This window comes from Harpia harpyja, chromosome 13 (assembly GCF_026419915.1).
Source record: "Harpia harpyja isolate bHarHar1 chromosome 13, bHarHar1 primary haplotype, whole genome shotgun sequence".
NCBI classification, from domain to species: Eukaryota; Metazoa; Chordata; class Aves; order Accipitriformes; family Accipitridae; genus Harpia; species Harpia harpyja.
In genome coordinates, this window is record NC_068952.1 from 24,455,409 (window position 1) to 24,593,353 (window position 137,945).

At 55.8% G+C, this 137,945-nt stretch overlaps 4 protein-coding genes across 8 annotated transcripts; 1 reads left to right on the forward strand and 3 right to left on the reverse strand.

The window, feature by feature from the left end:
- Positions 1-714: 714 nt before the first annotated feature.
- On the reverse strand, positions 715-26,954 carry LOC128150452 (uncharacterized). Its single transcript, XM_052806647.1, has 34 exons — positions 26,889-26,954; positions 19,966-21,054; positions 16,764-16,871; positions 15,220-15,375; positions 14,378-14,509; positions 14,071-14,262; positions 13,907-13,990; positions 13,673-13,791; positions 13,390-13,504; positions 13,044-13,127; positions 12,608-12,723; positions 12,282-12,426; positions 11,961-12,067; positions 11,767-11,845; positions 11,473-11,607; positions 11,269-11,400; positions 10,743-10,999; positions 10,502-10,625; positions 10,142-10,336; positions 9,689-9,844; positions 8,982-9,202; positions 8,464-8,641; positions 8,003-8,149; positions 7,378-7,776; positions 6,921-7,040; positions 4,205-5,746; positions 3,717-3,797; positions 3,392-3,478; positions 3,154-3,245; positions 2,827-2,912; positions 2,196-2,262; positions 1,905-2,068; positions 1,489-1,623; positions 715-1,280 (listed from the first exon to the last, which is right to left on the reverse strand). Exons 1-34 carry the CDS (start codon positions 26,952-26,954, stop codon positions 1,045-1,047), a joined length of 7,146 nt encoding a protein of 2,381 aa, XP_052662607.1. The 3' UTR covers positions 715-1,044.
- An 803-nt stretch (positions 26,955-27,757) lies between these two features.
- CAPN11 (calpain 11) lies at positions 27,758-41,144 on the reverse strand. Of its 3 annotated transcripts, none has more exons than XM_052806674.1 (22): positions 41,063-41,144; positions 37,749-38,024; positions 37,078-37,147; positions 35,497-35,615; positions 35,221-35,354; positions 34,878-35,046; positions 34,201-34,284; positions 34,029-34,114; positions 33,745-33,819; positions 33,178-33,338; positions 32,929-33,098; positions 32,696-32,707; positions 32,183-32,394; positions 32,022-32,061; positions 31,706-31,771; positions 31,300-31,357; positions 31,150-31,214; positions 30,226-30,294; positions 30,016-30,094; positions 29,441-29,557; positions 29,307-29,365; positions 27,758-29,055 (listed from the first exon to the last, which is right to left on the reverse strand). In XM_052806674.1, exons 2-22 carry the CDS (start codon positions 37,992-37,994, stop codon positions 29,029-29,031), a joined length of 2,118 nt encoding a protein of 705 aa, XP_052662634.1. In that variant the 5' UTR covers positions 37,995-38,024; positions 41,063-41,144; the 3' UTR covers positions 27,758-29,028. The 3 variants fall into 3 exon arrangements, with proteins under 3 accessions (XP_052662634.1, XP_052662635.1, XP_052662633.1); XM_052806675.1 differs by having other exon boundaries at positions 37,749-38,031; positions 41,067-41,137; XM_052806673.1 differs by lacking the exon at positions 41,063-41,144 and adding an exon at positions 38,386-38,543 and having other exon boundaries at positions 37,749-38,031.
- A 2,719-nt stretch (positions 41,145-43,863) lies between these two features.
- TMEM63B (transmembrane protein 63B) lies at positions 43,864-92,616 on the reverse strand. Of its 2 annotated transcripts, XM_052806671.1 has the most exons (24): positions 92,533-92,616; positions 63,162-63,360; positions 62,452-62,531; positions 60,569-60,607; positions 56,832-56,922; positions 56,006-56,043; positions 55,084-55,226; positions 54,762-54,813; positions 54,363-54,471; positions 53,772-53,842; positions 52,842-52,922; positions 52,588-52,711; positions 52,365-52,498; positions 52,078-52,215; positions 51,647-51,800; positions 51,272-51,378; positions 50,380-50,466; positions 48,939-49,004; positions 48,636-48,798; positions 48,377-48,482; positions 48,052-48,219; positions 47,796-47,911; positions 47,484-47,564; positions 43,864-46,391 (listed from the first exon to the last, which is right to left on the reverse strand). In XM_052806671.1, the coding sequence occupies exons 2-24, from the start codon at positions 63,336-63,338 to the stop codon at positions 46,227-46,229; spliced, it is 2,490 nt and encodes an 829-aa protein (XP_052662631.1). In that variant the 5' UTR covers positions 63,339-63,360; positions 92,533-92,616; the 3' UTR covers positions 43,864-46,226. The 2 variants fall into 2 exon arrangements, with proteins under 2 accessions (XP_052662631.1, XP_052662632.1); XM_052806672.1 differs by lacking the exon at positions 60,569-60,607.
- MRPL14 (mitochondrial ribosomal protein L14) lies at positions 91,667-103,549 on the forward strand. 2 transcript variants are annotated; one of them, XM_052806678.1, is made up of 4 exons: positions 92,802-92,820; positions 100,279-100,372; positions 101,491-101,603; positions 102,892-103,549. In XM_052806678.1, exons 3-4 carry the CDS (start codon positions 101,578-101,580, stop codon positions 103,256-103,258), a joined length of 393 nt encoding a protein of 130 aa, XP_052662638.1. In that variant the 5' UTR covers positions 92,802-92,820; positions 100,279-100,372; positions 101,491-101,577; the 3' UTR covers positions 103,259-103,549. The 2 variants fall into 2 exon arrangements, with proteins under 2 accessions (XP_052662637.1, XP_052662638.1); XM_052806677.1 differs by lacking the exons at positions 92,802-92,820; positions 101,491-101,603 and adding an exon at positions 91,667-92,042.
- Positions 103,550-137,945: the final 34,396 nt, after the last annotated feature.

The following is a 137,945-nucleotide window of genomic DNA, read 5'->3' on the forward strand; positions in this document are numbered from 1 at the left end:
CCAGCCCTTGCTGCAGAGCTGGGCTGCAGCCAGCACTTCTATTTTAAGCCCCACAACATGTATGAGGAGGCGAGGGGTGTGCACGGCCGAGCCTTGCAGCCCGCTGGGAAGAGGCCCAGCTACCCACAACCCTGGAAACTTTGCCTTCTCCTGCCAGGGCTGGTACATTCTCAGGGCAGGTTGGGCCAGCTCCTCTTCCCGCTTCCCAGTGCAAGCTGGAACTGGGGCAGCTGCAGCCGGTGTAGCCTGGTGAAGTTATTGCAAAGTATCTGGGTTGCAGGAAGCCCTGGGGGTCTGGTCACACTCCCCTGGCCCCCTCCATGGCACACAACATCCACCTGCCATGACCTGTGCTGGCGGCCATCCTGCAGGAGAAGAAGGCTGGGCAGGCCTGGCAGGGCTGTGCAGGCAGGAGGATTTGCTCTGTAGTAGGCAGCAGCTTCTCCATTGAGCTCCTGTGGCAGGGAAAAGGGGCCCAGGTGCCCCATGGGATTAGCTGGGCTGGGTGCAGGCACAGAGGAACCATGGGACAAAGCTTCCTTGTGAGAGGCATAAGACAGCTCAGGCTTCTCCCTGAGCAGGGCTGAACCCTGCTGCAGTCCCCTTCATCTGAAGCTCGCCCCATCCCTTAGCAGGGACCACCTTGCAAAGCCCCTCTCCTCCTGCATTGAGAGGTGCTGCTGGAGGAAGAAGCTCCCAGACTAAGTGTCTGTTTGTTTTTTAATAAAAACACCCCCCCCCACACCCCCCCCCACTTGTGTTGCATGTTGGCAGGATGCCTGGGGAGCCAGTGGCACCCAGGGAGAGCACCGGGTGGGTGGGCGGGCAGGAGGGGTGCTCAGCGCCAGGCTGAGGCCAGGGGCTGCAGTGGCTGGGGCGCGGTGCAGCACCGGGGCTGGCTGGAGCAGAGCCGCTTGCCACAGCCTCTCTCCCCCGGGGAGGCAGCGAGCAGTGAGCTGGTGCTGGGAGTGGAGACCATGGCAGGATGGCACCCAAGAGGAAGATAAAGGGCAGGCTAGGGCTTTTCTCCCCCTCGGTTGGGGCTCACTCCTTCTTCCCAAAGAACTTCTTGAAGACAGATTTGTTCTTGGGTCGAGGGGGGCTAGGGGTCTTCTCCCCCAGCGTGTCCCGCGGGCTCGCCGGCCGGGCCACGAAGGAGTGGCAGCGTGCCCGGGGCACGGCCGGTGCTTGCTCCCTGATGTACAGTGTGACAGAGTAGCTGCTTCCAGCCTCCACCAGCTCCTTGGGCATGGCCACTGGGGTGATCTTCTGGTAAGTGGCTGCAAAAGGCAGCAGTCAGTGGGGAGGGGAGGTTGCCAGCAGGTGCTGCCAGCCCCCCAGAGCCCTCCTCGAATGGGGGTTGCAGCCCAGGGCACAGCGATGTGGGACCAGGTGGGTGCTGGAGCAGCATCGCACCTGTCCTTGGGTGTCTGTGGGGACGGGCAGTGGTGCCACCTCCTGGCAGTGACAGCGAAACCAGGGCCATACCTGAGGTGAAGGAGTAGGACCTCCTCTTGTTGGCCACGAGCCCATAGTCATCATCTGGGCAGCTGTTGTCCCACAGGCCAGGGGACCCCCTGGGTGACCACTGCTGCTCCCTGTGCCTGGCCCCACGAACATCCTCTGAAGCAGAATGGAGACATGTTGCAAGGCAAGGCCACCACAGGACACCCCTGTGTCAGCCCCAAAGAGGACACGGAAATATGTGGTTATCCCAGGAAGTGAAGGGAAGTAACTGGTCCTTCCCTGAACCCCATTCCTGGGCATGGTGCCCTGGCCCAGACACCACTGAGTTCAAGACTGACCGACAGCCTTCAGCTTCCCCCATTCGGCTCCCTTGCACCTCTCTGGGCTGGGGAGAGGAGTCAGGGGACAGCAGGAGCCCAGCCAGGCAGGAAAGTCACCTGCTACTGCCACAGACCCATCGGCTGGGCCATCCTGGCTGCCCAGAGGCTGCTGCAGCCGGGTGTTTGAGCGGGGCAGCACCACGATCTCCTGGCTCTTGGTGGTCGTGACCTGATGATGTCCCTGGAGGTAGGAGCTCCCAGGGCTGGGGACCTTGCTGAAACTGGGAAGCAGCAGAGATTTAGCGAACCAGACTGGCCCACCGATGTCCTGCTGGAGCAGCACACAGTGGCAAGCATGCGAGAGAATTGTAACAACAAGACCTAGCTGGCCAGCTCCTGGCTACTCACCCCCCAGCACCACTGGTACCCTCAACATGGTGTGCTGCTGCCTGGAAGTAATCCACTTCGGGGAAACCTGGGGGCACAGCAAACATCTTGCTGGCAGTGCACAGGAGCATCTCGTAGAGCCAGCCCCAGCTCTGCATGCCTGTGCTGCATGGCTTGCCCCTCTGACATACTGCTGTAGTGCCTGCTCTTGGTCCTACCAACCAGCCTAGGATTTCATGGCAGGGCCTGAACCCCCTTGGGTATGGGCACAGCAGTGGGAAGACCTCAGTATTACAGGTCTCCTTGCCTGAAGGGCAGGCAAGGGGTTTCCAGGCCCCACAGAGGAGATGGAGGAAGACCAAGGCACAATTATAATTTTCCTGACACTGGCTTTTTGCTGCTGAGGCTCCACTGACGTCAGTTGTGCTATTCCTGATTTGTAACTGTGTATGTGGTATGGAAACAAAGCCTCCAAATCCTGCCTGGCAGAGAACTGCTGTTCCCAATACAGGTTGGGAGGATGCATAAATCAGAGACAATGCTGTGCTGCTTCTCTTCTGACCCCCCATGTATCACAGGGCTCAGCGGGGACTGCACACCCATGGTAACTGCACATAGCCAGGCCCCTGCTCTGCCAGCAAGGGCTGCTCACCTGAGTTTTGCTGTAGCTTCGAGACCCATTCGTTCATGAGGGGCTGGGAGGGGGCCCTCAGGAGGTACTCGGAGCCATCCCGCAGCCTGGGTAAGGGGAGAACAAGTCAGCAATGAGACAGACATGGGGTACAGATACCACAGCCCCCACTAGCTTGGGAAAGAAGGGAAGCAGGTGAGAAAGAAGAAATCCTCATCTAGGCACCAGACTGAGCTGGCCCTGCCTGGGGGTGTTGGTGTGCATCTATCCCAGCAGTGCAGTCCCCTCCACCTGGGAGGGGTGCTGTGGCTAATAATACCCCAGTTGCCCTGGGTTGAGGTGACTCACTGTAGCCTGAAGCAGTTGGTCTTCTTGGTGTACTCAGCATCTGGGGTGCAGACCGCCCCAGAGAGGTTCAGGGGAAGGGCAACCACAGAGCTCTGCAGCACAGGGAACAGCAAGAGCAACAGCAGGGTTGGCAGGCTCTGCCTTCCCCAGCTGTGGGGGCGAGGGTGCCCCGCTGCCAGCCAGCACCCCCCCCCGCTGCCAGCCCCCTCCCACATCACCCTGCTCTACCCCACCGTACCTTGAGGCTGTCCCGGCGGTCCTGGTAGAAGCACAGCGTCTGCCTCATCAGCACAGCATGGAAGAGGCCCCAGGCCCGGCAGCTGGCCTGTAGGATGAAGCAGAGGACAGCTGTGATGCCAACAGGTTTGGGGGAAGACAGGCAGTCCCCTGCCACTCAAAATGCACCCCAACCCTGGTAGGCTCTGCTCTCCCAGCATGGCCAGCAGCACTGCCACGGTAGTGCCAGGAGCATCCCTGGCTTCACTCCTGCCCCAAAACACTGGATGCCCCCCGCCATGACCGAGCACCCCAGTCCCGAAGGAGCCCCACAGCCATGCTTGTACCTTCCTCCCTCCTGTCTGCAACACGTGCTTCCTTTCCAGCGTCCCCTCCATCATCTGAAACTCCGTTTTACCAGGAGGGGCCTGCAAGGGGACAGGGGATGAGTGAAGCAGCGCTGGGGCCGGCAGTGCCAGCTCAGACCCTGGGCACATGGGGTCATTCTGACCCATCCCCAGTGGGCAATGCCAAGGTGGGCATGGGACAACAGGAGCAATTTTCTGGCCTCGGCAGGGGCCGGGCTATTTGTAGGCTTTTCGGGTGAAGTGCTGCCTTGCTAAGGCTGAGGGCTGGCGGGGGAGTGCTGCAGGGACCCCCAAATTGAGCACCTAGCTCTTCCCCACCCTGCCAGCTAGAGCAAAGGGACCACCACAGTCAGGGAGTCCCCAAACACAGGTCATGTTTGCTGGAGCAGGTAACCCAGCTGCTGCCTGAGGCGTCCCCCAACCCCCTGCCTGACCCTGAGGGAGAGCCCCTGGGCCACAGCTCTCACCTTGCTACCCTCCCTCTCTTCTTCCCCATGCCTCCGCCGATCCGAGGCACCGGGGCTGTCCAAGGAGGCTGTGGACACCAGCTCCTCCACACGGGGAGACACCCCGTGCCTGCTGGGGCTGCCACCACCGCTGTACCCCACACCGGGGCTCTTCTCTCCCAATGGGCTGTGGAGGAGCCGGGCGGCGGTGGGAAGGGTGAACTTGGCCACTAGCATGTTGTTGGCTGACGAGAGGATGAGGGGCCCACCGGCAGTGGCATCAGGGCTCGGCAGGCTGCCTGCCCCACTCCCCGGCTGGCGGTGGGCACAGCTGCCTGCCGGCAGGCTGGGTGCCTGCTGCTCACCCGCCCCATCCCAGATGGCCTGCAGCTCCTCCTCTTCTTCCTCAAACTGCCTGTGGGCAGGGTGGCAAACCTCCCCGGTGCCTGACACAGGGCTGTGGGGCTGTGGGGACCCCAGCGCCCACTCAAAGACAGACAGCTGGGTGGGGGCAGCAGGGGAAGCCGGGGACCCTCCAGGCTGGCCACTGCCAGCTGGCCGCTGTGTGCGGGCAGTGCCAGGGACGGCTCCTGCCCTGCCTGGGATGCTGGCAGGGGACGGCCCAAGCTCCAGTCGAGCAGCTCTGCGATGCCTGGCCCTGCCAGTGGTGCCAGGGCTGCCATCCTGGCCCAGCTGGGCGGCCAGCTCGTCCCCCTCCCAGCTGACCCGCTCGTGCAGCACACCGACATGGGACGGCCGGCTTGGCCTGAAGTCCAGGAGGTCTTCACCGGCACTGCTGGGGCACCGCGGGCTCCAGCGCTCCTCCCCAGTGCGGTGTGCCCTTTGCCGGCTGTAGCTGGGGTTGAAGCTCACCTCCTCGAACCACGTTCCTCGCTCACTCTTAGGGGATGTCCCCAGCCCCTCACCAGGCCCCTGGGGACTGTGCCCATCTACAACTACCTCCTCCTGCCATCCAGCCCCATGTGTGCCTGTGGGCTCCCATGGCCTCACACCCCAGCCCTGCCTCTGCTCCTGCCCCTCCACCTCCTCCTGCCGCACTGCGGCCTCTCGATGGCACCCCAGGACCACCGTGTCTTGGGGCAGCTCTAGGCTGAGCACGGAACCCAGGGAAAGGTGGGGGGACATGTTTTTTGGGCCAGGGAGGCGGGGGTCCCGGGAGGCCGCCCCGCACTCAGCGTCGATGTCTCGCACCAGCGGGTTCCTGACGTAGAGCAGCAGATCCCCGAGTGGGGCTCCAGCAGCGGCCGCTGCTGGCCCCCCCTTCGTCCGGCTGCACTTCTGAGGCCATGTGTTGCTGGGGCCATGGCACTCCTCTGGCGCAGGCTGCAGGGAGCTGGCACCCATGATGCCCTGCAGCGTCAGCAGCCGGGCCTGCTCGGCCCTTGCCCGCTCCCGCCGTTGCAGGCTGTCGAAGAGGGAGCCTGCCCCTGCCTTGGGCAGGGTGTGGGAGGTGGCCGGCGTCCTGCTGCTGGGTGCCGGAGGGTGGTGGGCGACAGCAGGCAGCTGCTTCACACCGAAGGTTTTCTCGACCTCCACCTGCGCCTGAGGACACAGAGAAGGAGAGAGGGGTGACCCCCATGGCTGGAGCCTCCGCCACCCTGTACTGACCACCCCCTCTCCATGCTGCACCTGGGCAAGCAGGGAACCAGGGGGAAGCAGGCAGCCAAAAATGCTCACCAGCAGCACATGCAGAGCTGGGAGCGGCACAGCTTCACCTCAGCCCCTCGAGGGCTGCTCCCACCTCGGCGCAGGCAGGGAAGAGGCAGGCAAGGGAACCTCTGCCCATAATGGAGTCCCGCAGGTGCGGTGCAGCGGGGGCTGCCTGCGCCATATGGCTCTCCCCCTGCAGTGCTGCCTTCCAATCCACCACTTCTGGGTGGCTACTGAGACAGCAGTCACTGCCCTCAGGCAGCAGAGCAGGCAAATTCAAGGGCAGGGGCTGAGGACAGCCCCTTCCCCTCCCCTTCTGCACAGACACCCTCTCCAGCCCAGCTGCAGCCCCTCTCCTGGGTTTCCACAGATGCAAGGATGAAAGCAAAGGGCTTTGCCTGCAGGAGCTGAAGCAGTGTCCCCCTGTACCCCTTAGGCTGGAGGGTGCCTGTTAGCAAAACTCTCCTGGTAGCCTGGCAGCCCCTTGCCCTGCCTCAATGACCTCTGGCCTCTACAGCCCCCTGCCCTCTCCCTTGGCTACCCAGCCTAGCTGCACGGGGGCCCTGTCACAGCTGCCCTCGGGGCTCCTCACACACAGCCATTCGCGCGAGCTCTGGAGCAACAAACAGATGCAAGCCCCAACAAAATACCGGGCTCCCAGCCCCAGGGTTACAAGCCATGCAACCCAGAGTGAGCCACCCCCAAAACGTGCACCCTCACATGGCACCATCCACCCTTGCCCCCTTCAGTTGGCTGCACAAGGGACTGCTGCTGCCCCCCAGCAATGGAGGTGGGGAGGATCTCCCACTGGCCGCCAGCTCACCATGCCTCCCATGGCCACCAAAACCACCTACCCAGGGGTCCAAACTGCAGCCAGCCCCGTCTGAGCACCGTCTTCGCATGCCCCAGCGCCCACACTCTGGAGCCCACAGCACTGGGAAGGTTTCCCCTCTCCCGAGGAACCACTGCTGGCAGGCCACAGCAGCACAGCCAGGAGGGTCGGTAGCAGGCGGATTCAGCCATGCAGCCACTCTGCCCGGCATGCAGCCTTCCCCAGGGACATTACCTCTTCCACCAGCTGGCGAGGCGGCTTTCTCTTTCGCTTTAAACTACCCCAAGTGTTTCCTAAAAGCCCCTGGCAACGCTTCCAAAAGGTTTTACAGCCTGGGGGTTTAGTGCCAGGGAGCTGAGCAGGGGAAGAGAGAGACACAGAAAGAGTTGAGGGCAGAGTGGGTAAGGAGCTGCAGAAGGAGAGCGCAGGCAAAGTGGGTGGCACAAGCTGGTCCTCAGCCCTTGGGCATCACTCGGCATCAGCACAGCCAAAGGTCCCTCTCCTGAGGCTGACAGCCCCAACAGCTCACTTGGGGAGGTCCCAGCATGGAGGCTACCCCATAAGCCTCAAAGCCTCCCGGTCTGCATGGGGGCAGAGCTCCGGAGAGCTGCCCTGGCTGTACAGTGGTGGCCGGCCCACACTGGGTGCTCACCCACGGTTCTGCTGAAGCCGCCTACTGTCCCTCACGTACCATCCGCAGCACCTCCTCCCCTGGCCGCTGGCTGCCACCCACTGGCTGCACCTTCTTCTTCTCGCCCTTCTTGCCAATGCTGAGGATGAGGTTGACCGTCCCCCCCAGCCCGCTGGGGCCCCACGGTGGCAGCAGCAGCGTGGAGGTCTCAGCAGGATCCCAGATGACAGCCTCCTCGGGAGGTCCCGCACCATGGGGTGTTGAGCTGCTGCGCTCCCCCCAGCTCTGCTCCACTCCCGATGGGGCATCTGAGAGGGGCGATGCTGGTGGGGAGATGGCCACTCCTGCTGGCTGCCGTGGCTCCGATCTTGGCATGGGCTTCAGGAGGGAGCAGGGCGTGAACTCCACTGGGCTGTGGATGCTCTCCAGCTGAGGCTGAGCACACAGGGCATGCTGCTCCTGGGGAGCAAGACAAGAGAGGGAACATGGAGGAAGGGCTGCCAGGGCCAGGCACTTTCTCAGGACAATCTTCCCTTTGCCCTGCCTGGACCCCAGAGAGTCCCAGAGTTATTGGCACACATCCCTCCCCTACTTCTGCACCACCCACTCTGTCCAGTGCCTCTGCTATCCTCAGCCGCGGGGCTGGTCCTGCTCCCCAACAGTCTCATCGTGGCTGGGTACTCACTTGGCTGGTGGGGGACATGCCTGAGGGGCCTTCCGGGTCCCTTCTGTCCTCCTGCTTGCTCCCCAGGTCCCGCTGATGCCTCTGTGCTCGCCAGCGCACCAGCACCCAGCCCAGCATGCTCTGCAGCTCCTCCAAGCGCTCCTTTATCTGAGGGGAGGAGAGATGCTGGGCAGCCTGCAAGGACCCTGGGCCCAGGAACACTGGCCCTACTAGGACACCTCATTACAGAGCAGTTTAGGAGTTTTTTGGGAGTGGGATACAGTCAGTCACAACATCTCAAATCTCAGCATCCATTGCTGGGTGAAACCCCTTCCTGCCCTGAGCAGCCCCAGGGATGCATGGCCAGCCCCGTACCACTCGCTGGGGCTCTGCACCTGCACCTTGCTCCCTCCTCCAGGGACTGTCCCCAGAGGATTTTGGGGGGTGCTGAGGCTCCCCAACCCCATTTCCCCTGTCCTTACTGTTGCGCTTAGGTAGTGCTCCTCGGACACCAGCTGCTGCCCTGATGCCGCCAGTGCCTCAAACTCCTTGAGCTTCCCTTCAATCCTCCTCTCCAGCTCCTCACATGGAGTCTCCAGAAGGCTGTGGCCACTTGAGCTTTCAGAGAAGATCTGAGCCCGCGTGTCCTCCGTCCAGGAGCTGTGGGCACATGAAAGAAAGGCTGAGGGGGCTGAGGAACGACCCAGCCCCTCCTCAGCCTGCAGGCCCCAGGGAAGCCATTCCCATGCTCAGAGATGGCTGGAAGCAGCTCACTAGGATAGTGGCAAGTGTGGCAGGGCAGGGCAAGGTGCCATGGGGCTGCCCCACAGCAGGCAGCCCTGACACAGCCCTTTGTTCCAGGCTCCCTATCGTCTTGCCTGGCTGCAGCTCTGGCACTGCCCACATACTCACCAGCAGCCCATGCTCTGGCAATGCCATGCTCTCACCAGCTCCCCCCGAACCACCACAGAGGCAACCCCAACAGCTCATCACCACTTACATCATGGCTAAGTAATCCTTGAAGAAGTGCCGCAGCTGGCTAGCCTGCTGCATGCGGGCCCGGGTCTCCTGCAGCAGCTCCTGCAGCCCTGCCCAGGCCCACAGCGTCCCCTGCACCTCACGGCTGATGGGGCACAGCCGAGCAGGGCAGAGCTCTTGCAAGCGAGCAGCTGCCCTCTCCAGCTCCTCCAGCTTCCCCTGCAGGGTCTCCGATACCACACACTAAAGATCACAAGGCAGAAAAGGTTCAGGGTGCATCCAACCGCTCTTTGCCCAGGATGGACTCCCCTGCGCTCTGGGATGCAGGGATGGAGGGGAGGATGGAAGGGAGGATGCTGGCACAGGGGCTGCAGGGAGTGGGCAGAGCCACCCTTGGTAGGGAGGATGGGCAGAGCAGAGGGCTGCCTGGTTTCCCTGCTCTGCTTCTGTGAGTCACCTCCCCACCAGCAGGAAGATGAGCAAGGTGCTGGCAGCTGGGCACTGGCACACGGGAGCTGATGCAAGCTCTCTCCCCTTGCCTGGCCCATGCTGGCAGAGGGGAGCGGCGTGGGGCAGAGCTCAGGAAAATTCCAGCCCAGCCCACCGTGGCGTGCCAAGGCTTACAACACCTTGGCCCCTGGGGGCCAGTGCCTCTCTGGGACAGCCCCAGCCAGCCAGGACACCTCCCCACCATGGGCACAGCCAGCCACGGTGTCCCCTAGGTCTCACCTCCATCTCCTGCTGCTGGCTCAGCAAGCCCTGCAGCCCCTGGAGATCCTTCTCACTCTTCACTGTGGTGAAGCCACTCTCTGCTTGGGCAGTGTCTCGAGCCAGCGCCTCGGCTCTGCATCGAAGGGTCTCCAGGCACGGGGACACCTCCGCCACCTAGATAGGCAGGGTGGGGGGGAAGACAGATAAGCCCTGGCGTGGGAGCTGTGCCACCACTTGCCACGCAGCCCCAGCCCACCCCAACCCTGCCATGCGCCTGCAAAAGGGCAGGGAGGACCAGCCATGGCAGGGATAGGGATACCAGCCTTGCACAGAGTGGTCTCCATATATCCCAATGCCCTTGTGTCCCACTGCGACCAGCCGAAGCATGTGCTCCGTCCCAACTAGCCAGCATGTCCAACTGCAGGTAGACCACGTGGCTGCATCCCCAGATCCTCCGCCTCCATCTCCTACCAGGCGCTCCAGGCTCTCTGTCTCCGCTGCCACCTCCATGACCTGCTCCCGCTCCTTCGCTGCATCGTTCAGCATCTCCACGGCCTCCTGCAGCTCTCCCAAGGGGCGGCTCATGTCCTCGCTGCTCAGCGGCTGGCCGGCCTGGGCTGAGAGCAGGGGAGAAGACCCCTGCGAGCCACAACACCCACTCCCTGGCTGAAGCCAACAGAAACACTGGGCGTGAGGGAGATGGGGAATGACCCCCCAGGCAGCTGGGCCTGAGGGGGGCACTCACAGGGTCACCCTGCCAGCCACAGAACAACCCTTGGGCCGGTCCTGGGTGCTGGGTGATCCCAAGGGACACCTGGCCACGCTGCTCACCGCTGCAGGTCCCTGCTGGCTCCGTGCCTCCTCCTCTTGCAGGTCCTGCAGGAACTCAGACAGGACTAGGGAGTCACGCAGGTCTGCTGCCCGGCGCCGCAGGGCTGCCTGCACACGTGCCAATCTGTGGGGACAGGCACCCGTCACAAGTGCTGGCACCCTCTGCGCCTCCTTGGGGTGAGCATCCTCCTCCCTGCTCATCCTGGGGACCAGAGAGGAGGAACCTTCCCTCGGAACTCACTTCTCCTCCACCATCTCCACCTTCCTCTGCATCTTCCTTGCCCCATCATGCTCGGTGGGTGGCTCGCCCGCTGCTTCCTCCCGCAGCGCCTGGAGCTTGAGGCCACACAGCAGGAGCTGCCTCTCCAGCTGGCCCATCTCCTCCAGGTCCCAGCGCAGCTCTGCCGGGCTTCTCATGGTGGCTGGCTCCGAGAGTGACCCGGCCACGGCTTGCAGCCACCGCTCAGCCCAGTCCAGCTCCCCCACCAGCCTCAGTGCCTGCGGGGAGAGTGGGGAACCCATCAGCCTGGCTCTGAGCCACCCAGGGGAGGCAGGAGCCATGCTGCCACCCCACTGCAGGTACCCGGGGCACCAGCAGCTTGGGCAGCAAAGTTGGAGCAGCACGCAGGCTGCGAGGTCAGCCAGTGATGTCGGTGCTAATGCTGCAGCTCCAGTCCCTGTGGGCACTGGCTTCGCTTGCCAATCCCCAGCAAGCTGCTGCGGTTGGGGCATGCCCCTGTGCCCACCCCAGCCCTGCCTCCGTGTACCTTATCGATTTCCCGCAGCACGGCACCGTTCTCCTGGTGCTTCCTCTGCAGGTCCTCCCACAGCTCCCCCAGCTCCCGCAGCATGGCCTCCACCTGCGGGCTCCCCGGGGGTCTCCCTGGTGCTGGCTCCTCCTGGGAGGCAGGGAAGGCGGTTAGGACAGGCCTTGCCTGGTGTATCCCCACCCCACACCCAAAGGGGCTCACCAGGAGCACAGCCCTGGTGCTGGAGCTGGAGTCCAGGGGCTTCTGCTGCATCTGTGCTGCCTCTGGGCTCTCCACGTCCCCCACCGGACACAGGGGGACTCTGGGACACATGCTGTCCTTGTGCGGGCACACAGTCTGCCGAGGAGCAGAGAGACAAGATGCATTAGTGCCCAGACCAGGGATGGGCGTGAGTGCACAGGCATGCATGCCCATGAGCAAGCAGGAGGGGGTCCCCCTCGACACTGGCTCCCCTGGCTGGGCTGGGAGCAAAGGGGGCTCTTGGGGAGACATTACCGCGTTCACTGCCTGACAGACGTCCTGCAGCTGGGCCTCTGGCTGCTGCGTCCCCCACTCAGCCTCTGTCTCTCTCCTCCTCCCACAGAGAAGGGGACAGTCAGGATTGCAAGGTCCCCCCTTGCACAGAGGACCCCATGTCTATTCCCTTCGACTCCATCCCACTCCCCACAGCCACCTCCACGAGTCAGTACCTTTTGCTGTCCCCACCGTGAGGGGGCTGCCCTGCCGCTGGGGAGCCAGGGCTGCTCTCCTCCTCCATCCCGTGCTCCGCCATCTTCCTCGGCACATCCTTCGGCACCTACAGCACAAAAGCTCCCATTCCTCCTTTGCCAGCCCAAAGCAATTATCGCTTTGTCCCAGGCCTGGCACTTATCACCTCCCGTAAGTGGTGAGGCCAGGTCACAGGTGTGCTCAGCTTGGGCTTTGCCCAGCTCCGGAACTCCTTTCCCACAAGCTCCCCCATCTTCCTGAGGCAGAGGTGCTGGAGATGCCTGGAGGAAGGCAGTGCTCACCATGCTTCCAGGGCCTCTCGTCCATTTATCTTTTGCTTCCTTCCCTCCAGCCCCACAGCTGCTATCGTCTCCTCGGGGCTCTGCACTCCGAGCCACAGCTTCGCCCACTGGGGAACTGCCCGCCAGGGCTGGAGCCTTCTCCATCCTGGGAAAGGGGTGCAAGGGAGGCCCAGGGGTGCAGAGGATGGAGAAAAGAGCAACGTTAAGTGGAGCTGGTGCCCCAGAGAGCCTGCCAGGGGTTAACCCAGGTCTTTCCCCAAGCCTCTGGCTCCAGCACTGGGGGGACAGGGTTGAGGCCCTGGGGCTCCTGCCGTACTGTACCCTACCTCAGCACCTGCTGGAGCTGTGCCCAGCTCTCCCTGACATCTCGGTGCTTAGGGGTCACTCGGACTGCCAGGCTGGGCTGCAGACTGAGGAGCTGGGACACAGTCACATCCAGCATCTGGAAGAGAGAGAGCAGCTGGGGAGCAATGACAGGGCTGGCAAGGGATGAGCCACCGCAGCCACGGTGCGAGTGCGTGATGGCAACCCACCCCCAGCCCTGCGGGGGCAGGAGAGGCAGTGAGTGCCCAGTCCAGTCCCCTGCTGTCCCCGGGGAGGCTCCCCCATCCATCACACAGCCCCGGCCACCCCACGCAGCTGTGGGGTGCCCACCGAGCCCCCAGCCTTGCTGATGCCAGTGCTGACCCGGGAAGGCACACATCCTCGCTCTGTCGGGATGCTTCCCAGGGCTCAGAGGATGAGGCAGAGCCTTGCACTTACCATCACCTGGCTGGCTATGTCCCTGACATCCCGATCCCGGCATGGCTCACCCTCCCCTGGCTTCCCTGCACCGCAGATGCTCCTCTGCTGTAAGAAGGAGCTGCAGTCAGCAGTGGGAGGTGGATGGGGACCTGCCCTCAACTCCAGCAGAAAGGGATGCTGCAAAGCCGCGCTTGCCGCTCTGGCTCCCCTTCTTACACCAGGATCCACCCCCCAGCTCTCTCCCCAAGTTCCAGGCTGAGGGTGCGGGGACAACAGCAGCCCCCATGCAGGGGTACGAGAGCGAGTTTCACTCTGGCCATGCAATAGCCCTGCACCAGGCTGACCCTGGTTCCAGTGCTGGTACCTTGGCGTGGATGGCCCTGAGCAGGGTATCCGCTTGCTGGAGGAAGGCAGCCACCTCCAGGGCCAGATGCAGAGCCTCGTGGTGCTCCTTCAGAATCCCCTGCAGCCGCAGCCACCTGCGCGGGTGGAAGGGGAGAGGTGAAGGGCAGCCTGTGCCCCACTGGGTAGCTGTGCAGAGCTGGGGCAAAGGGAGGCAGGCGGGAGGTTTGGGGGGTCCTGCTTCCCAGCCTGTCAGGTCCCAGCACCCGGCTCAGTCCCGCTCAGCCTGTGTGTCCTCCACTCACATTTTGTTGAGGTGCTTGCGCCGGGCTGAGATGCTCCTGCTCTCGCTTTTGCCTTGTTTCTCCAGCTTCTGGGCCAGGCTGTTCAGCTCCTTGTGCAGACTCTGGAACTGCTGTTCCTCCTGGCCCAAGCGGAGAGAGAGACGTCAGCATCCACCTTCAGGGACCTGCGCCATGCTCCCGCCTCATGGGGTTTGGGGTCCCCAGCACACTGGCAGCCCCCCAACAGCCTCTCACCTGCTTCAAGTCAAGGATGCGGCGGGTGAGCTGGACCTTGTCCGGGCTTTCCTGCAGGAGGGCTGCCAAGGAGGGCTTCTCCTCCTGGGCCAGGGAAGGAGGTGAGAAGGCAAGGGACAGCCTGGCTGTTCCTCTCCCCGAACTGCACTCCCCGCACCCCATACCTTGTGCCTGATCCACGCCTCCAGCCGCTCGGCTTTCCTGTTGAAGTCTTGCAGGCTCCGCAGCCCCCCCAGGGCTTTGCTCTGACTGGCAGCCATCTGCTTCAGGAGCTGCCACTGGTCCTGCAGGGCCAGCAGCTGCTTCCGCACCACCTCAGCGCTGGGCCTCGCCCGCCACATCAGCTGCTCGCCCATCTGTGGGGCGAAGGGACCCACTCAGGGTCAGGGGCTCCCAGGGACCCTCCACTGCGGAGGGCCTGGGGACACAGGTGCTGCGGGGAACGGGAGGTGTGCCACCGCCCGGCCTCACCTGGTTGAGCTTTATCAGTGTGTTCTCAAAATCCTTCATGTCCCACTGCAGGGTCTGAGCCACCTCTGCCCAGTCCTGGAGGTCGCAGCCGTCCTTCAGGTCCCGCAGCTTGCCTTGCACCCAGCCCTCCGCCTGCAACATGGGAAGAGCCACGTGTCCAGGCGCCTCTGCCAGAGCCCCGAGGACGCGGCTTCAGGGACCCAAGCCCAAACCCCCACAAAGCCGTGACAGGGACTGAAGGGCACCCTTTTGGCTGACAACCCGTTTGTTCCAACCACCAACAGGCTAGCAAAGGGGGTCAGGACAGCATCAGTGGCATCGGGGGTGGGAAGGCAAGCAGCATCTTGCTTCTTTCCAGCATCTGCCCCAGCCCAGCAGAAGCAGCAGGAGGGGCCCCCACGCAGGCCAGTCTGGGGGGGGTCTCTGCATGGGACTTCCCTGCATGAAGCATCTCTTCTTCCTGTGCTTTGCTCCCTGGTGCAAGCACTTGTGCACCCCCCCCAGCATGGTGTGGAAGCAGCTCCCCCACTTCACCCCTGTTCCCATGCCGCTGAGGAGGAAGAGGGGCTGGGAGGAGGAGGAGGATGGGGGACGGGAGGACCGTGCGCACGTGGGGAGGAAGCTGGGCCCTGGTGTGGGCTGACCCCCTCTCCCTGGGGCTGACAGCCAGAGAGAGGCAGCCAAACATGATCTCATGCCACAACCACGGCTTCGCTCGGGGCCAGGAGTTCAGCCCTCCTCGCTGTGCACCCCACCCCGCAGCTCACATGAAAGGCTGCTGGTGGCCCACCCGGCCCCGCTCCCCATGCAGCCCCTTGGGCGGTTGCCCCAGCTGGTCTCACCTGCAGCATCTCCCGGTTGAACTGGGCTACCAGAGGGCTCGGGTCGAGGAGGGGGGCTGCTCCTGCACTGCTCCGCCCACCACATCCTGGTGCCGTGGTGGGTTCCTTGCCCTTTGGGATCTCTTTCTGGGGTGACAATGCCGGGGCTCCTGCCAGCTAGGGCAGGCAGAGGCAGGGGGGGTCAGTGTGCCACCTCAGGGAGCCCTCCCCATCACCTCCCAGGAGTGTTTCAGAAACCCAAATAAAGTATGTCAGCCTGCCTCATCCACGATCCCACTCCTTCACTGACATCTTTGGGTTCTCGCCCAGCTCCCTGAGGCAGAGCTCCCCTCCACCAAGGCTGTACCAGTGGCTTTCACAGTCCCGGCAGGGGGTTGCCAAGCTGTTCCTCAGCCCTGGGTCCTTCTGGGCTGGCGAGATGGCACCTAGCACCTGGGCTGGTCCCTGCGCCCACTTTGGAGGTGGATGCGGTGCTTGCTGCCCCCCCAGCCTGAGGCTGCACATCCCTGCAAGGAGCATTCGTGTCTGTGGCATCTGTTTGGTGTCACCCTGGGGGACACTGCCAGGGGACGCGATGGGGGAACCATGGGCCAGGTCCTAAATGAGCTCAGCCCACCACTCCTTCAGGGGCGCTCAGAGACCCCCATGCCAAGCAAGCCGCAGCGGGGGCAGAAAGCGCAGCATTTCCCCTGGGACGCAGCCTCATGGGTGGCCGGTCTGACAAAACCCTCTGTCAGGGCTCCAGCTCCACCGGGGGTGATGGCGAAGGTCGGCCAGCGAAAGTGCTGGCCCCCCTCCAAGCTCAGCCCCGGGCCTAGCTGCACGCAGCCTAGGGGACGGCACAGCCACCTGGGCACTCACTTCCCACCCTGCTGCCTGGGGACAGGGACCTGACCGCACACTAACTGGTGGCAAACAGGAGCCTGAGCATCTTCAGGAGAAACCTGAAGGTGCAGGGCTCGCTGCCTCCTCTCACCAGGCAGAAATTGCTCCTGGGCCCAGCCTGGGGCAGCCCTCCCTCCCCAAGGGGGCTGGGTGTGAGTTGCCCCGTGGGGTCCCAGCTGCACCCGAGCCCACCAGGGAGCAATCTCCTGGGAGCCCGCAGAGCAGTGGGGTTCAGGCAACTGTTTCAGGCTCTCTAAGCACTCTGGCATGTTCTGCCCTGCTGACGGCATGGGAGTCGCTTTTCAAAGCCTTTCTGTCTAACCACAAGAACTACAGAAATCCTCTGTCTTTTTTTTTTTTTTTTTTTAAATAGCAACATAATTCTCAGGCCCTCCTGCGACTCCAGGATCTTCAGTCTCTTGACGTGGCCAGGGCTGGAGGAGCCCCTAATCCAGCTCCCTTGGAAGTGATAAAACCTCTAGGCACTGGCCTGGGGGGTGACCCCTTGCCCTGTCATGCCCAGCTTGTCCCCTTGCTCATTTAAAGCGGTAAGGCTCCCTCCGTGCCCGGGCAGACCACGAGCGGCTACCCTCACTTGCTCAGCCCCAAGCTGTGCCCCTGGGTCAGGCCCTCCTAAACAGCGAGGGCAGAGGATGTACCGCATAGAAGGGGGAACCTCTGTCCACTGGAGAGCAGAAACCACCGGCCTGGGGGCTCCCAGACTCCTGCTGCTCATCCTCTGCATCCACGCCCTTCCTGAGGAAGACCTAGAGACGGGAAGGTGCAGCCGTGAGCCTGGAAGTGCTCAACCATCCTAGCAGCTGAGGGGACAGAGGAGCGTGCACCCGCCTCCCCCTGCCCTGGGCCAGAGGAGGCTGCCAGCAGTACCCAGACACCACTTGGCCAGGCTCTTGCCCAACCCTCTTGATGCATCCAGGCCAGGCTCCTCTAGGCATCACCTGCAGCTCCTGCCACGTGTTCAGCCAGGAGCAAGAGCTCCTAAGCTCGCTTTGCTCAGTGCCTTCTCCATTTTAGCTCCCCCTCCACACACCCTTTTTCCCCTTGAATTGACTCCAAAGCCAGCAGAAACCCATCCAGTGGTCACCACTGGCCCCTGGTCATCTAAGGATGCTCAGAGTCAGCCCCCCCGCCCATCTCCAGGACAGCAGGGCAGAGGCACGAGGGCACAGGAGGACAATAACCCCCAAACCTCTCAGCTGCTGATCCCTGACCTCAGCCTGTCTGGGAAGCAAGAGTTAAGGGGGTGGCTGACTCGCAGGGAAGGGCTCCCGGGGGACAGGGTGAGGGTGGGAGCAGGAGACGCAGGAGGAAGGAAGTCCAGGAGCTTCGGCCAGGCACAGAGAGGAGGTCCAGGATGAACTCTGCGTTACCTTATCCTTAATGGAGCCCAGCCCCAGGAGAAGAGGTGCGTGGGATTGCTTAGATCATGCACAAGGGCAGTCACTCTCATCCTCTACGGATGGATCATTTCCTGGGCTGTCGGATATAGCGGGCCAATTTAGGGACCTCCTTCCACTCCCTCCCTGGAGCCACCTTGCTGCCTCTGTAACAGCTGTCCACATGTGCACAGGGCAACGCAAGGTGGTGGGCAATGTGCGCTGTCCCAATACCCCCTCCTCTGAGACCGCAGCAAACGGGATGGTGGATCAGCCAGAGCTGGACCTAGCCCACCACCGCTCAGACCACTCCAGACTTGGGACAGTGTCCAAGGGGGAACCAACCCAGGCAAAGCAGGACTCCCTCCCTGCACAGAAAAGTGGCTTCCTACCATCTCTGCAGGACTGCAGAAGAGTCCCAATGTGGATGGCAGCCGCCAGCACTAGAGCTGCTGCCACCAACAGCCCTATAACCCCTGGGAGACCAGCACCACTGGACCTTTCCAGGGGCCTGCAAAGCCCAGCTGGTGGCTGCAGAGGACAGACCACTGCACCACACCACAGCATCCCATCCTGAGCAGACAAAGCAGGCAGGGAGTGAGGCTGAGTCACGTAGGTGCAGCGAGAGCTCAGCGTGTCTGGCAGCAGGGTGCCAGAAGGAGAAGGCACCCCCCTGCCTGACCTCAGGGCTGAGAGGTTTGGATGCCTGTTTAGGGAACGGCGGGGAGCTAAACGTGAAGTGCTTATGGGGCATAAGTCCCTAGGAAGACCCTCTTCTAGGCTGCAGCGTCCCACACGGGCTGCGGCCTGCGAGCCTTTCCCCAGGGCTCAGCTGTGGGAGACAAGCCTGCAGGTGACACGGGACCTTTATTTAAAGTCCCCATCCCGTAATCAGCCACAGGAAAACAGGGCTGCCAGCACAAGGATGACTTCATCCTTCCCACAGAGCTGCTCCACCGGGACTGCCCCCCCTCCCCGGTCCCTCTGGCCAGAGCCGGGTCCTTGCTCTGGCAAAACAACAAACTCTCACAGCCACCGAAGGCTGGGAGAAGGAGCAGTGCCTTCCTCTGCATCCATAAGGTGCCGTGCTAACTGCTCCCCAGCAGGACCTCAGGCTTCACGACATGAGCAAATCCACACATGAAACGAGTGCAGTGGCCTCAGCTTCCTCCTCTGCAAATGCTTCTTTCCCTCGTTAATAGCAAAATTAACAGAGCACACAGGCTCGCTGCGTTCCCGTAGAAAAGTAGGTGCCAATGACTTCCCATGAGCAAGACGAGCGAGGCCAGACCCTCCTGGGCTGCACCGTGCTCATCCTGGAGTCCCCTATTCCTACAGGGCAGGAGCGAGGGGCAGAGCTGGGGGCTGGGGGGCACAGTTGGGAAAGCCCCAGTGTGCCCTGCCCAGGGGACAGCGTTCCCTTCTCTCCTCCGGCTGCCATCCCACTTAACGCATGCTTTCCCCTGCGCCCTGGCTCTCCCTCTCTCTCCCAAAATTCCATCTTGCAGCCTGCCCCCCCTTCCAGCTCCACCCCTCCCAGGCCGGACAGGCAGGAGGGGCCGATCCTGGCAGCCTCCAGAGAGTCCCGCACCACACCACCATGCCGAGCATGTGTCCCTACCTTATATGAAAGGGGGGGGAGCCCTCATGCCAATGCCCCTTGGGCTGCGCAGACTCCGGCCGCCCAGCGAGAAGCTGCCTGCGTGCCGGAGGAAGCAGCAGCTCTTGCAAGGCCGTGCCTAGCCTTTATTGGCAATGAAGACAAGGGTTTTGGCAGTGGGCTGAGCGGCTCTCCCTAGCGCTATCCTGATGGGAAACCAGCTGTCGCAGGTCAGGGTTAAATCCCAAGGAGTTCCTGCCTGCTCTTGCCAGCGACAGCGAGGTCTCTGAGCTGCCTTCCGCACCATCCCAGCCACACAGGGAGTCTCCCAGGCTCCCGCACTGATGCATTTAGGCCTCCACGCCTGCTAGCGCTCAGACTCGGAGGGTGGGGTGCCAGGAGCCCTGGGTCCTGCTCCTAGCCTTGTCCCGGCTCTGCCTGGCTGTGTGGCCCTTCGTGAGTCACTTCCCTTCTCCCAGTCTCCGTTTCCCCTCTGGTAAAGGGGAGAATGAGTTCCCAGCTCCCCGCACACAACTGCATCATAAGCAAGCATCCCAAGAGCTGAGCCCTCCATAGCCAGGCTCTGGGGCAGAGCTTTTCTGGGTCATCTCAGCCCTAGGGAAAGCTGTCTCCAGCTCACCTGCAAAGACCTCCTGCACTCCAGCCTGACGGTACAGAGAAGCGCCCTGGGGGGCATGGGAGGAAAAGCAACTACCCCACGAGCCCTGTAGCGAGTGCTGCCTGGGGGGCATGGGGACAAGGCAGCAGGGATCTCCAGGACCTACCTGGCCCTTGGCAGCCAGGGACGGGGAGCCGCAGGGAAGACGGGGAGAGAGCAGGGCGCAGGGTACAGGGAGCGCTTACCTTGAACTGAGCTTTCCCTGTTCTGCTGTTGTTGTTGTTGTGGTTCCTCTCGCTGCCGGTCCGGGCAGGGTCCCCGGGTCCCCCTGCGTCCCCCGCGCCAGCCTCCCCATGCCAGTTGGACAGCGTGATCTTCTTAATGGAGCGGGCGAGGGAATTGCGGTTCAGCTGCTCCTCGTCGGTCGCCCCATCCTCGCCGGGGCTGGGGCTGCGGCGCTGGCCCTCGGGGGCGGCGGGGCCGGCGCGGGCTTGGGCCAAGTAGAGGGAGATGCGCTCGTTGAGGCTGCGGCGGAGGCCGCGGTGGTTGTCCAGAGCGGAGGCGAGGGCGATGCCGGGGCAGGCGTCCCCGGAGAAGTCGGCGGCACACTTGGGCAGCGAGAGCTTGGTGCTGATGGTGAAGGGCTGCACCTTCCTCGCCGTGCTGCCCGACATCCTCGCCCTCCCCGCCGCCGCCGCCGGCGGGCAGGGGGGCAGCCGGGGGGCCCGGCCCGGGCACCGTGGGGCGAAGCGGCAGCGCGGAGCCCCCGCCGCACGGGAGCGCCGGTGATGGAGACGGCCCGGGCGGCGCCGGCTCCTTCCCCGGGGCGGGCGGCTGCGGCGGCGGCGGGGCCGCCCCTTCCCGCGGGGGCGCTCAGCGGGGCGGCCCCGCGGCGGGGGGCAGCGGCGCAGGGGGCGGCCCGGCTCCCATGGCCGGAGCGGGAAGGCGCGGGCGGCCGGCCGGCCTCGGCTGCCTGGGCGGACCCTCCCGCCCCCGCCGGGGCGCGTCCCCTCCCCTGCCCGGGTCCCTCCTCCCGCGGCGGGCAGGGGAGGCGGGGGAGAGCCGCCGCGCCTTGCCCTGCCCTGCCCTGCCTTCCCCTGCCTTCCCTTCCCTTCCCTTCCCCAGCCGGCTTCAGTCGTCCACCTTCTTGCGCAGGTTGAGGAGGCAGAGCAGGCAGGTGAGCAGGGCCTGGCGGCTCTCCCGGGAGCGCAGCCGGCGCCCCAGGCGGCGGAGCGGCGGCAGGAGGCGCTTGCGGGCCAGCGGCAGCAGGCGGGCGAGCAGGGCGCGCAGCAGCGGGGCGGCCAGCGGCGGGGCGGGCATGCTGCCCCCCGAGCCTGCGGGCGCACCGTCAGCCCCCGGCGCCCTCAGCCCCCCGAGGTGCCTCGGCGGATCGGGGGGTGCCCAGGAGCTCCTCACGCTTCGGACCTTCCGACCCGAGCGGGATGCGGGAGGCCGAGCGTAGTGCTCGGGGGTCTGCACCCCTCTGGGAGCAGCGGGCTGCTTGGGGGAGGCTCGGGGGAGAAGCACTGGAGGGGACTGCTCTCCTTCCCACCTCTTCCCCTGGTCACTCTTACCCTCCTTGGGATCCTTTCTGCTCTGGGACACCGCTCGGCCCTTTCTCCCAGAGGAGCCTGTACCGCTCAGCTCCCCCCACGTGGACCCTCCACCAGCCCAAATGGCAGGAACAGCTCCAGAGCGAGGGACAACAGCAAAAAAACCAGCTGCCCATTTAAATGCCCCCTCCTCCCAGGCCAGACACATGCTCCCTGTAAGCGATACTGCCCAGGACCCCATTTGTTGGGGTGGCAGTGCCGGGGGAAGAAGGGGGGTGAGGGAGGAACAACATCTGCCCGCCACAGAAATGTGGGCTGGCAGCATGGGGTCCTCTTTCACTACAAGGCTTCGCAGAAGCCCCTGAGCAGGCAGCCGGGTCCAAAATATGCTTGCCTGTCATTCTGTGCCAGCGCCAGCAATTGCCACCCTGCTTCCACAAGGGCCAGGAATGCAGACCAGGCGGACCACCAAAGAGAGCAAGCAAGGGATGCCCCAAGGCACGAAGCACAGAGGAGCAGACGGGCAGTTCCCTGGGGAAGAGCTGCTATCTGGCTCCATGCAGGGCTCCAGAGCAGGCTGGTAACCAGTGTCCCATGCTTTCCAGCTGTGCTCCCAAGCTGAGCTGGCGTGGGGCAAGCAGCCAGGGCCCTGCAGACCAGGGGAGCGCACGCTAGCCAGGGTGAGGGTGCAGGCAGGAAGGTCCATGGCTCACGTCTGTGCCCTTCTGCTTCCCTCCTGTGCCTAACCTTTGTTTTGTTCCTGGTGGCTGTCTGGCTTCATTTCCTCCCCTTGTTGTTCCCTTCAAAAATCCTGCCAAGGCCCAACTCTTGGCTCCCACTCAAGCAGAATTTAGGAGAATGAACAGATACAAGGGACTGAAAGCTACTGCTCCGTCTCCCAGCCTGCCTGATGCAAGCTGTCCCTTGTCCAGCAAGTCCCATCCAAGGGCGGTTAGTTCAGCCAGGGTGACCTTTCCCAGCCCCATGGATTCCTCTTGGGGAGCCAGCCATGGATGAGGAAAGTGGGCTGGTCATGCCTCAGCATAGAGATATCATGTGCCGAAACCAGAAACAGCTCCCCGACGGCTCAGCTCCAGGCCCCAGGAGCTGCAAAGACTGGGGCTGACGTCAGCCCCTTGGGACTGGCCTCCCAGAGCCTCCTGGGCTCCAGGTCTGCTGTGGTCAGAGGACTTTGGCACAGGCGCACCACTCTGCTGCGTGCTGCTGCTGGCCCTGTGCTGGCAGTGTTATGGGGAGTGGGAAGAAATGCGGGTGAAGGAAGCAGGAGCCAAAGCTTTGCTGCAGCTGTGTCAGGGTTTACGTTTTCCTGGGAGGGAGATTCTCTCCTTTTATCAGGGAGGCAGCGGGTGCAGTGCTTGGCGTGCTCTTGAGACTCCTGGGTTTGCTGTGCTGCAGCTGATCCTGGGTAAGTCACTGCCTTGCTCAGTGCCTTGATTTCCCCAGCAGTACAGCCCCAGTGGGAATATCCCCTCCCTGTGCAGAGGGCCCTTGCAGCATCCTGCCTCTGAGCAGGCTGGGGACCACTGCAGTAAAAAGTGCAGTGTCCCTGGTCAGTGGCGGTGACTGCAGTGATGGAGGGGAACGGAGATCTTATTCCCCAGGGAGCCTTACCTATTCCTAGGAGAAGCCCTGCCTGCACCGGGGGAACCACTCATCCTGGTGTGCCTGCCAGGGGAATCCTGTCCTTGGGTCCCATGGGGAAAGGGAGGTGCCAGCCAGGTGCAGAGGTATTGCAACACGTTCCTGGGGGCATTGCGTCTGAGGGTTATGTGGCAGAGGTACAAAAGGAGGGGGATGAAGAATCCCTTGGGAACTGAGGGGCTTCAGTGTGTGGCCTCTGCAGATACCTGCTCCTTCCCAGGGAGTGAGCACAGGTAATGGCAGGAGGGGTTGCCCTGCTGGGAGAGCCAGATGCTTGCAACACCCCAGCACCAGGTGGAAAGTGGGGCAGGGCTTGTTTGCCAAGCTCTCGGGACTCATAAAGAGGCAGATTTTTTTTTTGCCTCTGCCAAAAATGCAGAGATGTTGCCGAGCTGCTTTCCTGATCTGGAAGGTCAGGGGGTTTAGCCTCCCTTCACAGTTGGGCAAAAGCACAGTCCAGGGAGGTGATGGGACTTAACCCTGCTCCTCTGGTGAGTCAGGCACAGAGCTGGGAAGAGAATGCAACCTCAAAAGAAAACAAAATCCCACCAGTATCTACTTCCAAGTACAAGATTTAGGGCACTGGAGTCCTGTACCCATGTGTCTCCTGGGCCAAAGCCTGTAGACCCTTGCTGTAACCTGATCCACGGAGGACTTTCTGCTCCTGCAGTCGCTGCTCTGTCTCTCAACACTTTTTCTTGTCTATTCTTCATCCCTCTTTACCAAGGGGCTCAAAATCCCTCACCAGGTGGCCGGCTCCTTTTTTGCTGGGTGCACATCAAGGCTGCTTCTTTTCAGACATCCATTTTCTTTATCATACCAGTTGCACAATGAAGTATCCCCTATTTAATTGCTAGTGAGGGCTGGGATGCACTTCCCAAGCCCAAACAGAGACCGTGTACCCCTCCGTAGCACTTATTTCTCTCAGGTGGTCAGTTAGCAGCTGGACATCAGCAAAAAAGGAGCAGGAGATGCCCCTGGGTGGTGCGAGGCAGGCGCAGGGTCCCGGGAAACCTGCGGACAGAGCAGCGCCGGCAATGGGAGAGCAGGGCTGGGAGCAACCCAGCTGCAGGGGCTGTCCTCAGGCTGGTGGCAGGACTGTGCAGAGCTGTCCTCTTGTCTTCTCCTCCCTGCAGTCCCAAAGTCCTGAGGATTTGGCTTGCCCAAAGTCCAGCCCCTTCCTTCTTGCTGTTGAGCAGGGGTGAACTCACAGCCCACAGGTCCTCTGGGCAGATCCTGGGTCTGGAGCCAGCCGGTGCCTCTGTCTCCTCTGGGAGAGGACAACCTGCTGGGAGGCCACCTCAGAGAAGGCATGGCTGGAGGGTCAGGAGTGTGGGACATGCCAGCCTTTGGGCAGGACGTGGCTGTGCTACCTCCTGGTATGACACCTCTTGGTCGCTGCTGCCCATCGGCAGAGGGAAAGCCGCCTGAGCAGCCTTGTGCCCTGTCAGCCAACAGGCAAAGCTGGCACAGGCTTTGAGAGTGGGCCAGATCCCTGGCCGCTGCCCCATGCCAGCACCCAGTCTGCTCCCAGGAGAGCATCTCTGCTTTGCAGGAGGGCAGGACCCTCATGCCTCTTCAGAGGCAGGTGCAGGGGACAGAGCAAACATCGGCACCTGCCAATGCTTAAAGCAGCTGTCGCATGGTTAAGGCTCCAGAGGATTTAGCAGGGAGCGGGGATGCTGGGAAGAAGGGCATGGCCCTCAGGCATCTCTTCCACAAGGCGTGCAAAATTTGCTGCAGATCTTGCTCTGGGCATAGCACTGGGAGCTAATGGAAATGGCGGGGGGGAAGATGACAGGCGGCCAAGAGTCCTTTCTTTGAGGAGATCCCACCCATCTGGCAGGGACCTGAGAGGGTGGTGGTGGTGGGGACGCTGGTGGCACCCAAGCACCCGGTCCCATGCAGGAGGAACGCTGGCCATTCCCGACAGGGAGGGATGTAAGTGCTATAAATAGTTTGTTTAACACACCGTGGCCAGGCCCTCGAAAGCCCCGGCCCAAGCACATTGCCTGTTGCTGGCGCTGAGACAGCAGCTGTTGAAAAAAGCTGAATCCAGCACCTGCTGCCTGGTGCTCTCGGCCCCCGCCCCATGCCCCCAGCCCTGCCACTCCCCTCGCAGGCTGGCTGAACCCATGGCATCCCTTGGCATGGGTGCTGAGGCTCACCAAGGTGGTGCCTGCTCTGCGCTGGTGTTGGTGCTGCTCCCCGGGCTGACGGTGTGTGCAGGATGCTCCCACCGCCTGGCTGCTGGTGCTGGAGGGGCAAGGAGGATGGGGAGGGGGCTTTCCTCCCTGTCAGCCCTTGCAGCAGTGGGGACACCGCTGAGCCTGGCCAGGAGCTGCGAGGCCATGCCGGTGGCAGCTGCTGCCCATGCAGGTGCCCTTGGCTCCAGTTCTCCCCAGTGCCAGCTTGGGATGCTGGGCTGGGCCACAGCCCCCCGCCCACCGGCTCTGCTCACACAAAGGCCCCTTGTGCCCACAGGACTGACATTCCTGCAGCCACAGGCCCATGACAGAACGAAGCACAATCGAGGGGCAGATGGGGCCAGAGCGTGGCTGCCGGGGCAGCTGGTGGGGCCAGGTGGGGCCAGGCTGTGGTCCTGCCCCCCCTTCCCGTGCCTGGAGGATGGACATGAGCAGCTGGTGGGAGAGGGGGGACCCCCAGGTCGGGCAGGCAGCTCTGGGCTGTGGGAGGCAGGAACACAGGGCACGAGGTGCCGGAGGAGATGCTGCGATGCTCGGGAGCAGGAGCAGTGGTGCTGTGCACCCAATGGGTGCTGCCTGCCCACCTTGTGCACTCCCACCCAACACAGACCTGTGGGGTAGGTGTGGGAAAGGCAGGAGTGGTCTGGCTCTTGCTGGCTAGTGCCCATTGCAAGACAAACCCAAAGCTAAGAGCAGTTTTGGTCACATCTGGCCCCTAGCCCCTCTTGCTCCTCATCTTACATCAGCATTTAAGGACCCTGCTGGGCCTCCTCCTTGTCCCCTTTGCAACGAGGGGGATGAGCCATGCTACTCTTCATTAGCTAGCAGCTGGGGACCCCCTGCCTGCTGACCCCCTGCTGATACTGGCCTGCCAGCTGCCAGGGCTAGTGAGGGAGGGGATCTGCCAGCTGGCGCCCAGAGGGAGGGAAGGAGGGGGGCTTCTGGTAAGGCTACGCCGGAACACCTGTCATCCCAAAGCCAGGGCATCACTGTGCCCTACAATCGGGCCTGTGTGTGCATGATGAGGCCCCACAGCTGGGACAGTGATGACAGCTCTGCATGCCTGCCCCTGTCCCGTCCCCACTTGAGCCCTTGTTTCCCAGGGGCTTTGGGGTTGCACAGAGGAGCAGGGATCCCGGGCTGGCAAGCCCTGAGGTACCCCACCCCACAGGGGGCAGCTCAGCTCACAGGTAGCCAAGAGCCAAGTGCAAGTAGCCCACCTCCATCCAGCCCTGGGGAGCCTCCAGAGGAGAGGGCAGCCTGGGGAGGTGACTGGGGGGTTCCTCCCTCCTGCCATCGCACCTCAGCTCCACTCTGTACTCTGAGCCAGGTTGGCTTGCCCTAGAGCTGGGTGCTACCCCACTGTGGGGAGACTGGTCCCAGAGAGCTGGGCACTACGCCACTGTGGGGAGACTGGTCCCAGAGAGCTGGGCTGGCACAAAGGGCACCCACACGACAGATATTGAGATGCCAGGGGGGATAGGGTGTGCAAGGGCACTCCTATTCCAAATACTGAGCACCTCTGGGGCCGTCTGGGTTGTGATGCCCTTCTGGGGTGTCAGCAAGGGGCAGGATGCATATGCTGACAGCGAGTCCTGCTCTGAGCCATGCAGTGAAAAGCCCCACCACCTGGCCCTCCACTGTCATTTTCCTGGAAGGCTTTTGCCTCCAGCTGTAACCTGCATGGCCTCAAAGGAAGCAGGGCATAACACAGATGTCCCATAGCCCCTACCCAGGGTCACATACCTTGTGTGGTCCCTCCCTTTCCAGGGTCCAGAGCTCCAGGCTGCCCTCCAATCCCACCCACTCCATCCTATCCAAGCAGACGCTCTTTCCCCTCCCCAACCTCCCCGAGGCACCTCTCTTTAAGAGCAGACCCCAGCTCTGCCACCAGCAGAGGAGACTATGGCAAGGGGCCAGCCAGGGCAGCAAACTGTGATCAGTGTTAATCCACCCCAGTGCAAAGTCTGCCGGGCCAAACCCAGCCTCGCCAGCTGCCTTCAACCACTGCTGGGTTGCTGGTAAGGCAGGGGAGCGGTGACTTTAAAGTGCTCCAGCTGCTTGTGTGGCAGAGGCACCCAGCGGTGCCCTGGGGAGGCCTTTGGGACACCATGACCAGACCCAGGGCTCCCCTAGCTGAGTGGGAGCATGGCTGTACCCACATCCCCAGGGCACAGGCTGGGGTGAAGCTGCCCTGGCCCCCCCATCCCAGCCTAGCACTAACACACTCTTCCTCCCACTGACACCAGGGAGCAAGCACTGGCTTTTCCTCTACTTGAAAAATCCCTGGGATAACTGAACAGCCCTGCTAACAGCATGCTGCTTGCTCTCACTTTGAAGAGCAGTGCTCTCTTACACCTCTCTTACATAGTGCTGCCCCTGTGTGGCGGCAATAAGACGCCCCTGCAAAAGAAGAGGTGAGTTTTATAAAATCCTAGGGGATATGGATGCTCCCATCCCCATGGCAAGACCTGTACCTGGTGGTGCTCCTCTACCCATGGCCCAGGCTGGGCAAGCAACATGCCTTGGGCTTGGCTCCGCATCTCATCCCCCCAGCCCAGGCCACAGTGAGCGGAGGGAGGACGCGACCCCCAAGTCACTGCCCAGGCCACACGTCCAACAGATCTTGGTTTATTCCCGGAGTGCGCAGTGAGCGGGGGTGAGGAAGCGGAGCTGCCGGGCTGGCAGCAGTGGTTATTGCTGCAGATGCGTCCTCCAGCGACGACGGGTCTGGGGGAAGCTAACTGCCTGCCTGCCTCTACAGGGCAAAGGACGGGCCATCACCAACCGCCAAGCTGGAGCCTCCCCATTATCCCAGAAGAAGGTGAGGGGAGTGGAGGAGCACAGAGAAGTGCAAATACGTTGGCACTGGAGCCCATCTGCACTGGGCAAAGGAGCCCAAGGGAGGAAAAGAGTGTAACAGTGTGGAGGGGGTGAGGGAAACAGGGGAAAAAAACCCCTGTATGCAGGAGAACATCCCCTCAAATCACCATCCCCTCCTCTCTGGGGGAAGGCATCCCCTCTTGGGTGCTGGTCCCCGCCAGCCCTGCTGTGGGCCATAAACAGGGGCAGTGGATGCCCCAGGAGCTCCCAGGGATGGGAGGGGTGGCCAAGCTGCTGTGACAGGCATTGCTGTGCCCACGTGGAAGAGAGGAGCTTCTGCTGCAGTACAGGGTGGCATGTGTTCACATGGCAGGGGAGCCCCCAAACATTCAGTGCCTGACCCAGTGGTGGGGCAAAGGCAGGGGCATGAAGGTGGGAGTGATGTGTTGAAGGCCACGCAGAAAGAGCCAGTGGGCTCCATGCTTTGGTCGTGCTTAGTGGTGATGAGTGCAGTGCAAGGGCTTCAAGAAGAAGAGTATGGCCTTTCCTCCTCCCAGAAGGCCACTCGAGCTCCCCAGGAACCTGCTGCTTCTGCCTGAGCAAGGCAGTACCTGCTGATGCTCCCAGGTGTGAGCAGAGACAGGCAGGGATGAGACAGCACTAGAGCAAGCAATACGAGTCGCCCCTCTCTTCCCCCTGCAGCTCCTGCCTCTCCTGGCTCTGCCGCCAGCCCCCAGCCTGCTCCTTCACTCCCGTCAAGCTCGGTGCAGGGATGCACAGGTACTCCATGCTGCTTGCCCTCCTCTTGTTCTGGGGTGGGGAGAAAGGAGGGGGGGAGTGGAAAGAAGCCCAGCCCAGAAGAGGAGAAGGGCATCCCCTGCCTGCCTTGACCCTGGTCCACCCGAGAGGGTGGTGTGAGGCTTGCCGGGAGGCAGGGCTGGTGGCTCAGCGTGGGATGGAGCAAAGGGGGAAGAGCATTCTGTGTCCACAGATCCAAGGGGAGGCACTTGGAGGGGGCCTGGCCCGCCGGGGTGTCACAGCCACGGTGGATCTGTCGTGGCTCCTAGCCGCACATCGTCAGCAGCAGCCACTGGGAAGGAGAGGGAGAAGGGATGAGCAAGGGCTGGTGCATTTCTGACATGCCCTCATGTGTCAGCTTTACCAGCCCTCCAAGAAACAACAAGCCTGCAGCAAACCCTTTTTCTTATCTTGATCTTTTATGGGTTCTTTCCCTACCCAAGGGACTGGAGGGCTTTCTATCACCCAGCCTAGGTGCCCCATTCACCCTAATGCCTTGTCCCTTTGTCTCCCACCCCGCCCCCCACTGGGCTGAGCTCTCACCTCGGAGAGGTTCATGATGGCGGTGCCAGTGCCTTCGGGGTCCATGCTGTGGAAGAACCCTGCAGGGGCACAAGAGCAAGGTGAGCAACACATCTCTCTGTCCCCACCCTCCCTGCCCCAGAGCCACCACTCACTGAACATGGCCTCCAGCTTCACGAGGCAGCAGACAAAGTTGTCAAAGTCCACACCCATGTCAGCATCTGCATAGCGGGCCACCACCACCTGATGCAGCTTGTTGTTCAGCTTGAAACCTGCAAGGCAGAGAAGAGTCAGCACCCCAGGGAGGCAGGAAAGGAGGGTGTAACTATGAAAGTCCATGCCCCCACCCAAAGGGACCACCAACCCACCCAAGGAAGGGCACCGAGTCCAGCCTCAGCAGGAAGAGGGGATGCTCTCCTTGGAGCCATATGACTAGTTAGCTCACTGACCCACCCCAGGCCTCTACTTCATCAGGATGGGACCCTGCAGGTCAGAAGACAGAGGCTGGGACCACCTTGTGTGTGTCCTTAACTCCGAGGCTCCAGCACTTGGCACAGCTGGGATGGAGAGAACCCAGCATGGCCTCATCTCACTACCACAACAGGTTGGCTCCAAGCACACAATATAGGCTGGTTTCACTCTTCTCCAGCTACTTGGGACAGGGCTCCAACAGCATGAGCCCCCTCCCCAGCCCCCAGCCCAGCCCAGCCCCATCCTGCCCCAGACCTACCAGCTGACTCTAGAGCCATGCGCATCTCATAGGAGCTCATGGTGCCCGACTTATCCAGGTCATGCTGGCGGAAGATCGCCTGCAAAAACATCACAGAGGATGTGAAGGGCAGGCTCTCCTATGGCCTCCAGCCTGGCTCTCCCCTCACCCTGCTGCCCCAGAAGGGGTGCTACCCCCATGCGGTGTGCCATACCCCCCGCTCCTCCTCACCAGCCAGCTCCGGATCTTGTTCCACAGGATCTGGAACTCCACCAGCCCAAGGTGGGCACTGCCATCTTTCTGGGAAGCAGAGGGTCAAGGAGAGAGCAGCCAGCAAAGGGGGTAGTGTAAAGGCAAAGCCATCGGATTCCAGCCATCTGAGGCAACAAAAGCCTGGCCACACTCGGCCTGCCCAATTTTCCCCCCAGCTTCCCCGCTCTGTCCTGCAGCATCAGCAAGATCAGAGCCTGCAACCCAGCGGGGAAACAGCAATGCTTAAACTAGCTGCCATGCCACTCCCTGGGAGCAGCTGTGCTGCTGCTGCAGGAAGCACATCGCTATGGTGTCCTTGGAGCAAAACTGGGCTGGCCTGCAGCAAAAGGGGATGCTGCAGGGCCAGGCTGGAGAATGGCTCGGAGCTGCTCCTCTACCCACACCTGACCACTCAGCTGCCTGTCCTTGTGCAAGCAGGAACACAGGCCATGGCTCCTGTCGCTTTACACCTCTCATCCGCAACTGCTGGACAGGATGGTTTGGGGGAAAAAACCCAAGAGCCCTTGTTCCCTTCCAGGAGTGTCTCGAAGGCTGGGTGGCATCATGGCATGTCAGGCTGGGGAGCCTGTGGGGAAGGGAGGCACAGGGCGCTTCCTCCCAGAGGGGAAGGTTGAAGGCCTGAGCAGGCCTAGGCTTCTGGTGGCGGAGCCAGGGCCCAAAGCAAGCAGGGCAACTGGTGACCTCTTCCAAAAAACCTGTTACTAAAGCCCAGAGGTGTAGGGCAGGTGGCCCTGAAGCCACAAGGACCCCTTCCTTCCTTCCCCTGGTTGAAGAGCCTCAGCAGGGCTGGAGAGCCAAGCCCCAGTTCCTGTGTAGAAGTCTTGCTGCCGGCAGGCTGAGCACCAGGAAAGCTGGCCCCTGCCCGCAGCACCAAGAGGATACATCCATCAGGTTGACCATGTTGCGGCAGGAATCCAAGCTGAACCCATCCGTCTTCAGATCTTTGTCTGAGGAGGAAGGAGGAGGTTGAGCACGTGCATTAAAACCCAACCTGCTGGGCAGGCCTGAAAGGGCGGGAAGGGCAGCACTTACGTCTAGCAATGACTCTGTTCAGAATAGTCCGGAGCTCGAAGACACTGATTTCCATGTCCTGCAGCAGGAGCAGAGTTAGCAGCACCCCTTGCCTGCTTTCCACCCCACTTGTGGCCATTCCCCCCCACCTAAACATCTCTGCCTTAGTCACAACACATCAGGGTGCCATTGCATTTTCTGCATGCCCAGAAGAGTTTGGGCCACAGCTGGATGCCCCTTCCCCAAATCTGCTCCCATCGCACCACCCCTGGGGGCAGCTGGGCTGAGCCATGTAGAGAGGGACTTGTCTGCAGCATGGGACTGAGCGAGCGTGGGGTGGGCTGGACGTCTCATGGCCAGGGATCCCATCCCATCCCCTCCCCTCCCCAGGCCAGGGCCCCCCACAGCTCAGCGCAGCTGTACCCACCTCCCCTGCCAGCTGCTGGAACATGTTCTTGAAGCCATCCTCTATGTCATCCTCAGTTATTTCCTCCTGGGGTGACACAGGCCAGAAAGAAGAGGTTAGTGGTCAAACCTGGGCTCTGCCCTACCTCCCAGGCTCAGCAAACCCAAACTGGAAGGGAAGCTCTTCTTTGTTCGTCTTACCTTTGTTACTTCCCACATCCCCATCACCTCAACCCTGCTAGCCCCTCTCCAGCCACAGTGACACACCTCCTGCCTGCAGCTCCCCCTCCCAAGCCCCAGAGCCTTTGTACCAACTGAACCAAAGCGGCAGCTCCTACCTCATCTGCCAGATCTGCAGAGATCTCCTCATCTAGCTCCCTGGGGGCAGAAAGGAGGAAAACAGTGATGAGCAGGGTCCCCAGCCAGCTGGCTGCCCGTGGTGGGGAAATGTCCCACCACTCACAGACACAGGGCATCCCCTGGCCAGGCAGGGACTCACGCCGTGTCCGACTGCTTCTCGGTGAAGACCCGCAGGATGAAGTCGGCCTCCTTGTGTGGCTCGAAGGTGGAGGGCACAACGATGTACTCGCCGGGGGGGAGCCGGATCTGGTTGCTCACCTCCCGCAGGTTGATGAAGGTCTCAGACCGTGCCCGGGACTGGTTTCGCAGGAAGAAGTCCTTCTTCAAGTGCACGTTTTGGGTGCCCTGGGCCTGGGGGAATGAATGCACTTGTGGACAACAGCCCCTCAACAGTGGTGACCCACAGGGAGCGGCAAGACAAAAGCCAGCCCCATGAGACAGGATATCCCTGCCCTGCCCTGCCCATCCCAGCAGGAGCCATCCCTCCCACATGGAGGTGCCCAGCACCCATTAGCACACTAGCCACTGCCAGCAGGGTGGGAGTTCCCACGCCACTGGGTGCACATGTGTGCATGCATGTGCATTAACCCATTCCTTCCCACTCTTGCTCTCTCCTCCAAGAGTGGGTAGGCTCCAGCAACTCAGGACGTACCTCCTCAGGAACCTGCAGGGAGGAGAGAAAAGGGGAAAAAAAAAAAAATCAGAATCCTAGTACCTGCCCCCATCCCTTACAGCTGCATGGAGCATGGGACAGGGGACATTAACCCACAGCCTTGCCAAAGCAGGTGGGAAAGGTTTCCCTGAGGACTGGGGTGCCAGGTTGAGGCAGGATTGGCAGGGCTGAGCCCATCCCAAAGAAGCAGCATCGGGGTGGGCAGGGGTTACCTCGTAGACAGCAAAGCCGATGGTATGCATGTCACCCCCCACCCGCCGCTCCCGCCGACGGTGCTTCTGCATCAGAGCCACCAGGAAGCTGCAGGCCACTTCGTCGTCCCCAGGGTCATCATCCTCTTCCAGCAGCTTGATCTTAAACTGGGGGTTGATCCAGAATGTGGCTGGGAGGAAGAGGATGCGTGGATGAGACACCTGGCTCCATCATGCTGCCAAGAGCGGAGATGTAGAGGGGAGATGTACCTGGGTGATTCCTGCAGCCCCCGGCAGTGCTCCCCCGGCGCCATGTGCCCTCGAACACCTGCGTGTGCCATCTGCTGAGCTCGTCCTTGGTGAGGGCGTCAGGGGTCAGGTTGCAGATTTCCAGCCTGGAGAACTCCCTCATGAAGTCCCGGAAAGACATCCTGTGGGAGGCAGGCAGGGGCTGAGGCCAGGACACTGCTGGCAGGGAGGGAGGAGAGTGCAAGCAGCTCCAGACCCAGCCAGCGTTTTGGGAGAATTAAGTGACAGCAAGATCTTACCCTGAGCAGTTATAGCTCATTTAAAGCCCACTGCTGGGTTTGGGGAAGAAGAGATGTTTACCCTTCCTAGATGTTTATTTTGCATTTAATTGGGCTGAATTTCCTTGAAGGGAGGAAAATTATTAACTAGATCAGATGAGAAAATGCTAGCAGGCTCTCCAGTGCTGGAAAGGCAGCTCATAAAGGCAGGTCATGTATTTCAGGTGAAGTAGGGCCACAGGATCTTTCCCCAGCTCCTCTGCTGCTTCCCAGGCTGGCTGCTGAAAAAGAGCAGCACTTTTGCACTCACCAAAACTCTCCATCCTCCATCTTCAGCTGCAGCTCTTCCCTGTCGTCAGGGTCAATGTTGTTCCACTCAGAGGAGCTGGAACAGCAGGAGAGACAATTAGATGAGGACTACTCAAGGTGAACTGAGAGCACTTCAAAGCTGGCCCTCAACTACCCCCCTCTCTGATGTGAAGGGCACTGCACACTGCAAACTTCGCCTTGGCAGTGCCGTGCACTCAACTGCTGTGTGTGCAGTGCCTTCTGGCCTGCCAGTGGTGGGATTGAAGTCCCATCTGTCCAACTCACCCATCGCTCCAGGCTCCAGTCCACTCCACCTGACCCCAGGGGTTCCTGATGCGGATGAGCTGTTCCTGCTGACCCCGGTAGTTCACCTGCCAGTCACCAGACACAGGAGGTTGAGCCTATGACACTGTCCAGGCTATTTTATTGCTATTAAAGTCTCATCTAGCCAACTCACGTCTCTGAAGGCTGTGACAGAATAGGCGTGGCCCTTCACCAGCTTCTTGAAGGTCACCGCTTCCATATCAAAGGCACTTGTGATCTGAGGAGAGTGTGCAAAGCTCAAGTGAATATGATTAAATTCATATAGTCCTATCCCTACTCCTTCCCTCCACCATGTAGAGAATCCCCCTTGCTTAGCACTGCTCCAGCCAAGAGAAGCAGCAGGTACCAGCACCCTCTGCTCAAAGGCTGCTGGCTGAGGACAATGTAAAGACAGTTTCCCAGCCAGCAGACCCTGAAGATCCATCAAGCAACCGTCCAAACTTCAGAAAGCAAGAAAAGGATTTCACGAGAGGGAATGGATGGAAAACCCCGCTCCAGATAATTCTCAAACGCTGACATAAGACATGGCCAGAGCTATAGGCAGACCCTTGTTCTAACAGCCCACACTTGAGATGGACATTCCCGCTCCATCCAAAGGAGCCCTTTCACAGCAGCTGGGCTGCAGCCCCATGCACTGTGCCCTGGGGCTGACATGCTGGCTCTGGAAAGGGTGCTCTGCTAAGAGGGGAAAGAAGTAACCTCCTGCCTGGTGTCCCAGCGAGGGAACTGCTGACACAATCTCGGGCTGCGAGGCCTCGCCTTGGCCACCACTGGGGCAGAGCCCCTGGCTCATCCCGGCACACCACTTACATCGATGGAGCAGCCCAGCAGGGACCCCCTCTCCAGTGCCTTGCGGATGATCTGGCCCATGTTGCGCGGCGGCCGCTTGAGGTCATACATCTCTGCCACGCCGCCGGTGAAGTCCTCGAAGCCCTCGGTGGTGCTTCCCCCTGAGAGTGCCTCGTAGCAGCCGTTCAGCCTGAGCACCGTCAGAGAGAGGGGCGCGTGAAGTGACAAGGATGTAGCACACTGCTGCTCCCCAGGCACCCAGCACAAGCAGGGCCAGGGATAGAAGAGACCCCCTCCCTGCCGCCCCGCACAGTGAGCTGCCCTGTCCCCCACCTGCCCACGTGCCCACCACAGGGGTACCCACTTGGCATAGGCCTTCTCCAGCAGAGCACTCCAGAATTCAGTGCACTCTGCCGAGTGCACGAACAGAAGCTCCCCGTCCTTGGTGGGCAGCTGGTCATCCACCACCACGTCCACCCACTCACCGAACTGCCAGATCTGGGGGATCGGAAGAGAGTGGAGTGAGCTCAGAGCATCACACGACTTGCTCATCCCTACTGCAGAGGGATGCCCTCAATCCACCACCCTCCCTCCTGTCCCCAGCCCACCACCTGTGGAGGGCCAGGAGTTCCCAGCCCACCTGGAAGTGGAAGATGCCGGCATAGTCCTCCTGGAAGCTCTGCCCGTGGGGCACCACACGGTGCAGGAGCTCCTCATTGAGTGTGAGGGAGCCGATGGCAGCCAGCAGCCAGCAGTCGCCTGGGGAAGGAGAGGAAGCCAGTGTGAGCACCCACCACCTCCCTGGCTGGGGTGGTAAGCGGTGGATGTGTAGGAGCCCACGGCATGCTCTCCTTGCAAACAGCTCAAAAAGCACGCGGAGAAACCAGAGAGGGTCCAGCAGACAGAGCTCAGGGAGCCAGGCTTGTTCAGCCTGCCTCAGAGAGAAGTATTAGCTCAAGGCAACAGGGAACAATCCTCCCTGACCTGGTGCCTGTGTCCAGACCACCACGTACAGTCAGCACCAAAAGCCCCCTTCTGCAGCCGTTTATCTAGACCCTCCTGGGACTCATTCGTATGACTGCCCTCCACATCTCAGACAGGGAGTTCTGCAGTGGAATTACATTTTGCCTTTAAAAAAACATTTTATCAAACAAGAGGTTTAATGCTGCTACCCCAGCTTCTCAAATTGCAAGCAACACCACCACACTTTTCCTTCCAAATGCTCTTAACCACAAGTGCTGCTCCAGGCCAGCACTGCGCTTTAAATTCTTTGCCTTGGTTCCCCTTTCTCTTTTGCCTTTGAAGCCTGTCACACCTTAGCCTTGAGCCTGGATAACCTGTACCAGGCTGTGGTTTGACAAAATGGCATTTCAGATTTTTTAATGACCAGTAGAATGCCGCCACAGTGCTCTGGGCTGTTACATGCTCCAGTTACCACCTCAAGTTTGTTCTAATTACTGGATGCATTAAATGTGGTTAGCCCTGAAACCAGCGTGCTATGTGTGCTAAGGTACACAATACTCCCAATCAAGTGCCCAACTTGATCCAGATCAGGACGACACTCTTGGTGGTGCCCAGATCTGGTTCCGATGACCACAAAATCCCAGTTGCCAGCCCTGCCAGCCTACACAGCCCATTAACACTGCTCTTCTTGTCTCAGTACCTTTGTCTTGGGAGACACCCCTGGAGAAACAACAAATCACCACTTGTACTCCGTAGCTCTCCTCTCAGTTCCCTTCTGCCACACCACGTTGCTTTGCAAGCACTCTGTCATGACCAGCACATCCTCACCTCCGTTTGTTACTGTCATCCAGCTGCCATCCCTCACCATTTACCAAAGCAGGGAGCTCTTTGGAGCAGCTCCTGGCGTTGTTGTCAGCATGTGTCAGGCATGGATCCACCTGACAACTCCCCTGATCTTAGCATGGTCAAGCTGTGCACACATCGACCCATTTTCATGGAGCCTTAACCTAGAGCCACCAGGAGGCACAGGGTATCCACTGCCTTCCAGTTTCTACCGCACTAAAATGGGAAGGGAGCCTTTGGTACAGAGATGGTTGTGCAGTGGCTGACATGAAAATGTGCTGCGTGGGCCTGCGGAAAGGTGCTGTGAAACTGGTCCACCCTCAACCTTACACAAACATCTCTTCTCCAGCCACACCAACCCTCCCCAGCCACTGCTCTCCAGACCAAGGTCCGGGGACAGAGCTCCAGCACTCACCCAGAGCCCCCTGGCAGATGTCTGTCCGGGTTGCACCGCCAACGATGAACTGAGGGTCATCCACTAATTCCTGCAGGAGGAAGAGAGAATCAGATGCTGGTGCTAGATCTTGGCAGGGCCTGGGCTTCTGGGGGGCTGGCACCCACTGCAGTTCTGAGTCAGGAGGAAGGGTATATGGTCCCTGAGAGTTGCACCCCACCTGCCCTCTGCCAGGGAAATCTGCTTGACTGCAACCCCAAGGCCATCACAGTGAGGCTAAGGGAAAGCAAGATCTTCTGCTGTAGCCATGGGAGGACACAGCTAGATAGACTAATGGCATTCCCCTTGCACTCGTGGCACCAGGGGATATACACCCTCAAAAGCCCCAGCCACTGAGGGTGACACATCTGTGCCATGACACCCAGAAGCAATGACATAGCCCACCCATTTTAAAGCCCATGGTCTGCTGCCCAGAGAAAGCAGGACCTGCTAGACATGATGCTTTTCTGAGCAGACACTCATAGGGCATTGCTCTAGGCCCTTGGGAAAGTGGGCTATGAAGCACATGAGGGACTTTGAGCACCGAGAGGAGCAGACCAGGGCCAGACTGCAGCTTGGCAAACCACATCAGTGCAGACACTGCAGGGTAGGGATGCCAGCCCAGCCCGAGGAAAAGCAAGCCCAGCACTTACCGACGGACGCTTCCACTCCACCCCCCGCGTCTTGCTGGAGTGTGGCCCCAGCTCCTTGAATCCAAGGGCAGAGGGGCCAGCTGGGAACTGGGGATCCCTAAAGAGGGTGCCGCTCTCAATGCACTCCTGTTTAAGGGCCTCATAGTCCTGGTTGAGGTACTTGATAGCGTTGTTGTGTTGGCCAACCCCCTCGGCTCTCAGGCGGTCCCTCTGCAGACGGGCAGCCATCCCACCAAAGGGCATCATGGCTGGGCACCGGCAGCGCTACCTTCAGCTCTGCTCCCTGCAACAAAACAGGCATGGCTGGGCTGAGGCAGGGCCTGGTACCCATGCACCACCCTGGGGACGTCAGCCATTTCACACAGTGCCAGGCTCAGAGGCCGGATCTCCAATTCCCCACCACCCCCACAGCAGGGATCTTCTCCGTCACCATTGCCCTGGGACAGCGAGCAGAGCCGCCACATAGAACATCCCCAGGGTGGGCCCACACACCAGGAGGACCTCCCCAAATCCCATCCCTAGCAGCAGCCCCGTTCTGATCCATGGCCTCCAGCCCGGCCATTGCAGCCCTGCTGTCTTTAGGGGACACCGAAGGAGCAGAGCGGCTTTGAGGGCCAGCTACAAGGAGGCAGCTCACTGGTGGTCAGGCCGTGGCTCTCCCGTCCTGTCCGTCCCTGCCGCGCGGAAGGGCTGAGCCCAGAGGAATTTCAGACGCTTTCCGCCCCCGACAGCCTCTCCTCCCGGCGCAGCTTTCCAGGACCTTCCCTCGTCCCAGCTCCTCCTCGCCTGTCGCAGCCAGGAGGGCGTCAGCGGCCGCCCCGCAGCTTTTCCCAGCCCTGGGCCCCTCTCCCTCTCCTCGAAAGCCGCCCCGGCTGCCTGAGCACTGAGTCAATAGGGCCGTGAAGGGAGGAGCCCAGTGGGGCGCAGACAGCTCTGTCTATGGGGCCAGCGGAGGACAAGGATGAGGGAAGGAAGAGGCGGGACGGCCCTTCCCGGCACGCACACAGGCAGGGTGACTCAAGCCTCGCTGACGGCCAGTGGAGCAGCCTGCTGGGAGGCACTGGGAAAGGGATGTGGCTGCAGTGGGGCACCCCGGCACCAGGAGACCGGGGTAGGGCAGATCCTGCAGAGCCCCCCCCACCACACCGGTCCCTCGCCCCGGCGAAGGCCTTGCCACAGGCCTTCCTCCCAGGGGGTTTAACCGGCAGCTCATGGCCGTGTGCTTCGAACCGGCATGACACAGCTGCCAGGCGTGCCTGGCCCCGCTGCCCTGCCCCACTGCGCCCGCTGCGGTGGGGCAAGCCCCAACTCCCCTCCCTGCCCCCAGCTGCCCTCGGCCCTGCTCAGGTACCCGTGGCAGGAGCCGGCGCTCGTGCCCACCGCGCCGCCCAGGCTGGAAGGGGCCTCTGGGGGCCGTCTGGTCCAACTGCCCACGCAAGCAGGGTCACCTGCAGCAGGGCCGTGAGGCAGGTGCCACCACCATGGGCCCACCGGCGTTTGCGGCTTACTCTGCCCCACTCCCCAGCCATCTCAGGTCCTGCTCGGCAGGGCTGGTGCTGAATACTCTGAAGGTTTCTCCGCACAAGGCAGGGGAGCAGTTCTTGGGTAAATAACCCAGGAGCCAGCAATCCACTCGGAGCAGCGGGCTAGGATGCCAGTGCTGGCCTGTGGCCTCCCCAGAGCCCCGTCCCAAGGGAGCAGGGTGCAGCCTGGCTCCGGAGAGGCGACTCTCCTTGTCCTGAAGTGCTGTGATAGTTAAGGGAAGGCAGGCAACAGCAAAAAGGGTGCAAGCTCTTGGCAGGTGCATGGGGCATAAATCTGGCTGCTAACCCAAGGCGCTGCCCTAATCAGAAGCTTTTCAGGAGGAAAATCTGCCCCTCCCCGTCACTCCGCCTGTCCTGGGATGCTCTAAACCCACTGTCCTTCTCAAAGACAGCACCAGCCCTTCTGTCCTCTACAATGGCCCCAGATCTATGGAGCTCAGCCCTTTTCCATCATCTCCTCTCCCCAGCTCTGGCTCCGCAGCCAGCACCCTGGCAGCCTCTCCCAGCAGCGAGGCACTTGTTGCCTGCAGAGCTGGTGGAATGACTCCTCTGGTCCAAGCCGCTGCCCAGAGCCCAGGGGGGCTGCAGGAGGAAGAATCCCAAACGCAGCCACCTGCACAGCCTCCAGCTCCCACCTTGCTACCTCCCCAGCACTCACAACACAGCCTGCCGAGGGCCGCAGCCCCTACCAGGCTCCCTGCACCCTCTCCCATCCTGCCTACCGGCACTGGACATGGCCGCGGACACAGGGAGCTGTGTGCAGTCCAGACGTGGGCACCGTGTGAGTTATTCTTAGCTCTGTGGCTCAAAATACTTGGGAAGGTTGTGCTTAGCAGCAGACGGAGGTCACGCAAGCGCAGAGTGAGGAAAAACATTTCAGACCCCAGGATGGGACAGGAACCATGCGGGGCCTTAAGCAATGGGGTCAGTTGCTGACACCCCCCCCAGGCTGATGCTGATGGACACTGCAGGTCCTCCACGGGGGGAGGAAAGGGCGTGCAGAGACAAACCAAGCCCCCAGGGCAGCCTTCCACACCAGGCAACATCCAACCACAATATGATGCTTTCCAGTATCAGAGGCACCTCTCATCCCTCTAAGGTAGGAGCAGAAAGACATGCTGGTCCCTGCAGGGTCCCTGATACCTCGTGCACCTTAGTGCATACTGAAACCCCCCTGGACAGCATCATTGCTGAAGTCCAGCCAAAAATCTCTGCAGACTTCTGCTTTGCCAGCTGCTCTTGGAGATCGAATGAAGGGGGAGCTCCCTTCTTTAAAACGAGCCAGGCCGAGCCCAGACACCGCATCCTGCCGCATACTCAGCTCGGGGCAAGGAACCACAGCCACCCATAGGGTGCCACACTGCGCAAGCAGCTCTCAGGCCCTTCCCAGCCCTCCGGGTGACAAAAATCTTCATTTCCCACAAGCTCCCCTTTTATGTTCCCGCATCCCCTCGACGAAATGCGGAGTCGGCTTGGGGTCGGCATCGCATTCCGGGTCGCCGCGGTACCCAGTTTACTCGCCGCCCTGATTGGGAAGCCTCCGGGTCTCTGCGGCTGCATTATCTAATGCAAAAATCCCCGCGGATAAAAAGGGGGTGGAGGAAGGGGGGGAGGGATAGGGAAGCCTGGAGCAGCTCAGAGCCCGGGGGGCCCTCGCCGTCGAGCGGGCAGGGCGTTCGCCCCCGCGGCGCAGGAGCCCTGCCCGCCCGGCGGCCCCTCCGGTACTAACCCCGTGCTGGGGGTCGGATAAGGGTGAGGATGGGGGACGACTTACGGAAGCTGCTGCCGCCGCCACCGCCCTGCCCGCTTCAGCCCAGCCCAGCCCGGCTCGGCTCGGTACGGCCCCGCGGAAGGTGGGGTTTCAGCGGGCAGGATGTGCGACCAAAGGCGGGGGGGCGGTGGGAGGGGGACTTAAAGGCGCAGCGACCTCTCACAGCTCCCGGGAAGTGATTTAGACGGGCTGCAGGTGCGGTCCTGGCTGCTGTCACCCCTTCCCAGCTCCCGGGGATGGAGGGGTAGCGCCGGGCTGGGCGCGCTCCTTCCACCTTTGCTCCGAGCAAAGGGCTTGGTGCACATGGAAACCGGGGCTAGAAGGAGAAGAGGAAGCGACTCCTCTGGGAAAGTGTTTGAGGGTGCCTCGGCACTGCCCCAGCTTAGCTAGGTGAAGCTCTGTGCTGCGCCTGGTCCCAGGGCTTGTTGACCTGGTGCCAGGGCTGCGCAGGGTGGTCCCAACGGATGTCACCCACCATGGGGTCCTTCTCCTTCCCTTGTGCCTGGGGAGGCTATGTCTGCACCGCTTCACTCCTGCAAGCCCAGGCAGTGATGGCCAGCAACCCCACCCCACCAGCTGGCCCTTGCTGGGCAGGGCCCATCCCGAGCAGGTCCCACTGCCCTGGGGCTTCCCGCAGCAGGGCTGCCCCTGCGTGCCCTCCATGATTCACTGCACAGCTATGCCGGGTGGTGCCGTTGCTGACAGGCATAGCCACAGCAGGGCTTGGCATGGCTCCACGTAGTGTGGTGCAATATGGCTTTGTCTGGCATGGTATGGCCCAGCATGGACTGGCACAGCTTGGCCTAGTGTGGCTTAGCCCAACATGGCTCAGCACAGCATGGCTTGGCCTGGCACGACCAGCTCAGCTCAGCCCAGTTCGGCATGGCCTGGCCCAGCCCCACCTCCGGGAAGAAGCTCTGCACTGCCATCCTTCTGGTGCCAGGGCTGAACATGGTGATCCCAATGGCTGTCACCAACCATGGGGCTCCTTCTCCTCCCCTCATGCCTGGCCTGCAGCTAGGGAGGCTGTGCCCACACTGCCTCACTGAAGGAGCTGGCACCCAGCTGCTCCCCCAGGCTTCACAAAGCACCTACTTTCTAACCCATCCCACCTCACCCCAGGCAGGCAAATCTTTGCTAAGCAGGGAGCAGGTTGCACAAGGGGTTAGGAGCTGTGTCCCTTGCCCAAGGGAAGGGCAATTAGGACACTCAAAAACAGCTGTAGCGTGGTCCTGCTGCTGCACCCACAAAGGAATACTCTGGCCCTGTCCCCATCCCCACCTAGGAGAGCCTGCCACAGGCAGCTTGTTCTGCCCACCCTGGCACAGAGGAGGCTTTGGGGTGTCTTGCTCTGGGTTGCCACAGCAGCTGCTCCATCTTAGCCAGAAGGCAGCTGCCTCACTGCCTGCAGGCTGGAAGCAACAAGGGGGGCCCTGCTGGGGTCACCAGCCAGCTCTGCACCAAGCTGCAGACAGCAGCGTGCTTTCAGACAAGGAGCAAACAGACCTGCACCGCCAGGGTTTGTTCCTGCTTTGAGCTTGTGCCTGAATGGCTCTGCCAACTTTCTCTTTAGCCTTGACCACCACTGACCATCCTGCCTGCACAAGATCTGCTCCAGACACTGCCCATCCTTGTTGTGATCCCATTCTCCTCCTGTTCATCTCTTGCCTCATTACCCCTCGGTGGCCTTTAAAGCTGCTTTCACAGCTGACTCTCCTGGGGTAGGAGACAGCTCCTGCATAATCCTGTCCTACAGGCTGTCCCATGTCCTGTCCCTTGTGCTTGGGAGAAGTTTCCACCAAACACCCACGCAATTTCCTTGTTCTCTTCCCTCAAGCTTCACTTTGCAGCAATGCCTGCAGGGACTTGGCAGTGCACACCGTTCCTCTCGGTTTTTGGTTCTTTGTCTGTGCCCAGGCATTGCCTCTTCCCAGCCCTTTGGCTGTGGGCTGCCAGGGGAAGGAGAGTTTTTTTGTCCCCTGCTCATGCTGTGCCGCTGGCACACGAAGCCACAGAGCCTGAACACAGCAAGGTGGGAACGGAGGTCACTTGTCCATCTCTCAGAGGCCTGCCCCATACCTCCCCTCTCCGTTGTGCCATCCTCCAAGTAACAGCCACTGTACACAAATTAACGAGCATGCAGCAGCTGCCTGGGAACCACCCCTGCTCCAGCCTGCACCAGAGAGCAGCAGGGAGCAGTCCTGGGGGCTGGCTGCTTGCTGCCTGCCTGCCCCTGTGCTTAGGGGATGGCTGAGCTACAAGCAGCATCACACAGCAGGAAAGTACTCCCAGCCAAGCTGCGCTCCAGGGATCTAGCATCCCTCACCCTTTCCCAAAGGCTTTTAGCTGTCCACCCAAACAAGGCTGGGAGACAGGTTCCTGGATGGAGGGGGCAGGAGCAGTCACATAAATTGCTATTGAGACCATAGGGTTGGGCTGACATCTGCTACAGAGGCTACCAGTAAAACTCCCCTCCCCTCTTCTCCCACACAATCCCCAAAGCATCTTTCCCCATCCCAGCCTCAGTGCATGCAGCTCCCCATCCAACTCGCTTTTAGCGGCAAAGCCTTCGATGCCTCTGCAAGCTGGAGGGAGAGCCCACTTGGGCTGGGACCCGTGAGACACAGCCAGGTTCCCAGCAGCAGGGCAGGGCTTGTGCTCACACACGGGGACCGCACAACCCTCTGCTCCTCCTTTTGCACCACGCATGCTCCTGCATCCCTGCCGCAGCTGGGGTCCTCTCCTCCCAGGTCCCAGCCCCCAACCCGCTCCATAAAGAAAAGACTGCAAGAACAATAGCTCCTTTTTTTCCTTTTTACTTTTGTACACAAATATATACAGGGTATTATACACATCTCTACACAGACAGTGCCGCTCGGAACACACAGCTCTCTGCGGGCAGAGCCCTGACAGCCACAAAGAGAGTCCTGGGCTACAGCCATACCTACAGAGACTGGAATATCCCAGCCCGCCTGCTGGACCGGGGGCAAGGGCAGTAGGTGGGTGCAAGAATAGGGAAGCAGGATCAACATTCTCCTCACCCCAGCCTGGGAGGGGACCAGGAGCTCTCAGCTCACATGCTCATTTCATTTCTAGCCCATCCCTGGAGGGGACAGGGTGACACTTAGCATGCCCCTCCGCACCCGCATGCACTCCAGCTCTGGCTGAGCCCTGGGAGCTGGGGTGGCCTGCCCTCCCCATGCATCAGACCCACATCTCTTCCCCCCCGTCCCCCCTTTCCTCTGGGCCTGGGATTCCTATAGAGAGGTGTACAGGAAAGTCAGCTATGTCATCCTCAGAGTAGCCCCTCCCACCCGCTCTGTGTCTCTGGCTCCCCTCCTCTAATAGGGGGTGAGGGAGAGAAAAGCCATGGGATGCGACCGCCCGACCGCACAGCGGAGCTGGGCAGGGCTGACACTTCACTTGTTCAGGTCTATTAAAGTGCTTGGAGCTCCAGGGCCAGCACAGGTGATTGAAAAGGTAAATGACTGCCCCTTTCTACCCGGCCCCATCAGACCCTAGAGGGCACGGCCCCAGTGAGCCAGAGCAGCACCTGCAGATGATAGGCAAAGAGAGGGTGGTAGTGTCTGCAATGAGCACCAAACAGGATGGTGGCAAGGAGTTGAGGGAAATAAATATAGCTCAATAGCAGGGAGATTTATTATTTTCCTTTACATTTTACACAAGGGGAGGGGGGAAGCAATTGAGGGCAACTGATCTTGACTAGAGACCTCCTCACAAAAAGCCTTCAAACAAGGTCAGACCTCCCTGTGGATGCCAGGGGCTCCAGTCCACCTCTCCCATCCAACCTATCCCCTCACTGCCTCTGGAACACAGCTATTACCAGAGAGGGGGCAAGGGCAGAGGGAGGGGAAGAACAGCCCCCTCTCTCAGGCTGAGTGATGCTGGGGGAGCCTACACTCAGTCAGGGCAGGTGAAGAAAGCCAGCACAGCTCCACGAGGCTTCTGTGCTCCTGAAGATGGTGGGCTTGCTTGGAGAGGGCTCCCAGGGGCTGCTCTCCCAGGGCTCCCTCGCTCCCCGACTGCCTCAGCTGGGGGACAACCCTGAAGCAGCTCAAGGAAGGCAGCCCATGGGCCCCATCACAACCAGGCAGCACTGATCCTGCAGGGTGCCAAGGGCCTGCAGTCCAGTACCCTTTCTCCCCTCTCCCTAGCACCCAAGAGACCCCCAGCACAGCCACCCCCATCCCTGGGCCTGACCCTGCTGTGCAGACACAGGGCAGCAAAGGGGGTCAGGTCACAGTACCACATGGGGGTCAAGTTGACTTTTGTTTGAAAGTGGAGTACAATGTGCAAAAAAAAAAAAAAAAAAAAAAGCCACTTAAAATGATGCTGCAATTCCCTGCCTGTGCCCCTGGGGGAAGAGGGCACAGGACCTGGGGGAGAGGCTGCCTGCGCCTCCCTCCTGCCCATGAGAAATGCCCTCAGCACCCCTCACCCTGTGAGGGGCTGCCCAGCTCATGCCAACCCCATGCCCCTTCCCAGTTTGATGCCACCCCTGACCACAAGGCCAGGCTGTCACCTTTGCCGGGGTGGGGTGGGGGGGGAAGTCTCTGTCACCAGCCCTTGGTGCCTGGCCCAGCTCCTGGCACGTCACACCAAGTGGATGCTGCAAGGGGTTGAGAAAGGGCAGGCATGGGGAGAAGGTGCAACAAAAGCCACCCCCCCTCCCTAGGTGGGGCTTCCAATACACTGACTAAAGCATTTTATCACCTTCCTGTAAATCTAATAAATTATTAGTGTTTCTCGCCAGGAGGACAGGGGACAGAGGGGCCTGCTGAGAAGACCCCAAAGGTTCCCCTTGCGCCCTCTTGCTCCCCACAAAGCACCCAGCCTTCCTCCTCCCTGCAGGTCCAGAGCAGCACCACAGGGGTCACAGCCCCCCTCCTCCCCAGCCCCCAGGGTTTTGGGGTCCAGGGACACATTAAAAGGTAGCTAGTAAGGAGCATGCCTGCTGAGCTGCTGGACGAGCAGGGAAATGGAGAGCTTGTGGCAGGGCCCCTGCCCTCACTGAAGGCAGCAGCCCTGGGGGGTGGGCAGGCGAGGGCAATGGCCAGCACCCTTGGGTGCCTCTCCCTACGTCTCCATGCGCACAGCCTGCCCCACTCCTGGGCCTCCTTCCCCTCCTGCCTTCCGAGGTCCCTACTGGTGGATCTCGTTCTCTATCAGGCTGTCCTCACATGACTGGAAATCCGTGTCGTTCATGCCATCTGCGTTGATGAGCTCCTCGTCCTGCGACCCCTGCTCCTCCGATTCTGTTGCTTCACCCTCAGGCGAGGAGTCCTGCAGCACTTGGGCGATGTACTTCTGCCAGGGCCAGGCACAGGACGGGCCAGGGGTGGGGAAAGAACAGAAACGCACATGAACCCAGGGGCTTCTCACGGCAGCACAGCACAACACGCAAAGCGCCTTGCAAGAGATTGAGTGTGGGGATATGCTGGGAGGGTGAGGAAGGGTCCAGACTCCATGGGATGTACCAGGAGAAGGGGTAAAAGCGGGGCTGGCTTGGCCCTGTGACAATGGATGTGCCAAACCCCAGCATTCTGGGACAGGCAGCACCCCCAGGGAGCCAGGGCTGGGAAAGCATAGGGCTTCTGAGCTCTTTGGAGCTCACGTGAACTGGAAGACTGTGCTCCCTTTTTTGCCAGTGGACGTGTCCCTCTGAGGCTGTGCCTGCCTCCTTATGGGGAATCTCCTTTTGGAGAGATGCCGCTGCCCTTAGGTACATGGAGACTGGGAATAAGCCTGGATTACATGTGCACACCCCAGCCCTGCTCTCCTGAGGAAGCAGAAGGCTCTGCTTTACTGCATCTCTGCATGTACTCTCTGAACAGCCCCACACAGACCCCAACTAGAAAAATCTCATGGTAGAAGGAAGCAGCTGGAATGAGCCAGTGAGCCAAGGAGAAGTTCAGAAAACTGACTCTGGTATCTCGGAGATTTGGGTAGGGGACGGGAGAGTCCCCAAAGCACTTTCATGGCATTCAAAGCAATGCCCACAGAGACTCCTTTGCATAGGCACTAGGACCAGCCTGGTGGGTGACAGCCTTTGCTGATGGTCAAGCGTGCAAAGATGCAGAATGAGAAGGGAGACTGACCCGGCTGGATTTACTGTCCCAGCCAAGAGAGAGGCAGAAAGTAAATGAGGCAGAAAGTAAATGCACAGCATCTGAGGAGCAGCAGAAAAGGGTTGTTCATAGGGGCGGGGGGGGTTACACTTCATCACCCAGCTCAGGTGAGGTGCACAGCGCCCAACACTTGCATCCCACACTCACTGGGAGACTCTGGGTGCTGCCTCAGAGAGGTGAAGAGTGAGGTACTTGGACAGGGAGTTACCTCCCCCTTCCCAAACCTGGGTAAGGAACACACCAGGGCATGGAACGGGGGAAAGGGACTCACAGCTGATTTGGGAGCTGGCAGACTGGTGGCAGGTCTCCCGTTCTGCCTGTTTTCTATGGTGTCCACCTCCGTGTGGTCAATCTGGAGAGGAAAGGAGAAACTGACGGACTGCTGGGGCAACACATTTGCTGTCCCACCACAGGAGCAGCATACGGGCAGCAGGGACAGCTTTGGGACTGTCTCCTCTGTGAAGCCAGGGTTGAGAGGCTCTGCTGGGGAGCAGTCTGGGGTCCCCCCAGAGCCCCCACTGTTTCACTGCTAAGCTGTGCTCCCAAGAAGGATCCCGCACCCCCACCCAGCACTCCACCTCACCTTGTAGTTGTGAGCGCTGAGGTATTTGAAGTGCCCGAAGCAGACGTGACACAGGCAGATCACAATGGTGATCACGAGGACCACAAAGGTGAACATGGAAGTGGGGGCCAGGAAGCCTGGGGCAAAGGAAAACCGAAGTGCTGGTGTCAGAGGGACCCTGACCATGCTCCAGGGCTGGGGGCTGCCAGGACCACAGCCTGGCTAGGGAAGCAGCTCTGTAGGAAGCCAGGGGCTGGCATCCCAGCCCAGTGCTCACCTGTGCGCATGGTGGAGAAGAAGAGAAGCCAGAAGAGGCAGAGGATGGGGGCTGCCACCACCTGGTTCACAGCCCCCGAATGGATCTTCTTGTCCAGTTTGGCAGGCAAGTAAGCATAATACAGGTTGTATCGGTCCACCAGGTGCTTAAGCAGCATGTACATGAGCCCTGGGAGAAAGGGAGGGATGCCAGCAGAGCAGGGAATCAGCTTCTTCCCCAGTGCCTCTGACTGACAGGGAATATCTCCTCCGTGCCACCCTTCTTGCCTCCCAGCCTCGAGCTCTCCCCAGCCTCTGACACAGGGAGGCAGAGGGGTACCACTTACCAAACGGGACAATGATGGGGCAGGTGATGCTGTACGTCATGACCACAGTGAAGACGCACATCATCCAGGCGTAAGCAGCCCCAAACTGGAACTCATAGGCCTGGTGCTGCCAGAGGGAACACAGACCCGTCAGCATGACCCTGGGAGCCGAGCGGGATGTGCAACACACCCAGCTGTACACACAGCATTGGGGGCCCCATCACAGCACTCCCATCCCCAGGTGGAGGCCACAACCCACCCCCTCAGCCCCACTACATACTCGTTTGACATTCCTCCGCTCGGCGGCTGAGCGGGCCAGGCAGAGGCGTATCATGTACATTAGCAAGCCGGGGATGCGCAGCAGGTCCATGGCATTCCCGATGAAGGCGGAGGCGATGACATAGTTGACGAAGAAGGCCCCATTGTCTGGCAGGAACACACACCTGAGGAGGCGCAGCGAAAGCAGGCTGCAGGATGTGCTCCCCCCTTGCAGGGCAGCAGCCAGGAACCCTCAATACCAGCCCAGTACCAACAAGATCCTCCCCCCATTGCAAAGAAGGCCCTTCTGCCCAACTCCACTTACTCAAATCGCACAGCAGCTTCAGCGAGGAATTTTTTGTCAAACAACCAGCGGAAAAACACATCCAAGCTGTGGGGGAGGTGGGCAAGAAGAAGAGTAACAGTCAGAAGTGGCTATAGACAGACATGCACATGCAAACATGTGGAAGCTGCTCTAGACGGACCCAAAGCTCTGACCATAGACTGTTTTGTTCCCTCTTGGGATGTGTCACCAGCAATTATGTAAATCAGACACTGGGAAAAACAGTGGAGCATCAAAACGTAAAGCTTCCCGCTCTCATGTGTTCTTCTCCCTTTGCCCTGATCCTATCAGTAAAGTATTTTCCTCTGCCCTCTGTTTGGGCACAACATCCATGCAAGGAACAGGTGGCTGACTCAACAGAAGAAACCCGTTAGGTACAAGGTACTCTCCAACACAGAGATTAAAAAAAATCCCTTAGGAGAAACAAACCCCATTTTCCTCAATTCTGATTTTTTTGATATAAAACCACCCAATCCTCTGGCACCTCAGGTACTGGTGGAGTACAGAGCTCCAGAGGCAACTGCAGGGAGACCGAGTCCTCAGAAGGAAGCACAGTCTGTTTAACAGTATCTGGTCAAAATGCAAACCTTGTGAGAGCATTCACCTGCCTAGGTTGTAAGGCTATACACAATAAGGCATTTTTAATCTGGCTGGGAAATGTTGTTATAGTCACCCACCAGGATAGAGGACTATTCTTCTGCTTCTATCAGAGGGTTTGTCCATTCTCAGGAGCTCCTTGACTTCGCCACTGAGGGGCTGTATATCCCCCACCCTATGACATATAAGTCTCTACCAGGACCCCCCATCCCATTCCCACCCTCCAGTTTTTCCTTCCTCACACTGTTTCCCTACTTGACCACTGTTCAGTGCTGGGAGCCTATGCTGATGGCTGGCAACTGATGCACTGCTGTTTGCCACAGGGCATTTCTATAACCCCTGCAGGAAGACTTGGGGCCCGCATCCAAACAGACGAGTATTGCTGCAGCCTACACATAACTATCCCACCCAGCCAAGCAGCGCAACCTACTCAGTTCTGTTGCAAATGGGGAATTCACTAGTTTTGTGCAAAATTTGGAGTGCGCACTGAGTACAGAGGTGCGGAGTGCCTCCTTCACCAGCAGACCTTGAGCAAACTTTTCACATGCATGCATCAACCGTGCCAATTTTTGCTGCATTATTTGTAACACCACAGCACATGTCAACGCATCTGCAGATTGATTCAAATAAGCTCCAAGAAACCCAGACAGGTATGGTCTGGCCTGGCCCCATAACCAGAACTAAATGCCACCTTCCCAATGGGATGGTGGCCAGGGCACTTGTGCAGCGGGGAAAGGATGTAGTGTAGGAGAACAAACAGGGGTGCATCTCAACCCTCCCCATGCTCCAGGTCTCTGCACTTGCTTTCCCTTCCCACCACCCCTACCTGCTCAGGCCCAATGATGGGAGCAGCAAGACCATGAAGATGAGGAAGGTGTAACACTTGTGCATGGTCGTCCTGTTCTCTCCAGACCTGAGGGCAGAGAGGAGGCTGTTAATCTTTCACTGTCACCGCACCAGCCCCAGGAGCGGTGCCCCCATCGCTTTCTCATTAGAAAGTACTTCCAGTGTCTAATCTGAATCCCACCCTGTCCACTACTGCTACGTGAATATGCCCTTTTTCCCCTCCAGTGCGTCTGAGGTCTCTTCTTGAGTCCCAGTTCCTCCTCCCTTGTCTCACAGGCCCTCCCAGCCCTTGTATCTTCAGAGGACTCCGCAATAATCTCTCTTGACCCGCAGTCCTCAGAGCTGGTGACAACCTCCCCACCAGTCTTTGCAACATAGAGCAGGAAATAAAGCTTACACTGCATGTCCTGTGGGGAATGTGCCTTACAAGCAGCACATTTCTAGTGCTCTGCACTTCAAATACCTTCCCTGTAGCCAGAAGTCATAGCAGCTAAGGCTAGTTTCCCTTGGAAAAGCTATGACTTACACAGGAGAACAGGCACGCCACCCCTGCCCGCTCACCTGAGACAAGACTTCCCTCACTACTAGCATTTCTCACAGTGACCAGCCCCAACTCCTCCCAGCTTTCTTCTTCTTGTAGACCTACATCAAGCTCTGCTCAGACAACCATGCTGCACAACAGCTAAGGATTGGCAGAACAGCTGTCTACAGCAGACCCCAGGTGTCCAAGAGGTGCAACATAACACCATGCTTAGAGTGGAAGACAGAAGTTCAAGCAGAAGAATCCAGCCAGGAGCTTTACATCAGTGAGAAGTGTCTAGTGGCCAGGCAGCACGCTGGTACAACTAAGAACAGGCGCTGGCTGTCCTTACCTGGTCCAGTGCGCTTCAAAGAAGGCAGAGTAATACACAATGGTGGGCAGCAGAGCAGAGAAGCACCAGAGCAGCAGGGTGGGGAAGAATTGGGTGATGATGGGGTTCTGCAACAAGACAGAGAAGAGACTGCATGTTACACAGTGTGCGAGCTCTTGCGCCAGCCACAGGTAGAGCTGCCTTTGCTGACGCCGAGTCCCCAGCACCGCGGCTGCCACTGGACCCTGGCCAGGCTCAGCACCTCCCTCATGGCCAGGCTGACAGGACCTGGGGAACACTGACAATCTCTCTCCCTATCCCCTCCCTCGCAGGGGCTGTTGTGCCTTGGGGTGGTTCCTATGCTACCCATCCTGCACCTGTCTCCAAAGGCCTTACATTGAGGTACTCCACAGGCTTGGTGACATTGAACTTGTCCATAGTGGTGATGATGATAGCAGGGGTGGTGAGGAAGAAGAGGAGGATGAAGAGGACCACATTGATCACAAGGCAGCGGATCCACCAGATGAAGCCCCGGATGGAGAGGTGTTCCCTGGGAGGAGGGAAGGCAGGCATCAGGATGGCTGCATGGGGGAGAAGGGCAGATCCAGGCCCTCGCATGCACACCACAGCCCAGCCTGTGTGAACAGCACTTAGGGCGCCAGCCTGAGGCTTTTCCCTTCCAAGTCAGATCAGACTTCTAGCTCAGCCAGGCTGGGCTTCAGCAAGAACAACTCATTCAGTTACCAGAGGAGCAGACAGGGAGGGAGACAGCGAGGATGCACCCCTTTTCCATGGCAGGGCCCGCTGAGCCCCACAGAGCAGCTCACCAGTAGATGTTCTGTGGGTCAGGGGCATAGCTGACTGTCCAGTTGGAGACGTGGAGGGACTCACTGCAGGAGGAGGCCCTGGGCTCCCCATGGCATGCACAGCCCTGGCACTTACAGGCGTTGAAATCTTTGAGGATTCTGGAGAAGAATAGAAAGGGGGAGATGCTGATGCAGAGGGCTGGCAGGGACAAGCTGGGGGGGAAGCCTTAGCGCTGGCATTCATCTGATTTTAGGCGAGAGGTGGGACAGGTCACCTTCCTGGGGAGGACGGGACCCTTTGCACTCACATGGCTGTGATGGTCTCATTGTGGAAGGTGACAAAGGCCATCCCCAGAGGCTTTTCATTCACCTTCTCCTTCTCCCGCTTGTAATCATCTTTGAGCTTCTCCTCCAGCTTGGTATAGTACTCGATGGCCTCCACCTGGGCAGAAGGACAGGGGTCAGAGCAGAGACCTGGGGACCCAAGCCCCCATGTGCCCCACCATCTAACACCTCCAGCTCTCTCCCCACCTCCTCGCAGCCCCTGATGACACAGCAACACAGGTGGCCACAGGGCTTGGGGTTGATCATGGATGGAGTGCTGTCTTTGCTCTGCAGGTTGGTGAAGTAGATTCGCCCACGCTCAGCTTTCTTCCTGAAACAGGAGAGCGGAAGACAAGGAAGGAAAGAAAGAGGGTGGCTCAGAAAAGCTCCTGTGGCACCAGACTTGAAGGAGAACCTGTGGCATCGGCCCACCCTGCCTTCTCTCCCAAACCAGGGGTTACCTCTCTGCGTCGAGGAACATCAGCCGGGCCACATCATAGCAGGGACGGGCCTCCAGGACGGTACAGTTGGCGTAGGCCTCCCTGCAGATGGGAAGCACCAGCTCATCACACCCAGCACCAAAGGCTGTACCCTCAAGCAAACCCCACGCATCCAGGACTTCTCTCCTGCCCTGGACCGAGCATCCTGATGCATAGTAAGAGCTTGCTGGGGGCAGCAGGGGAGCCTGCAGGCTCTGTCCCTTATAGCAGAAGCAACACATGGGGCAAACACTACATCCTCCAGGCTCTGGCACAAGGAGCCTCTTTGGACTTTCACTCTGTGGCAGCAAGGCACCCCTCTGATCTCACACCCCCTCTCTGCCTTCATGGGCCACAGGGCTTGGGGTAAGAAAGAGGTGGAAGGGTTCCCAAAGGGTACAAGGCATTTATCCTCTCCCCATGGTGCTTCTAAACATGGCCCTGACAGTGTGTTCACTGAGGTCCTGATGGAAAAGGAATTTCATTTTTTTGTTAAAAAAACGAAAAAACCAAAAAAACCAAAAAAACTTTTCTACAAGGACTGTGATCAGGGCAGAAGCAGCAGCACAACATCCCATAGTCACTGCGCTTGAGCGCCTCCTGCCTGCATCTCATCTCTGAGCTTGACTACATCTCAGGACATGCCCTGTCCACTACTTACTAGGCTGACCCCCTATGGCTCTGCAAGAGATAGCTGGGCATATCCCAAGGCACAAAACCAAGGACACTGCACATTCAGATAAAAATTTGTGCAGAAAAACAACAGAGATGCCCAAAATAAAAGTGTTCACCGATTTTGACTAGCTTTCTGCTCTCAATGTATTATTGCCATTCCAGGTAACATGAGTACTACCTCAATAAAAACATCCCCGTTACAGAGCAGCCTTTAATTAGGGTCACAGTGAGACTCACTCAAAATGCTTCTTGATCTTCTCTGGCTCAGCATATTTTGAGATCCCATTGATGAAGAGAGTTCGCTTAACCTGGAAGGAAGGAAGAAAAAAAGGGGAGGGCAAGTAGGTGTGGATAGTGTGGAAGACCGGATTGTAGCAAACCCCTCCAAGGCCTGAGTCAGCGATGGGAAAGGACAGCCCCATCAATTCTAGCACCCAAGGCTCCCCCTCTCCTATGCTTCCACTAGCTGTTGGCATCCTGCATCCTCGTGCGCTGACAGGCTAGGGACTTATACTGTAGCTGCCTGAACAGAAACAGGGGGTACCCTTAAGAAACCAAGAAGGCAAAAGCAGCTGGAGCAACCCGAGGAAGGCATGGGGTCCCCCCCAACACGCTGACCCAGTGCAGGCTGCTCCTTTTTCCCCACAGGCAGTCAGGGCTGCTGCTCTGGAGATCTGCCTTTGGCCAGGTGGAATAAAAGAACAGCCAAAACAAGACAGCCCCAAATTGCTGTGGGAAGTGGGGTGCTCTGCACTCTCTCCAAGGCCACCTGACTTGACAGAAGGGCATAGGAAAATGTGCCTGGGAGAGTGGCCAGATCCTGCTCACCAAGTCATCCTCTTTGTAGCGCATCTTGGAGGTGTGACGGCGCATGCTGTACACTGTCAGCAGCAGGTACAGGAAGGCAAAAGATGTGTGCAGCCATAGCAGGTTATTCCTGTCACAAGAGAGACCACAAAGGCCAATGCAAGGTTGCCACTACAAGTCTGTATATGGCTAGTTAGGCCCTGAAGGCACTGGGGCCATGAGCAGAGTAACTGGCATGGTGCCCACATGCCCTACAGCCAACTTCCAGGAGCTCAGCCTGGAAATTGGAGCAGGGACAGTAGCCTCACAGCAAGGGCAGAAACGCAACCTTCAAGGAGGTGATGCTCTGCAGCAAGTGGACATTTACAAAATACCCCCTTAAGGGCCTCAATTATCCATCCCATCACTGCCCACACATACCCAGAATTCAGGTTAGCGATAGTTGTCCTCCCAAAGCTGTAGGCATTGTTTTCTAGGGAGAAAGAGGCAGACACAAGCACATTCAGTCATAATGAGTGGCACAGAGCACCACTGGGGTGGGCTATGGCAGGAATCTCACCTGCAGGACACCCCAAAACCCAAGCTGCCCAGGATGACCCTTTGGATGCACCACGCTTAAAGTGGGACAGCAGTCAGGGTTTGTCTCTGTGAGTCCTGTCCTGCCTTCCACTGCTCCCCAGTGGTCTGGCACATGGTGTTGAAAGCAGCTCCCCCTGCCCAGCCAAAGGCTCCCTGCTCTCACCTAGTAGGTCCCCTGAGAAGTTGACAGGTAGCACAATGCCCACAGAGAGCACACCCACAGCCACCAGCAGCCCGATGATGTGCCTCTGGAAGGACAGGTAGTGCACCGCATCACCCCCGCACTTGTCCCGAATCTCATCATCCCTGCCGGGGAGAGAAAGGCTGTCAGGCAATCTTCTACATTCCCTCAAGTGCTAGAAAAAAGCACAGGGTCATGGCTGCCCTCCTGGTTTGAGCCCACACAGCACCCCTGGTTCTGCCCTCTGGACCCGTGGCCAGGCCCTGGGGTAGGGAGCCCAGCACCCAGCCTTGAACCAGCCTGGGCAGAAACCTCCCCATGCAATGCTTACTGCAGCTCCACGCTCCTGCCCTCTGCCCCCCAGGACAGGGAGCTGGACACAAGCAAACCCCACCTCACACCATTCTGGTGGGCCTTGCCTCCCCTGCTGAAATACGGGATGTCTGACACTATCCCACAGCACTCTGAAGCCAAGAAGTGCTTAGGAGACTACTCCTGAGCATCATCAGGCTGGAGGTGTCTTCCTGCATCCTCCAGTCCCCTCTGTGCCTTTCCTCAGACAGCAGTGCCCGTATCAAGAGTCCCAGGGAGAGGAGCGTCTCTGCAGAGCAGTGGACAGTGTTTTTGAGATGGGACTGCTGGAGAGGCAGGGGAGACCTGGGCTGGGTGCCCTGCTCTGTCAGAGACTCACTGTGTGACCTTAGTTTTGGCTTTAAGACTCCTCATCTAGTCCCATCTTTGCTTGTCCTCTCCAGAGGACACACTTTGCTTGTGTTCTTCAGAGAAGGGGCTGCAGCAAGGGCAGCAGCTTCACACAGCTGTACTGCACTGGGTGTCCTAACACCCTGCACTGCCTCTCCTTCTTCCCCATGTGGTTCCCCCATGCAGGTCCTTGGGCACTTACTTTATCCTGAAGATGGCTGTCAGCCAGGAGCAGAAACCCTGTGCAGAAAAAGAAGACAGGAGGGTCTCGCATCACTCCATGTTCCCTTATCCCTGCTCCTGTCTTCAAAGGCTAAGGGGACCAGGCTGGTGTCCTTGCATCTCCACAGACTTGGCTTGGGGGGGACAGACCATGAGCACCCAGACGTGCAGAGCCACAGATGGGCCAAGGTGAAGGAGATGACAGTGCTACTCCATGAGGCACAACACAGGCTGGACTCTGCCATGTGGCCGTCCCCTACCAGGTCAACCTCCCAGGCATCCTGTGGGCTCCTGGCTAGCATAGAAGCTCTCCACAGCCTAGGGACACCCAGAAAATTCACCACACAGGTACTTTAGCCATCATCCTGGACAACAGGAGCTCTGCAGGGACTGGGAAGGAAAGCTGGGCCAAGCCAGTGCTCCTCAAAGGACACCTGGGGGAGGAATATTTCTTGGGAGCTTCACCACCCACCCATCAGACCCTGTTATCCTACTGAACTGTGTCTCCCTTTTAGAGAGGAAAACAGCAGTGGAGATAAAGGTGTGAGGAGGAGCTGGCAAGTATTGTTTGTAATGCTGAGATTATAGGTTGGACAGATGTCCATTAAGCCACAGAGATGTACAGCCTACTTATTTAAGCACATGTCTAGAAGCCACATAGTTATATCTCCTTTAGCTCTACAATGTGTGGGACCTAAGGCCCGGGGATGGGCAAACAGCATTTCTTCTGAAGAGCCCTTGGTTCAGACAAGCTGTGGGCTCCTGGTCACTCAAAGGCAAGGTGTTTGACTCTTGCTGTTACTCACGTTGTCCCTCTGGTCGAAGTCCACAGAGCTGGAGACGGAGGTGAGGCGCTCGTAGCGGTCATGGTTGTCAGAGTGCAGGGCGGAGGCTACGCTAAAATGACAAGCAGGAGGCGAGGGAGAAAGTTAGAAGATGTGAGGAGGCAGCCTCGCTAGGAACCAAGGGCACCCAGAAGATCAGAGGTTAGTTCAGGTCAGTTTGCCCCAGGTAAGACAGAGAGGCAAGATCAGAGAGCAGAGGTAGCAGTATGCAGAGACCCCTCCTCAGACAGCACCCTGTGCCCAGCAGCCCCCATGGGCTTGGCCGTGGACGCTACTCGCTCAGCACCTTCTGAGAGGCACCTGTGTTATGCAGCAGCCCCTGCAAGGAGGGGCTGGCGGCTTCTGCCATGGATGAGAGGTGAGGTCTGTTTAGCACAGGGTTTAGACAGAGGAGAGGAGGTGGGAACCAGAGGGTGCTGCAGCCCCTCTGGCTCCGGTGCAGCCACGAGGCGGCAGCCCCAGCACTCCGGAGAGGTGCTGGCAGCAGCTCCGTCCTGGAGGGCCTCGCTTGCCTTAGGGAAGAGGAAGGCTGGGAGTCTGGTGGGCTGTATCCCACTACACCAGTCCTCCCCACCCTTAGTGCTTCAGTGCAGGGGAAGCCAGGAGGAGAAGGAACACAGCTGAGTCCCAGAAGCTGTGCTGCCTGGAGCCAGCCTCAGCTGGGCCTCCTGACTGGAAATCCCTCCGGCAGGAGCAGGGCAGACAGCTAGAAGTGAATGACCACAGGCTAAAGGACAGGAAAGCAATAGAGGTGAATATCCCAGGCCACTTTACTCCGGGCACAGGCAGGGACCTAGACGAAGAACCTGCAGCAGAAGCATTCAAGGCAGACAACAGCTCCCACTACAAATGGGGGTGGAGGGCAGCTGGCAAAGGAGACAAGAAAATGGTCCCGAGACCTAAATTAAATAGCACTTGCAAGATGGCAACAGCAGGCTGGGACCTTGGAGGTGCAAGAGGTATGGCTGATCTGAAGGCTAGAAGCAAAGGAAAAACACAGATGAAAACATGGTCTCCCTGTAACCAGTACAGACTCAAGGTGGATTAGATGGGCAAGAACCTGGAGAAGAAGCAGCTGAGAGACAAGTGCTAAAGACAAAGTGGATGACACTATGGGAAGGAGAACAAGCAAAGACCCTTATGACCCTGCTAAAGGAAAGAGGATGGGACACACGGCCTCCCTCAGAGCAGAGCAGAGCAGCACCTGCTGAATCCCTAGCTGGAAGTAACATAGAGAGGGGAAAGGAGATTAGCTGAAGGTCATGGGACTACAGCAGTGCAGATTAGACAGTGGTGTGCAGCCTTGCAACTGCACAGCCCAACACCCTGCTCTGCTGGAGGGACAGAGGGAGCTTCAACCAAGCTCTCAGACCTTCAGCCCTTTAAAATCCCAGAGGCCTTGCAGGTGGCCACAGGGAGCAAGGGTGAATTTCTGCTGTCCACAGCCCCAGGGAGAGACCAGCACAATGACATGGCGTGCTTTTGGCTCCTCAGTACTGGAAAAGCAGAGGGCAGAGCAGAAGCAGCACTGGAAGAAACAACTGAGAAGAGTGCCGTGTTATGAGATGACCAGGCTAACTCAGCTCCATTCAGGAGGATGCAGAGATAAGATGATCAGCAGTGCTGAGAAGACAGAGGAAGCCAAACCTCGCCAAAGATGGAAAGCTGGAAAGGGAGCTCCAATGGTACCTGAACCTAGCTGGAGACTTTTTAAAGCAAAGCACTAACAAAGCAAGTAGGTGAAGGCAAGGTTGCCCTAAACTGCAAGAAGATTAAGGTGGGACCCTGCCCACTGCCCCAGGTTTGGTGCTGGTCCTGCCAGGGAAGGAGAAGGATGGAGTCTGAGGCACAGCTAGCCTCAGGCCAAGGGAATCACAGGCTCCAGGAGGGGAGGCCAGACATGCCGTGGAAAGGGCTTGCTGCCATGCAAGGCAGGCAGTTGCTGTGTGGGTGGCAAGCCCCACAGGGCTCTGCGATCCCTGCCCTTACACACAGAGGTGCAGGTAGGTTGCCATGACCTCCTGGTGCAGACTGACTCACCAATTAAGAGTGCCGATCACTACTGCAAGCCCTGGCAAGAGGCAGGACAAGGGCACTTGCTGGTTCTCAGGCAAAGGGACACATCAGAGGAGGATGTCCTCCCACACCAAGAGCGATGTTGCACATTCAAGGGCTTAGAGCACCAGATGGCATACACATGTCCCTAACCCACCACCTGCCACTGCACCCCAGCACAAAGAACAGCTGGGATGGGAAGGTGCCACCAGCCTTGGAGGAGCACAGCCAGGACAAAGTTTCCTCGCTGAGCTCCACAGGCTTTTGAAAGTTTCTGGCTACCAACACTGTCCCAGCTCAAGCAGTAGGTTTGGGTGCAGGGCAGGGGTGCGGGCGTCAGCAGAGAGCTCCAGCAAGCTCAGATGAAAAACGTGAGCAGGAAAGAACAGCCCCCTGGAGAGAGACAAGCACTTGTGAGGATAACTGAGGTGGCCCCCCCTTAAAACCCTCAGAGCACAACAGCTCTGCTATCTCTGCCTTACTACCCCTGCAAGGTGTTAGCAGTGAAAAGTTGCCAGACACGCCTGGAGCGGGGCCAACTACTAGTGAAGCACCCAAGCATGAGCGAGGGGTCCCCTCTATGCCATGTACCACAGCTACCACCACCTCTGTTTTCACAACTCTGTCTGCTCCTTTGGGGGCAAGGAGCAACTACAAAAATAGGGCATCCCTGCACCCTCTGAAGGCAGTAGCAGTGGCAAGCCCCTGCTTTGCAAGTGATGGAGTATGAGAAGTGAGGCTGCAGTTTGCTGCCCTGGCCTCAGACATGTGTCAGTCTGGCTGGAGCAACCATCACAGGCTCTGCACTGCCAGCTGATCATCTCTGCAGTGTGTACCACCCAGCCAGTCAGCAAGGCATAAGGGATGCTCTTTTCTTAGGCATAAAAGCAGCAAGAAAGAGGAAAGAGCAGGGAGGGAGAGGTCCATGGCAATGCTTAATGGGAAACACCAGGCCAAGGTGCCAGAGGATGCTCTCAGCAGCACTGAGGCAGGAAGTTTTCTTCTGCAGGGGCAGAGAGAAAGGACAAAGGTGCTGCCTTGCTGGGCGTGCTGCCAGCTGGGGGTAGGTGGCAAGGGACAAGGGCCAACACTTGTCATGATCCCAGCAGCCTCATGGGTAAAGGAAAAAAAGAAGTCTTGCAACTCCCTGTCAGATCCTCTCTGTGCACCCGCCTGCCCTTGCAGCTGTCATGGAAGCAGCCCTCACGGCACCCTGGCATGAGAAGGACCAGGCAAAGGAGGCTCCCCTGCACCTGGGTGACCCAAGCCTGCTGTGGGCTCAGGCAACCAGGTTTACTTTCTCCACTGTAAGGCAGAATAGCTGGACACGGGCAGGTAGAGCAGGGTACGTGATGTGGCACCCTCTGCCTCGGGTGGGATTGGGAGCTCCTTGGCACTGCTGCCCTCAGGGAGCATTTAAGGGCTACTAGGGGAAAACAAGGGTGCATCCAGCTGTGGTAGTGGCTGACACAAAGTGGAGGGAAAGAGAAGAGCACAAATCCACTGAGAGGCACAAGTCCAAGCCCAGACTCCCAGCCGCTTAGATTAGTTCAGAAGCAAGACAGAAAACTGTAAGAGAAAAGGAGAAAGAGAGAGAGTGCAAGCAAGAAAGAGAGAAACAAGACCCTGAAAAAACGACATACTATTCCCGCTCCTCTCGCTCTGTCTGCCAGCGTCGGCGCCTGGGGGCATAGAAACACAAAAGGAGAGGTTACAACCATGGGAGCAGGCGCTCGGTCTCCTCTGTCTCAGACAGCTATGCACCCAACAGGGCTCCACACTGTCCTGAGGAAGAAAAACCTGCCAATGGTCAGGCTGGAGAAGATCTTCCTTCCAGAGCCCAGTGCTGTCCCAAGCCACAATGCCCCAGAGCCCCCGCTGGCCCAGGGGCAGAGTGCTTTGTTGCCAGCTAAAGGGAAGCTGGCTTTACCGGGAAGGTGGCCTGGCTCCACACCATGGGTGTCCCAGCGAGCTCCTGAGGGATGGGGCCAGGCAGGACAGCCTGCTGGGGCTGGCCCAGCTGCCACCTGAGCTCCCTTTCCATGCCTCTCCTCCCCACCCAGGCAGCCAACACACTTGCATCCCACCCTCCTGAAATGCTCATCCCACCCCATGGATGGGCCAAACAGCAGGTGCTCCTCCCTGGGATCCTGGTCCTGGTGATCTGCAGCCATGCTGTCCCTCTCCCCATGCTTACCGGCTCTCCCCCACCAAAAAGCTGACACCCCTCTGCCTTTCTGCCTACAGCCACTGCTCCCACTCCCTCATACCCAGGGTGCTCAAGCATCACCTCTAAGAAGGGCCAGCCCTCTCTCCCCACTGAAGGCCAGAGCTGTGCAGCCCCTGTGGCTACCAGCCCATGCTTAGGTCCAGATAGCTTAACCCTGAGGAGCTGCTGTCCTCTCCCTAGTGAGGTCTCATATGGCTATTCCCTTCTCCTCACTTTCCCCCAATGCCCCTGCATTGCTTATTTCCCCAGCCAGGCCAAGCAAAAAGGAGCGGAGGAGCCACAGGGACACAGCTGCTTATCTAATGCTATCCAGGACCGCTTATCTAAACCAGATTTCCTGTTTCAATGCTGGAAGTAAACAACTCTTACTCTTTCCACTGTCATGCACAGAGTGCTCAAGAGAAGCTTACTTGAGTCTGTATCGCCAAAGGAGCCAAAGAGGCTGGAGTTCAGTCCCATCCAAGACTTTGGGCACAATAAGCTCGTGGAGCTGATCAAGGAGAAGAACCACCTACCACAGTCAGCCTTCAGAAGCCACACTTTGCCTCCAGCACACAACAAAGCACCAAGGGCACAGCAAACCACCCCTGGAGAGAGGCAGACTACCTGCACAACCCCTCTAGCTTAATCAAGGAGAGTTCCTTGTTTGGCACTGGAAGAAAATAATCTTTGTCCTACCTTCTGTGCTGACAGCAAAAATGAGAATAGCATCACACTGCTGCGGAGCTGCCATTCCCAGTGGGCCCCGGCTTTGCCAACAGACACCGTAGCCCACAAAAGCATTGGGCAGGAAAGATCCATACCCACACCGACTCATCAGTACTTGGGATGTGAGCTAAACTCGCATTAGCACAGCAGTACTGCACCTGGAAACACAGCCTACCACTTTCAAGTGCTCTTAACAAGAACTGCATCCAGTAGAGCCACAAAGACACCTTCAGAGCTTAACAAAGCCTTCACTGTGGCAGCCCTCACCCTTGCTGTGACCTCTTTTCCTCTCTTGACCCTCCATCTGCTGTTCCTCTGTAAGGACCCCTGCACACCTCTGTCACTATAGGGACCAAAAGTGATATGGAGCCAGCAGGGACCACTCCCTGTGTTGGGAGAAGGATGCTGTAACAAAAAAGCTGGTAAGTGGGGATTTTTCCTGTGCCTGGAGCTCCGGGGATACAACTGGCATGCTTGCATCTCCTCCCCAGCTGCCTCTGGCACACAGAAGGGGATTTATCCCTTCTGACCCGCAGCAAAGAAGGGTACCACTCATGTCTTGTTTTCCTGTTCCTCTCCTACGCTTACCTGTCAGCATCAGTCACCAGGGCCAGGCGTCCGTAGTCCCAAGCAACTTTACGCAAAATTGAAAAGACAAACAACAGTGCCTGGAAGAGAGCAAAGGAGCAGCTGTGAGATGAGGCGTTGTCCAGCTCTGTCCTTGCCCTCTGCGTGCAGAGCCACAGGAACAGGGAGGGTAGGAGGGGACAGGACTGCTCAGCTAATGGCACACTGAGGCCATGGGACAGCACAAGTTCTCCAGGGCTGTTAAAATCAGACTATCTGGATGGCTGTGGGAGGCAGAGGTCCAGGATGCAACACACAGTAGCTAAGTTAACTACAAGATCAAAAGGCCCTCAGGTCCCAAGGAGGCAAGATTACGGCTACAGCATCTGTGGTCATGCAGTTCCTAAGGAGGAACAAGCAATGCCTTTGGGTGGGTAAAGCTGCAGGGACTTGGCACCGTAAGTGGGAGTTTTGGGATGCAGAACGGACCTAACCTGACCCATGTCCTTAGGAAAATTTGCAACGCCCTTCTATGGGCTCAGTGCAGTGGTATTGGAATTAGGTCAATAGTGGCTAAGGGACACGATCAGGACCATAAAGTCAGCCAGCAGCAAAGTCTGGGATGGCATTTAACTCCAACTCCAAGCCCTTAACTCCAACCACCCAACCACAGTCCTCCCTTCATGGCTAATTAGGAGAGAAGGTGCTGAACCAACAGTAGGTAGACTTACGAGAAAGCACATAAAGTCGAGGGCTAGGACGGTGGGCACCCCACCAAAGGGTAGCCCCTGCAGCACAGTGCTGCGAATGCGGGCACTGTAGCAGTAGTCCTTGGTGCTGTTGTTGCATGTGGAGGCTTTGCAGGAGGCCCCTGCTGAGCCCAGGGTGGCGATCACGTAGGGAAGCATCTCTACAGCTTCATCGTCTTCCCTGGGAAAAGGAGAGAAAGGCCTGGTTAGACACACACCAGCTGGATGACAGTGTAGCCCTGCTGAAGTCAGGGGTCAACCTTGCCTGCTGGCTCAGGCTCCTCTATGCTACAGGATTTCCCTGGGAACCAGGGTCCAGGGACAAGGTCATCTGGAGAAGCCTGATGAGTTTGAGGGGTGCTGGAAGAGTCTGGGTGCTTCAGCAGCTGTGGTCCCACCACACACAGTCCCAGAGCTCCCTTCCTTGTTCCCCCACTCTCTCACCACTTAGGTGCGCCTCCTTCTCAAGGGCTACTCTTCCTGAGGACGCAGTGTCTCAGCCCCTTCCCCTCAGCAGGGAGAATGTTTAGGCACAGGAAAAAATGAAAGGGTGGGGTGGTGGGGGCATGAAGTCACGTCTGGATGATGGAAGCAAACTGCTATGGGACAGTTGCTGCATCATGATCCCACAGTTTCCTTTGCCTGGCTGCGTGCCATTAGCTTTATTAGGCTGAATCACCACCCTCGGCTCACTGCAGGCCTCAGCCCCCAGGGCACCCATCAGGGGCCAGTTACACCCCCTGCTTGTTTTCCTTCCTTCCTCTGACTTGGATGCATTTAGATGCAACCACACAGAGGGCAGAGAAGAGGCTTAAGCTCTACTATTTAGCTGGTCAAATATTTTATTTATTTCAGTGCCCTCCACAAATTGCTACAAGACCCACAGCTGGGCTTGGGTCAGCATCACTGTTTGGACATGGGGAGATCTTCCTCTTGTGCAGAGCAGCTCCATGGGAAACAGAGAAGACTATGCTAGCAACGGATAAATGCAAATTGAGCATCACCAGGATGGTCTAGAAATGACAAATCGACAGCAGAAACACAACCACATTGTGGAACAGGGACGAGAAAACCCCATCAGCTGCAGAAGCAAGCAGTGATAACAGATGGGAAGATCTACCCAGGCTGTCGATCCCTGAACCACTCCTTTTACACAGCACCCACCAACCACCCCAAATCCTTCACTACTACCACATACCATGCAGAAAGGCTGGCTAGCACAGCATCACTTCTGGGCAATGCTCAGGGGCTGCTTACCCAAGCCCAGAAATGGCATTCTGGTGGCCTGGGTAAAAGAGCTGTCACTTACCCAGAGCACGAGAAAGCCACCACCACTTCCCTGCACTGGTTTCAGCCTCTTGTCCCAGCAACGTCCCTTGCCACCAGCCCTGCCCTTCTAGCTCCACATTGGATGGTGACATTAGCAGAGAGGGCGCAGGGCTCTTCCCACCAGCTCATGGGTATATCCTGGCAATCTCCCGCCTGGCTGCAGAGATTTATCAGCATCACAGCACACTGCTGGCTGGATAATGACCACCAAACTGTTCACTGCAGTGTCCTACAGAGCTTAGCTTCAAAGTGATCCCTCCCAGCTCAGCTGGTACGGATGCACAGCTGCAAACCAGCTGAAGCACCAATGACAAAGGGCACGGCAACAAGCAAAAGCCCAGCTGGGTACAGGCATTGAGGGGGGTCAGCCAAATTGGAAAAGCCACCAAGCAGTCTATTAAGAGATAGTCACAGGTACAGAGCTAGAGCATGGCCACCAGGAGCAGAAAAAGGGAGTAGAAAAGCAGAAGAAGAAAGCCAAGCCATGAGATTACAGTTGGGAACCAACTGGGGAGCCAGGCAGGATAATTCACCCTGGCTGAACTAACAGGAGACTGGGAAGCTCCACGGGAGGGATGGGAAGAAACGATGGGATGAGACTCACCAATGTAAAGTCACACGCTTTGGAGCATGAATGGTTATACCCCTCTGTTTTCACTTCCAAAGTGCCAGACTAGATGGACTCATTGCAAAGAGAAATACCTCTCATTCCTCATTTTGGGAATCTTGTAAACGGTATCTTGCAGCAACCAGTTCCAGATGTTGAGTAAAAGACTGTGATCCCACTGCAACTCCACAGCATTCGGTTCTCCTTACATAGTGGCAAAGAATAAAAGCCTTTGCTTTTTCTAGACCTGCTAAGCTCACTACTATTAAGTGCTCCCTCCTTCCCATGACACAAGGTGTCTTCCAGCTCTAACCACTCTCACGCACATCCCCAGTATATCCTCTTTTGACCCTATGGAAAGGTGACCAGAACCGCATACCATATCCTGGGTAGGGAAATGACCTTGACTGCCAGAACAGCATCCTGACGCTCTCAGCATCTCTTCTTATGCTACTCCTCGTGTGGCTGAGCATGATTTACTTGTCTGATGGCATCTTTGCGTATTGAGGAAAAGTATCTCTGTAGCTGGCCCACAATGCTGCTGCCCTGAGTAGTCACAGTAATTTAGAAGCCAGCCATGTTCCAGAACAAATCATTCCTTCCATACACCTGGCTGCACGCTTCTCAGTACCCACTTTCTCATTGCCTCACACCACTTCACGCAGTGTCGCTCTGGAGTCATTTCATTTTGACAAATCTGAATGACTCCAGGGTATCTGCAGATTTTGGGTAACTTGCTGCATATTATCTTTTCTGGGTCATTAATAGTGAAGGACCTCATCCCTCTGTTTGTGTCACACTGAAATTACTCATTCGCTCCTACGCTTTGTTTGTGGACCCTCAGCCATTTTCTGATCCAGGATTCTACATCTCCTCCACTGGACATTTTCTTAACAGTCTTTTGTGAGGAATTTCAGAAGTTTTCTGAACATCCAAGTAAGTTACACAAGCTGACTGAATATTATATATTATTTTACCAAAGTACTGAAAGACTTGCAACAGATAAGGGAAGTATGCTTTTTCCTCTGCAGAGACCAAACTGTTTACCTCATTCCCGCATGTTTTATGGCTCCATTTTCTGGTCGTCTTTCTAACAGAAACAAGGCTCATATGCTCACATTGCCCACAGCCCTATCATAATCATTATTTATACAAACCATTACGTGTTCAAGACAAACTTCACAAGCCTATGGGTAATTTAAGCCACATTTCACAGAGACAGGTCCCAGAGATGTGTTTTTTTTCTGAAGCCTAGAAGATGGACTGGAAGGGACTGGAGATAAACCTTCCTAGCCTCTCCAGTAACCCAACCAGAACAGCCAGTAATGGAAAAGCTGTGGCATATGCCCAAGGCTTACACTGCCTCCTCATCAGCCCAGCGAGGCAGCACAGTGGCAGTCAGCACCATCCTTAGGTATGCAACATCCCACCTGGCAAGCACAAGAAGGGGCTCCCCATGGAGACAGAGGTGCTTCAGGTGTGTGGGAAGGCTCAGAAAGCTTGTAGAGATGTCTGGAGCACTTCTGCCCTTTCAGCTCCCCCAGCTGCAGGCACACCCAGCAGCAACCTACCACATCAGGTCAGACCCACCAAGGTGCCCAGCTTCTTCTGGGGTTACAACATGAATTAGGTAACTAAGAAAAAGCTTGGTGGTCATCTCTGCAGGCTCAATTGCTAGTGCCTACCTAGTACCCTTCATCCAAAGACCCTTCCCAGGAGCTGATCAGCTGAGCAGGAGGCTGGCTGGTCTTGCCAGGCACAACGCAACTCGTGGGCCTGGCAATACCTCTGTCCTCATGCTTGGTTCGCGCCTTGGTCTCAGACAGCTGCTCCAGGGGACCCTCTATCCCCACCCTCAACCAGGCAGGGCACGCTGCAATGTGTCCTGTGCTGCAAGGTGCAGAGCTGGTCCTGGAAGCAGCTGACATTGGGTGCAGTGTTTTAAGCAAAGCACAGGTGGGCAGGAAAGGTGGCACTCGCAGCAAGCACAGTCTTGTGGCACAGCAGCATACTTCCCAATTACAAAAGGAAATCCCCTCCAGCAGCGCTTGTCCAGCAATGATTGCCCCCCCTCCCCAAATACACACCTGATGCCCTGCCCCCACCCAAGGCAGGTATGGTTTGGCAAAGCTTTCTGTTCAGATCCCACTGCCTGCCTCTGGGGAAGGACCCTGCGTGCCTCCTTACACCTATGTTGCCACTGCAGGTAAGAGAGCCCCTGTGACCACACAGGCTGTGCCGTGCCAGGACGTAGTTAAAGGTGCCTTTCCTGGTCCCTCCTTCCCCTCGAGGGCTGTAGGACAGGGCGAGCTTGGCTCAGCCTGGGCTGAGATGCTAACATCAGCATGAGCTCCTGCGCATCAATAGAGCCAAGGCACAGGGAGTTGGTGGGAAGCTGTTGCGAGGGCTGGGAACCAGCCTGAGGTGTCCAAGCCCTTTCCTGACTGTGAGCACGGCTCCCCACCACAGCACACAGCAGGGCCAAAGAGGCAGTAAGAGCAGGACATCAAACCAGGTCCCATGCAAGCCCTGGAGCCTTCCCCTCCTGCACTCTGCACATTTATTGCTGACTTCCTCAAAACAGCAAGGACAGCACAGAAAGACTTGCCAAAAGGCATTTTCAGCTCTTATTCAGCAATACCGGAATCAAACACCTTTTCTATGAGCAGCGGGAAGGGGGGAGGGAGGAACGGCAGTCCCCCTGCTTCCCCCATTCCCAGAGAAGCCTGCTCCCTGCTCTGCACCACAGCCTCTACATCCCCAGCAGGACCAGCATGTCCACACTGCCCCATGCTTCTACACCCATGCGTCAGGAGCAGAGGCATCCCACTTGCTAGCTGAAGTCCCTAAAGCACATCCCACCAGGTGCTGCAGTGCACACAGCCTCCAGCCCAGCTCCCGCCTGCTAAGCCCTGTGCACACAGTCCTGGGAACTGCTGCTCTCGAGGGCTTGGCAGGCGCTCTCCTCCTCCTCCTCGCCTTTGTCCTTGGCCTGTAGGTCAGCACAAGCTCACTGGGTTTTCCTCTTGGATGAGCACCCAGGTAGGAGCCAAGCAAGCCTCCAAGCTCCTGTCCATCCATTGCAAAGGGAAAGAAGGGAAGAAGGCAGCATGAGGCTGGGAAGGCCACAATGACATGCCTTGGCCCTTCCACAGCTGCGTCTCAGCCTGCAGAGTGCATGCATCAGGATGCTCCTGGAGTCATCCCACAGTCTGGGCAGGTGGTGACACCTGGCAGAGGCCTGAGGGGTTCTTGCAGGGCAGGGGACCAGGAGGTGCCCATCGAGGAAGCTGCCTGCCCCATGCTGAACTCTGTCGTGGCACAGTGTGGCTGGGGCACGCAATAAAAAAACAGCACTGCAGGCCCTCCCAAATGGAGCATTTCCCATTCTCCTCACCAGCTCACCCTGGAGTCTCTGCCCCTCAGGCCCAGTGCTCACATCCTCTGCCGAACCCCTGGCACCAGGAGGAAAGAAAAAAAGAGAAAGTGCTCTGCTGGTACTGGGGCAGGAGTGATGTAGGAGCCGGCTGGCCAGCTTACAGGCAGACAGATGCGCCAACATGGGCAAGTGTCTAACTGTTCTTCCAGCCACACCACTGATGTCAGCCAGACATAAGGAGGAGGCCTGAGAAGCGCCTGAAGAAAAATATAAATCACTAAAGCATATGCCTGCATTTGCAGCCAGAACAACGTAAGCACACAAGCTATGTTTATTTGTTTTCTCACCGGTAAATGGTAATAACCCCATCTGTAATTAGAACAGCGAGACTGTGCTTGGGTAGAGACGCATTCATTTATGGAAATGTGACAGTCTTACAACAGGCTGGGGGCACAGAGACAGGCAGCCAGATACCAGCAGGTCTGGGGTTAAGATACTAGAGATTTCCAGATTTAAAAAAAACCCCAAAACCCACAACCCAAAATTTGCTAAAACTCTAGGACATGATGTTCAGGGAGGTGAGGTGCGTTTTGGTTCCTGGCCCCAGAGGGTACTGGGGGCATGGCCTGTACTTTGCAGACCTGCTTCTGTGGGGTCCCCTTGGCCTTCCAAGCACCATAGGTGATCCATGCCTCGACGTGAGGGACCTGAGCCTGGAGGACATGCTACCCTGAGCCCCCGCCTGCCAGGGCAGCACAGACCTGCCTGCACTGGGCACTTGGGGACCCTCATGCAGCAGCTGGCACCCAAGGTTGAGGGAGCCTTTTCACCCCCCAAAGAGCCACCTAGGTTACCTGCACCTTGATGGCAAAGCCTAGCAGAGCTCTGTGCAAACTGCTTGCAGCCATGAACAGACCACAGGAAGAAGAGTCCAAGTCTTGGTAAGCGAGCAGGGAAAAGCCTCAGGAGACATGGACAGAAGGGGGCTTGCAAATTAGCTGAAAGCCTTTCCCAGAGTACAGCAGCAAAGAAAAGGGGTAAATAGCACTCTTTCTGCAGACAGACCAGAGGGAAAACTGCCCTGCACCATGCTTCAGACCTGGCATGGGGCTTCAGGCAGCCGAGGGCCAGATAAGTGCTGATGTGCCAGGTGCAGCGAGGAGGAACACGATCTACAAAGGGAAAAAGCATCAAGAAGCAAATGTGCTACTGGTGCATTTCAAACAAGCCTGGGCAAAGCACCAACGAGCATACAATAGGGATCAGTCCTGTATCACCAGGAAGGAGGAGGGCCTGCCAAAGCCCTGCATCTCTCTGCCTCCTCTCCATCTCCTCCGGTCAACATACAAAGCTCCCTGCACGCTTCATCATCTGAATGAGCTAGCCAAGCAGACACCAGGCCTTCAAAGGTTTGATCTAGCAGGCTTGGCTTCTTCAAAGCCAAAACTAAGTGCACCCTTGCTCTGGGTCCAAAGTCCTTCCAGCTGGCTTTGCATCAGGCCTCAAATATCTACTAGCAAAGGGCACCTTTTTTTGTGCATATCAGCTCCCAGCCCCAGTGTTGGCAGGTACTGTCACGACCAGCCCCCAGCCCCATGCTGCTTCGAGCACCACTTTGCAGCAGCTTGCATACTGCTGGCTGTGTACATCCCACTGCTTGGGAGCCCCGGTCCTGCTCCCAGCACAGCTGCAAGCACAGCCAACCACACAAGTGACTCATCTGCGCTGGGACAGTGCCTGGCAGGGATGGAAGTAGACAGTAAGAGTGGGGAGCCTTCGGATCCATGAGAAACCTGGGTTTGATTTTCTCCTAAAGGCAATCGAGACCTACAGAGATCACTTCATGAGCAAAATGGGAAGGAAGCATGGCTTCCCCACGCAAAAGGAAGAGGGGACCTCCTCCCGACATTCTGTCCTGAACCTGCTAGAGGGTGATCCTGAAGGGACACAGACATTTTGGAGACCCCTGCTTAATTCCTGGGGCTCAGTACTGGGCTGCTCCTTTGTTTCAAAGGCCTGAAACAGGATTGTTTGAAGAACTCCCTTCCCTAGGAAAAAACACTCCACAAGCTGGGGAATCTCAACATCAGAGGAATCTTCAAGTTTCAGGTGAAACCAAGACATTTTATTTCCACAACTTCATCTTGACAGTCCTCCCTTGACCAGGCCACACAACACTTCTTTCTTGGAGGTTATTTTCTCATCCATGATTTTGAATAAGGAAAAGAGCTTTTGGGCACTAACTTCCATGAAGGTCAGGGAACCTGTCCTTTTCAGAACTCTGTCCCTTTCAAGATCACCCAGGATAGTCAACCACAAAACCTTGCCTTTGAACATCAGCAAAACCCTTCATGCTGCCTTTGCCCATTGGAAACTGTCTGCCTTGCCAAGTGATACAGACTTAGCTCCAGACAGCTAGGTCTTTTTTATGCCTCTTTTTAACAGGAAACTCCCTCCAGTCTGCTGGTAGTGCTTTCAAGTCGTATGGTGCCCCGAACATAATGTACCATGCAAAGAGGGGTTGTACCATGGCTTGAAACCCTGGTATGCTGTGGTTCATGCTCCTCTCATCTCAGCTGGCCAATCTGCCCTCAGACTAAAGGCTCTTTGGTCTCTCTGGCTCTGCGTTTTGCTCCCATGTTGCACCTTGCTGCCCTCCTGCCTCAGTTTTCACATCCCTTTGGACTGGCTGCTCCTGGGCAAGGGGTGTCTGTCCCTGTCTGGCCATCGGGAAAGGGCTCATGGTGTCCCCTTCCTCTCCAGGGAGGTTTGGTGTAACAGTGGCACCCACGCAACATCATGCTGCAGCTCTGCTGCCAAGGCGGCAGCCCAACTGCCTCCATCTGGCTACAAGGAACCAATATGGCCATGGCACCCAGCATTTCTGCACCACTAAGGAGAGGTGCCCAGCCCCATCTTGTTTGCCTCCTGACAAACACTATGGAGTCTTGATGCCACATGGACACCCCCAGGGTCCCATCCATGTGTCCCACCCTAGTCCACAGCAAGGGCCCGTCTCCTCCTCTGCCATTAAGAGTAAGCCCAAACCTATCCAACAGTTCTCCACACCAATCAGCTCTCAGTCTTCATGGCAGAGTCACAGCCAACCTGAATTGCATTAAATTTTGAGTGTTAGATTTCCTGAGTCACCAAATCAAACACTTTAGTTCCAAATATATCTACCTGTCACTTTCCCTTCAAGCTCCTGGGCTGTATATCTATCAGAAAGAAATCAAGTTTGTCTGCCAGCTTGTACTTTATAAAGAAGTACTGCTTACTGTTTGGCTTCCCTTGTTTCCTGTAGGCATACGCTGGTAGTGATACAGCAAATGCAACATAAATAAGTTGAGTGGTGAGACTGATGAGGTGCTGGACTTCACGCTGTATATTCTGCAGAGCGGTGGCCACATGGCAACCAAGCCCTGGTTGGGAGTAAGTCCCAGAAAACAGGGCTTCCTCACCTATCACCCAACACCCCAGCAGTAGCAACTTTACCAATTCCCAACAGACACTTACTAAAACCAAGGATGGAAACTCCACCTCTCACACCAGTGGTTTTCAGCTTCTGGTTTATGGATCCCCATAGCACATGGGCTGTTCCTCAGGTGTTACCTTCTTGGTTGCCTACTACATGTCTGTTACCAGCGTTTACACTGCTTGCACATGGTCTGCACTTTCCTTGCAAAACATTTGTGGGCCTGCCCCAGGTTGACTATCTTATACTTCATTTTTTAGGTGAGAGTGACTATTCATACAGAATCTTTACTGCACAAGTATCACTTCAGCTTTCGAGCACTGTTACGGAGAGCTGTTCAGGTGCATGATATCTGGCTCGGCTGAAACATGGACCAGTCTCCCTGGTGAACCCTTATTTAGTCTGAATTTTTCTATGTTCTCCTCCATTTCTTAAGTGACCAAATGCCATCTTGTCCATGTTGCACAGGTACACATTTTTAGCAGGAGCTTTGCACCTCTCCCAGCTCTCATCCCTTTTCCCTTTGTTTATCAGTAAGCTCACCTCATCTTAGAGCTTCTTTTTTATCTCTGATCTTAATCCTCTTGTGCATAGGGGACTATTAACATACTTGCCTTCCCTCATGCCCCCTATTTGTCCCCTACCAGTTGTCACAGACTGGGTATTCTCATCTGCACCCAGCTTTTCCTCTTGAGTGAAGCGTATGTATGTGTCTAATAAAACCAGGTTTTTGAGCCAGTCTCTCAAGGTCACATTGACTGTTTCCTCCTCACTTCTGCATGACAGGAGCCTTTACCTCCTTGCAGCACAGCACTCAAAGACGCAGGAATTTTGTCCAATGGGCATGATTACAATTGCTTACCTACAGAGTGCAATCAGTACTTCCCACCAAGGAAACCCTTGGTGATGCAAGTCACCAAGCAGTGGCAAGGAGCATCTCTCAGTTGTCCAAGCCACCTCTCAGGGCTCCACAACTGGCTCCTCACCAGGGGCTGGTAGGATACCCTACTGCGTCAGCCATGGGAGCATCCCTACTCCTTACTCTGCAGCATGCAAGCTGCTCACTCAGAGGTTATTGGGGGTAAGCCTCTCTCTCGCCCGGTCCTCCTGCCCTAAGCACTGACAACACCACACACAGCATGCACAGGGTCAGGGCATTATCTCTCTTGGATGGTACTTCAGAAAAGCTTCATGCCCCTGCTTTTAGCAAGTGCTCCATAGGGACCCAGGAAAATTGAAACCTTGCATCAATTCAGGAATGGTGGCAAAGTGGGTGCATGGGCTGCTTAGAGCAGCATCCCTGGAGATGACACTTAGCAGCACACAGAATAACCCTCCTTCACATCAGAAGGTGAGGCAGCTTGGCACTAGCAGGGAAGGGCCCACCAGCCTGGCGCTCTCATCCAGCAGGAAACAGGGGATGTAAAACCAGGAAGCTGAGAGAGAAACCCGTTCCCCTGTGGGCACTGGGGGGCAAGCAACCAGGATGCTGCATGACCTCTAGCAGCAGCAGCCTCTCCATGTTGCTCCAACAACAGGAACACGTACTCCAAACCCTGCACCTGCACCCTTCCTATAACAAATAAATGCCAATTCTTTTCAAAGGTCCTTAAGCAGATTGCAGCTACAAGTGTTTGCATTTCACAGACTGGGGATGTTCTCAACTTTTCCTCACCTTCCTTACAGCACTCCTAGGGTAGCACTTGCCTTGCAGGGTTGGTCTACAAAGGACCCACAGCACAGCCAAGCAACAAAGGTCAATGTAATCACAGCCCTGCAGCAGGCAGAATTGAGCTCCCTTTACAACTCCATGCTGCGAAGAGATTCGGCAGCCACAGCAGGAGGAGGAAGGAAGTCAATTGTTCCTCAACAACAGCAGACATCAGCAAAAGGCTCTCGCAGCAAGAGGTCTGGATGCGGCCAGCAAGCCTGGACAGTTACAGGAGAACATCTAGGAAGCAGCATTCTGCATCTGCTGGGGAAATCATGACAGGAGTCAGAGCTCCAGCAACTGCAGCACAGCCCAGCCCAACTCACAGCACCCAGTACAACCAAGAGCAGCAGGGCAACCTTGGCCACAAGGGTGTCCAGACGAGGACACTGCGATGCTGGAAAAACCTTGAGGCTTTATGGCACACTGTTCACCTTAACGCACTCTGTCCCAGCAGCTACTGAACTCCAACAAGGGAGATCGAGGCTGCAAGAGACCAATTTTGAGCTCCTGTTGGGCACTGAATAAATTACAAAGGTCATAGCAGAGCAAGATGGACATTAAACACAGCCTTGAGACTCCTTGCCCTCAAAGCCCTCATCTAGACTATAGAGAGAGAACCACTGGACCTCACTTGGCATATCAGTGCTCAAAGATGTCCCAATTCCTCTTCTGTAGGATGTTTGCTCTGATGCTGCCAGAGGGATCTAATCTAGATGCAGCTCCCCAATAACCTTTACCTGCTGGGAAGAATGAGGGTTGAACGGCTCTTTTTGAGTTTTCAGGGCAGCTCTGCCTGCCTTCAACTGCTGGGGCTGGGGTCTGCAGGGTGGAGTCACTCACATGCACCAGGCTGGGGACACTGGGCTCTCAGCCAGCCACCAGCACTTGAGAGATGCTGACGGGACTCTTCCTTTCAGTAGTCTCTCTCCACCCCGTGGGGCTTGGCAAGAGGAGCTAGGCCTGGCTTGGAAACACAGGGAACAAAGCGCTGGTTGGGTGCTGGGCACAGAGTTGACAGCATCCAGCTGAGACCAGGAACACTCAAGTGGTACTTCAAGGCAAGCAGCCTGGCTCCCAGACCCGCAGATAAAGGTGTGTGAGAAAGTGGCTGCTTGGACTTGGAGGAGGGCATTGAATTTTCAGTAAGACGCAGCAGTGCAAGCCTTTTGCCATCCAGACTCTATCTCAATGTTAGGACAAACAAAGAAACAGTACTTTAACTGGGCAAAGCCGCTCTGAGTCACTGTTTATCCATGGAGCACAGCTCCCCAAGAGCAAATATCAAGCCTATGAGAGTCCACTAAACACTTGCAGTTGATAACCTGGGCTCCTTTTGCCCACAGCCCCCACTGAAGCCAGGGTGCTCACACCTGCTAAGACCACTGAAATCCTGACTTGACATGGAGGAGATGGCTTGGAGGTCACCCCAGAAACAATGCAGAGCACATCAAATACCGTGCACCAAGGGCTATTGGAGATGAAGTCAGAAAGGGCCCTCCTGCCCAGATGGACCAGCATCACACAGAAAAACGAAAACCAGATACCTGGCAGCCCCCTCAGACATGCCTGCCAGGCAGCCACAGCATCTCCTGGGCTCTGCTCCTCGAGGCTGTGACATTGAAATGAAAACAGCAGCAGGTGCTTTCCATGGGCTTGAGTCTGGAGAACACCCAGGAGCAGCTAAGCATCATGGCCTGGCTGCTGTAAGGCAGCCTGCACACCTGGAGGCTGCTTTCCATGGAAAGCACCACCCTAAACAGAGGGCAAATCAGTGGGGAACTGCCTGATTGGAGCTGCAGCGGCAGCCCTGAGAGGGACCACACTCCGAACAACTGTGCTGCTCCCATCCCATCATCTCTGCTGCCAGGCTAAGGCCCTCAGCCTTAATCCTTATGTGTCACTGGGAGCCAAGACCCATCACTTATTCTGGCCATGTTTCCTGAGACCACCTCTCCCTCCCAAAGTACTCCCTCGTACTCTGTGCTTTCACAGATGACTTCTAATGCCGAAAGAAAACAGCATGACGGCACTGATGGCTGGGGTCCAGGTGCCCCAAGCCTGGGTGAATCTCATCTCTGACCTTGTGACTCCATCCTTGCATGAAGCCTTGAAGTTTGAAGGTCACCCTGTATCCATGACCCTAACCCTCCCCTGGACACAGGTACCAGCACACAGCACAACATTGGCAGGATGCACCAAAGCATGCCATAGGTTTCCACCAGGAAATCACACTCCTGGCTGTTCCCCTTCTATGGAAAGGGCATCTAGCTGTATGGACCAATGTGAAGTGCAGCATCACAGAGGTGAGCAGGAGGGGCAGTACACCCAAATAAAAAGGAGCCAGTGGACCCCAAAGACAGTCAGGGTACCTTCAGACAACAAAACTATTCTTTGCTGGTTTACATGCTGGAGAGGGTGAACATGATGTTCCATACCTCATTTCTGGATCAGGACAACATACCACATGTATTGCATGAAAAGACAAATCACTCATTAAAGCAGTGGCTGTGGCCTCTAATACAATGTGACAGAACAGCAAGCAGTTCCTCCAGAATTTTCTTTATAGGTGTGAAGTTTGCCTGGTCTTCCCAAACACATCACAGGAGCAGGAGCATAAAAACAATTAGTAGATTATGGCATTCTGAGATTAATTACTAATTAATAACCCAGATGAGGTTACCACTTAGTATTTCTCCGAACACAAATCTAGCTTTGACAGCTGTATGGGCTAATGCTTGTTAAGATATTTCTCCACGGATCTTCATGCAAAAGAAATCACCCCTGCACAAGAAAGCTCCTAAGTATATACTTATCTTGAAACGTTCTCACTGAAGTCATCATAACTTAAGTACATGGCTAAATTAAAGTGTTCACCTAAAAAGGGACAGACTTGAGCACTGTGTTCTGCGTCAAGCACCAGATGTTTTCCAAGACCATTCTCTGAACCCCAGCTATGTGCACCGGTTATCAACCCAGCCCCAGTTGAGTGTTTCAGGATAGAGGCAGCAAAGATCAAGTAGCTTAACCAGAATTGTTCTCTGATGATGAGAAATAGGTTCCTGCAGTACACTTCACAGTGACATGGTTAAATAAATAATCCTAGACCAGAAAGCTTTCTTCTCTTCACAGGGAAATGGTTCTGGCAGGCTTGAAAGGCATGCCCTTCCTCCTGATTCTGTTTCCAAATTTCATTACTTCCGCTACTTGGCTGCTCCTCCAAAAATACTGCTCCCCTTCTCAGCAAGGGGATTGAAGATCCCTTGCTGTCAGGAGATGTCTCACCTGCCTCCACTCTCCTTAAGCTAAGCTCTGTACACCTGGCATTCTTCCAAGTGCACCTTTCCAAGCCTCTGACTGTTTCCACAGCTGATCTCTCTCTGTGTGGTCAGCCTCTTTCCAGTCATATTGTGCCTGAATATCCCAAGCACGGATATAGCCAGAGCCAGAGGGAGAATGGTACTGCAGTCTCCTTGCTCTGCAGCACAACTCCTTTGCATTCATAGCCTGAGACACCAAAGAGTTCTCTGTCAGTCACATCATGACTAAATATCTAAACCCCTACCCTGTCATTCTAGCTTGTCCTCTCACTTCCCATTTCCTTCCAACACAGCTGCCTCCCATGGTGCCCAAACTGTCCACAGGGGCAGGGGAAGCAACCTTTTAAAAGTTTTTAAATAAACACAGTGGTTTGACAAGTGTCAACTATTATATGGTGAACTTCAGTTTTCCCATTTATATCAACAAACATTCAAACATCCTAGTTGTCCCATTTTTACATAGTGGGACACACCTGAACCTTGTTGCCAGACTTGCTACCAATCATCAGCATTAGCACCAGGGGTTGCCTGGCTCTTGGCAAACACTACCACACAACCAACATGGCCTCTGCATCTCCATCGCTCTTATGGGGTATTTTGAAAAGGTTTCCTGCACTAAAGCACTTGAATACCTCAGAGTTTCCCCAAGCAGCTGTATGATCTAGGGTCTCCTGCACTCCCACCAGGGCAGGCGATCTACAGATGCCAAAGGCAGAGGTGAACTCCATTAATGCATGATGGAAGAGAGGCTTCCTAACATTTGCTTTTCAGATCATGGTGTGGAAAGACATGTGCTACACACTGGAGAAGGCAGAAGCCTCTTACAGGGCATTTTGCTTTTTATCAATGGAGAAAGTGCAGCCACACTGCCTCATCTCACATACTAGTCAGGCTGTTCCTGGGATGACTTCCTGGCTCTTCCAACGCATCGCAATGACCTCAGAAGAGCCAGCCTGATACTTCACAGGAAAGCATTAGGCAGCGTTAGATTTACATGGCTTAAAACACAACCTGAACAATGCAGAGTAAGGCCGGACAACGCTGCTTATTTGAGCAGCAGACCAACTAAAGCCTCCACTTGTCAAACTGGGGAGCTTTCAGATTCAGTTTGCACTTTGCAAGCCACTGCTGCCCTCCTGAGAGCTCCCAAACAAGCCCAGCTGCTCCTTCCCCCAGTCACCCACCCATTTGATAGGGGGGAAGGCCGCAAAGTCAGCGGTCCCCTGCCTAAACATCACCCTAGCAGGAAGTATATCCCAGGCATGCCAACTCACAGGTCCTTCTCGAATCACAGCTGACTGCGGTGCGAACGTCCCCTCTCCACCCTACACTGCTGGGGCTGGGAACGCACCTCCCAGGCCAGCCTCCAGAGGGGAAGGTGCCTGGCTGTCCCCAGAGCAAACCTGGCAGCCACACTTAGCTCCTCCAGGGCCTGAAATGGCAAAGTACAGGGATGCAGGAGGGCAGCACCTCCTCCAGCCTCTCCTCCTGGGTGGCCAGCCCTGCAGCTGCAGCCCTGCCAGCCTGTTTATGCCCAAGGCTTGCCACAGCAATCCTGCCACAGCCCCATAAGTGAGCGGGGAGGCTGGAATTTCACCCCTGGCACCCTGCCCTCTGCTTACGCCACCCAACTGGCATTCTGGTCAAAGCCTCTGAGGAATCCCGGCATGCAGAAATCAGGCCTCCACTGAGGCTGCGGTGCCAGCCACCAGGCATGGCTGCAGGGGACCGACTGCTGGGTCTGGTAGCAGGTGGACATGTCCTGTCAGGGTCAATGCTGGGACCTCCGAGATCAACCCTGCCCCACACAGCTCTGCAGGGCTCCATGTCACACACACACCTGAGGGCTGACTCATTTACTACAGCTCATCAGAGATCCACAGCCCCAGCAGCACTCTAGGGTCAACGCTTGCTCTCCAAGTGGCACATGCATAGGGATGTGCATGTGTGTGACCAGGCAGCAATCGGGGAGATCCCTTGCTCAATGTCTTCTACCCAACGCCCCAGCAGGCACTGCAGAGAAATCCAGCACAGTCATCCACTCATATTCAGAGTCTTGCCCAGATGCTGGCTACATACCTTCTCCTGAGTCAGGGATAATTTTAATAGGAGGAAGCTGATAGCTACCCTGCCCCAAGTTTTAGCCCTCTACTGCCAGCTGCAGTATTTTTGTCCCTACATGAAAAACCTGTAGCCTCTCAAAGATAACCGTAGCTCAACACAGCCACGTGCATCTCACTCCTTCTTCCTGAATCCTAGCTGCTTTCAAGCCTCCTCTCCAATGCCCCCATCCACATGTTGGTAGGGGTGGGAGGCTGTGGATGACTTCCCACGGCCAGGGAGACAGAGCTGGCACTCAGGAAGGGTCCCCCCAGCCATGCCCAGAGCAGCCCCTTGATGAGGGGTCACCAGTGCCTCTGCATGCCTGCCAGCGGAGCTGACAGCTTCCAGGCCCAGGTCCCACTATGCCTGTGCTCACCAGCAGAGAAAACTCCTTCCAATATAGTATCAGTTGCCTATTTATAACATGCTGTTTACCAACACTAAGCACTCACTCCTTGGAAGCGGAGGACAAGATGAGTCAAGGGAGCATGAGCAAGGGACCTTTCCTCTGTCATGGGAAGATGAGGGGACCGTGGGAGGGTTCCTTGGGGCTGGGTGCTGCAGCATGGCTGATCACCTGCAGGTCCCTCACCAATGCAAGCAGACTCGAGGGCACACTCAGCATTTTTTTTTACATCAGATCCTTAAGCTCTGGGAAGATCTTCTTGTGAGATCAGAACCAGCACACAGGAGTGTGCCAGCACCCCCTTGCAGCCTGCTCTGGGCTCAGGAAGCACCGAGTGCCAGCAGTTGTTGAAGAATAGATTTAACGCAAGGTCTCCAAAAACCTCTTGGCAGCTCCTGGGACCCTCTTCCAGCAGCTCAATGAAGGGCTGCTGGTTGCCACAATGCTTTGACAGCATTTCTTCAAGCACTGCCCATCCCAGATGGCAGTCCTCTGGCAGGTGGCTGGGAAGGCAGCCCCCACTGCTCACCCTCGCCCAGCCTCCATTCTGGGTGGTCACTCTGTCATTGCATTTGCTCAGCGCCCCTGGGAAGAGTTAGATTTGGAGGGCTGTATAAAGCAAGGACATCTGACAGCTGAGGCACTAATAATGCCAGCCGTCAGCAGTGGGCAGAGATGAGCACAACAAAGTTTGCTATGGGTCTCAAAGTGGGGTAGAGGGAAGAGAGGGATTACAACTGCAGGCCCCCATGGCAATGTCTCACATTCAGGATACTGTTCAGGAGTATGCTTCTGAGCAACAGAAGGCAAGAAATGAGTACCTCCTAGGGCTCCTTCAATTTTGCAGACTTTCTCCGGTGTCCAAGCTATACTCCCTCCTGGGTGGCTGGAAACAGACCCTGTGTGATGTTATTGAACTGCACACCCATATGGTGGCAGATCAGAGTCTTGAAGCCCATCCAGGCAAAACAACCGGTGCCAGCCCCTAGCTCCTCCCAGAGTCACCGCATTTTCCATTCCTCCCTCCCAGCTGCATCCAGCTATCTCCCGATGCCAGGCTCATTTTTAGAGCCTCACATTTTCCTCTGTCTTCAAGAAAGTTATTGCTTTCCTGCCCTCAAAGAGCCTCTTCCACCCCACCAAACTGGTAACAGACCTCCTGGCTCCATTCCCATCTGTCATTTCCCAGATCCATCTCCTACGCCATTGCACTTACCAGCCCCAAACGGGCTGGCGAGAATGCACTTTTACATTAAGAGGCTGGATCGATTTCTGGGTTTTTGACCTTTCCTAACAGGCACAGGGAGGGCTGGTGTTGGGGGGTTTACTGGAAAGCCTCAGCTGGGGGTTAGTGTGTGTTCAGCCAAGGCTTGGAGTCCAGAGGCATGCCTGAAGGACATTGCCTTAGCTGCAGGAACACGGGACATTGTCACACATAGGGCCCAGGAACTGCTGGTCAACTGTACAACAAGTTTTGGCTATAAGCCATCCGCACAGCTGGCCCTCATGTGCCATCCCTTCAGCATGGCTTCTCCCCACCAAACCACAGGCTCAGTGGGGGTGCAGGCTTCTGCACTCCATGTGCTGCCAGAGGTGGAGGCACCAGCAGCACTGCCCATGCGCAGGATGATCCTTTGCTCTCTTCATCCTCCCAGCTCACCCCCGTACACGCTGCTGGGCCCCCACTCTCTGCCAGCTTCCCACACATCCATGTGGCAGCTCCCGGCCATCCCCACCCGTGCCCCAACCCACCCGCTCCTCCCAGCACCGATTCACCCGCCCCCAGCTCTGACTCACTCCCTGCCACTCATAACCACGCATCCAGCTTGCCTCCCACATCCCTGCCACCCCAAGTCACAGGGCAAGGTGTCAGCACTCTGTTTTAGAGAGCAGCAGTGAAGCAGCATGGACCCATGATGCAGGACAGCCTAGTTCTGCTCCGTATCCCACCCTGACCAGCTGCATGACCGCAGGCATGCTGCTGATACGCCCCATGCCTCTGCTTCTGTCCGTCAGAGTCACATACAACCCCTCCCAGGGAGATCACGTCGTTAATTCACAGGCGAGACACTACACTTTCCAGATTAGACATACCAGCAGTGCATAAGTATTTCTTGCTGCTTGCACCCCCACCTAGAGTCAGCTGAAATCCCTGTTGAGTTACTAGGAGTGTAGGGTACACCCTAGAGCTATGGTCCTCTGCTCCCATTGGTAAGGTCTGGGGAAGTGACAGGGGGCTGTCCCTGCTCTGCTGCCCCTTACTCCGCTGGGGCTTTTAGATTTAGCCCTCTCCTGGGTGAGCAACACCTGTCCTGTCCCTGCTCAAGAGTGTCACCAGCCACAGGATTAAAACCGAAGATGTTTTTGGATGGTTTCCCAGCTGCTTGCCAGGGTAACTGCAAGAGCACAAACTTCACGCCGCCTCTGCCAGCTCAGGTCAGCTCCGAGCAGCCAGGGGGGTACGCAGGCAGGCAGCAACACATCTTACAAGGTTTTGCCACTGCTAGTTTAATCTTCCTCCCAAGGTCAGTGCTTAGGCTTTTCAGGACCAGGTACACTCCCTGCCCTCGAGGGAGGGGGAAGTGGCACCAAGCAGCAAGTTTGTCTCAAGGAGTGAGAAAGGAGTAAAACACTCCCATTCCACCCATGGCCTGAGTCACGGGACCCCCCGCCAGCCCTGGCACAGTTTCTCCTGCCTCTGGGCAGCATCCACCTTCGGGTCCCTGCGAGGACCAGTGGTGCTGTGGGGTGCTCTGCTCAGTGCCCCCAGCTGCTGTTCCTCATCCATGGGCTCTTCATTCTGTGCCTCACGCGGCTCCTACACATCACCTCCTGCTACCTGCTGCTTGTCTCCACTGTCACCTTTTCTCCTTTAGTTCTTCCCTACCTGGGGAGGACTTCAGGTTTACATTAGGACCAGGCCAATCCCCAGCCCTGTGAGGAGATCCCAACAGGGACAGCATGTATGCCTGACCACTTTCTGTGGTCTGCTCTTCTCCCCTAGCATCCACAGTCACCAGATTAGGAGCGTAGAAACCACATCTCAGCTATTCCCTTTGGTGTTTGTTTTGGTACCGCAGTGCTGGGAAAGGAGCGTGAGGTTCCTCCCCTGGCATGGCAGGCAGCAGCATATGCCAGCAGGGCCTCCTCCTGGACCTTCTAGCCTTCTGGGTTATCAAGGGATGGGGCAGAAGTTCCTGTCCCACCATCTCCAACACACACGCATTAAGAAGTAGGGGCAGATAAAAAAACCACAAACCACACAAACAAAAAACCCAACCCCAAACCACCCCCATCCAGACACGTTCAAGTCTCAAACCCTCATTGATCCTGAAATCTGCTCAGCATGAGGCTCCTGCAGGCAAAACGGGGCACAAAAACGTACACACCTTTAAGCGGGGAGGCAGAGTAGGAATAACAAGGCAGCCGAACCCCAGCGCTGGGGTAGGAGGAGAGGGTGCTGCCCCAGAGCTCTGCTGGGAGCCTCCAGAGCCAGCTCTGGAACGAGGGGTTGGTAGGAAGGGTGGGCTTTGCAATCAGTAATGCATTGCAAGTCAAGGGATGCTTTGAAATGCTGGAGTGGGCTGGGAAGCAATTAGAGGTTGATCAGGATGATTGACAGGCTGGAAACAGCCAGGGGGAAGGGAGGGGAGCAGATGGAAGAGCAGGCAGGCATCCTTGCTATGGGCTAGACAGGCTCACCACCCTGCAGTAGCTTTTCAGGACTAGGCTGGGAGTTTCCAGTCCACACACCCATTCGGCCACAATGCATAGCTCTACCTGCACCACTGCTTGGATGGGCTGGAGCCTACCTTCACTAAATGGGTTAAAAAATCCCTTTTCTTGCTCCAAGAAATGCAAACAACCCGAGACAGAGGATACGTGCTGCAGTCCAAATAGCAAACCGAAGCTGTCCAAAACCTGCTTTGTTCTCTATCTACTAGTCACACGCTTCCAGCACTGCTTTCCTACCCAGATCAGTCACTCCCATGTATTTTGAAAACAGGCTCATTAAAACCACGCACCTCCTCTACTTTGATTGCCTCATCTCTTCTCTTTCCTAGATTTCTGAGCTCCAACTAGAGGTCCTATTCGATCTTTCACACCCAGCCAACCCCAGAGACATCTGCGAGCACAGCTGTGTCAGACACAGAGGCAAAGACCCAAGCGATCAACATGTCTCCACAGGCAAAAGTCTGCTGATGGAGGTGGAGTTACACTGGCAAAACTGCTTCTTGGTGTTTTGGGGTGGTGGATTAAAACCAGACTGAGAGCAGGGGCATTTTTGCCAAAATAATGTATCAGCAGAGCAATCAAAACAGGCAGTCCTACACATCAAGCAGGCCAGAAGCTGCAGGTGTTTTGAAGGAGGCACCTGAAACACCCTACAGACACGGCCCAGACCATGCTCAAATACTGCCACTGTACCATGTGTTTATGCCTTTGATTTGCAAAGGCACATTCCTGACTCCATACCCACCAGAGGAGAGTTGAGCTATGGCTGCTACTCCACAAGACTCTTCTGGAGCAACTTGGGCTGTTCCACGCTGTAACGCTCGACTCCTCAGAGGAAGACACAAACACTTACTGGGGTTATTCCCTACAAACCAAAGCTCTGCTCCCACCAAATGGAATAAAGCTTCAGAGATAACAAAATAAAGGAGTGAAACACTGTGGGGTTTTCCCCCCTTCTCCCATAAAGCACATCAAAGCATTTGCTTTCCCCTGACTTGCAACCATGGTCAGGAGCTATCTACTAGCTTTGAAATTCCCCACTGACCCCAGGGGATAATAAAACATGAAGAGATGAGAGTCTGAGATTCCAGGAGCACTAGGCAGCAGGGATTTACAGGGGATACATCCTGTCAGGCACACTGGATCATCTTTATTTTTAACAGCATTACAGCGTTAGTGGGTGAAAGGGAAGTTGTGGATGTAGCAAGATTATAGCAAGCCATCTGCTGCGGCATCTCACCCAATCTCCCTCTCAAGGTTTGTTCATTGGGCTAAGGCAGAAACATCACCTCATGGACTGAAAACAGGCGTAACGACCCTAAATAAACCAGCAGCTGTAAGTAACAGAGCAGGAACCAGAACTGAGGGTGACATTTGGTTTCATTCATCAATTTCACCAGCCAGGGTGCTGAGTTTGGAGAGGTGGTAGGTGCCAGCTGCTCCCAGGTACCCGTTTGGCAAAGAAGCCGGGTGCCACACGGGAAAGGATGCTATTAATCACTCAGAGGCAGACAACAGGCTGGGGCAAGGAGAGGCAGGGAACAATTTCAGAGGCACATGCACGGACAGTGGACATAGGTTCGTCAGTGCATTGCCCTATATTAGCTGGGGCCAGGCTAGTGCTTTCTTTTACTGGAGATGCTTTCTCATAATGTAGAGGAGTCTCAAGGAGAGGACTTAGATACCAAGGCAGGAGCAACAAACAAGGAGAGCTTTGAAACTCATAGAACAGGGGTGCACTAAGAAAGTGACAACTGGCAAAGACAGGGATCTCCACCCATGCAAGAGGAGAAAGTTCCACAGCTCTGAACATGACCACAGCCCCAGCATCTCTCCACAGGTTTTTCTTACCACTCTTCATGGCCTGGTATTTCTGTCCTACTGAGCTAGTGATACACAGTCATAAGATGTGTTATGCTTATGCAGGATAACCAAGTCTCATCTTAATCTTTTCCTTGATTAGATAAACAGATTGATCTCCTTATGTTTCTCACCATAAAGCTTTTTCTCCAGCCCTCAGATTATCTTGTAACTCTTTTCTACATTCTCCTCAGTTTTTCAGCATCCTTTTCTGAGCACTGACACTGGATTTAGACAGCATATTTTAGTACCAGTCTCCCCAGCACCTCCTACAGCAGTAAAGTCTCATTCCTAGGGCTACTCACTGCTGCCCTTCTAGGTGTCAAAACGTTTCACGTAACTGCCAGGCTTGAAGGGGCCTGAATAGGTAATCTGGTGAGATTCTTTGCTTGAAGCACAGCCAGCTGCAACTCATCCATATTTACCAACTTTTGGCTAATTTGTTCTAAAACAAACACCTCCACCCCCCAAAACATAAACCCTTTCAAGATAGCCTTTTCTTCTGCTTCACCATCCCAACTGATATTACAGAAAACCATAAAGTCTGAACTCCCTTACAGATAAAGAGACTTCCTGCCCTGTCTTCAGCACAACTACAGTCTTCTAGAAGTACGCTGCTGTACATCCTTGAAGACCATGAAGTTCCCTCTTCCATCTTTTCTTCCTCAGGCTACACAGTCCTAAATCTTCTTATCCTTCCTCCCACACCATATTTTCTAAAGACCTTAATAATTTCTGTTGCCTTCCTGGATACTCTTTTGTTTGTGCACATCCTTCTCCAAGGGTTGCATCTACATCTGGGCCTGGTCCTTCAGCAACACCTCATCTGTGTTGAGGACAGCACTAATTGCTTCCTGCGCCTTAGAGGTGTCACTCCTCATACAGCCTGGCACAAGGCTTGCCTCATGTTTTTCTCCCCCCCACCCCCAGCAGAGCACTAACTCATCCTAGTCCTGAACTTTGGTAATACCAACATCTTCCCCCGCCCTGCCTAGCCAGGGTCTCCTTATCAGACAGGAACCCTTTTGAATACAGCTTTTCAACTGGTTGTGGGTCCACCTGAGGGACACTTATCTCCTACTCCTTCCTCATTTGTTTACACAGCTGACACTTGGGTCAGTGACACAGACTGACTTAAGTCAAGATCTATTACATCCATCACCCCCACTCAGCCACTAGGCAAGCCATTCTTTCAGGCAAGGGCATTGACCGACTTGACATGGTACATTCCAGACAAATGAATGCTGGTGGATTTTTGATCAGCATATTCTCCTACCTCCTTAACAGAATAGATGCCAACTGCTTAACTGTTTATTCCAGATTATTTAGGCTGGTTGTAGTCCCATTCTTTCTCCCTGTATTTCAAGGGATCAAACCTTGGGATCTCCCTTCGCTAGATGTTCTCTAAGGTGGCTGCTCAACATGCAAAAGTTGCCTTAGTCTATTCTTTAAGTACTTTCAGGGAAATTTCACGAGGCTTTGCCCACATGACCACATCTAATTTACCTAAATAGTCTTGTCACCTGTTCCGATTTATGCTTGGATTTACTTTTTAAAATTAACTCCTTTAAGTACCTTCTCACCCCGACCTTCTTCGCAAGGTGAAGACAGAGTTCTTACTGTCCCATTTTATTTGTTCCTCTTTTCCATGCAGCCAGGAACCAAGTCCTTCTTCTATCCAATAGCTGCATCAGCTCCTTCTGCCCTAGCTGGGAGTTCACACTGAGTTTCACATCCTCCACAAATCCAGTTCCTTCCTCCCAGATTTATAACTACGCAACTCATGCCAACTCAAGCTGCCTTTTCTGTGTTGTAATAGAGAGCCCCTGGGCAGCTACTGCAGTTCAGCAGACACACAATAACTCACTTCCAGGTCTATGCCTCAAGCAGAGACAAGACCCCAGCAAAACCAAATCACCAACTCGCATACGCAGTCATCCTGGAGAAGATGTCAGCTTTAGCAGTATCACCTGAGAGCCTCCAGAGTCCAATGGTTTCACACAAATGGAATCTAGATCACATGCACAGCGAGTTGAGGGATGAATCCCCTTTAAGACCTTCCTTGGGACCTAAGGCACTGAATTATTGGCTCAGGAGCCCAAGTATCCCAAGGTCAGCTGCAGAGACACTCCCCAGTCTGTGTCACTGCAAGACTCTCTCTGACCTCCAAGCAGAAGACATCAGATGTTGATAATTATTTCAAGCAGGAGACAAGGCCTGCTGCCATCTGAGTTTCCTCCAAGTACAAGATCATGCCAAGATTGTTTCAGCCCCTGGCTTTGAAGGGACCCGAGACAGAGCCTACTAAAGGCCACTTTAATTAGCAAAAGCAGGGCCAGGCCAACACACAACTCTCCTATTAAATGCACTCTTGTAAGAAATTGCACTTTTAAGAGTAGCACCCTCCCCTTGACCCATGTCAGCAACACATCAGGAGACAGCTGGATGCTCTAAGGGAGCCTGTAAGAGCTGCTTTTACATGCAGGTCAACAGGAGGGAGCACACCACCTCCCCATGAGCAACACCGCGTGGCCTCCTTGTTAACGTGACAGAGCCAGAGGTCACATCGCCAGTGGCAGCTGGCTGTCTGCAGGGCGATGCTCTGCACTCAGCCGGGAGCAGAGATCTGCACGGAAACCAGCAGGAACATCCCTAGGGGAAAGGGAAGGGGGTGTCAAAGCAAGCAACTGCTCCGCACACAGAATTACAGGGGTGCAGAGGGGATGAGCACACCCAATGCAGGGACTCATACAAGTAGCTCTGGGAACATACAGTCCTTCTAGGGAGTGAGAGGCAACAATCAGACAGGAAAGGTCCACAGCAGCTGCCCTTCCAGCCAGAGGAAGGCAGGGAGGTTTTTCAGCTTGCTGCTCAGAGGCAGCACAGTTGTGGTGGTTCAGGAAAACAATTGCAGAACATACCAAAACCAGGCAGACACGAATCCTGCCTGCAACTGCTTTCTCCTGGTGCTGATGCAATGTGCCACCTTTCAAATACACAGTCCCTTAAGAGATCCAGCCCCGTTTAATGCAATAGCACAAACTTCTTCCCAGATTGGGCGACACAAACAGGAATCTTCAAAACCTTGCTTTAAGCCAGACCCGTACTACCAACTGCCAATTTCTCTGGGGAAAAACAGCATGCATAAAACAAGACCTCTCTCTCTTCCCAGCACAATAACCATGTGGGCAGAAGCTACTGGCACTGACAATTAGACCAAAGCACATCAAGAACAGGAGACCTTGCTCAAAAGATGCAGCGGGCTATGCCAGCAGGATCCCCATCTTGCCCATATAAGCTGTGTAGCCACTGTAAGAGCTTGGCCTAAGGAGAGCACCGGGATACTGGGAAAGCATTCCCACTCGCCCACCTAGCTTTATGAGGGACGGGGAAGAAGGGACTTGAAAACAGAAGAGGGAGAACAGCAGGCAGGCAATAGGAAAATGCAAGAGCCATGGGGGAGAACAGAAGTATTTCCAGCACTGCTTAGCAATCATGTGCAGGGAACACCTAACAAACATGCAAACATAACCCTGCAAAGGGCAGTGAGCACTGCACAGAGAAGCACCGAGGAAAACGTTCTGCATCTCACAATTAGCAAGAGAGTCTCAGGCCTCCTGCAGCTAACCTGTATTTGGAGCAGAGGGCAGACACCCAGCTCCACACTGGAAGGACATGAAGTGAGAAGGCAGTGCCAACCGCAGGCCTGCAGGCTCAGAGAAAAGCCATTTCATACTGCAAGCCTTTGCTCTACAAGCTTGGCACCAGCTTCATGAATCTCGCCCTCTTTCTGTTGCAGAGTGCATACACACATGCGCATTTCTTCTTCATTCCTTGATTTTTGTTTTTCTCCTTTTAACCAACTTTCTAGCCAATGCATCAGGCCTGCTCCCCAGCTCACTCCCCTGAGCAAGCCAGAGAGCTGCCAACAGGATGAGGGCTGCAAGCGGAGAGGTGCTTCCTGAGAAGGCCATGCTCAAGGCAGTTCCTGCACACAGCAACTCCCCATATGGCTAGCGAGACAAGGAGTCCTCCCCAGCAAGAGGCTGAGCTGCACAGGGCACAGAAGAGAGGCCGAGGGCTGCAGTGCCAGGCAGCAGGCACTCCCATGAAGAATGCAGAGCTACCTGCAGAGAGGCCAGCTGCCCCACGCCATGGTCCTTCAAAGCTATAGCATCAGACCAGCAACACATTTGTGAAGATCAAAGTGGCAGAGGGACACAGGGACTCCCTCCCTCTCTCCCCACCTGGATACCTGCATCTTGGTTTCCAGCTCAGCCTGCAAGCAAGCTCCAAGCTCCCCAGGCTCATTTCCAGAGCCAGGAGGAACAGCAGACAGCTGTGCTGACACCAGACACAGGTGAACCTTCCTCTGACTCACACAGCATCCCACAGGCCATGGCCCATTCGAGGCTCTACCGCTCCCCCCTCCAATGCCTCCTGAGCCATCAGGCAAGACCTGGGACCCTGCAGAGCCAGTTCAGGCAGTAGCAAACCTGCCCCTTTGCTTCAGGCTCCAAGCAGGGCCTCCACCTCCTTGTGCCAGAGGTGGGTAGTGGGCTGGCATGCTGGCCGGGGGGACGGCTGCTGGAGGGCAGCACAGGGCTGCCAGGCAAGCTCTCGGTTGCAGGGAGGAGGTAGGGCAGAAGCAGCCCGAGGGACTGCCACCAACGATTGCTTCCCCCTCCTCCTTGGTTCCCAGCACCTGGAAAGCAGCTGCTAGATTAAAAAAGCCTTAACAATGCTGTCATTCAAGGACACAGAGATAATCTCCATTTTCCAAACACCCCCATCATCTTGTCTCATCTATGCACCACAAAAAGCCCCGGGGAAGGTCCAGACCCAGCCTCCAGCAAGCCCTATCATCCTTGCCACCGTTACCCACCGTGGAGCTCTCAGATGCTTTGATATGCAAATCAGCCACAGGATCCATAACCGGCACCATCTGCAATTAACAGCGCTGAGTATCCTACGCCCAGGGCCTCCTCTGGCACGAAGCAATCACCCCATGGCTGTGCAGGCTTCATGTCAGACAGCACAGGTCCTGGCTGTCTTTCCTGGGAGCGGGAGGTGCTGCCTGCAGAGCCCTCGGGTCCCCAGCATGTAGCCTCACCCTGGCCACCGGGATGGAGACAGGGTGCTTACAGAGAGGATGCGGGCTGTGGTTGCACCTTGGCATGGATGGGGAGGGCGGCAGAGGAGCCACGGGCAGGACGCTGTCGGGCTCCCCGTGACCTGAGGCACTCCAGCTACCCTGGGCTCAAGGAAAGCATAATTGGCAACGGACAAAAACCAGGCCCTTGGCACTGCCAGCTCTCAGGCTTTTATCTCAAATCTCATGCTACCTGGGATTTTCTTAAAGTCCTAGTTCCCAGAACAAAGCGATTTCATGAGGATTTTTTTTTTTTACATAAAAATTTATCAAAAAACCCCCAAGCAAGTTCCCAGCCCATTTTATTACTGAAGGCGGCTAAAAAATATGACCAAGGATATTTTAAAAGCCCAGAAGGAAAAAAAAGCCAACCACAAAACCAAACAAGAAGCAAAGCACTCAGTATTTTTCTTTTTTTGGCTCAGTTCATGGTTTCAGGACATTTCAGGTCACTTGCACCGCGCTCTGGTCAAAGGGGAAGAAAATGGAGCATTGCAAAGCCTCACAGCAATGCCTTCTTGACAAGAAAACCGACACCCTCAGAAAATACAGTAGCTTCAGTTCCTTCCAAGGTTACTGAAGACAGGAACAGACCAAAATAGAGCAAACTTAGTGCAACAAAACATACTCATGAGCCAAACCAGAGTCTCTTCCCACCCCCTCAAAGGCATCTTCTTTCATGTTTATCTTGCTCCTGTGGTATCCAGGTGAAGACTGCAGAAAGGACTTTGCTCCCTGTAAAGACAGTGTATTCCTACCACTAAAAGGCTCAAGATGAAAAAGCCCTTTCCTAGGTAGATACCAGCTAATTGCAGTCATTAGAAGCAACGTCCTTAATGCTTTGCTATTTCTGGTTTGAATGGAGTCCTCCTGCAGATGGTTACAAGCTGAGTGGTTGGCTTTCTGCTCTCTCAGAAGCATAAAGAGAATAAAAGGCTATTAGGGACCGTACAGCTTGGGTGTTTGGAGGGGAAGGGTACAGGTCCCCGCAACGCACTTGCAAAGGCTTTGTCCCACGTCTGGGTGGGGCATCTGCAGGATCATCCAAGAGGCACCTGTGCCATGCAACCCTTCAGTGGCTTTGTGACCACTGCTAATGGGATGTCACTGCCCTGCAGCCTATGGCTTTCCACGTGTGCTTACTCCAGAGGATGACACGATGGAGCAGGACACTTCCACAGTAACAGACAAATACGGGGCGGGAGCAGGGGGGAGTGTGTCCTCATGGACTATGCACAACTAAATTAGCCACCCTGAGCACTGATCAGCCTTTTGCTTCCAACTCCTACTATCGAGGGTAAAGCAAGGGAGGGAGGTGTCCAGAATCCCAAATTCCCCAAACACCTGGTCTCCATCCAGCTGAGAACTACCAAACCTGCTCCAGGCACTGGGCTGACTGCAGCCACGTCATAGATTTTTGGTGTGATGCCTCCAGCAAGTAGCTACGTACATACAGGGCACACTCTAGGACAGGAGGAAAAAACACAGTTTGCTGATTTGGAGGGGCTAGTGATCAAGACAAGTGTAGAAAGGGACTGCTTGTCTACCTGGCCACAGACACAAGCCCTATCTGATAGCTCTTTGCCGAGTTCTCCAGGGTACGAGAGGCAGGGTTGTATCAGAAATTTGCCTGCTGTTCCCACCCTTGAAACATCCCTCCTGCCACCCTGCTACTCTCCGTCACAGCGGTGCCTGGAGGAGAGGCAAGGAGGAGGTGGCGGACAGGCAGCTCTCCAAGACCCAGCACGCACAAAAGCAGCCTCAGCACCTCCGACGGCGCTCGCAGGTGAGATGGGAGCCGGTGCCACCCCGCAGAAATGGGTCTGGCGACCCCCGGGGTACAGAAACCCCGCTACCCAGCAGCGGCCGACCCGAGGGACGGCGCGCCGGGAGACGGCAGAGAAGGGGCGCCCGGGAGGCGGGCGAGGAGCCCCGGCGCCCCGAGCCACCCCGCTCCCACGCGGCCCCGGCGGGGGCACAGGCCGCTCCGCGGGCGCCACCCGGGCGCGCCCCCCGCCCCGCTCCGCTCCACGCCGCCCCAAGATGGCAGTCGGCGCCCCCCGCCCCAGGCCGCCCCCGCTGCGGGGCTCCGCGCAACGGCCGCGCCGCCCGGCCCGGCCCAGCCCGCTCCGCCCTCAGGAGAGCCTAAGGCGCGGCCGTTGCGCGCCCCCCCCCCCGCCCCCGCCCCGACAAGCACCGAGGCGGCGAGCTGCGGCCCCGGGCCCGCCTGGCCTAGAGGAGCCGCCGCACCCTGCCGCGCCGGCAGCTCTGCTTACCCTGTGTCAGGCGCGGACTGGCTCCCCCCGGCTTGCCGCTCCGCTTCACCCCGCCGGGCCGGGCACTGCGGTACCGCGCTGCGCTGCGCCGCGCACGGGGGCGAGGGACGACCGCCCGGTTGGACTCGGCTCGGTTCGGCTGGGCTGGGCTCGGCGCGGGGCGGGGCCCCGGGTGGGCGGGGCGCGGAGGCACCGGCCCTGCACAGCGGTGGGCGGGACCCGTGGGCGGTGGCGGCGCTGCGCGTGCGCGGGGGCCTGCAGGGCGGAGGGCCCGCGTTCTCCTCGGAGGTGTGCGGCGGGGGGATCGGGGGGAGTCCCGGCAGCGGCGGCGGGCCGGGGCGGTGGGGAGCGGAGCGGGCGCCAGGTGGGGGCAGCCGTGCGGTAGTGGGCGCCCCGCCCCTGAGCCTTGGCGCCGCCGTCGCGGGGCCTTAGGCCTCCCGGGCGGCGTCGGCCGCGGCCTGCGGACCCGGCGGCCTGCGGGCGGCCTTACCCCGCCTCCGGGCCAGGCTGCTCCCGGGGTGCTGGCTTTCCCCCGGAGCCGGACCCTCCCTCGGCCTTGTGGCCGAGCCGCTCGGGGCGCGGGCGGCCCCTCTCAGCCCCCGGGCGCCGGGTCTGGTCGAGAGCGGGCCGCTGTGCGGGTGCGGCGGCCGCGCTCGCGTGTGGGCCCTGCGGCGCCTGGGCTGTCCGGGTCCTCCCTTCCCCCGGGTACCTGCCCTGCTGCCCGTCCCTCATAGGGAGCCGTTTGCAGGCGTCGCTGATGTTCTGTGCTGGGGGCCTGAAACGTCTAAACCCCAAGCATGGGTTGCTGCCCTAAAAAGGCTGAGAAGCGCCGGCCTCGAAGACGGCACGGTGGCCGAGTTGGAGTGGCATGCAGCGGGGCAGATGGTTGTGACGCCTTGCAAAAGCTGCCGGGAGGCACAGCCTGGGCTGTGTGGAGCCTGGAGCTTTTGTGTTGCTTGCATACGCGGCACTGCAGATGGGGTGACCGGGAGCATCTTGCCTCTCCGACAGACAGCACCCTCTGCCCCCGCTGGGCTCCAGCCAGTGCCCTAGCTGTCTGGCCTCGGGGAGGAGGAAAACACAGAGTCTATTCTGATACTCTTGCACGTGTGTCCTTCAGAGTGTTAATTTGCTTCAGAATTCATGCGGGGCTGTGCTGCTAGGATTAGGCTTGTGTGGGTATGAGTAGTCACGCAGCAAAGTTGGACCAAAATTCCTGTGTCCTGACAAGCGCCGCATTTACTCGTGTGTCATGGGGACTCAGGAAGTGTGGGCGCTAGTCTGTGCTTTGCTGGTTATTCTCCAGAAAACTCCTTTGGAGGTCCAGTGAGTAAGGGGAGGCAATTTGGGGAAGAAGACAGCATGAAGGACTTCTTGTAGTAAAAGCAGACAGGTGGGCAGCCTTTTTAAAAGCAGGACACAGATGCTCATCTGAGCTGTGTTCACTTGTCTGGTTCGAGAGTTCTCCAAGCTTACCTGGGAGGGTCTTGTTTGGAAGGAGAGAAGCTGAGTTAAGGGAAGTTTTTGAGTGAGAAGCGAGGCTTATTCCAGCAAAGCTGCAGGTTGCTCTCTGCTGCCTTGTGGCATGACTATGCCTTTGTCTCCAGGTCAGGTTTCTCTTAAGCCTGAATTCTGTCTGTATTAGGCATTGTTTTCTGGTGTAGCTTTATCAAGAAGGCATGGAGCCACTATCGTTCTTTGTTCTGTGAACAACTAGCTTAGGTCATTGGTTCCTGACTTTTTCTTTTTTTGTGGTTGAGCCACAGCTGCCCACCTTCTTTTCCTTCTTGTTTGTGTCCTTCTCCTGGCCACAGCTACCTCCAGCACAGTTACTGCTATCTGGTTTGTGATCGCACCTTGCTGGTTGGGACTTGGTTACCGAGGTCAGGGCTGAAAACAGAATCTGGTCTTGTGGCTTGCCACCTATTGTCCTGTTCCTGAGACCTCAATACTTTTCAGAAGTAGTAAAGATACATTTGAGAGGTGATAGCGGCATTAAGTTATGGGAATGTGGGTAGTTCTCTGAATTCACATGTAATTCCAGAAGGCAGAGACAGGGGGGGACCTCACTGGTCTTCATCTCCAGCCCCACAGACCATACCAGAGCAGAGCTGCCTGGGGTTAGGTACCTGCTCTACTGCTCCTTTCCTTTGACCTCACACAGGAAGTTGTCCTCTCTGTGGCTTAATTTCCTGCTGGTGCACTGGGAATAATCCCTCTCTATTTTAGTACAGTGCTGTGAATATGAATATATAGAATGGTTTAAGGTGCTTTGATACTAGAACGATAAGAGCCATAAGTACCTTAGCGTTGGGACTTTGCATACTTAAAATGTCAAAAGTAAGTTTTCCATTAAAGGTATTTAGCTCTTTTTTTTTTATCTGCCTTTCCTGACTGTGATCTGGAAAATGAAGTTAGTGTGTTTTCCTTCAAAGTTGTTAACAGATGTACTTGTAATGAGTTTCTGTTGGTAACTTCGATCAATAAGTATCCTGTTTAATAGCTAATCCTATTCATAAATGGAATTCAAAAAGGCTTAATTCCTCTTTGTGAATCCTGCCCTTTCTGGCTGTCATTAATGTAAAACCAATTATGTCTTGGTAATGAATATCTTGTGTATTTTTAACACACACAAGCCCTTAATCACATCGTTTCCTTTATGAGGAGAGCTGTGAATGGATTGAGTCCCGTAGTTCACAGTTGGCTCTTATAGCTCACCCTGGCAGACGGTCTATAAATAAACCTGCAGTGGCAGAGTAGGGGTTTAGGTATTTGCATCGTGCATATTGTCTTGGATTTATTTCCTGTGTTTTAATGATGGATGACAGATGCAGTTCAAATCTTTCTGGTGCCCACAGCATGTCTATTTTTGGTCTCTTGGAAGAATAAAGGGGATGTTGGCCCCCACTGTCTGACTGTGCGGATCAGGTTACTGCTATTAAAGGGAAGAATATTTTTCCCTGTTTTATTTTGTATGTTTGACAGCAGGCTTTGGGTAGTAGGCCTCAGCATTTGCTGTGTGATATCCATTGGTTTTCCCTGGGGCCTGTTTGTGTGGATGAGTTACTAGCAGAAAGAAGGAAAAGAAATAGCTGGATGGTTGTGGAACTACAGATCTTGGGAATACAGGGAGCAGGTGTCATTTCCAAAACTTGTGATTAAAAAGGAAAGTAATACTGGATTGCTAGGTAACAGCACTATTTAAAAGTACATTTACTCTAGGATGCAGGCAGGGTAGGAACGGCACCTTGACTGGTTTTTAGGGTATACACTGATAAAAACTTTGTCAGAGCCATTGCCCTGGCCTCTTGAGTGTTCAGATGCAGACCTTTTTAGTGCTCCCACGGCTGTGTTAATAGTGCAGATTCATACAGACCATTCTTGTGAAGCACATCAGTATTTTTGCTGAAATGAAACAGATCCTTTTCTCGTCCAAATCTCCCGGTGTTTCTCCGGAGATACTGTCACAATGTAAGTCGGGGTTGGCAGTGAAAGAAGTCCTAGTCTTGTGTTTTGCCACATTCCCTCGCACCAGCATTCATGCAGCTGCGGGATGAGTTGGATCAGGGAACTGATGTAGCTGAAAGCTGTGACTGATTTACATGAATGCTAGAGCCAGCATAAGGGAGGTGATGGAAATGTGTGTTGGGGGGGACACAGGGCTTCCTTTCTTGCTACTGTGTGCCCTGACGTTGGTTCAAAGTGAGTATGTAATCCTGTCGTCCTTATCTGGAAGATGTCCTTGTTTTGTATCAGCTTCCTGAAGTGGTCTGCTTGTGCGTTTGCATGTGTTTGACGAAAATATTGTATGTGGACTGCTTCTGTTAGCTGAGATGAAATTTTCCAGAATTCCTCCATTCAAAAATCACTCAAGACTGCAGTAAATATGTTAGTTCTTTAATCTCAAGTAAAAATGGTGAAGGCGGTAGCTTTAGTATGGCACTTGAAAATGGTGCAGTGGGTAAATAACTTCCAGAGGTTTATAACTGGTGAAGAGTTTCTTTGTTGTGCGGTGTTGGAATTTGATGGTGATCTGTTGTGTTGAATGGGGTAAGGCTGAAGGGCCCTTGAGAAGGGAGTGTTTGCTGCAGCAGGTTCTTGCATGCTTAGACTTATTCAGTAAGTAGAAATTGGGTCATTTTAGTGAATATTTGATTAACAAGCTCCTCCCCCCTTTCTGAATCTTACTCTGAACTCTGTCTGAGGTCTGTGCTAACTTTTAACAGGTTGTGGAGTGAAGCAAAGCATCTCTGTGATTCTCATTTTAAGAAATTAGTCTCTCTAACCATGAGATAGAGCCACTGCTAGAATTTAGGGGCAGTGGGGTAGGAACGGGGAGAGAGTTTTCTCTGCACAGTTCTTTATCACTGCTTTGGTGCAGCTACACGTGGTTGATGTCATAGCAATAGTTGTCTTTGTGTTGGACCTTTCATTTTAGGATAGTGTCTGTTTAAATACTGCTCTTGCCTAGCATGAACAACTTGGAAATTAATCCTGCTTGAGCAGGAGATTGGACTATATGACCTCCGAAAGTCCTTTCCAAGATAATTCCTTGGTCAGGAGTGTATTAGTGACTAAGTACTAAGCAGCAGTGGTGTTTTGCCCATCCAGGGTATTGTAGGGTGCACTCCTGTATCAGATGGGCAATACCAACAGCAGACTTCTCAGAATTCCTGCAAATTTTCCTGTGCTTGAGAGTTATGTGAGTACTCTTCCCATACACCTCCAAGCACTGAAACCTGATGACCTGGGGAGAGCCACGTTCAGAAGCAGACTCTGGTCACGTGCATTCCCCATGCCTGTGCTATGTGCAGCCTCCTCTGAGCCTTTTTAAGGCCTGCTGGTGTAAGGCAGCATCAGCGCTGGGAAGGACAGAGGTGCCGGGTGCACTGGGGCCGATGGCTGTCATCGCTTTATAGCGGCTCTTCAACTGGCACCACCTCAGAGTGTTCGTGTGGCAGCACCCAGTGTGACAGAGTGAGTGGCTTCTGTGCCCTTTGGAGTCTAGTTTAGTAATTAGCCACTCCACAGAGGGGAAAACTGATGGCTGAGTAGGTCAAGTTTGCAGCCGCAGAGGGAGCAAGTTGGGACTGGGACTGGTTGAGGAGCACCTGGAGACAGACCCAAACTATTGGCTGTTCATTTCTAGAAGGGAAGCTGGCATGTTATGATAGCTGAAGATGTGATTCACTCTTCAGGAACCCACTTGCACCCTTGAATGCTGTACTCCACGCCACAGATGCATTCTTCTCTTCCTTCCACCCTGGACCTTCCTGCTAATTGGAAGCATCCCCCCTGTTTACTCAGTTCCTAACAGGGTGCTTCATACCAAATAATCAATCATACAAAGTTTCTTAGTTTGTGACACATCTTAATGTGCCGAGGAATAATTCTTAGCAAAGAAGGGGGTACTGAGTCATCTGGAAAAATAAACAGTCCTTGGACACTTAATGGTGTTGATGCTTCTGCTGGTAGTTTTGTAACTTCAAACCTTCACTGCTGCCACAGGGTAGAAACAAATGGTGACTCCTCCCAGGAGTGGGGAGTGAGTTCAGAGTTTAGGCAGTGCTTTAGGACTCTGACATGCAGCCTTGAGCACATATAGCTATGCTGGTCCTGACGTTGCTGTCCCTCTGGCAGCAGGCAGAATGTGCGCCTGTGCCTGCCCTGCCACGAACCAGCAGACCTCTCCTATCCGTTTTACGTAGTGGTAAGGATGAGCAGGCCCACCCTCTCTTGCCACCAAGGCCACCGTGCCTGCCAGGGGAATAGAGATGGGGGTGACAGCGGCAGCTGGACTCCCCAAGAAACGTCCATCAAAGACAACAGAGAGGCCAACTTGCTGCTGCTTGTTTGGGTTTTCTAGAGGGATCCAAACCAAAGCCTTGGTGCAATTCTGGAGGAAGTAGGAGCAGTGTTACCCACTGGGTTTGAGTTTCACCCGGGCAAACAGTATACCCAAGTGTAGAACGGGATACAGGCTGTCCTCCCTGCCAACGCAGAGTGTGGGCTTACAGCAAGGCAATGCAGTTGAACTTGCTTAGAAATCTTAGCAGCAGCAAGGCCTGGGTAATTGGACCTGGATTGCCAGCAGCACTGTAGATACTGCAGGGCCTTGTTTTCGTTAGGATCACACAGCTAGGTCAGGAGCTGTGGCAAAAACACAGCCTTCTTGGAGTCTCATTTCAGAGAGGGGACAGTGCAGGGAAGCTCTGAATTCTTTTGGAGATCTTCTACCCCACTGAAAAGTGGCTTTGTTTAGCAAATAAATGTAAGCTTTGACTGTTGCTGTTCTCTTCCAAACCTGCCTGTTTGACAGGTGAGATGGTTTGCCATGTATCTTGTACTTTGCTCAGGGAGCGCTGATACAAAATTGCTGTGGTGCGCATCTCCAGTGCTTCTCATCTTGCTGTCGGGTAACGCTTGCTCTGTAGGACAACCACAAATCCAAAAAATTACTTGTATCCCCAAGTAAGCAAACACACTGGGGAAAAATAAAAACAATAAAGAGAAAGTGAAGATTTAGCCTGGGCTTTACTTGGTTGTAATAAGAACAGCTGTGGCATCACCTGTCGGAAGGCTCTGTGGGTATTTTTTTCTCCCTAGAGAAGTTAGGTCAGCTTTGTTTTTAAAATAAAAGTTAAGAAAATGGCTTTACAATGTACTGCTACAGTTTGGCCCTAAGCTCATGAGAACTAGCAAAGGGAGATAAGAGGTCAATGTATTTTTAATGTTTTCTTCAGAAAGGAGAGAAGCAGAGCATGTGTTGGTTACACTGCCAAGGTCTAAGCAAGCAGTGTCACATAGCAGTAGTTACAGTCAGATGGAAAGTCTTAGCTCTACCTGAGCTGGCCTGAAAGAGGACTGGTTCTAGGTCCGTGTTGTTTTCTCCCTTCACTTGGATCTGCCAGCATAGCTGCCTGGGTTGTGGCTTCCTAACCGATGTTTGGTCAAGTGATCCAGGTTCAGATATGCCTGCGCCATTGCGCGTGCAAGCTGGTCCCCATCAGTCTGACAGAATGAGGTTAGGGAACGGCCATAGATGTAGTCAGGGAAGAGGGTGTGGTAAATTCAGTCAGAGGTTACTCTTGTAACCCGGTTCTGCTGCAGCTGGGGTGCTGTTTTGGTTTGGGTTGAGTGAGCACTGTGAAGTTAGAGGGAACTGTTTCATCTGGGCAGCCTTAACAGGGCAAGATTGGCAGAGGTGTGATTCTGGTCTCTAAACACAGGCTGCTGAACACCTTGTGTATGCTAAGAGGGAGCATGCCCTCACTTGTGGAGCTTTGTCTTGTTTCTTGTCTGGCAAACTGTTTCTTGAAGCTCTGATGCCAGCCTGCAGCGTATCTCTAGCTTTTTGCTTGGTTTTATAGGTAACATTGGTAGCTTTTACTGGTCACTGCAGCTTCTAAACTAGTTTACGTCTGAAATTCTCAAACCTGCTTGTTGTTACATGGTTTACAGTGCACGGAGAAGGGCCCTTACCTCTGTGTGCAGGAAACTGCAATGCAGCGATACTGAATCCAGCTTTGTAGTATACGCATCTGAATTATATTGTCTCCTGAATTCAGGCAGGCATTGTTGATCTGCTTTGTAGTGTGCCGTGGATGCCGTTACCACTCTGTGTGCTGTGGATTGCAGCATCTAAAGAGGTGCTGAGGCTGTAGCGTGTGATTCACATAAGGGAAGGGAAGCAAAACAAATTTTCTCGATTTTCCAGAGTTCATGATTCTGTTGTTTCTTACGCAGGGTGGGTTACCAGAATCCAAATGGCTCTCTTGAATAGACGATTGGGTTTATCCTTAACCCATCGAAGCAGTATGGTGATCCAGCGACACTTCAGGTAATAGTCAAATCTTGCTTTTGCTTTTGTTTTCTTGGGAGAGTTTCCTCATTGAAAGAGATGCTATTAAGTAGATCAAGCATAAGGTATAGTATTTGTAATTCAAAAAGGATAATATAATAGAAAAAAAAAAAATCTCACGGTTGTTTCTTCACAGGTTGTAAAGTGAGCCCAAACACAACAACATATGCAGGTTCCTAGCAGTCTGAACGTGGTCTGAACTCTGCATTTTCATATGCATGTAAGGAGGCTTTTAAACCTTTGAGGTCGATACAAGGGCCTGCAAGCAGAAGTTAAAAGCGCCTGTGTTTCTCAGCCACTTGCAAAAAAGCAACAGCCAGCCCCTGCTGATGCAGAGCCAATTACATTTTAAAAATTATTCCAGAGCTTATCATTTCAGTTATTTAGAACAAAAGTAACCTGAAAAATTATTTCCTTGTACCTTAACAGTGTACATTTTGTTAACTTTCATCCTTGTTCGAGGCTCAAGGCATTTAAAGCTTCTTAAATTTATGGACCTTATATTTTACAATGCCTTGCACAAAGCTTAGAGCCTAATCCCACAGTACACTTGGTGCAGGTGCGGGGAATCTCTAGCATATAACTCTTTGAAGGGTCAGGGCTTCAGTTTAAAGGGTGAGAATAGTCATTCCCATGACTGTGGTCTGGAGAGGGGGTTAAGACAATGCTCAGGGCTAGGTTGTGTGATAGTCCCAGGAGCTATCTCGAGGAGGTATGTAAGTCTTACTGGCTTTCTTTGTAAATGGGCTGCATGAGAGCATTGGCCAGTAGACGTTTAGAGGATATATATATGCTGACAGTGGGAGGGAGGCAAAGTCCACAGATGTGAGCAGTGCTACTGCAGGACGTCAGCAGTCTTAATGGGGAAACCCACTCTTTGTGGTGGGCCTGCTTTGGATGTGGTGGGGTTTTGCTCCAAGACTGTGGCAGAAATGAAAAAAGGAGGGGAAAGAAAAAGTCCTCCTTGTGCAGTTACTCTTGTCAAGTGGTTATCAGGGCAATCACACTTATAGTTGTTTGCTACTGCTTCGTTGTGGACTTGGTCCCACCTAGGTTTCCTCTTCTCCTTCCTGTGACAACACTCTTGTCCTTTCCAGCCTCCTCCCTTCTGCTTTCCCTGCTGTGCAGCCACAGCTGGTAGGCAGAGGATAGAGAGTGTGGTATACCACAGTCCCTGCCAGGGGATGGGAGAGGGTAGCTGCTTGCAAAGGTGAGTGACTTCTGAGAGAGAAGAGAGGTGCCCTTTTGTAGGGGAAAGCTTGGGTAGGCCTCTGCTGTGGGAAACAAATCTTGAAAGGCAGCACTTGACCTCTGGGACGGTTAGACTAACACAGACTGACCCAGCTGGCCTTCCCTTACTGCATGTAAAAATGTCTACTTAACTGATGTCCACCCACACTGTGGTTGATACACAGGGGATGGCTTGCTCCTCTTCCAGGCAGCGTTACAAATACAGGTCCTTTGTCTTCAAGAAGGGCTGATGGTCCCCACTGGTCTTTATTCACTGTATATGCTTCTGCTCTGCAAAATGAGGTGAACGGTTAGCTTGATTCCATATGCTGTCTATTTGAGTGATTCAGCTGACAGCAGCTTGGCATATCTGCAGCTGTCTGGCCAGCATGTTTCTAGTACCTTACTGCAAAGCAGTTGTTTAGTAGTAGAAAGGATCTTCCTGATTTTCCAATGGTCTGTGTTTGTGCGTCCTTTGAAGAGAAGCAATAAATCACTTGAATTTGAGCTTACTGGATAAAAGAATAGCTGTTGCTATAATGGGGGTTGAATTATTTCTCAGTTTATTCCTGCTGTTCCCAAGGATATTCAGAATGAGCTCTAACAACTTAGTATTGTGTAGTTTATTTCTGTTGTTTCTTACTCCTGATAATCCCACAGAGCAGATGCAGAAGAGACTGCATCTCTCTGGGTTCCTTCCACATGGGGAAGGTGATGACCTGTTAGATTCTAGTTGGTGGCAGCTTAGCACAGCCACAGCAGGACCTCAGAGGTCTCACTGAGAGCAGAATAAGATGGGAGACCCTCCTAGGCTTCACTGAAAAGAAGATGGGCCAGAAAAGTCCTTATTGCTGGGGACTGTGTACAAGATTGAAAGAGCCTGACTTGAGTCTTAGCTTCCTGTAGACTGTTTGTAGCAGAAGCAGGCACGTTTTTTTGCTTGTAAATTGAAGTTGAATGGAATCATCTGCAGTTGCTAAAAAGCCCAGTAAATGCAAGCCACTCTTCACGCCATCTTTTAGTCGTGTTTCAGAGTAAAACAGTTGTTCTATGTTTGACATTTAGCGAGGAGTGTGCAAAGCCCAAAGTAGCATCTGGCTTTCAAAGAGCACATTGAAAGCAGTCAATGCATCACCCATATGGTATGTATTTGTTGCTGGCGCCTTCCGAGTGGTTGGTGTAATGACAAGATCCTGTGCTGGGTTTGCCCTTGCTCCCCAAGGATTATTGAGGAGATCTGTCTCTCATTCTTTCCTGTCTTTTGCTAGTATCACTGGAGCATGCCGAGCAATACAGAAACTCACCCGCGTGCGAGTGGTGGACAACAGTGCCTTGGGGAACACGCCGTACCACAGGCCACCAAAATGTATCCATGTGTATAACAAGACCGGAGTTGGCAAAGTAGGAGATACAATCCTTCTGGCTATCAAAGGAGAAAAGAAGAAGGCTTTAATTGTAGGGCATAAGATGCCTGGCCCCCCCATGACACCTAGATTTGATTCCAACAATGTGGTACTCATAGAAGACAATGGAAATCCAATAGGGACTAGAATAAAAACACCGATACCCTATATCCTGCGACAGAGAGAAGGAGAGTTCTCCAAAGTATTGGCCATTGCCCGCAACTTTGTATGAAAGCTAAGAAAGGTCTCTGGCAATCCTGTTTATATCCTTTCATACAGTAGCAGTTCCTTGGTCCTTTTCTATAAAATGGTGAAACGTGAAAAAGTTGAGGTTCATCAAGAGTCTCCCTTCCTGATTACAAGCAACTAGTTTAAATGTTGAAATACCTTGGTTTTGTCCAAAAGAAGGTTGATTTATTTCACAGAACAACTGCAGTGTGTTTGGGAAATGGTCCTTCACCCTTACTGCTCCAGTGGTGTTAATTTGGTCTCTAATCATTAAAATGAGAACATGAAAATCCTTCTTGTTTTGTACTGCTGATGCTCTCTTTTCCCTATTTCTGCCTTTCCCAGTTCCCCAGGAGCAAGACACAAAGTGCAGTCCCTGACCCATTGACACTGGGGTCTACAAAATGGATTCACATGTAATAGAGTAGGAGGGATATATAATGAACTACTGGTGACTTGGGCACATTCACTAACAGGATTACTTTCTACGTCTTGGCCTAAGAAAAGTCTTCAGGAGGAATCAGAATTGGGAGAGCATGGTGGCCTACAACTTCAGTGGTGTGTGGTTGAACAGCATATGCCAGAGATGGGGAAGCAGAGGTAGGAAGGGGAGGTGAATGGGGTAGGATTGAGATGCAGCCTATGCTCTCCACCTGACCAACCTCAGGAAATCATGTTCTCCAAGTAATGCAAGGGCTGGGTTCAGACTGAAAAGTCCACAGAAAGAAGCTTCCTTTTGGACTGCTTTATGGGACCATGTCAGATATTGTGATGTCGGTTGGTGAGGCTGCCTGTTGTCCAGCTTCCTAAGCTAGGGCACAATAGAAGGCAAATGCTATTGTATTGCTTTCAGGGCCAGCTGTGATCCAGGAGCCAAACAGCTGCCTTTCTATGGAGCTGAGCAGAGAAACTTGGTGCTTGTGGCAGGTAAAGGGACATTGGGGCAGAGCACTCCTGCAAATAGCAGTGCGGGGGAAGAGCGTGCAGGGGATGCAGCCAGCGGGAGTCTGGCCAGCTTCAGGCCCCTGAGCTGACTCCTCACAGGTCTGGTGGCAGCGACGGCTGGCTGTGCCTTGTCCTTCCACCTCCCCTCCCTGCTGTGCTGGGAAGGCTCCTTACCTTGGCCCTGCATTGCCTCGGTGTGAAGATCTGAAGACTGCAGTGCTGAGCTATTCCACACGTCAACTAGTTACTCCTGGCAGATATATCTGCACTACGTTCTCCACTGTGGAATCCATGTTGCCCATGGAGAACGTGAGCCCTGGATTCCCTTGTACTCCATTACTTCAGGTAACGCAGATAAGATGATGCTTCGAGTTTAAATTCAGTCTCAACCTTTAACGGCACTATCCCGCTTAGTAAAACCTCCCTGTAGCTGGAGGGGCCCAAGCCAATGTGCTGCCCAGTTCTGTGGGAAAGCAGGATCGACTGCTGCTGGCAGCACGTTCCTTGTTTGCTGTTGTCCATGGGCTGGTGGGCACTGAGTCTGCTACTCTGAGTGCTCCTGAACCCCTCAGGTGCTGCCTTTAAGCCCTCAGCCTGCTTGCTTCATAGGTGTTTGCCTGCTGCCATAGCAGCCGAGCAGACGCTCGCCTGGCTGATGTCAGTCTTTCCAGTCTGTCTGGGTGCAGTCAACTTCCAGGAGGAACTTTCCATGTTCGGAGGTGATGTTTATGCCATTTTGCTAAGCAGGATGGTGAACAAACTGTGCATGCCAGTCACAGCGATGAGTGTGACTGGCCTCCCTGCCTCGGGTGGGGTTTGCCTCCATGTCACAGGGCCATGGCATGGCCTGACTCACTGCCTTTTTTTCCCCAGTTGAATTTGTTCCTGGATCAGCATGGGATGCTTCTGGGACACTTTTTGGGGGATGAGCGCTGTTCTATGAGTGGCTTCCCAGCCCTTTGCTGATGCTTGGTGCCTGCCTTGCAGGCATGGGGAGCCAGGCAGGTGGGTGCACTGATGCCTGGAGCCAGGTGGCGGGGACAGACCTGCCTGGCCCTGGCATCCTCCTGCCAGCAGGCCAGGGTCTCTAGTGGCTCCCAGCCACCAGGCAGGGCCTGCCACGGCTTCAGGAGCAGAGTCGGGCCGGGGGTGTGGGACTAACTAGGCTCTGGTCAAGATCGAGGGGCTTTAGCGAGTGCTGGGTGCGCAGGTCCAATCCTGGCACCGGGGGAGCCTTGTGCAGGGCTGCAGGGTGCTGAATTTACCTGAGCTGGGCTAAGGGGTGGGAAAGTCAGCATTGTGCCCTGCCATGAGTGGATAAATCTTCACAGCCCACTTTAGGTGTGTTTTTTAGCTTTTTCAAAGCTGATCCCAGTAGCAGGCTAAAGTATTTTGAGTAGAAAAAGGGTGTATGCTTTTATGCATTTTTAGGGAAAGTGTTTATGCCACTTAACAGCTCTGTGGTTTTGCTTTAGAAACCTTTTACAACCTTTGAAAGTCCCCCAACCCTGATAAACACATAAACAAATACTTTTACAGGTTTTTTTATAAACAAATCATAAGCCAACTGCTATGTCTGTCATACCCTTCCTGCAGACAGAAGGAGCTCAGACTTGTTCAATGTAAATCCGTTTGAGAACAAGAGAGGAAGATGGCTTCCACTAACATAGGGCCAGAAAATATACTTTCAAATGGCACTTGCACGGGGTATTTCAGTTCTGTGCAAAGGCTATGGGCACAGTGGAAGTGGGGTCCATCCCAAGCTGGAATACCTCAGTCCCAGCTAGCCTGGTTTATAACTCATCTAAAGGGCTGCTTTTCTGTGAGGTTTTTGCTTGGCAACAACTCCAGCCTTGAAGTGTCTCCCAGTAGGACCTGGGGGCCTGCAAACAATCCTTGTTTTTCTTGTCCTGACCATAAGTGCTATGAGCCTCTCATGGGATGCACGGATCCCGCTGTTTGGATATTAAATATTTCACAGAATATTTGCTAATAACTTTCCAGCATTTCACTGGGGAAGGGGTCATGGGGAGAGGGCATGAGAGGAAGCAGGCAAGACAATGCAGCATACTTGAGATTAAAATGTGAAGCAATGCTTTATTTCTAAGTAAACTGATATGTGGAACTAAATCCTTAACCTTCGAGCTTAATAAGCAGACATGCAGACAGCTAAGCTAAGCATATCCCGTAGAGTGTTTCCTGCAGTTTTTACCCATCTTTCCCTAACGAGGAACGTGGCCTCGGCAGAAATCCCCAGCCCATGGTGACAGCTCTGTGCTTGGCAAATTCCAGGCGCTGCCTGTAGCAGCATCTCTCTGAGGGGAAAGGGCCTGTCTTGTGGGTGAGCCCTTAGCCTGCTCCCACCTGCCTGACTGAATTCAGCCCCACTGTGGCTGTGGGATGGTCAACCCCTGACTGCCCCAGCGCTGCTCTGGCAGCAAAGCCTGCACAGGTGGGAGCAGATGGATGGTGCCTTGCCAGTGGCCAAGGCTGATGTAGGTTCTCCAGGCTCTCTCTCTTCTCCCTCAAGCAGGCCCTGTATTCCAGGTCCTCTCTTTTGTTTTGGCATAGGGGATGATACCTGCTTGTTCTCAACTTCCAGGCTGGCCCCCGCTCTGCTCTGGATGTGCCAGAGCCTTCTGAGCAGTGAGGCACTGGTGTCCCGGGGGCAGCTGCTGGATTTCCTGGGCTCTACCTTGTGGCATCCTTCTTTGGGATCTCCCTGAGACTGAGCTCCCCCCAAATGGGAGGCTTTTCCTTGTGCATCTATCCTGCTAGGAAATCAGATGTGATTTCCTCTGTGGGTAGCAATTCTTGCAGGTCCTTTTTTTGAAGGATGACTGCAGGCTGGTGGGATGATTCCCTCAGCGGAGCGAAGAAAAACCAAAACACCACCTACCTCAGCTGCTGCCAGAAGGTCATTCTCTCCTTGCTCCCTATTTATGTTTACTATTCTGCCATTAACATGATTTTGTATGGTAAATGGGAAAATTTCCCAGCATGAGATGGTGCTTAGGAGGAATTCTCTCATCTCCTGTGCAGCCTCTGGGAGAGCTGCCACCCGCTGGAGAGGGAAGGGGAAGCCAAAAGCAGAGTCCTCCCAGGGTCTTCTTGCCCTGTTACCAATGTGCCTCCCTGGTCAGCTCCAACTGGGTCCCTGGGTTAGCGTCCACTCCCGTGTGTTTGGATATGGTGTTTGCGACAGACGAAGCTCCCGAGAGGGTGCCTGTTCCCTTGGCGATGGTGGGGACTTCGTGCCCAGACTTTCTTCCATGGGAGCTGGGGGAGAGGGGTCTTTTTTTAGGGCGTCCTGCATGGGTAGGGAGAGATGGCCTTTGGGGAGATGCTTGCTCAGAAAAGACATGCGACAGGGCTCTCTGGTGAGGGCTGGGATCTGGAAAGAGAAGGCAAGCACTGGGGATTAGCTGGCTGTGAGAAGGGGTGTCCCCGAAAGGAAGCAGGCGAGACAGATTATTGCAGAGGGATGCAGTGGGGAGCTGATGTCTTCCATCTGCTTGGAGACCAAGGCTGGGAGACAGGCAGCCCCGTCTCATGGCTCTGTGCCAGCCGGGGTGGATGGACCACAGAGCTGGGGGAGGCAGCTAGTGACTTTGGGGGCTGGGAGGAGGGGGAGACAGCCAAAACCCCGGCCAAAAGGGGGGCAATGCAGCCAGAGGATGGACTTTGGTCCAAAGCAAGCATCGCTTGGTTGACGGGGTGAGGGCGGCGAGCTGCACATCCCAGAGTGGGAGGCTAGATGGCAATGTGGGCATGACAGTGTGCCTGGCAGCCTGTCCCCACGGCCCCCCATGCCGCTTGGCAGGCCCCTAAGCCTGACTAACACGCTGGAGCTGAAATCTCCCTCTGTCAGCACGTTCCCCAGCTGCCGGCCTGCAGCAGGGCAGCGGAGCTGCGGCTGGTGAGGAGAAGAAAGATGGAGACTTTGGGGTGACTGAGCCTGACCTGGTCCCTTGGGGAAAGATCCAGTGAGGGCCAGGGACCTCTGACCAGGCTGAGCCCTGTCTCCACGGACGGGTGTTGAGTGGCTGGGAGCAGCAGGGTCATATCTAACCCCCATCCTGTTTTGGTGAGGGCGATCTGGGCTAGGGAAATCAATGGAAAGATGGGTCTGCAAGCAGTGCTGTGACTCCCACAGGGCTGGTAGCTGCTTGTGGCGGGGAGAGGAGGGACACGATGCCCTGCCAAGCAGCAGGATGCTGGCTCCTGGATGGCAGGGGGCTGCAAAGCAGGGGGCAGGGGTGGGCAGCGGGGGAGACGCAGCCTGGCTCTATTGGGAGGCCCGGAGCTGGGCCACTCTCCTGATGCAAAACAACCCCTCAAAATGCATTGAAACCCCCTGCCGGGGCCTTTCCCCTAGAGGCAGATGCCAAATCCCCTTCCTTGAGGGTGAGGCTTGCCAAGCCTCAGGCAGCAAGCGGCTTTTGCAGGCTGAGCAGCATTTTCTACCCGCTTGCTCACAGAGAGGCAGCGGGAGGACCCTGCTGAGCCCTTCTGATGAGACAAGTGAGGGCTGTCATTTTTTTAGCCGTCTGCTTCTCTTCTGGACGTGGCTGTGCCATTTAGGATCCGTATGACCCAAGGAGAGCAAAGAGGACTGGGAAACAGCTGGACCCAGGACCTCGCTTGTTTAAATCCTGCAGCTACTGTTCAAGATAGATAGACAAGGGCAGGGGGAGAGCATCCGTCAGGGAGACTGTATGGGCTGGGACTTGTACTGGGAAACGCAGAGGGGCTGGAGGGGGCAATGAGCTGGGAGTGAGAGGAGGACGCTGGGGCTAGCACTGCTGCCAGGGCAGAGCCCTGAGGTTGAAGCTTGTGTGGTCACTGCCCAGAGGGCTCTCCTGTGAGTGAGTTAGCACTGACTGACGCCTTGTCAGCTTGTTTTCTGAGTAGTTTCTCCCATTCTCCAGCATAAGAAATGGGGTGGTGAATGATACTGAGTCTAGTCTTAATGCTGTTGCGTAAATCAGTGGGTGGAGCCTCAAGCGAGCTAGTGCATGCCGGGCTGGTCAGCTTATCTCAGAAGCTGTCAGGGGTAGAGGATGGGAATTTTCCTAGGCCTGTCGCAGATACACCCTCTAACAAGAAAATAGAATTGGAAAGCTCAGGAGTGTCTAGCCTGGGGAGAAGGGAGATTAATGAGGGCTCATGACAGAAGGATAAAAAGAAGGATGTGGAGAAAGCACATCAGGCACATCCATTCGCCCTCTCTGAGAGTGCAGTAGAGGCAACGTTCAATCAAACAGGCTGGCAGAGGAAATAAAATTAGCTTTTTTTCATTTTTCCTTTCACCCAGAGCACAAGCTGCCCTATGGAATTCATTGCTCCAGGGCACCAGCAAGCTTCACTGCTTAATACAGCTCAAAAGGAACCTGGATGCTCACCTTCATGCCAGTTAGAGTGAGTGTGCTCAGTATGAATAGTACACATGCCCTCCCCAAAAGGTTGGGAAGTGATGTGCCTGGTTATTGTGGTGTAGACACTGAAGACAGGCTGTCACTTGGGCATCTGTAACATAAGCTTGCTTTGAAAATGTCTGAAGGCTGTAAACACCATGAACCTAATGTGGTTCTTTAAAAATAAACATGCAAGCCCCAAGATACAACATGGACCAAGGCAGAGCCTGTGAAGCAAATCCAAGGTCATTTGGTGTAAGATTGTACCCCAGACCTTTCTTGCTTTCTAGCTCAAATGAGCTGCCCTTCATAGTTACGGCCTCATAGCACTTGGGTGTGGAGGGGGGGCACTGGTGAGTATTCCCCAGGGCCAAGGCCAGGACACAGTGGTCCCTCGGCTCCTGTACGGTGAGGCTAGCCCTCTGCTTGCCTGGAGGCATGGCAGGGTGGGCTCTGCCAGCATCCCAGCCTGCTGAAGGACTGCAGCTCTGGGAAGGGCTCAGTGGCCATCCTGTCCCAGGTACCAGGGTGCTTCCAGTGGCAACCTACAGCAGCTGTACCCCAGGCTGCCTGTGGAGTGTGGGGAGAGGAGGTGAAGCTGCATTCAGAGCCCACCAGCTGCTCTTTCTGCCAGGATCTACCAAGGTAGGGCAGAAAAAGGAATGAGCCAAGGTTGGGCGACCCCAGGGAAATTCTCATCTCCCATCCCTTGTATAGCAGTCACCCCCGTTGGGGCTGTCCTCATACCAAAACCAAAGGCAATGCTTTGATGGGCTTCCTGACTGCTGCTCTAACTCCCCAGTATGAATGTGGGTGGTGGCTGACCTTCAGCTCTTGAGAGCTGAAACCTCCCAGGTATGGTAACATCACTCCATGATATCCACTCCTGGCCAAAGAGGGCCATCACAGAGCTCACAACCGTGGCCATGTGGCCCAGACTCTGAACCAGGCCTCTTCCTCTGATGGACCCCAGTTGTGATCATGGCATCCCAATGTGATTTCCCATATTAGATGCACCTCTTGGGGTTAAAGGATTTGTTGCTCTAGCTTGTGGACTGGGGGCTGGCCCCAGAGGAGGTAAAAATAAACCTTCCTCCCATTTCTCGGATAATACAATGCAGGGATTGGAAATCATGGTGGTCCCTTCTTGGTACTGAAACGAGGAACATTTTGTGGGTTGAGAGAGCAGCAGTCGAGCGTTAGGGGCAGCATGTACTGCTGCGGAGCATGTTCCACCTCCTGCATCCAGGAGGTAGGAAGAGCTCAGGTGTTCTCTGACATTCTGGTCCTGCCAAGCCTGGTCCTGCTCACCCAAACAGGCACCCTATGCTGGGACGGGGCAGGGGGAGATACAGTGGGGTGAGTGATGCCCAACCCATGCTGCTGGCCCAGCAGCAGCTCCCTGGAGGCACTGATGACAGCAGACCATTCAGTTCACTGGGGATGGCAAAAGCTGAACAGGCCAGAGTGCATTTCTTACCACTTCAGGCTATCCCTAGGGGAGACCTGCCCGGGGCCACCCCAGGGTGCTGTTTTGTCCTGACTTTCACACTTTGCCCCATTGTCTGGTCCAAGCTGTCTGGGATGCACAGGAGGCTTCGGAAGGTGGTACCACTTGCCAGTGCAGGAGGGGCTATTACTTCTGCATGATGAGCTTTTGCATTCATGCATGCCTGGAGCAGAGAAAATAGTTGCATGCTGCCCAGCCAGCTAAGCTTTGCTCCTAACCATGTCTACATTCCTCTTCAAAACAAGGCCCAAGATCCCCTGTGTGCATCTGGAGAGTGGTGGGAAAGGCTCCAGTTCACTGATGGCACAAAACTAATTGCTCGGAGGGGTGATAAAGTGAAGAGAGGAAGGAGGTGGTACGATGGTAGATGTTATCTTTGCCCTTGTTTCCTGAGGTTGATGCTCAGCTCTTGGCCCTTCTCCAGGAGGCCCTAGACAGCTCTAGGAAGCCTCAAATCTGGGTTTTATGCTGCTAACAACAGTAAATACCTGGTTTAACTGGCTTCACAAGTCTGCCACTTTGCCCTTGATGTGCCTCTGCTCTGTCTTGCAGAGGAGGGATGGGTCCCCAGGATGCCTCACCTGCAGTGGGGTGAGCTGAGGACATGGGGACCTCCTCAGACCCATGGAGGCAGTTCCCTCCCAGAGGCTTAGCGGCTCAGGCACTAGGGCAGGGGGAGAGGGAAGCCAGGCCCGCCTCCTGCCTGTGAGCGAGGGTCTCCAAACACCCATTGGGCTCTGTGGGGCAGGATCCGTCCTTCCCCTGCTTTCTGGGCTCCTGTCACTGCTGGTGTCTCCACTCAGAATGCTCAGAGCTGCCTGCATTGCTTGCTGGCAAACTCAATGGCAAAGGGCTCTGCCAACGCAGAGCAGTGGCTGGCAGGTGGTATCTTGTGTTTCTGCAGAAAGTTGAGCAAACTTTAAAGAATGGGGAAATGCAGAGTTAATGGGCTGTCCTGTGCAAATTTTGGGCCACCTGAGGCTGGCCTGAGCTCCATTCTACAATCTCCAGCTCATCCTATGTGGGGTGGTTGAAGGATGGGAAGAGCCCTGAGAGATCCTTGACAGATGGCATCCTGCAGGTGGGAGAGAGGCTGTAGGGAGGGGTGTTGCAAGTCAACAGCAAAGGGGCTGCATAACCTGGGAGGCACATATTGTGGTTTTAGGGCAGGTGTAGGCTGCTCTGGCACTGCGCAAAGGCTGGGTGCTCCTGAGAAATAGAGGGGGTGCCATCCCAAGAGAGACACATGAGTTGGTGCATGAGCTCTGTGTTTCCTGAACTTTGGAAGCTGGGTTTTTGCTGACTGAGAAGATAGCAGATCCCACCTGAATTCTGCCATAACTCAGCTTTTTCCTACATGGACTATGTGGGGTGGATAGGGACTGTTTATCGTGTCTGGGGATTATAGTTATGTAGTTTACAGTAGGGATGCTACTGTGACCCTTTGTGCTGTGCAGAACTGGACCAAGAATTTGTGTCATCCTTGGGGAATGTCTGAAGTACAGGCATGCTAAGAGAGGTGGAGATGAAAATGTCTGCATTTACGGCTCCACAATCTGCCACTTTGTTATGGGGTGGTTAGTGGATTTTAGTGTGTGAGTGAGGGCTGGTATTTGCCTTTCCTTCTCCATGCCTTCGCCCAGCCATTCCTCTGGTTGCTCTCTTGTGCCCATCCCATTCAGCAATGAACACACTCAAACCAGGCTCAGGCACTGGTGGGACAACCAGTCAGTACAATTAACCATCCTTCCTATACATCCCTCTCACCCCTGCTTTCGCCAGGCTGTGCCTCAAGTCCTCCCCATTCTCCCTCTGTCCAAATCAGCTGTATCTAAGGGACCATTCAGGCAAATAAGCCAAGTCCGAGGGGTCCTGTGCCCTTATCCTGAGATGCACTGAATTTCAAGACAAGCTGAGGAAGGGGGTACATTGCAGAGCATGTTGAAGGATATACTTTAACCATGGGCTTTCTGGTCCCAGGGAGGGCAGAGGGAGTGCTGTGCTGCAGTTCATGGCCCCGCCGGTGTTACAGACCTGGAGCAAGGTTCCCCAGGGTTAGCTGACTCAGTTTCACACATGCCTGACATTGAGCACGTGGGGTGGATAACTTAGCTGGGGCCAGCAGTCTTCTCAGTCTGGGGGCTGAGTTTGTTGGCCTGGTATCGCTAAGGTCAAGTGCTTACCCGACGGTGTAATGCAGCAACACCTCGCTGACAGCACAGTCCCCAGCCCTGCCCAGGCTCTGCCTCCGAGCACTACTCACTGGCCTGTCTTTTTAATTAAGAGTTGTTCTCCCCATCCAGGTGTTTGAATGGGCTTTTGGGTTGACTTTCTGCCAAGTATCGGTCTGGCTTGGGTGCTGGCCACATAGGTGCTGAGATCTGGTGGGGCTGCAGCAGCCTGAGGCTCCGCTGCATTGAGACATCAAACCCAAGCCAAAAGCCCCTGGTGCCGTGCAGAAGGGTTAACAGTCTGCTCGCTCCCGCTCTGCTTTGGGGAGCTTTGTTCATTGGAGTATTAAATTCCACAGCTGTAAATAATCTGCAGCAGGAGAGATTATCAAGGCCTTGGGAAGAAGCAGCTTTTATTAATAAGATCAGTTCTCCCTGCGAAGCATCACGTAGTCGCTCTCCACCCTTTCCTCACTGCCTTGCCAGGCATTGCTGAGGACCAGTGGTATAGTTTCCCCACATCCCATGCCACCCATCCTCCTGACATGCTCCCTCCATCTTGCTGGCGCTGATCAGCAAATACGTCTCTTCACAGCGACTGGCAGCACAGGCTAGAAATGCTCCCCACGCTGCCTGCAATATAATTGTGGTTTCATGTGGTTGGGCTGCCACTAGCTGAGGTGGGGAGGCAGCAGGGGACATCCTTGCTGGGACGGGAATGACACCTGCCTCTGCGCTGGGCTGGTGGCTGCTCCACCTCTGACTCCTGCTGGGGTACAGGTGCAGGCAGGCATGGCATGGAGGGCCCGGCCATTGCTTTCCACAACTGTCCTGGGAGCAGAAAATGGGCCTGGAGGTTGCTTGGAGGGAGACACATTCCTGGTGATTCAGAGCCACATGGTTTGGTGTCTGGGAGCTTTTTTCCAGAGCATCCTGGGAACATCAGATGAAGGCGGGAGGATCACAGCTACCCAGGGTAGACTAGTCTCTAGCTGAGGGCCAGCCTGAGAGAGGCTCCTCAGGATGGACACTAGGGCTTGGTGCTCTTTCAAGCCTCCCAGTCCCTGGGGATCCTGCACTTCTACATGAGGAAAAATTCCCTTGCCTAATTTCTCCTCAAAGCCTACTCCCCCTCACAATTCGTTTCTAATCTTCTTAGCACAGCCCTGGCAGAGAGGGATCCCCTCTGCCACCTGAGTTGAGAGCGCAGCGGGGCTTTGCAGCTCACCAGGAAGGACATCAGACCTAGTGGTTGTTCCCACCTCCGGGAGGCAGCTGTGGCTGCGGTGGCTCCCCACTATGCTGCATAACCTCCCCGGTGCAGGGCCTTCCTGAGCTTTTAGCTTTCTTTTGTGGCAGAGACAGAGAGCCAGCATGAGGCCCCCATACCCCCAAACATCCATAAGCAGCATGCAGACATCCTCCTCCTCTGCCAGGAGAGGGATTGGTATTGGGGAGCAGCAAATGCTTTCAATTTGGGGGAGAGAGTCCCCCAGTTTGCACTGGGCTTTCAGGATACTGTAAGCATTGCCAGGAGCACCAGTTCCATGGTGAGGCCAGTGGGAAGCGAGCACCAGCACCGCTTCCCGCTTTCCTTGCAAAGCTGTCGAGTCCAGAGCTAACCCTGAGCAGGCACTTCTTCCCCCCATGTCACTCACCCAGCTCACTCCTCCTCCCCGTATCCCCGAAGAAGCCTGTGCCCTGCTGACCAGAGCATCTCTTTTAATTAAAATGGTTGCCCTGCAATGCACTGTCTGAATGTCTCCAGTTCTCCCTGCTGGGCTCAGGGCAGAGGGATGTGCTGGGGCAGAGTATCACATTGAAATCTCTCTGAACCACAGCCAGTTCAGAGAAACTGAAGTCCGAGCAGAGAAAGCAGCTGATAGCTGCAACATCCCTCTGCCAACGGCACTCTACAGCAAGGGTGAGCTCTGCCCCAAGCTCTGAGAAACAGGGAACCTTGGCTGCCCACCCAGGAGAAGACCTGGGAATGAGAAATGGTCTCTCTCTCCCTGCAGAGGCCTGCAAAGCTGGGGATGCCTGGGGGAGGTTGTGAATGCTGTGAACAGTACGGCAGGGTTAGGGGTCACCGGCTCCCCAGACACAGCTGATGTACCTGCAGGACAACCAAGCCAGCGGCCATCAGATGCTCAGTGCTTGGTGGGATTTGGGGGTCTCTCCCCACAGCTCCGGGAGGAGTAGGGGTGGGACATACGTTGGGGTTTGTAAAATGGAGAGTGGAGGCAGGTAAGTCAGGGTATGCAAAAGATCTTGTCCTAAATCGAGACAAGCTTTTCCATGAAGGCTGCAGAACTTTGCTTGGGTACCTGGCGAGCACCTGGAGCAAGGGCTGCCTGCTCCAAGGTGGCTTGGCTCTCAAAGCCCTCTCGGCAAACATCTCCACCCCACCCCCCCCACCCCCCCCCCTTCCAGCATTCTGGCAGCTTTTCCAGGATGTGTCCCTGCAGGAAGGGATGCTGAGGGTCAGTAACTCCCTTGGGACACTGCATGGAGCCATGCCTCCTGCTTCCCCAGGAAGGGTGAGTGCCAGCCCTATACCCAGCTGTTGCTGGAGCTTCCGTGAGCTGTGGTCCTGCAGTGCCATAGCTGCTGGTGGTGCCTCAGACATGTCAGCTCTGAGCGGTGGGAGTTGCTGGGGTGTTTTGACTCTTGCAGGAGGAGTGTGTGACGCTTGGCACAGGCACCATACAGGGCCACTCTGACCCTCACACCTTCACAGGTGGGCACAGCAAATGGGCACCCCATGGGGTTGGTGGGGTGCAGATGACTGGGTTTTACTCTGCGCAGTCCCTGCAGAGACCCCAACTTTTGTGCTTCAGGAAGTCAAAATTCAGCCTCCTGGCAGGAGGTGAGCAAAGCTGTGGAAGGGCAGGAGAAAGCCCCTGCTGTGCAATGTGGAGAACTCTCTGAGTGTCTTGAAACCCATATGGATGCTCTTGGGGGTCTCTCAACTGTTGAGGCATTATCATAGCAGCTCCTGCTGTCACATGCTGCCCATAGAGCAAGACGTCTTGCATGCTAATATGAGTCTGTGGCATCAGCTAGCAGTAAATTGAAATTCTTTTCCTCCTAGACATGCTGGGCTGAATCTGCGGGCGCCTATGGAAACTGCTGGGACATGCGTGTGCTGCTTTATTATAAAGTATGTAGCATTTTATCCCTGGATGGCGGGTGGCGGGTGGCAGGAGTCAGGCATGCGCTCGGTCTGCGATTTCTTCCCGCTCCCGTTTTAGCTTTGCTCTGCCAAGAGTCAATCTGGGCGAGACCCTGTGTGCCCACTCCCACGCAGCCTTCCCTCCCTTCCCACCGGCTCGGTCCCCATCCTCGGGGCTGCCTCGGGCGCCCTCCCCGCCGCCCCGCGTCCCTGCAAGGCGAGCGGCGGCCACACGGTGTCAGGCGGGTGCCGGCCTTCCCGCGGAGCACTGGGTGCGGGACCGCTCGCTAACGCCTGGGGGACCAGCAAACCCAGTGGGCCCGTGGAGGAAGCCTTGGAAAATTGCAAATAATCGGCTGGTTTTGCTATAACCGATACCCCTGGGCGCACCTTTCTATAGGGGAAGGATGACTCCTGCTCCTTGCCTTACGGCACGTAGGAAGTGCGCTACTTTTTTCAGGTGCTGTGTGAATTTTTGCCTGGTCTTTTGTGGTGGGGGGAAGAAGGGTGGTGGTCTCCTGCCTGGAGCACCCCAGGTGAGATGAGTTGTGCTGGGCCTCAGCCTCTCGCTGCAAAACACAGAGGAAGGCTGCCCTGCGAGGGGAACAAAGGGACTTGGGTAGCGAGAGCGACACTTGCAAGCAGGGAGTGTTGGCAACACTGCTGCTGTTGCTGGGGGAAGAAAGCGCCTGAGCAGAGGTGTGGGGAGAGGCTGAGCTCAAGGGGGTGTGGGTCCCCAGCAGGAAAAGGGGATCAGGAGGTTCGCGCTCCTGAATGGCCCCTGGAACCAGGGCAGGCATGAGCTGGACCTTGAATCAAGTTCAGTTGTGCCTCTCCCAGCTCTCTGATTTGTGGCTGCGCGGGGTGTGTGGGGGAACCCATTTTTCCCTCTGCGTTATCATGGTGGAGGCAGGGGAGCCAGTGCAGAGAGAGGGCAGCCTGGGGAGGATGCATCAGTAAGTGACGTGTGATGCTGAAGCAAGCAGTGGCCCAGCCTCGCTCAGGTGCAGCTCTCCGTGCTGTGCCTCACGTACAGAGACGCTGTCTATCCTCCAGCTATTTACTGCCAGCTCATTCTGCAAACGCTGCACTCACAAGATTTTTTTCCTCTCTCTCCCTCCCTCCTTCTCTCTCTTCCCTGCAGAGATGCTCAGACAGTGCTCCCCATTCAGCTTCAAGCACGAGGTCTCCCACCTGCACACGCATTGCACACACTGACCCGCCTGCAGGTTGTTCTGTTGGGCCGGTCCAAATTCACCACCTTCCCCTTCTCCCACTCCCCCGGGGCTTCAGTCCTGGGTGGGGGGGAGCTCCAGTGAACAAAGAGGGAGGCTGGTGCAAGCTGAGATGCTGCCGGGGGGAGACTTCGCCAGGGAACCTGCTGCTCCTGCTCGCCCACCCATGAGCCTGGAGGTCCAGCCCTGGCCACCCCATGGGGCTGCTCGCTTCCCACTGGGGTGTGGGGTTGCCATCTTTGCTGCCCAGGGATAGCCTTCCCTAGCGAGGAGAGGGAAGGAAGGAAGGAAGGAAGGAAGGAAGGAAGGAAGGAAGGAAGGAAGGGCAGGGCATAGGGGACTGGGGAACATCCCCTGATGTGGGTGGATGGCAGCAAGACTTTATTCATGTGGGTGACAGTAAGGTATGTGGAACAAGACCCAACCAGGGATTGTCCCATTGCACGCCAAGGAGGGAGAATAGAACGCTGTAAGCAGGGGGGGAAGGGGGGGAGGCAGGCGGGAGCCCAGGCCCTCCCCAGTGGGGAACTGGAAAGGGATTGCCGAGGGAAAGGCGCTGCCCCTTAGTGTCTCCTCCTGGAGGGGGCTGCTTGGCCCTGGGAGGGTTTCTTCCCCAGCAGGGACTATGGCTGATGGCTAACTCACACTTCTCCTGGTGGGCACATGCTACTTTCATCTTGTTTTTTAAAGCCTCGGGCCCATGGCTCCTTACAGGAGAAGCTGGGTTTTTATCTCCCCTACCTCCCAGTGCTGAAAGAGGACTTTGTGGTTTTAAGGAGGTGCTTGAAAACACGAGCTGAGGGTTTTCCTAAGGGTGGGAGACCAGACAGCAGAGGTAGGAGGCTACTGTCTCTGCTGCCTCCTGATTTCTAGCTGCTTGGCCAGCAGCAGCGGGGCTGACTGCTCAGCTCTTGGCTGTGCTGCCCGAGAGGGTGGTGAGGAGACCCCCCCCCAAATACCGCTGGGGCAGGCCTGAGGCTGGGGTGGGGGTCTGGACAGAGACACCCCAACTTGGCATTAAGGGCAAAGACAGGATTGTCTTTCTGCCCTGTGGGAAGTCTCGTCGGGCCTTTGGGAGAGCTGCTGGGGCGAGGGCTCGCGATGGGGCCGGGACCCACAGGCACGGGTCAGGGGTGCGGGCAGGGGTGCCGGCGGGGCGGCGGGCTTGGGGGGCTGCCGGTGGGCCGAGCAGGGCGGCGGGCTGGCCGTTGCACGCTACGGTAGATGGCAGTGCCGCCCGGATTTTATGAATGGAGGAGGAGGAGGAGGGGAGGCAGATGGATGCGGGGAGGTGGTGATGGAGAAGGCGGGGGGGGGGCGGAATTTGCTGGCTGGGCTCCGGCCTCCACCTCCGTTCCCCCTCGCCCCTGCGCCAGGCGCCCTCCCCCAGCCATTAGCATAGGCCTGCCCGGGTTTACATGTCAGGCTGCACGTTGCAGCGGCCGGATCCAGCAGCCAGCAGCGCTGGCAGCCGCCCCGAGTCAGCTGCTTCCCAGCGAGGAGCGGCGAGGAGCGGAGCGGGGCGGCGGGGCGGCAGCCCGCAGGCACCGACGTTAAGGTGTCCTCACGGAGATACCGGCACCGCCGCTTCCCGCCCGACACCCCGGCGCCCCGCCGCACCGGGGTCCCCGGCGGCCCGCCCCGAGCGGAGCCCGGCTCGGGGCGAGCATGGCCCGATAGGTTTTACACCAGGCTGCCACCGTGACCTTGGGCCCTGGCGTGCCCCAGTGACGCTCTCCATGCACTCCGTGGAGAGCTTTCAGCAGCCCCAGGGTGGGGGTGCTGGGCCAGCGGGGGGGGGGGGGGGGTCTGGGAGCAGGCTGGGCTTTGGGGGGCACAGCTGCCTTTCGCTGTCAACAAACTCCCTTCTCTCTACTGCCCATTTCTATGCCCGGCCTCGCAAGGTGGTGCTGGGGCATCCTCCTCCCCTGCAGCTTCTTTGTGCCCTGGGGGATATTCACAGCCCCCCATCCTGCTCTCCCATGATCTCCCTCTTTGCATCAGAGGTCCCCCTTGGTGTGGAAAGCCAGGAGAAGGAGCCAAGTAACTCGCTGCCATTTGCTGGCAGAGAAGCTGGCGGTGACGACTGCTTGGTACTTTGAGATAAGGAGAGGAAAAGCTCTTTTTTTGTGGCTTTTGAGGCCTCTGAGGCATCACCTGGGACTGCATGTGTCAGTTGCTTTCAGCTGCAGCCGGGATTTCCCACTGTAGGGACTGGGACATTAGCATCGCTGGCACAGCTGTGGGACGGGTGACTGAGCAGCAGAAGTGACTCTGCACAGCCCCAAAGCTGGGCGGGTGTGGGTCGCGCCTGCAGTGCAGCACAGACAGCCCTTGCTGTTCCTGGGAGGCAGTGGGCTGGGGGAATCCCTGCTTTCCCATCCACTCTGCCCACTCTGCCTCATGGGGGATAAAATTTCCTCCAGAGGCAGCTTAGACTGCCTGCACTGGTGAGGCTTGAGTTTCCTTCTAGGGAGCGTTTGAGGTGCAGAGATGCTCAGGGGGAGCTTTGGAGGAGACCCCTGAGAGCGGTGCTTCTCCAGGAGGGAAGCTCTAACATTGGCTTTTCCAAACAGCATGTTGATCCGGTTCCTGCTGGGGGTACCTAGCCTTGTGCAACCCCCATGCCACAGCACAGGAGCAGAGCCATCCTGTGGCATGGGCCAGGGACTCCACAGAAAGCCCCAGCATGGCATTTGCAGCGGCTGGGCCCCGTTTCTCTGCAGCGCTGTGTTACTTGTGGGATGGACAAGGCTGGTGCTGCAGCACTGGCTCCCCCAGTGTGGTTGGCTGTGCCTCAGGGGTGGTATCCTGCAGATCTGGTGGTGCCTTTGGCATTGTTTCGGTACTGGTTCCTGCCCAGTGGTCCCGCTCCAGCCTGGGTGATCCCACCTGCCTGACCTAAATCCCACAGTGTTTTCAGTGGGACGGAGGGTTTTTCGACACCCCTTATCTGAACCAGTTAGGTAGGATTGCTGTGTGCTGGGAGGTGGTTACTGTGTGCCACCCTAAAGGAGTCCATGCTTCAGCGGCGTTTTGGATCCTGCAGATCCTTCATCCAGAGGGCAGGCAAGAGAGCGACATTCCAGCCAGCGGGGTGAGGTGCCCCCAGGGCCCGGAGGTGATGCAGGAGGAGGAGGACAGGAGAGCCTGCGGCAGTGTGGGCACTTCCATCTCGTGGTTGGCAGGAGGTCCTTGCCTGACCCAGCACCTCGCGGCGCCTTGAAGCCACCAGCAGCACAGGCCTTGATGGGGCTCAAGCGCAGGGAGGATTGGGGCACACCATGCCACCCTGTGTAAGCCTGGCTTGAGCAAGGGAGAACAGCTAAACTTCAGAGCGAGCATGATGCAGAGCCCAGCCCAGGCTGCTCGGCTGGGCCTGCAGATTCTCACCTCCGCCCTGTGACCAGTGTTGGCTAACGCTGCTCGGCTGCCACAGCTCCCTCTGCGCCTGCATATTTGCCAAGCACACGGATGGTCCCTCGCTTGGAAGAGCTGACAATCCAGGGATTTTTGTTTGCATATTAAACCAGCTAAGTATTCAGAATCAGCTCCAGCTACTTCTGTGGGGAAATCAGTTCCAAGATACATAGTTCCCTGCCAAACCTTCCTGTGCTACCTCCGAGGCAGTGGTGCTGCTGCCCTCCGATGCTGCTGGGAGCGGGTACGTGGCAGGGCTCCAACCCTCCAGCCAGCACTCACGCAGTGTCCGGCTGAGATCGCAGGGAGAGCACTTCTCTGCAAAGCTGCCAGCAAGCACACGGGGAGCTCGCCCCACTACCGCCGTGTTGAGGGGCTTCCACATGTGCTCTCAGCTCTCCATCCTCAGGAAGTGGTCGCAAAGGAGTGGGTCATGCCTGCCTACGCCCTCAGGCACAGGGGAGCAGGATGGGGGAACTGGTGTGCTCCCCACTGTCCCATGCCTGGGTCCCTGTGGCTGTGGGTAAGAGAAACCCACTCCACTTCCATGCGTGCGGCAGGATGAGACCTCACCGTGTAGGACAGTCACACTTGGGCCATTTGCTGCATGCCTGGCACTTTGTCTTGCTGGTTTTTCCCCATGTGGTTTGCGGGACCTGGAGTTGGTTGGCATGCTGGGCACAGCACACAGCATGTCCCTTTTCCAGGGCGAGCTAGTCTGGCTCTCCCGGTCCTGTTTTGGGAAGCACGGATCAGGGGAGTACACCCTGCCCAGCACGTAGGCCATCATTGGGTAATGACTGTGAGTGTTTGGCTGGTCTGATGCAATGAACTAATTAGGAATTTGCTGTCACCACAGCTGGACTCACCTGGCTTGTATGCTGCAGCTGGGTGATTCTCACTCCATGTGACAGTCCTCCAGCCTCCCCAGGGACCAGGAATAGCAGCGAGGGGATCACATGGCCACTCTGGCTGTCTTCCCCTGCACTGTGCTAGCCTCCAGGCAGCCACACATGCGAGTGTCATGAGATGGCTTCAGTGGCCATGGAGGAACGTGCTCCTCCTCACCAGCCTTGGGGACAGGTGGGTGACAAGTCTCCTGATATGCCAACAGGACATGTGTCCGGGGCGCAGCCCTGGCAGTAGGGAGCAGTGGTCATGGCACCCCTCCTCTCTGGGATTTAGCCAAGATAACCAAGGGCGCTGGGGTGACCTGAGGCCTTTGGAAATGTCTCCTCAGTGGTTTGCAAAGGCCCTCCTGCCAGGCAAATTGTGGAGCAGAGCAGACCTGTGCTCCTTGCAGCAGGGAAGCATCCTGCTGCCTGGTTGGGCATGGCACGCCACTTGTGCTGGCCCTGTGGTGCATGCCCAGAAGCTGTGAGGTGGGGTAGGCACGACATACAAGGACTCCACAGCCTGAGTCTGTCCCAAGTAGTACACAATACAGAGAATCCATCAATGCCAATGAATAGTTTTAGTACCTATCCAGGTGGCACAGGTCGGCCACTGGGCCTTCAGTGCTGATGCTAGCTCAGGGCATCCCAGCATCACTGGGTTTTCCCACAGGGAACCCCTGGAAAGATCCCAATCCCAGCATGTCCCAAGGGCTGGGGTCTGTGAGTGGACACGCTGAGAACCACCCTGGTGACCATGAAGGTGGGCAGTCCTGGGGAAGACATGCTGGGCACAAGCAGAAATCAGCTGCAGCTGCTGGAAGAGCCTCCGAGAGGAAAACTTTGTGGCCCACGGAAAATGAATTAGTGTTGATGCTCCCAGAACATTTGTTTAGATTAAGCAATCTGGCTCAAAGCTGCTCAGCTGTGGGGAGCTGGTCACCACAGCACTTACTAGATGTCTTTCAGTGTTGCTGCTCATGACACTGGCCGAGTGGCTGGGTGGCAGCAGGGAGAGCTGGCCCTGACCTCATAAGCCTCCTCCTCCGCACTGCACTTTCTCTCCCTGGTTGCTCCTCATAGCCAGAGAGCTGAGCAAATGGTGGTTTTCCTTCCCAGAGGTGGATGCTCTGGGTGATGCCCTTTCCCAAAAGGCATTATCTCTTGCAGCATTTGCAAGGAGGTTGCGGTGGGGGCATCTAGTGCAAGGACCTGCCGAACTTTCCCATGGATGTGGGCGCTGGAGATCAGGAGGTGACAGGCAGCCTTGCCTCGGCAATGCTGGGCTGGTGATGCTGGGGTCCCTGCAGTCATCAGGGCATCAACTCTTCCACCAGCTTCCAAATGCAGAGTTTAGAAAAGGCTGTGGCTGGGAAGCATGGGCTGTGCTCCGCTGGCACCAATGCCTCGCAGCTGCTTGTGTTCACGGCTCTGCTGGCTGGGGATGGGCATGCACAAAATACCTGAGAGGCATGGAAAAAAACATATTTATTTCCTGGAAACCTATATAAATTGGAACCATCTCCCAACAAGAACTGCAGAGTTTGGTTTCCCTATGTAAAGTGGCAGCTACAATGAAGAAAAAGACAAAAAAAGGCTGGACCACCCACCGTCCGGGGAGAGAGTGCCCCAGGCCCCCGGGGCATTTGGAGGGGGAACCGGCCGGGCCCTGGGGTCTCCGCAGGTGGGATGCTTGCTGCCTGCAAATGCAGGGAAGCCTTCCCGCAGCCCTCCCCAAACCCAAGGGAGCCACCTTAAGAGCTCTCCCTCCATAGGACCAAATGGGATCCGCCAGGCGTTTCATATACCATATTCTATAGCCAAGGAAACCTTAACAAAGAGCCGTACACTCTCACGTTTCGCTTCAGGCTTCTCCCTGCTGCAGCTGGGGCTGAGTTTTTTAAAATCTTTGTGTCATTATTTCATTCCTCTTTTGATTCAGCCATCGAGGGACAAGGAGATGCCAAACGAAAAGAATGGGCATTTAAACAGAACTAGATTGAAGAGGCAGTGTGTGCGCCAAACAACAAGTCTTTTTACATTTCATATGATCTTATACATGGGCTCCATTCAGTATATTTCCCCTCTGTTTCATTTGAATGTACAGAATTAGCCATTCACATCCTCTGGAATTACGGCTCTTTAACATTTCCATTCTGAGCTGCCTCCATATTTTGGGGGTTGGGAGTGTTATTAGCTCAGCTGGGGAAGCACAGGCTGAGGTCAGAGTCGGTCTTGCAGGCTGGAAATGAGCTTTTTCTTTTTTTGGGAAGTGCAAGATTTGATGCTTGATGACTGGGGTCAGAAAAATATAGGAGCGTACACAAATGTACATATGTGCTGGAGCATGCATGTATCTGGTTTCAGTGGAGGGGGGTCTTTTTCACATTAATCCTGGTGGTTATTTCTTCAGATAGAAAAGCAAGCTTCAGTTTTCTGATGCGGGGTGTGCTCTGCGATCGCCTGAGGTTGTACGCATGGCCATGTCCTTGTGCATGGCTGCACGGCTGCTGCCTCATTGTCTTTTTGAAAGACAAATATTGAAAACAAATATTTACTGTGTTATTTACTAAAGCTCCCTGGATACTTGTACAAATTTAGAAGAGTTGGCCCAGAAAACTCAGTCGAACCGAGCTGGGAATCACAAGAGGAAAACCAGGAGGGACGTGTGTGTGCAGCTAATCCTGCTGAAAAGCTTGAGAGCCAGCACCGCTGTCCCAAGCAAGCATGGGACTGTGTGGTAGCATTGGTGCATCTTGCAGCCCACACTGCCTTATCTAAGACTCCTGCAGCATTCCCATGGCGTTACTTCTTGCACCCATCAGCACAAGGAAGGAGGCTGGCATGGGAATGTGTTGCTTGTGAATCTGCCTTTTTTCCTGGCTTTACTTGTCTGCCGGTACAGACAGGCCACTGTCCTGTTTGTGGGTGTCCCACCTTTCCTCAGCATCTACATGCAGGAGGGTCTTGTCGGACAGCCGGGGCGTGGAAGTGGTAACAACCTGCAGAGAGGAGAGAGCCGGACCTGCCATGTCTCTGCTGCCGCTTTGCAACACCTGCATGCTGCAGAGATGTGCTTCCCTCGGAGGACCCCGAGGCTGTGGATGAAGTGGTCCCCAGGGACCAACGTCCCTGAAAGAAGTCTCTGCCTCCTCTGCCACTTTCTTTGCTGTATTTTGAACTTTTTCTATCTATTTGCTTCTGCATCATCATTTTCTCAGGCCATGTCATCTGATTGTTGTGGAAATGAGGACAAGGTGGCAAACAACAAACCTGGGCCCCCAATGGGGCAAATAAACCCAGCAAGGTTGAGTGTGGCTCAGAAGGCAGCAAGGCTCTCACTTTCCTGCTCACCTGGCTTTCTGTAAGGTAAGGTGTAGCTTGCCTTACAGAAAGGAGCTTGCCTCAAGGGTGGGAGCGCAGACCTGGGGGCTGGAACATCACACTCTGCAGGTGATCATGGTTGGTTGACTTCACTTTAATACACAGCATCTGCTGGAGAGGGCTCACCTGGGCCAGGTGCAAAACCCAGGTCCCTGGACGACCACCCCTGAACTGGTCAGACACAATCAGGCTGCAGGCTTTCCCGGAGATTCCTTCAATCACAGCCCCTGCCTTAATTTAACCTGGTTATTTATACCTTTTCCTGTGTGTGTTTAATTATAGTAGAACCTGGCAATACTGCTGTGCTTAACGGTCTGTTGGCGTTTCCATTATGAGCCCAGACTGGAAGGGATTATATAGCCTGAGTGTTTGAACTGAGCCTCAGACAGAGACTTGGCATAGACTTGCAGCCCAAATACAAAGATTTTCAATTGGCTAATGGCAGTTTTGAAAAGGGAACATTTTTCACATGCTTAGGCCCTTCCGTTTGCTTAAGCTGCCTTCCTGTTTTAAACTCAGCAAGCAAGGAGTCGTAATTCAGCCTGTTACAGCAGTGACTCACATTCGTTGCACAGCGATGCTGTAACCAGCCGCGGCAAGGCCTTCTGCCTTAAGAGGAATTACACTCAGAAATATGACTGGGGAAAGTCATCTTTTTCACTCACCAGCGTCACACCATCTGTGTGTCCAAACTGCAGCTGCTGTGGCCAGCATGAGTTGTCTGACCACGTCTCAGGCTCTGCTGTGGAGACATCTAATGTGACCAAGATGTCCTGGGCCTCATGAGCAGCCAGCAGCACTTACAGGGCATCAATTGTTTCATCCTCAAGTAGACAACTCAAATAGGTTAGCTTAATCAAGTCCTAAAGATGCTTTTTCTTCCCACCAGCTATATGGGGAGCCTGGGGTAATTAGCTCAGGCACCAGCATCCACGCTGGGGATAATCTGGTGGGACCAGTCCCACTTGGAGGGAGTCTAGAGTAGCTCCCGTGGGATGTGGTGCATACATCTATATCCACAAGATTTTTCTCTAACAGCATGGTAGAGCATAACAGAGCAAGAGCAGGGGAAAAGCTATGTCTTTTTTTAATGCATGGGAATCTTTGCTATAGAAGGATCAAGTGATTTGCCCATGGTCTCACGGCAGGACAAAGGGAAGTCTTTGTTGGGAGCAAACCTAAATTTGCATTGCACACCGATGCCTCTGCAATGGGCCTTCCCCCATGTGAATGTGTTAAATAATCAAGTTGATAAAACAAGCAAGGCAATGTCATGTGCTGGGAAGAGTTGTAAGTCAAGTTGGTGAGGCACCAGCAAAGAAAACTAGCTAGTGAATTCAAGAGGAGCTTACAGCAAAGATTATGGGCTGCAAACAGCCTTTCTCTCCAGAAAGCTTTCCTTTGGCTTTGGTGGTAGGTGCCCTGTGTCAGTGTCCCAGGGAGAACTGGTCCATCCGTTGCTGTCGTCACCGATCTTTTGCCTTTTGGAGCCTGAGTGGAGGCTAACACCAAACCCCACGCTTGGCCGAATGAGAAGCAGCAAACCCCAAAGCTGCTGCATTTGCAGCCTGGCCCTGGAGGGATGCTATGCAAGGTGCCCTGGCTGCTGCTCCCCTGGAGCTGGGGCCACGCTTCGTTCCCCATCTCAGGGTATTGGAGCTGGGTGTGCTCACCTGGGATGTGCCAGGTGGCTACACACCCTGACCTGGGAAGGGCTGGTGGGGACTGGGCAGAGGAGACAGCTCGGTTCCCACCAGGACTTTCACCATGGGAACTTTAGGGACTGAGGCCATTTCCAGCTGCTTGTAAACCCTGACTCTGACAGCAAAGGCTTTCTTTGCCTCTTCCTCTGGGCTTGGCCCTGGCTGTCTCAGAGAAAGCAGTCTTGCCCTTTACCTCCGGCTGGCTCTGTACACACAGCCCCTGGCACCGAGCGCTGGCCCGCTGCGTGGGAGCTGCTCGCGCCCAGGGAAGTGCCCTGGCTGTCTCTCCCAGAGAAAGTGGAGCAGACGCCCGAGGTCGTAGAGCACCACATGTCTGATGGCTCTGCAGACACCTGCAGATGCGGGGGGAGAGAAATGGTGGGCTCACTTTTCTTCCGCAGTGCTGTTGCCCCTTGGAGGAGCTCTCAGATCAATTTGCGAGGCTAAGGAGCTCTGCTAAGGTCTAGGTCCCCTCGGCAGGCTCCTAGCTTTGAGGCTGGAAAGGCTCAGCTCTCGGCTTGGCCAAAGCTGGCAGTGCTGTGGCGAAGAGACGGAGGAACAGCTGGCAGGAGCCAGCCTGCGGCAGAGAAGTTGAGGGCAGAAGGACTTCTGCAGCCAAATCTCATCTGGTCCTTCTTCTGAGGCCAAATGCTCCTGTGAAGCCACTTCTGCTGTGCAGTTTTCGAGGATTACCCTCGTTCGGATGCCCACCTGGCCCTCCTCTACAGGGGGAGGTTAAAACGCAGAGCTGGTCAAAAATTGCTCCTTCTCCAACTGCTCAGCTCCTGTCAAGAAAAAAGTCACACTCACAACTTCTCAATGCTGCTCTGTCTCCTGGGAGCTGCAGTCCAGGTGGCTTGTGCCCCTCTTGCCCTTTCACAGGCCCAGCACCCTGGTTGGACTGCCGATCCCACCATGTGCCAGGATGCCCTGCTAACAAAATATGGTGGCATGACCACAATGCTGGATGGCAGCCTGGCACAGCAGGGGAGAGCATGACAAGGTAGGGAAGAGCATAGCATGGCAAGGCAGAGCCTTGCAGGGCAGGGCAGAATCTGGCAGGGCAGAGCACGGCAAGGCAGGGCTTGGGGACCAGGAGGCAGCCCCGGAGCTTCAGGGTCAAGGACTGGGGGAGGGAGGGCTTTTGGCCAAACTGCCTGGCTTCAGGAGTTCAGGTTTGTGTTAAAAAGTAAAAGCTCCCTGCAGAATCCAGAATCTGCTGTTAAAACAGAACAAAAGATTCCATACAAAGGAATAGCTCCAACAGATAATCTCCAGCCACTATGTATAAGAAGCATTTAAGTGAAGAGCTGCCCAGAGATGCTTCCCTTTCTCGAAGACACTCGCATGCACAAACACTCTCCACTGCAGGTTTCCCCACAGCTTGAGGTCCAGTTCTGCCCATCGTGTCTGCCAGGGCCTGTGATCCTGCCTGCACAGGAAGACATCTCCTGGCGGAGTGACGCACTTAGAATAGCATGGACCACTGCTTTCTCCATTCTTCTTCTGCTTCACGCTCCCCGATTTCCGTCGCAGATGAGTCACTGGCTGGCACCCTGGCTGGAGGATGGGCGAGTCACCCCCGTGCTGCTGACACAGCCTGAATGCAAACTTTCTGCTCTCTCCTAGGTATGAAACGAGGATGAGGAGATGAGTTTCCTGAGAAAAAGTGGCAGAGTTTGTCCTGGACTTCCTGTGGGATTCTAGGGGAAAAATGAAAACGTATTGCTGCTTTGTGAGTGTAAGTGCATTTTTTTTCCTGTGTTGTTTTTTTTTTTTTATTTTTAAGAAGGTGATAAGAAAATTTTCCTCCTTAACTGAAAAATAAAGTAAAAGCAGAGACTGGTAGCGTTGACTGCTCATCCATGGAGAACAGTAGTCCCATGAAAGGCCAGCTAACAGCCGTAGAGAGATTGTTTGTGTTGGTGCCTAGAGCTAATGAAGTATGACTGTGAAGGAGGTTCTTAATGCTAGTGCAAAGTGAGGCTCACAAGCTTCAAATGTTTGCCTGGATGGTCTCCAAACCTTCTGCCCTCCTTTGGGCTGGAGCTGAGGTCGGAGACCTGGGAGCTGCGGAGATGTCGGTGCAGCTGCTTCCAAGCAAAACCAGAGCATCACAATGAAAATAAATAAACAAATGGAGCTATTCTGAGCCTGAGCCACATTGGAAGGTTTCGTTTGCACCATACCAAGCAGGATGTGTCCCTCCCTGTTTGGAAGCAATGTCCTGATTTACAGTTTATTACTTTCCAATGAATTCCCTCCTCTGTCTTCAGAGCGTGGAGCCTACACACCTCTACGAGACCCTCAGCTCACACTTAGAGAGCTCTGCTGATTTCCACTAGCAGAGCAGGACCCTGACATCATGGTGCAGGACTGATTCACTTCCTACTAGGATGAGCACTCCTAGTAATATTTCCATGATATGCAGCTTCCCCTCCATGCCTCATGTTAAAGAAACCTCTTAGGAGATGTGGTCTTGTCCTGACACCCCCAAACATCAGCTCTTACGCTCCCTGAGCGCCTTTTGGCTGTCACCTCTGCCTGCAATGCTGTCCAAGACCTCTTGGTTTTGCCGGGGCCCTTGCCTGGTTTGGTGCTGGTGATGCTCAGCAGCTGGCTGCCTCCCTCCTCCCACCCCGCTCCTCATTTCCTCTGGCTCTGGGGATACCCTGGCTTTCTCTAGGGCTGCATCCTTGCAGGATCCTCTGCATCCTTGTGCCGTGCTCTCGGGTAGTCGCGGTTCTTCATGCTGATTCCTCATGGAGACTCACCTTCCTTTTCCCTCTTGGACCCAGTCCAGTTTCCCTTCAGCCAAATCCCCATCCCAAATCCTCTCTCCTCCCAGCAATTCCTGTGGCCATGTCTCTCGGTCCGGTTTGCTCCTTTCCCCACCTGCCTGTGCGTGTGTTGCTTATGCTGCCTGGGCCAGGACGGGGAGTGCGAGGGGGCAGGAGATGCCTAATCTCAGGGAGGGACTGGACTTGTGGTCTGGAACGTAGCGATCCACAGCTTTGCTTATCTGGAAATCCTGCTCAGCCCCTGGCTGAAGCGCATCCTGAAAGGGGAAAAGTTTCACAGAATTTAGCCCGTGAGCACTATAAGGCTGTCTTAAGGGAGCACATGTGAAACGGAATATTTCAAAGACTTGGCTAAGTTTGGCGGCAGTGAAGGGTGCATCTGGACTAAACCAAAGGCCTTCCCTGCTTTTCCTTTTGCCAAACTTCAAGTCTGCATGCCAAAAACATGCAGCTTCAAGAGCTCTTCAAGGAAAAGGTCATCAGATTTCTCTGAAACAAAAGCAAGAAAAACCAAAGTATTTCCCCTTACAATGTTCTTGGAAGCAGATGAATCATTTTGGCTGAAATTATGTATTTTATATCTATATTTATATAGATAGTTCAGTGTTAGGCAGCCAGCAGCAAGACAAAGTTCAGCCCGAACGGTTTAAGTATGGCCAAGTTAAAACCGGCTGAAAACCAGCACTTGGCATGGGAAGAGTGACAGCATGTTCATAGCGCTTGGCAGGAGTGGACCTACCTGCAATGCCTGTCCCTCGTATCTCTGCTTTTATAGAGCTGTTGGGGTGGAGATCGTGTTTGGTCGGGGTGAAGGAAGGATGAGAAAACCCTAAAACTTCCACCCTTTTCTGCCTTCATTTTCTTTCTCCCCCAAGCCAGAATGGCAGTGCCCAATCTTTAACCTGTGAGTGGTACGCAGGCTCCAGCCTTGGTTTGGACAGGATATGGTTGCTTATGCACAGGAGAGTTGGTCAGCTTATACCAGTGCTTTCCAGCTACCTCAAACTTATACCTCATGACAGCGCTGAATGGCATTGTATCCTGCAATGCATCCTGCATCAGGGGGAGGCTGTGTGGTCCTCATGGCAGGGTGAAGAGGGGAGGAGAGAGGCGAGCCAGGCATCACAGACCGATGTGCTGGGAAGTGTGGCTGTGCAAGAAGAAATCACAGAAGATGAGGGCTCCAGCAGCAGACAGGGCTGGGCGAGGCTGCACCACCACTCAGGTCTGTAGAGTATCCTCTCCCATTTTTCTGCAGCATGGTGAAATGATGGTTCACTGGCCTCCCTCCTGGTGCCTGCGGCGTGTCTGTGTTCTGTCAAGATGGGGAGTGAGCCATCCCAAATAAAAGTGATGCTGCCTGGAACTGGGAGGAACTTGCACGGCAAGGAGACTGGCACTGGGATGTATAGCCAGGCCATAACAAATGGCATAGGGCTGCACTGCAGCAGTGGAGGCATTAAAGAGGATAGAAGAAGCCTGAAGTCCCCAGTTAGCACCACATGCCGCAGCACTGTCCACTGAGAGGTAGGTATGGATGCTGCATCAGTGCAGGGCCCTTTTCCCTCCTCTCTCACTCCTGCATTTCTGCTGTGCCCTGGCATGGGCCACTGCCATCACAGACAAGGAAGGCGAGAAGCTGGCCCAGCCATGGTGGTGCTACAGTGGGTGCAGGCAGGGCTGGGGAGCAGTGCTGCTCTTTGCAAAGGTGCTGCATGTCCTCAGAGATGCCGGTTTTGCTCTGCTGCCAGAGTCTTCTGTAAGTATGCTTTTTCCTCTCTGGGAGACTAAATGGCCGCTGAGCAAGGAGAATCTGGCAGCCATCGCAGGCCCCACTGTGTTGCTAGGCTATTTTGGGGAGGGGAGAGAATACCCTGAGAGCAGGGGCTCGTGGTGTGGCAGTTGCAGTTTTCACAACAGCCTCCTTGCTCCCCACCTCTGCCATGTCAAGGGCTCTCCACATCTCGTCGGTGCTCAGCTTTCCTTTCTGCCCATCTGGTGGGTCTGTGGCACCAGGCACTCTCTCCCATTTATGCACCTCTTGCCACTGGTGGTATGGACAGTTTGCCAAAGGAAGGAGGGAGGGGGGACGTGTCAGGACCTGAAAGAGGAAATAAATATTTAGACTCAGATTCTCAGAAGATAACATGGTGCTTTACATTTGGCTGCCACCAAGATGCGTTGAGCAGCCTCTGAGGTCAGGAGACTTTGCGCATCCTTGACTCCGGTGGCCAGTGGGTGCTCAGCATGGCTCCAGCATTGCGGTATCATCTGCCAGCCTCAGTCATCTGCTGATGTTCCTCGGTCTGAAGCTGATGGAGGCTGGGGTATGTGAGTCACCGGCCTCTGCTGGCCTTTGTCCACGTGCTCCATTTGGTGCTGCTTTGTGTGTGTGAGAGCGCACTCCCCTCTCCCAGCTGTGCGTGCCTGCCTGCCAGTGCGCAGCTGATCGAATTTGCAGCTGTGCTGGTTTTCGCCTCTCTTCTAGCTCTGAGAGTCTTGTTCATGGATTAGGGGGAAAGAAGGAGGAGGAAGAGGAGGAGGGAGGGAAAATGAAAAATAAATTCATAAACCAACAGAGGGAGAGATGCCTAGTAGAAAGGGATGTCCGCTTTCAGAGCTGTTTTCCTCCCGGGCAGCGTGGTGTGCCATCATCCCCACTGTGCCTTCACCACCAGCAAGCAGAAGATGCCACATTCCCACACCTTCCTGGAAGATGAACTGGGGTCCCTGTTGGAAGTCCCCCTGCTTTGCCTGGGGGCTGCTAGCTCCTCCGGGCACCACATTGATTGAGAAAAATAAAGCCACTGTCTCAAGGCTTTGCACCCAGTTCTGCTGCTTCTGGGGCTGCTTCCGCTCTCTCCATGTGGTAAGGGGGCCACCCATCCTGCAGGTAGACGGACTGGACCTTCCTCAGTAGGCACCATCAGCTCTTGACCACAGTGTACGGCCCGTAGAGCACAGAGGTGGCGAATACAGAGCTGGACAGCCCCTCCAGTGGGAGCTCTCTGGCAGCTGCAGAGCTAGGACACACAACTTCACAACCCTATGCCCGACAGCCTTCTTCACTGCAGTAGGTCCACAGGAGGTCTCCAGCTGTGGCACCTTGCAGGGGAACCATGAGACATCCCAATGGGGAGAGTCCCACGTGTCAGGAGATGTTTGGAGGTAAGTTCTGCTCTTTGCAAAAGGTCGGGGAGGGCCTCAGGGTGGACTGCCCAGGATCCCGATTCCTGTGGCATCCTGAGGACAGCATAACCCCCAGAGGGTCTTTTCGGTCAGGAGGTGAACTAAGAGACATTTTTGAGAGCTTGAGTGCCATCCTTCTCTCCCCACTGGGGTGCTGGAGACTTGGGTGTGTCAGTCTGAAGCTTTGCTGTGCATATCACAGAAGTCTTTGCCGAGTGATCTGTATGCTAGTGTCCCCCCAAAAACCTGCAATGGGTCATGGCACCCATCACATGGGGTCTTCTGAGGATGAGCAGGACTATGAGAAAAGGTGTGGACCAGCCAAAATGGTATGGGTTGTGCTGCACACTGTCTTGCTTCCCTGTGTTTTATGGTTGATTTGACGAAGACTCCACAGCCTTCAAAACCTTGTCCCCCCTCCCAAGCCTTTCCTGAAGCAGGCCCAGTTTCTGACAGGGGCCATTTGGGTTTCCCATCACTTGGCCCTGTTAATCCTGTCTTTTCCCAGGGAAAAGCAATGGCCTAAAGCTTGATTGTGCTTTAGCTGGCATGGATGCAGACCTCTGGACTCCAAGGGTTCCCCACCTGTGGGACACCTGTGCAAATGAGATTAGACAAGGCCCTGGGGATCAAATCAGGGTCAAATCAGGACAGAGCAGTGGCTTCCCAGCAAGGAGCCGGGAGGGCTATAACTTCCTCTGCAGCTGTGAGCCTGCAGATACCATGGGGAGGGCGCTCAAGGGGTCTGGGCCGGTGTTTAAGCAGCCTGGAGCGGAACCAGGCTGACTTTACAGTTTACAGCCAAGGTATATGCTGTAGACAGAGGAAGGTATTTTCCCAGTCTTTCTGGCGGTGCCCACTCACAGCTGGAGAAACACTTTGGACGTGGGAGTCTCCCAGTGAGATGTCAAGCCCATGCACTCTGTGAGCTGTGCTGGGCGGGGGCTCGGGCATGAGGGAGCTGCAGCCGCAGCAAAGACCCCCTCACCTTTCACCGAGGTGCCCCGGGCTGGGCGGGAGGGACCTCTTGTGCCCTGGTCCCCAGGCTAAACCCCCACCCCCAACCCGACCTTGCTCATCTTGTAGTCCATGGACTTTCCCTGGCTTGCAAAGACCAGGGGTGATTGTGGCAGACCTTCTGTAATCAGGGACTTTGCCTCCCGGTCCAGGTGCAGGAGGTAATGTGGTACTACCCGCCAGCACAAGGCTCTCCCTGCCCTGGCGAGGCTGGCATGTGGGGTGGCCCCCACCCTGGCACTGGGGGCAGGCAAGGAGGGGTAGGTTTTTATGGCTTGCAGCATGTCTTGCTGTGCTGTGGAGTAGGGTGAGGAGCGTGGGCCCCATGGCACCAGCCTGGGAACATGTGTGTGGGTGAAGGAGGGGTAGCTGCTGTGTTGGTGGGGATGGTGGAAGTGGGGAAGGAGTGGTTGGAGAGAGGCGACCCCTGTGCTCTGAGGTGCTCTGCTTCAGAGGGGGATGCTGAGTGTCTCACAAGACAAGCCCTCGAAATCCCAGGGGGCTTTACTTCCCCTCAGGTGCTGCATCCTCTGCCATTGTCCTGGAGGCAGCAGTCTGGGGGCACCTCCGATAGGGACCTTGGGCAGGAGCATCCTTCCCCCTCTCCTGCCCCAGCAGAGATGGCTGCCAGGGGGGTGCAGGAGGAGGGTGCCAGCTGGGATGAGAGGTGGGGGCAGCAGCTACCAGAGGTGGCTGGGCAGGAGGCACAGGGAGGGGACAGGGGCACAGCAGCAGGCAGCTGCCCCTGCAGCCTGGCAGCACCTCAGTGTGCACAGAGGCCAGAGCTGCAGTCATGGGAATGGAGGGGGACATTGTAGCCCTTGTCCCACCCCCCCATGCTGTTCAGAGGGAGGCAGGGGGGTGGGAGATAGGTCCTCGCCTTTCCTTGCCCCTGTTTTGAGGGATGAGAGAGAGTGCATGGTACCCCATGGGGAGGGGGGCGCAGCTGGTACCCCAGCTCAAGAAGCAAGACTGGGTGCTAGGTAAGGAGCCGCTCTCCCGCAGCCCCTGGTACTGGGAGGACAGGCAGGAGTAGGAGCCCCCGGGCAGCCCCTGCTGCCTCTTCCCTCGGGCTGCCTCCCTTTAGGCAGAGCCAAAAGCGGGGCACCACAGCAGGCGCCCAGATTTGCCCTCCCTGTTCAGCAGCCTGGCAGTGGGGAAATCGAGGCAGCACCTAACCTGGCACTCCTCCTAAAGCGCTCCTCCAACACAGCCCCTGACGTTTGGTATTTCCCCTGCCACCTGCAGCTGAGCCCACCGCTCTGCCGGCCCCCCCCCCCCCCCCGCCCTGCCGTCCCCATCCTGCGTGGGTGTGGGAGGCACCTTCCTCCCTTCTGCAGATCCTCCGGCAGCCCCTCCTCCCCACCTGGGAAACAGGCTCGCTTCTCTTCCCGGCCCGCTGTGCAGACACCCAGCTTTGCACGTAGCAAATGGAGGCGATTTCCTCCTTAGCGGCAGCACATGGAAAGAATTGAGCCGTGTGCGGTTTTTTTTTTTTCTTCTCTCCTTCTCCTTTCTTTTTTTTTTTTTTTTCCCTTCCCTTGCCCGACACGCTGTCAGCATGCTGTTGAATGTGGTGTTAGATCTCCCACTCTTCTCTGCTCGTGTACATCTGCTCTTGGTCGTCCTGCACAGTGCCCAATGTCAGGAAATGACTGAATCATACAGCAAGCACAGCTGGACTGACCCAGCAGGGACAGGGATGGAGTGCGGGACATTGGTGGAGGTACTGGGAAGCAGGGGGCAAGAAGGAGATTTTTTTGGGAGCTGTGGCTTGGCTGAGATCTCTTGTGCTGCTTCTCTCCCAGTGGGAGGAGCTGTGGGGGTCCCCTGTGTGTCTCCCCTCCAGCCTGGTCGGTGTCTTTGGGGTCGGTTTGCTCACAGAGGGGACAGGGGTACTTATTCCTTTACGTTTCCAATGGAATATTATTTCCCAGTAACCAAGGAGGATGAAACCACCAGGCAAACCCTGGAGAGGAGCCCTTTGCTCATCCTGCTCACAACCTGGGGCCAGAACAAAAATACACTGTGTGTATTGATTGTCTGAGATGCCCATCAGCCGGTGGGACTGGGATGGCCAAGAAAACCTTGTACTGACTGGGAGGGGGGTCACTTTAAATACCCAGTGACTGGTGTAGTCTGCCCTGACAAGGAAAACAAAATGCCAGGGACCCAGAAAAGACAGGCACTATGGGTCATGAACTGAGTGTGTCAGCCAGTGCTTGTGGGCTGCGTTATGAGGACTTCTGCCATCATCATTGTCTTAGGACAGAGTCATTGTCCCCACAGACTGGCTGCAGCACCAGGGAAGGGAGAACTGGGGCACTCGCAGTGCAGCTACGCTGCCCATCAGCCAAGGCAAGGGCAGGCAACAAGCCAGCGTGAAGGGGCACGACCTGTGCATGGCACTGGTGGCAGAGCCTAAGGGCTGTTTGTGGAGGGGGTGACTTTGCTCTAGGAAAGGACAGCAGCTAGGTAGACATAGAACATATATAGACACCTCTGAGCTAGCGGTGCCAATAGTTAGTCACCACGAGGACATGGTCCATGCTCCGTGCTGGGGGTAAATGACTCACATTGAAGTCTGTGGGACCAGAGCTTCATTGCTCTTGGCACTCAAGCCAGCTAGATTTAATGCTATATTGGGTACATCCTTCAGGACTGGTAGAGAGGCCTTTGCAGCATGCTGTGCCATTTGCAAGGACAGCACATATGCTCTGTGGAACAAACATCCTATGAGCCCAAGAGCCCGTCCTCTCCATCAGTACCCTGCTCTGTGTTTGAGGGAAATACCAATGGAGTAAAAAAATTTGCTGTAAATTCTTACACAGAGTGGGGAGAAGGGGGGGCGGAATTTTTGCACCGGGCAGCTCACCAGCTTGTCTCAGTCCCTGCGCCTTGTCTCCACTCCTCATATTGCACATTGTCTGGGCTGCCTGCTGTGGTTGTGCTGAGTCCACATGCAGATATCACTGGAGGGCAAGGGGCACGTGGTAGGCAGGGTGTTTTAGGACATGTTCACAAGGTGGGTGCCTGGGCTGCTGCTATGTTTTATTAGCCAGCGCGTCGAGGAGCTCCCCCATTTCTGTTGATCTGAGCTGAGCAGGTGGAGCAAATCCCTTCCTCCTTGCAGGAACCTGCGGTACGTGAGGGCCAGAGCAGTGTTTCAGGAGAGGAGGTGGTGGCCCTGCTCTCCACCTGACTGTCTGGTGTTTGTCCTCTGGACCGTTTCCTTCCTCTAAGTAAGCGCCCATCTGACTCATGTTTGAATCCCTTCCCTGCTACTGCTCCAAGAGCTTACTGCACACAGGAATTGCTGTATGTGTGCAGACCTTGAACCGTGCCGTCCCTTGGAGCATGCTCCCTGTCCTCCCATGAGCTGCTCTCCCTAAGCTGGTTACAAGCTTTCTCTCTTCCTTGGAGTATTTTACATCCAAGCCTGGTTTTTTGTCTCCCAAGATTTTAACACTGTCCAAGTTCTCCTTAAGATCCGAGCCCTCTTCTTCTGCAAGCTGCAGTCTCAGTGTGGTCCGTACTTGCAGAAGTTCATAGGCATGCAGAGCATGAGGTGTTTCAGAAAGCTGTGGGGCTCTTTAGCCAGAAGACATCGGTGACGTACTACCTTCTCATTGTTTAGGTACTGACCTAACCCCTCAGTGGGGTGCTAGGAAGGTCAACACAGGATGCCATCTGCTAAACAAGCTGCAAAAAGTGGCTGCATCTTGCTTACAAGCCAGAGGGATTTTGCTCTCAGAGCGTGTGGGGGATCCTTTGGCAGTGGTACGGGGTTTTCTTTGTTTCCAGCTCCTCAGTAGCGTCCCCAGATGGAAC

Bases quoted from the DNA above. Each gene is read 5' to 3' on its own strand.
- LOC128150452 (XM_052806647.1), bottom strand. From the start codon at position 26,954: ATGGAGTGGGTGGGATTGGAGGGCAGCCTGGAGCTCTGGACCCTGGAA. The intron at 10,337-10,501 runs GTGAGCAGCGTG...TGTTGGCTTCAG, and splicing joins GCCAGCAGGGACCTGCAGCG to CCAGGGAGTGGGTGTTGTGG. The intron at 1,624-1,904 runs GTGACTTTCCTG...ATTCTGCTTCAG, and splicing joins TGGGTCTGTGGCAGTAGCAG to AGGATGTTCGTGGGGCCAGG.
- CAPN11 (XM_052806674.1), bottom strand. From the start codon at position 37,994: ATGATGCCCTTTGGTGGGATGGCTGCCCGTCTGCAGAGGGACCGCCTG. The intron at 35,355-35,496 runs GTGGGCTGGGAA...CCGATCCCCCAG, and splicing joins CCGGCATCTTCCACTTCCAG to ATCTGGCAGTTCGGTGAGTG. The intron at 33,099-33,177 runs GTACATCTCCCC...TCTTCCTCCCAG, and splicing joins GGGCTGCAGGAATCACCCAG to CCACATTCTGGATCAACCCC.
- TMEM63B (XM_052806671.1), bottom strand. From the start codon at position 63,338: ATGCTTCCCTACGTGATCGCCACCCTGGGCTCAGCAGGGGCCTCCTGC. The intron at 48,799-48,938 runs GTAAGTGGAGTT...GCGCCTCCTCAG, and splicing joins GAAGCTGCTGTGCGATTTGA to GTGTGTGTTCCTGCCAGACA. The intron at 48,483-48,635 runs GTATGTAGTGGG...TCCCTCTGGCAG, and splicing joins AGCGGAGGAATGTCAAACGA to CACCAGGCCTATGAGTTCCA.
- MRPL14 (XM_052806677.1), top strand. From the start codon at position 91,682: ATGCCTCCAGCAAGTAGCTACGTACATACAGGGCACACTCTAGGACAG. The intron at 92,043-100,278 runs GTGAGATGGGAG...TTTCTTACGCAG, and splicing joins ACCTCCGACGGCGCTCGCAG to GGTGGGTTACCAGAATCCAA. The intron at 100,373-102,891 runs GTAATAGTCAAA...GTCTTTTGCTAG, and splicing joins GTGATCCAGCGACACTTCAG to TATCACTGGAGCATGCCGAG.